This window comes from Camelus ferus, chromosome 30 (genome assembly GCF_009834535.1).
Source record: "Camelus ferus isolate YT-003-E chromosome 30, BCGSAC_Cfer_1.0, whole genome shotgun sequence".
Taxonomy (NCBI): Eukaryota; Metazoa; Chordata; class Mammalia; order Artiodactyla; family Camelidae; genus Camelus; species Camelus ferus.
In genome coordinates this window covers 22,341,192-22,485,370 of record NC_045725.1, presented here as the reverse complement: position 1 = coordinate 22,485,370, position 144,179 = coordinate 22,341,192, and the positions used below count along the sequence as shown (strand labels likewise).

General features: G+C 44.7%; 2 protein-coding genes across 8 annotated transcripts in view; both read right to left on the bottom strand.

Annotated features, from left to right (window-relative positions):
* LOC102521807 (O-acyltransferase like protein) overlaps positions 1-49,967 on the bottom strand; it is a 53,069-nt gene extending 3,102 nt beyond the window's left edge. Inside the window, exons 1-13 of the mRNA XM_032470450.1 lie at positions 49,814-49,967; positions 38,395-38,534; positions 36,932-37,010; positions 31,321-31,462; positions 29,794-30,020; positions 25,634-25,813; positions 24,728-24,830; positions 18,191-18,292; positions 15,147-15,312; positions 13,582-13,661; positions 4,367-4,480; positions 2,755-2,887; positions 869-1,055 (exon numbers count right to left, since the gene is read on the bottom strand). Of these exons, the coding sequence (XP_032326341.1) occupies positions 869-1,055; positions 2,755-2,887; positions 4,367-4,480; positions 13,582-13,661; positions 15,147-15,312; positions 18,191-18,292; positions 24,728-24,830; positions 25,634-25,813; positions 29,794-30,020; positions 31,321-31,462; positions 36,932-37,010; positions 38,395-38,534; positions 49,814-49,967 (1,807 nt within the window). The remainder of the gene's footprint in view (positions 1-868; positions 1,056-2,754; positions 2,888-4,366; positions 4,481-13,581; positions 13,662-15,146; positions 15,313-18,190; positions 18,293-24,727; positions 24,831-25,633; positions 25,814-29,793; positions 30,021-31,320; positions 31,463-36,931; positions 37,011-38,394; positions 38,535-49,813) is intronic.
* Positions 49,968-57,416: 7,449 nt separating this feature from the next.
* Positions 57,417-141,562, bottom strand: ZNF532 (zinc finger protein 532). Of its 7 annotated transcripts, none has more exons than XM_032470437.1 (11): positions 140,807-141,562; positions 139,164-139,245; positions 138,970-139,037; positions 97,806-100,168; positions 86,758-86,939; positions 82,530-82,706; positions 78,540-78,702; positions 74,644-74,925; positions 63,518-63,630; positions 61,360-61,507; positions 57,417-59,977 (listed from the first exon to the last, which is right to left on the bottom strand). In XM_032470437.1, exons 2-11 carry the CDS (start codon positions 139,175-139,177, stop codon positions 59,483-59,485), a joined length of 4,005 nt encoding a protein of 1,334 aa, XP_032326328.1. In that variant the 5' UTR covers positions 139,178-139,245; positions 140,807-141,562; the 3' UTR covers positions 57,417-59,482. The 7 variants fall into 7 exon arrangements, with proteins under 7 accessions (XP_032326328.1, XP_032326329.1, XP_032326331.1 ...); XM_032470438.1 differs by lacking the exon at positions 140,807-141,562 and adding an exon at positions 134,880-134,952 and having other exon boundaries at positions 138,970-139,079; positions 139,164-139,938; XM_032470440.1 differs by lacking the exon at positions 140,807-141,562 and adding an exon at positions 106,985-107,106 and having other exon boundaries at positions 138,970-139,079; positions 139,164-139,938.
* Positions 141,563-144,179: the final 2,617 nt, after the last annotated feature.

Genomic DNA, 144,179 nt, shown 5'->3' with positions numbered 1-144,179 from the left:
TCCAATTACCCCCTCATCCCTCATTTATTTTTATTTACCATATTTATCTGCATCTGAAATTATATTATTTAATACGGCTCTGGGTTCATTTCCTAGGGCTGCTGTGACAAGTTGCACAAACATGGTGACTTCCATGGTGACTTGAAACAACAGAAATTTATTCTGTCATTTGCTGTAAGCATCCAGTCCTATCTCATGCCAAATAGAGGAGAAAGCAGAAAAAAAAAAGTCAGGTAACTTGAACAGACATCTTTCATCTGGAGAAGATCCCTTTCTTTCCAATTAAGCTCTTTTTCTGCTTGACTTCCCAGACATTGAAAACTGTGCTCAATAGAAAGTGTCCCCGGTTATCAAAGGGCTGAAGGGGGAGTGGGGAAGGGTAGAGCTCAGTGGTAGAGCACATGCTTAGCATGCACAAGGTTCTAGGTTCAATCCCCAGTACCTCCATTTTAAAAAAAAGTACGCAACAAAGGGCTGAAGGGGGTCTTGGCAACTCTTCAGTCTGCACCCTCAGATGAGGAAACCGAGGCCCAGGGTGGGTGTGGCCAGTATTCTTAGCCCAGCAGTGATATTTTTTTCTCGCGACATCACCCTGCTTATTCTCCTCCAATTTCTAAACTAGCTTCATTGGAGAGGCTGCAGATTTTCCTTTCAGAACCTGCAATTGTATATAAACCAGCTTAATAATCTAAACCAGAATAGGTGGGTGGTTTTCCCTGAGTATATGGACAAATTGCTGTTTTTGAGTCAACAGCAGTCATTCAGCAGCAAATAAAAGTCTCTCTGCAGACACTACGTTGTCACACGGTTGCCTTTAACGGACCAGTGTGGTCCCCCCGCAAGCCCCGTGCTGCATGGCTACACGTACCTCCATAGCCTTCCTGACATGCAAGCAAGATCCATCCCACAGCCGCCGCCCACAGGGTCCGATGGAGGGCCTGGTACCCAGCAGCAGCCACTGGAGAGGAGACGGAGGTGTCGTCCAGCACGTACGCCAGAGCTACCACTAGGAACAGCGTAGACAGGCAGCAAACCCATCCCAGCAGAGCCTGCACCTACGGGGGAAGGAAGGGCACTGTTCTCAGCCCGTTTTGACCATCGTGTATTTACTTCCTTTCACACTAGCTGACTTGTGTGTGTCGTTATTCTCTCTCTAGGTGTCTGTTTGTAAGCCTCAATCAGCGCCTGAATTTGGCAGACAGAAAGTTCAGATTAGTGGTCACAAGGGGTTGGGGTGGGGTAGAGGACAGCGGGGTGTGTGACCATGAAGAGGTGGCACAGGGGTGATCATTGTGGTGGCAGAGGAGTTCTGCACTTTGATGGTGGTGGTTACACAAATCTACACATGTGATAAAATCACACAACATTTTACACACCCACAAATGAGTACACAGGAAACTGGCAGATCTGAGGTCTACAGATTATGCCAGTGTCAATGTCTCGGTTGTGATCACGTGCCGTAGTTATGTAACACGTTACTGCTGGAGAAACATGGGTCAAGGGTACACAAGACCTCTTGTGCTGTTTTTGCAACTTGCAGTGCATCGTGAATAATTTTTAGATGAAAGTTAAAAGAAAAAGAAAAGGCAATGCTCTACCCCACCCCCACCACTCCTGACCTCCCATTCTGTTCCCTAACCAAGCAAGGCCCCTTGATTGGTTGTACCCCCACCATAAATGTGTGGGACCCCAGCTCACAGCCTGTCCCTGGGGTCCCCCTGTCCCTGGGGACATAAAATGGCGGAAGAAATAGGAGAACAGAGAAGTTTCCAGCCCAAAGAGTAGCTCCGTGAGTTAAACTATTGGGCTCAGTTCAAGATTTTAGATCTTATATCACCTTACTTGACTTTTTTAGACCCAGACCTATCTTCCAAGGGTCTCTCTTCCTTCTCTGTTCCAATTCCCAAGGCACAATGATGACATCAACGCTGAACTGAACTAGCACCTTATCATCTACCATCTTGTCTTTAAAGAGAAGCTCTCCCCTCCTTGAGTCTGTGGCTCCTGCCCTCGGTTCTGGCCACAGGGAACAGAGGTACTTCCTCAGGGGCTCTCCACAAGCCCCTCTTTCCGCCTAGGACCCCCTTTTCTCACTCCCAGCACTTGGACTGTGCCCCAGCTTCCCCCAGTGGGGACTCTGCATCCTTATTTTCTGGCTCCTAAAAGTCTGGCCTCCTCGTCCCTTCTAAGTCATTTCTCCAGCTCAGCTTGCCTTGTGTTCCAGCTGCATGCCCCCTGGTCCTGACCTGGTCCTCAGAGTGCTTCCCAAATGCTCCATCATCATCTTAGGTTTTCCCCTCTGCTCACACCCATTTTCTCCCTCGGCACCACGAACCTGAACTACTAACCAAGAATCTGATCTCTAGAAACCAAAGAGCTTGTGCTACTAAAAATCCAACCCACATAGCCATGACCTTCCGGAAGACGGTCTTGCCGTCACAATCGCCTTGGGTGCGTTTTCCCGCTTCAGTGATTTCTCTGAGTCTGTCCCAAGGCTCCAGTTCTGGGTTCCAGATCTGGAGCTTTCTTAGGGGAGCTCAGTGAGAAAGCAGAGAGTCAGGCTCTGGCAAGAAGACAAGGTTCCTCTTACCTCTGGTGCCAAGAGCCATTGCTCACACACCACAGTACAACAAAGTACCCGGAAGCCTGACTCCTGCCCATGGCTTTGGAAGAGCTTGGCCAAACGTGGTCCAACTCTGAGTCCAGTCCCAAGCAGACCCAGCCCTTACAATGAGGTATGGGGAAACCATCTACCTTGGTTTTTAGGATGTTTGCCTGGTAGTTTTGGTGCATGAAAATGCTCAGAAAGAGGCCCACGAGGAACGGCCCGAGTCGGCAGTAGGGCTTGGTGTAGTACTCTGAGAAATACAACACGGCCGCGTTTTCACTGAAAAACACAAGGTCACGTTTGATCTGGACGTGGAAAAGGGGGATCCCTCAGATGTCCACTGGGGCAATCAGCAAACCCAGAGGAAAACTGGGGACACATGTGTTCTTTTCCTCGGTAATGATCCCCAGACAGCAACCTCAAGATTCTGCCTTGGACCGCAGTGGGCTTCCTAAAATTCCAAATTCCCCTGGGCCCCTCCATCCTGGATCCCAAGGAAATACGATCACTGCATTCATTTCAAATAGTTGTTTCTGGTGGCTGATATGTCAGGACAGCCCTAGAAATGTGCTTCCCAGAAGTGACCTCTTTGTGGAAGCTCTTACAAATTCAGTTGCGTGGGCTACACCCCTGGAGATTCTGATTCAACTGGTCCAGAATGGTGCTTGATGGAAGCACCCCTGGGAATTAAACTCTCCCCAGGTGACTCTCAAGTGTGTCCAGAGTTGAGAACCGCTGGGCAAGGCAGGAGTAAGCCTCCTTTTCAGTCACCTGGCTATGCTCCTAAGCCCACAGAAGCTGATGACATGATGAGAAGGGCATGAGGCTTCCCTCGTCAAAAGACCCAGGATGTAGTCATTCATTCATTCACTCATTCATTCATGTAGTCCACTCACAATACACTTTGAGCACTTTTGTGTCACTCAAGGTTCTGGACTATTTTACACCAGGAGGTCAGCGAAGGCTGCTCCAAGAAGGTGACATATGCCCAGACACCTGTAGGAGGTGAAGGAGCTAGCCCTGCCAAGATCTAGATTCTAAAGGAAAAGCATTCTCCTGTGAGGGCAGAGCAAGTGCAAAGGCCCTGAGGCAGGAGCGTGCTGGGTGTGGAAGGAAGGAGGCCAGTGTGGCTGGGCCAGAGGCCGCAAGCAGGGGAGGGATACATGAGGTCAGACAGGGATTCTACTTTGAGACTAATTTGAGCAGATGACTGACAGGGTTCTATTTTCATTTGTATCACTGACCGCTGCACTGACGATGAATGGGAAATCTCACCAGTTTTCCCTGTGTAACACAGTGGGGTTATAAGGAAGAATGTTATGTATCTATCATTTGGGGAGGCAAAACAGCATAGTGGGTAAGCTCCTAGGTTCAGCTCACACCTATGCCACTGCCTAGGCGTGTGACCTTGAAGGGGTAACCCCACCTTCCTTACATTTCAGCCTCTCCCCATAATAGCGCTTGCAAGCGGCAGGTCGCCGCGGAGGACCGACACAATACAGCCACGTGGGGGCGCTCCTTTCCTCCGAGAAGCATTTCAATGGGCAGCGGTGAGTTCCCTGTACTTTCAGAGAAGACCCCAGCGCAGGTTGAAGGGTTCGAAATTTTGGAAACCGTTCTCAACCAGGCCCAACAGTTCCCACCCGGTTTTTCCAGGAGCCGATTCGCACAGTGCCAACAGCGGCCCTGCCTGGGAGGCCCTGGCCGTTCCCGGGGCAGGCGAGGGACAGAGCAGCGCGGGCTGGGAGCCGAGGGTACCTTGCCTCCGACGGAGCCGCCACCGGAAGGTCATAAACCAGGGTGAGCAGAGCAGCGGCGGAGAAAGATGCCAAGAACAGCGTGGCCCCAAGGAGGACAAGGGCGTGTTGACTTCTGCAAAAAAGAGAGGACGTTGATAGGAGCGCCCTTCACCGTCCTTCACCGCAAAACTTGTGGCTCCGAACGACGTGCATCCTTAGCAATCAGAGGTGCTTCCTGCCAGCCTGCCTTTGCGAGAGGCTGACTGGGGGCAGCCGTGCTGGAGCAGGGCGAGAGCTGGGCTGCAGTTTGCCTGAGTCAGCCTTTAGTCTTGACCATTTATTAAGCTGCTCGGCCCTGAGTGGGGCCTTGAACTGGAATTTCCTCTTCTTCACCCTGAAATCGAATGTGCAGCTCGAAACAAGGCCAGGCCTGGGAGTGTCCCTTGCCACCCACGAAGCACTGTACAGACACAAGTGGTGGGTGATTCAGGAGAGAGATGACTGTCAGGCACAGGTAGGACACAGGGGAGGGAGGCAGGGTAAGAGGGGGACCCAGGGATCCTCCCCCAACCTGAATGCGGAGTCTGACAAATGTCTGGGTGCAGGAAGTTCATTTGGGGGTAAGAATGAGGGATGGCTGTGAAACAGGGAAGTAGGGAAGGCCCATGCAAGGATGCATTATCACGGTTCTTCCAGAATGTTCTGTGGAGCCTTATGAAAGGCACCTCAAAACTGTCCTGAGGGTTGAAAAAGAGAAGTCCTTTCCTACTGTCTTCTATCCCCCGTGGGTCAAAGGCCCTACAAAAATTAATTCCTCCACAATTTGGGACTCTGCATGCGTACGGCTGGGAAGGTTCCTGAAGGAGTCCCAGCTGTAGTAAGCAGGAGGTTCTGGGGTGGAAAATGAGATCTGGGGACACAGGCTCAGAGCAAGTACCAATTCCAAGGCACTCGGAATTGGGGGGGTCTGCCATGACATAGAAGAAATGTCAAACTCGGGTGCCAGACCATCCAGACACAACCCGGCCCGGAGAATGCCTTTGGCAATCTTATTTCACTTTTGGAAATCGCTATGGTTCTTCGTGAGGAAGGGATGAGGTACCATTCTGCTTATCACCACAGTGATGCAAGGGGCAAATGATTTCCGCACGGAGGGCCAATTCTAGTTTAGTGCTAATGCTTGGAATGGAGGAGGGGCTTGGCTCAGTGGTGCTGTGATTGACTAGTCATGTCTGCCGGAGGGGGGTTGTTGGTAACAATGCAGTAAGTTTACCAAGCCTTTGGCCAGACCCTCTAGTTCAGTCATCCTTGAACTACTGGCATTCTGTGTGAGTGTGGTCTCTGAAAGGAAAAAAAAAGCCCTACCTTTTATACCTCTTTCCATTTAGAGACTAAACGTAGTAGCATGGCCACAAGCTTGGGTAGTGCCTGTTTTTAGCTGAGGAATTGCAATCTACCTTCCGTGACAGTCTCTAGGAAAGATGATGACGCTGGGGCCAGGATGCCTCAGTTACAAGGACACTCAAGTAGGTTCCCACAGGTCTAGAGTGGGGAGGTACTGAGAACTCATTGTCCTAGGTGGGTGGTAAACCAGCCAGTCAGGCCATCCAAGAAAAACCCACATCCACCCAAGTAAATACTTGTTTAACTCCCTGGGGGACTGGAGCCCAAACTGGCACCTCTTAGGAGTCAGGCAAGCCTCCACTAGCTACCTTGGCTACAAAGAGTCTAATAAAAGCTTCCGAATATAGGCTATTATGGGCTAGATTGTGTCCCCCAAGTCCTAACCCCCCAGGACCTCAGAATGTGATTCGGTTTGGAGCAGGGTCCTTAAAGAGATGACTAAGTTGAAATGAGGTCGTGGGGGTGGGTCCTAATCCAATGTGGCTAGTGTCCTTGTCAGGAGAGGAGATAAGGACACAGACACCCACCGAGGGAAGACAGGGAGAAGACGGCTGTCTACAAGCCAAGGACAGAGGAAGAAATCAACCCTGCCAATACCTCAATCTTAGACTTCTAACTTCCAGAACCCTGAATAAATACATTTCTGGTGTTTAAGCCACCCAGTCAAGGCAGCCTGAGCACTAATACACAGAGGTACCAAAACAAGCAGAAAGGAAGACAGAGACACAGGTCCCGCCTTCATTCCTGTTGGTCCTTTGTCCTCCAGAGCCCTTGAGTCACTAATCAAGACCATTGACCACAGTACAGGTGGCCTGGGGCTAAGCTGTTTCTTGGCAAATTCAGGTTAGCGGTTTTTCCTTGCTGGCTCTTTGGGGGAATGGCTCCCAGGACAGTGGGATTGAGAAAGGCCGAGAGCTTCAAGCACTGACCATGGCCCCCATTCTCTCAAGAGTATTGGTCCCTCAGAAAGGCCTGTTCAGGGGCCACAGCCCAAGAGAAGGAAGGAATAGCAGAGTGTCCCCTCTGGTCTGAAAAAGCCTCAGGCGGCCTTGAAAACCTCTCTCAGCCCCAGCATCCTGGCCAGGACTCCCCGCGGGATTTCTCTTGCCCTTATGTCACTAAGTCCCCGGACCAGCACTCAGAGCATTCTGCCGCCAATCCCTCCCTCAGGGGGAGCAAGTAGAGACTTGCCTTTTCTCTTCCGCCCAGGCTGCCAGGCCGGCCGAGCCTCTCAGCTGCCCACCTGTACCTGCAGGCACTTGCCACGTCTCCAGAGCCCATCACAGAGCCGAGGCCTGTGGCCGCCACCCCAGAGAACTGGCCAGACTCAGCTCTGCTGGGCCCAGCTCCCACCCCCCCCCCCAACTGTCTTGCAGGAGTGTGAGTTCGACCTAGCGGGGCCCCCATGGCCAGAGCACAGTCTCAGCTCCTGCTGGGGAGTCCCTCCCCTGGCAGCAGCAGGGATCAGGGGCAGGAGTGCCTGAGTAATCACCCCACCCCCTTTAAGGGGCTTGAGGGTGGGGAAGGCCTTGCTCAGCATCCAAAGCAACCTTCGTCTACTTTTGACCTTCCTTGTCTGATTCCATGATGGGGTGAGCGGAGACAATCACAGGAATTCCCAATTCCTGCCACTTTCAGTGGTTGTGTAACCGAGCAGGACCCTGCGGGGTCTTCCTGGGACAGACCCCTCCCCTGTATCCTTGGCTGTAGCTCCTCCCTGAAGTACCCAGATAATAGAACCTCATGCAGATTTCCTGAGTTTTTCAGATGGATGTGGCCCCCGGACTTCTGGTTGATGGAGACCAATCCTTAGGTGCCAGTCAGAATTGTGCACAGCTGATCGCAGGCCCTGGGCCGCCCTTCCCTCAACTGGCCTTTAAAAATGCTCAGCTGAAACCCTTCAGGGAGTTCAGGGGTTTGGGGGCACGAGCCACCCGTTCTCGTGGCTAGCTTGGCTTGGCAATAAACCTTTCTCTGCTCTAAACTCTTACGTTTCAGTGTTGTTTGGCCTCACGGTGTGGCAGACACAAGTTTCAGTAATAATATTGGCAAAACCTAGGAGTTTGTGTCTGTGGCAGGTCAACCCTGGCTGGGGGCAGCCCCTTGCCTGGGTCCCAGCAGCTGCCAGAGCTCACTTTGCTCCAGGGAACTGGGGGGCACTGTCCCTGATAGGCCCTGGCCACCTGCTGGGATGAGGCTGTTTCGAAGTTTCCCAGAAACCTCGGGAGCTGCAGTCCATGTCTGCTTAGGGGTGAGTGGCTCCAGCTCGCGCAGGCTGGGAATTCTCCCCACTCCGTGTAGGCTCGTTCCCTCTGGGAAGGAGCCGCTCTGGGCTCCCGCGAGACACTCTGGGTGTGTTCTCTGTCACGAGCTGGGCCGGTCTGTTTGGAGGCCTCTGTCTGGGAGTGGAAGTGGAGTTTTTCAATGACAGCTCATCTGATCTTTTGTTTGTGGGACCGTGTCTGTTACGTGTGTGTGTCAGCGCCTGCACTGCCTGGCTGAGACATCCTTGAGGCGGCGGAGCGCTGGTTGGGTTTTCCTTTTCTAGCCTTGGTCTTTCATTCAGGCCTCGTCTGATGGGGCCTTGGCTGGGTTCTCTCCTCTTGGACTCACAGGGCATTGGCTGGCAATCTCCCGCTTCTCGGGCTAAGGAACTGGGATCCTGAGAGACCCTTGTGCATTCCATTTATTTGCTTGATATTTGACAACACTAGCCGTGAACAATTATTGTGGGGTGTTCAGAGCTTTGTTCCATCTTACAGTTCCCTGGGGTATTTTTGCAAAACTGGGAGACCTTTAGCTATGCTCCTATAAATGAAAAGAAAATTTTTTTTATTGTGACATTGTGTGGCCTCAGTACTCCCTGAGATCTGGAGAACAGTGGCCCCTGATGGCTGTATTATATCAAAGTGGGCCTTTTGCAGTTACCTTGGCTTTTATCTTGGTCAGGTGTGTGTGTGAGTGTCTTGGTACCTGAGTCCAAATGCTGTTCTCTCTTCCTGGTTTTGCTGAAACAGAGGCATGTGAATGAGAGTGAGTGAATAATATATATTATTGTCTACTAGTATTATTTCTTTAAACTAAAGTGGATATTTGGGAACTGGGGAGAAAAAAAATCCCTGAAAATAGCTGGATTTTATATAAGCAATGAGGAGGAATTTGCACTTCTCTTCCTGCTTTTGAGATGTAAATGATCTACCTGGGCTCTCAAGGGAAAGAAAAGGTTTTTTTAAACTCACGCAGAAAAACTGAGATCTCTGGTTCTGTCTGTTTTTATGTAAAAATTCAATATTAAATTAAAATCTGATATTAAAGCTAGCCTATAGGCTTGTTGGTATAATCAATAGACATGTCTTTTATTGACCTTCAGTAAACCTAGGTCCAATAAGTTTGTTATTTCTGTGCAGAGTTTGTCTGCAGAAAAAGAATTAATTTGATATGATGAAATTCTTATGAGTAAATTAAATGCAAATGAGAAGAGCTTTTGGGTGAATCTTTGAGAAATAATTATGTTTTTTAAATGTCTACTTAAAAATGATCTCTCCAGGTATTTGGTAATGTAAAATTTTAAAGTTGTGCTAAATTAAGTTAAATGATGGAAGTTTATTGAAAACCTAGGTGATTCCCAAACAAAATGAGACACTGAAACATTATTTACTGAATATTGGCTTCCCTTTACAGAGAAACGAAAGGTGTTTATGACCATTATTAAATATTTTTGGTGCCACACTGAGGTATTTTCTATAAAAAGCATGTTTTGAGAAATTATTATTCATCTTTATGCTTGCTGATCTACAAAATGCTAATGGAAAAAAGTTCATAATTGCTCACTTTGTGGTTGTGACTAGAAATTAAGATTTTTAAGAGTTGAGGATTCTAATTTAAATGTGTAGTTTTTTGGTTTTGTCTAAAATATTACTGGCTTCTAGTCTATGTTTTTTAATTAAACTGTTTACCAAATGTTTGTCTCCCTATCAATACTGCCCCCAGTGATTAGGATAAAAAGAGAATTGTCTAGTGGAGTTGTCACAGAATATAACTACTCATGATGTGTAACAATGCTTGCTTTAAGTCTGCTGCTAAATGCACATGTACACCTGCTTTGGCCTTAAGGAGGGGTGCATTTAAAAGTCAAAATGGAGTAGATGTGGTTCAGACATCCAAGATACAACTACATGGCCACTGTGGACATGATTTCAGACACGCTCCTGTATTGTTGAGAACTTGAATTCTCGAGCTGTGTCATACACAGGACAGCCCCAGCCATTCTCAGAGCAGTGTCTGCTGGCAGATGGCAGCTGCAACCTTATGACCTCAAGATCTCTTCTTGTAACTATTAAATTTTTAGACTATAAAATTGCTTTAGATCAGTAACAATTAAATTTCTAGACAATAAAATTGCTTTAGATCAGATGTCAGCAGAAAAAAGGAGACATGTAGCAGCCAATAGCCCTTGTTATGCATGTGTTAATACCACATCAAAAGTTAAAACCTACTCAGATAAAAGTAGACAGCTGGTTTTCTGACTACAAGTCTCCCTCAAAGTGCCAGGTCCAGACTGGTTTTCAGGCTTAGTCCCCTGAATTCCTCAGGGAATGAGATCTTAATCATACAAGGACTTGGAACTCAGGAATATTTACAACTCAGGTGTCCACTGAGGTGGGACTATGCCCCATTTCAGCAGGAAGTAGCCAGAGTGGTCACCACTCCATTCCCTGAAAGATTTAGGGGAGGGATGAAACAGGATCGGAGATTGAAACCAAGTTCCTCTGCTGGGTTTATGATCAACCTCTCTGTCCAAAATATGATACCCCTTCTTGTCCAACACCTATTCTCAAGATCGAGGAGCATCAAAGAAAAGGGGGGAGTTCTAACCGAGCAGGACCCTATGGGGCTTTCCTGGGACAGGACCCTCCTCCATATCCTCTGCTGTAGCTGCCCCCTGAAGCACCCAGATAATAGTACCTCATGCAGATTTCCTGAGTTGTTCAGATGCTTAAAACCACCACCAAATGGAAGAAATTAACTATTCGACCCAGAGGTTCTGATGCTTAAGGACTGATCACCATCAACTAATCAGAATTGTGCACAGCTGATCACAGACCCTGGGATGCCCCGCCCTCGCTGGCCTTTAAAAACACTCAGCTGAAATCCTTTGGGTAGTTCGGGGTTTTGGGGGCACGAGCTACACATTCTCCTTGCTCAGCCCTTCAATAAACCTTTCTCTGCTTCAAACTGATGTTTCGGTATCGTTTGGTAAACGATAGTGTGTCAGGCACACAACTTGCATTTGGTAACAGTTTCATCTTGCGACAATGTGAGTATGAATAGGTCTTTCTATGAGAGGATGTTCAGAGCTTTTTTTTTCAATCTTCATTCCCAAAATAAATAGCAATGTGATTATCAGATCTTACTTCCATAGTCAGTCTCATTTGCTATTATCAGCTCTGTTATGCTGTCAGAGATGGCACTCCCAAGCCCGCTACCCTACTTCTGAGAAAATAAGACATGAGATGAGGATGCTTTTGGTTCGGGAGATTGGGTAGGGGGAACTTGGGCAGCACCCCTCCCTGCACAGGATGCGCACAGGTATAGGTACCCTCCCCAGTACTGTGCGTGGTCTCCACATCCCCCACCCGCCTCAGAGGAGTGGAATTGAGAAGGGGGTGCAGGGAGTGTGTGAGAAGGGGTACACTGAGCAAAAGAGAATAAAAAACCTTCACTTGGAAGCCTTTGTTAAAATCTGCTCCATGCCAGGACCTTCTAGAAAGGGTGCTGAGAGAGGAAGTTAAGAAAGGAGGCTGGTTGTACAGACCAGGGGACCCTTTGTGGAACAGGGATGGTGCAGAGAAGATAGTGAGAGGGCCACCCCAGGAATGGGTCTAGAGGGTTATCCAGCCACCCTTCCCTCAGTCCCTGCAGATACTGGGAGGGGCAAGGGGCTGTCACTGCTTGGGGATGGTGACTGGGGACAATGGCAATTACATGGAATCTCAGTGGACAGGTAACTGAATTAACCAGTGGTCTCATGTTACTGACAAGCGGGCACTGTCCTAGTTCCTGTGTGTGTGATCTTGCTTTTTCCCCCAACCCTGATGTGAAGTGTTATCATCTCCATCTCATAAATAAACAGAGGTGAGAGTCCAGCAACTTACTCTGGGTCCCCAAACTGGCAATTTATCAGCCATGATTTGAACCCACATTTTCTGACTCAGACTCACTGCATCAGTGCCTACTGGAAGCCGTGGAATAATCTTTTTAAGTGATCAGTCAGAAATGCTTTTACATTTGAAGTTAGAAAGCTTCATGTGCTTAAGAGATGCATGGGGAAAAGATGGATCTGCTCTTTTAAAAATCGTTCAGTTCTTAAGATTACATTAAAATTAGGATGCATTTTCTTGGCTCAGGATGCTTGAGTATTTGCATGTGGCTGGAATGGGCAACATCAGCCTGTGATTTAAATGCCTCCTTGCAAAGGGCATTAACAGGTAATCTTGAAACAGAGCTGATCAACACACAACTGGAATTCAGCTCCACTTGTAGTAATCAAAGGCTTACAAGTTAGGTGTGAAAAATGAATGTTTTCTTACAGATCTTAACAAGGTTTGCATTTTTTAAATTAATAGTCCATATTGGCAATGGTGTAATTACATGGCCAGAGGACCGAATATTGATGCATTTAAGGAAAACAACTTGTCATTATATTTCAAGAGCTCAAGAGACATTCATGCCCTTTGACTCAGTAATTCTCCTTAAGGATATGCATTCTAGAAGCATCAGAGTTGGAGACAAATGGTTACCAGAAAAATGTTTATAAGACTTTTATTTATAAAAGCATAAAATTTGAAATAATCCAAGTATTTAACTGTAGGGAAGGTATAAATAAACTCTGGTTCATTCACAGAATGGAATGTTATACAGACATTAAAACTGTTTACTTACAAAATAATATAGGAAAATGGTGATGTCATAAAACTATTCTGATGCTGCACAAATACTGTAGATCTTCTTTCATGTCTAAAAGCCCATGCAGCAAAGATCAGAAGGATAAACACCAAAACACTGACAGTGACTTCACCTCTTAAGTGAGGAAGTGGGTTTAGGGTGATGGTTTTTCCCTTTTTTCCTTCCTAATATTTTCCAATGTTTCTTAAATTGAATGTGAATAAATCTTTTCAATATGGCATGGATAATCCACAAACCATGTCTCCCTGTGAGTTACTGAGGCCTTAGAGCTTTCCTCAAACTAACAAAAATTAAGGTGATGAATATCCAATGTGAGGCAGCCACCCTGATGTATTGCCTGGGGCTGTATGTAAATAACTTCACTCTTTCCGAAGAGTTAATCTCCCAATGCGAAACCAGCACCATGAAACTGTTCCTATCATTTGACTAGTAATTCCACTTGGAAATAGGTCCCCAAGGAAATAAATGCGTAAGAGGAAAAAGGAGTGTGTTCAAAGACATTTGTTGAGGTGCCATTTATAATCATGAAAAATTGGAAACAATCTAGGTGCCCAACCATACAAAATGGTATATAAATCCTAAAACTGACAAGTACGCAGGTCATGTCCATATGCAGAAATGTTTGTAAGAGCCGCTAAATGGAAAAAGCAGAGACTGGATATGACAGACACGCTGATTACAACTGCAACAACACAAGGATTGGAGGAGAACATGGAAGAAGTAAACGGTGGAGGATTCAGTGTCCACACTCTCCCGAAGTTTGTTGCCTAAATTGTAAAAGCTGCTTTGCCCAGAACCAGAGCCGCTCTAAGAGTTTTATGAAAGAGGCCACATGGGGAGAAACACTTGTTCCATTAGACTTACTTTCTGTGGATGAAGACGATCACCGGTGTGGTGAGATGGAGCTGGAAGTCATTGGCAAGGTACCACGTCCAGCCATTGCACTGGCAAGAGAGAGGGGAGAGGGGTTACTTCTCTCCTTCATTTGCCAGCTCTGCTCCACCCACATTGACTCACCTTCCTGGACCAGGAGGAAGAATTCAGCCGGCAGGAGGGCAGGGGGATTTCCAAGGGAAGAGAGAGGAATTTGGAGGTGTAGATACTTACATACCTCAGCTCAGCTAATCCTTATAACAAGCCTGGGGAGTAGGTTTATTATCATTTTACAAAGTGGAAATTCAGACAACTTTCCTCGCCTGTTTAGCTATTGTATTTTGTTGGTTGGTTTGTTTTTAATCTCCTAGAACAGTGGTGGGAACTAAATTCCATCAAGTGTCACAGATGTAAGGAATCGTTATCCTGACGGTGTGGCTGGAGTTAGGGTGATGTTCTCCGTGCCTTCCCCCAGCTCCAGGTAGAGAGAATGTGCTGGTTCAGAGTGGAGGCCGGCTGCAGACGAGCTTTCATGGGGAACCCCAGAGTTCCCACGCATGATTGACATGAGAGTGTCTGGCCAAAGCCACAACGGTTCCCAGGCTGTCCGTGCTTATGGGAAATGAGGCAGTTACCTGTATTTCTAACTCATTCACTGTCAGGCAATTCTCTCCAGTGCTTCAGAGGTAAAAGGTGCAGGGATTCCCTTCCCACCGCCTCAGTCCCAGGGCGCCCAGACTTGTCCAACAGAAGTGACAGCTTTCCTTGTCCCACTTATGGCCCAAGCTAGTCTGCCTCTGGGGAAACAGCCCAGCCTCTCGTCCCTGGGCCCCTGCCACAGACGTGGGTCCACCTGAAGGCAGTTAGGTGGGGATGTACGTCCCGTCGAAGCTGGTGCGCACTTGTGAACAAAAGGTAGCCGCCTAGTTGGTGAGCAGTTATGCAGACACACTTCAGTGATTTTCTTTTCAGCTTTGCTTTCAAGCCATATGCAAAAATCAGTGACACAGTTTATAATTATAGCTCTTTTACTTCCATTTGCTCCAAGTTCATTAGGAGGAAATGAGGGCTTTGGGGAAGCCATGACCAGTAACCACATGATGTTCTGTCACATCTGACTTGATGCGGGATAGAATTCATTCTGGGGAGGGTGTGGTACCATGTTCCATCCCATTATAGGCTCCCCGGATGGAGGTGAAGAAAGTGTCCCTCTCGCTGGGGCAGTGTGGATGGGAACAGGAACCGTGAGGGAGCGGGGACAGGCACTTAGACGGATGGCCCCTCCCAAACCTCCCCCCTGCGCCCCCTCTGCTTTCACAGCAACCCCCCTTGCTGGGGCTGGTGCGCCAGCTCCCGCGCCAGCTCCCACCCCATCCCCGGAGGCCGGTCTGCCTGCCCTCAGTCCTCCTTCCTGCAGCATCACTATTACTCTAGAGAATATGCCAGAAGAAATGGGACCAGACTCAGGCTGACCCTTGGAAAGTTCCCCAACCCGTGTGGAGTGAGACACCGGATCGCGCCTCTCCGCCCTGCCACAGCCAACAACCTGAACTCACCGCCTTCTGGACCGACAGGAAGTTGTTTAGCAACAGCAGATTCGTCCACCAGGCTTGTCGGCAGTTCTCCAGGTGGAACTTAGGCACTTCCCAGACAGGTCCCCAGGGCACCAGGGGGAACAGCCCAACCAGCAAGCACACCGAATACAGGTGAAGAGGCTGCAGCCTGGCAGGGAAGAGCGGGCGAGAGAGGGTAACTCTCCGTGGTGGTTCCATCTGGTCCCTTTGGTGGGATAAGATGGAACCGAAACAGATTGTACTGGGTGGGGCACCACCTCCCCACCCACACCTCAAACCTTCATACACTCGTGGGTCCAGAAGCTTTTCTTGAGCACCTGCCATCTGCTGGTGCAGATGCTGCTGATGCAAAAATACTTTTATTCATTGAGCAAGTCATGGATGTCGGCCACTGTGCTGGGAGCTTTCTAAACCTCGAACTAGTCCTATGTCCAGGTAACGATTTCACCAAAGATGAAACTGAGTCACTTGCCCGAGATGGCCCAACCATACAGTAGTACTGAGATCTGACGCTGGTCCAGGCCTCCCCAGCTGAAAAGAGCTTTCCTTTCTCCTTCTTCTCCTCTCCCCTCTTCCTCATTTTATTTCTTCCTTCTTTCATGCACTACCTCCTTCCAAGCAGGATTGGAAGCAGCTACAGGGATGATGAATAAGACACTAGGTGTCTAACCAGAGCTGTTGAATAGAATGTAATTCCAGCCACATCGGCCACCTAGTTAACTCGTTCTAGTAGCCACATTTTTAAAAGTCACAGGTACAATTCATTTTAATTAGCCCAATCTATCCAAAAATGTTATCATTTCAGTAGGTGACCAGTCTAAAAAATTATTGAGCAATTTTATATTCTTCTTCCTTGTGCACGTATGTCACATTTGCAGCACGTCTCGCTGCTCTGCCGGTGCCTGGTGGCTGCCTGTTGGACAGCATGGGTCTAGAGCTTAGAAGTGACGTTGTGACGTTGTGTCTGGGAGGCACACGCAATTCTGGCGTGGATTCTAGGTGGGCTGCGATCAGAGCCCTGTTTTTTTAAAGAACACATTTGAAAATCCAGGGTAGTTCAACGGGTAGAGCACTTGGCCAGCAGCACCTGCGAACATCTCAGAAGCGGTGTCAGGGCCTGGGAAGGGCAGGACAGCTGGAGGTGTAACCCCCAGCAGAGGTGTCAGTCAGCACCCCACCCCTGGTCTGCACCAGGCTTCCTATCCTCCTCACAATGATAACATTCTTCATCGAGAGCATGGGGTAGATGGGAGAGTGGTGGGTACCCAGGAACAGGGCTGAAATTACTGAGCGGCCCAACTGTGCCAAGATGCAGCTTCTCAGATCAGCTCAGGCAACAGCCACAGAGCCCTGCCTGGGTCCTGGGTCCTGCCAGATGAGCCATCTGACCACGATGCTTTGCAGCTGCTCCCACAAGCCTCTGGCTCTCACCTCCCTGGCCTCCCATCCCACCATCTGTCACCTCTTTCTCCCTGGGGAGAATAAGGCAGCCGCCTGCTCCCCTCTGAACCAGAGTGTGGGTCAGATGCTCTCAGGAGGGAGCAGGGTACAGGCAGCGTCTAGCCCAATGCAGCCTCTGCACTGGGGCCAGTGGGGTGGGTGGAGGTCGCTGGGTGGGCCACGCCCTGGGAGCTACAAGGGAAGGAATGTGAAGTGTGGTTGCTGGTTGCACTTCAATCTCTAGCTCCAGGAGTTTTCTTCTGAAGCAAGTTTCCCAGGCAGAACCCACCATGCCGTTGGAGCCCGTGCCTCAACCCCTAATAATTCATCTTAGCATTGATCACTAAGAACCCTTGATCTGAATGCCACTCCCTCTCCTCCAAGAGACCAAGGGCCAGGATGGGCTGCTCAATCCAGTGCCACATACCCAAATATATTGAAAGAATAAGCATTCTGTCAAGCGTTCAGCACAAGGACTAGATATAATAGAGCTTGGAAGAAACCACAAAGGATATAGTGAAAAGAAATCAATAAAGTTCTATTCCTTCATTCTTAACCTCTTATCAGGAAAAGTTAAAAGGTATAAATAACAACAGAAATGGTGATAGCTTATATTTATTGAGGGCTTACTACGTGTTACATTTTTCTAAGTTCTGTGCACACGTTATCATTCAATTCTCACAAGGGTCCAGTAAAGTGAGAGCCATTTTTCTCTTCATTTTTGAGATGAGAAAACTCAAGCACAGAAAGGTTGAGACACTTACTCCAGGTCACACAGCTGATAAAGGATTGAGCCAGAAAGCAAGCCCAGGCAGACTAGAGTCAGATCTTACCCAGTCCATTTGAAGAGCCCAGAAGAATGTTTCAACACTCTCTTTCCTATTTTGTGACAGCGCAGGGTAACAAGAGAGCCATGGACCTTAAATAGTGAGAGCCAGGCTCTCACTAAAATTTAGAAAGTACTTAAATGGAGAGTTTGGGTTATATGCGTTGAAGTTTCTGTATCTTCTAAACTTCTTCCATCTCATTACATCACTGCCACTCTGCTATCCCACTGGTTCCATATTCTGTCCCAATATTTTATTTCTTTCTGCTCCAACCAACCACACATTTGTAAAAACCATCATCCTTTCTGCCTACTTATCAGCAGAACGACTGTTGTCCCAAGCTTCAACCAGCCCCTCTCCTGGTTGTATCTTATTCTATTTTTTATCATTTCCACTAGTCTCTTATTTACAGGATCCAATTACTATTAATTTACAGGAGCTATACAAATTCTGTTGAACATAGATTCCATGGGAATCTGACTGTACGTTTATTGAAATCGGCTGCCCATCAGCTGAGGAATAAGGATGTTTTTGCTGGTTTAATATAGTTCAAATTCTATTAGGACAAATACCATGAAAACTGATATCCTCCATTGGCAAAAGCCATTAAACTGGCAAGAGCCAACTGTCTTTAAGGAAGACAACGATTTCTCTCTGTTTATTTTTCTTCGAAAATTTGTTCAAAAGAAAGTTAAAGACCAGAAAGTGATAAATTATTACACAGCAATAATGAACTGAGAAAGCATATAAATAACCTACCTCATAAGGCGGCTGAGAAAGTATCTGAGTATGACTTTAGGGGTTATTCCTCCGTCTGAATCCTGACACATCTTTAAAAATGATCTTGCACTTAACCAGCCACTGAGGGAAAGAGAAAAATAGTCACAGGAATGATTTATCAATGATACAGTTCATGGGTTGGTTAATTTGGTTGTCTCTATCAAGATACAGTAAGTCATGCTGCAGTAACAAAACATCTTCAAGACCTAAAACAATAATAGTTTTTTCTTGCTCGTGGTACGTGCTCACTGTCAGTCGCTTTGATCTCAGCATCTTCCCTGCTATGGGAGCTGGGCTGAAGGAGCAGCCACTATCTGATAGCTCAGCAGTGACCATGGCAGAGGACATAGGACAAGAGAGTTCTGGAGGTGCCTCAAACCAGCAAGTAAATGCTCTAGCCCAGAAGTGACATGTTTAACGCTCTTGGCATAATCGCAAGACCAAGTACCACTCGTTGGTCAAACCAAGTGACGAGGCGCATCCAGCCTCAATGGCGCCAGGAAGTGGAACCTTACCAAGAGCCCGGAGAGAGGAGAGCCAGAAATGTTTGGTAATTGACACTATTGACTACCACGTGGTCTTTTGAAATAGCAACCTCAAGGCCTTCTGTGTCTGCCGTATCACCTCGTTTTCAAAGCTCTTTCACTAACGGTTCTGCTTTTCCTCTCCTGCTGTACCAAACCACTGTGCAATAAATGTTGAGTGAATGATCAAGTGGATGAATCAACAGCCCCGTTAGGTGAAGAGGAAGCTATTACCATTCCTGCCCACTTAACTGGGAAATTGAGACTCAAACACTAAGTGGGCTGCCCAAGATCCCACTCTGAATTCTTAAACAACATATCCTGATGACGCATTCATTACCCAGAATGTTCATCTATGAGGCTGTGCCTTTAGGTTATAACTTGATGATCAGCAAGTTTATGAGGGAGTTTCCCAACCTTCCTCCACCACCCCAGTTTTATTGAGATATAACTGACTGACAGCACTGGATAAGTTTAAGGTGTACGGCATAATGATTTGATTTACATACTCACGAAGTGATAATCGCAATAAATTTAGTGAACACTCATTATCTCATATAGATACAAAATTAAACAAATAGAAAAGAATTTTTTCCACGTGGTGAGAACACTTAGGATTTACTCTCTTAACAACGTTTGTGTATAATGTACAGCAGTGTTCATTATGCGTGTCATGCTGTACATTACATCTCTAGCACTAGTGCTCATTTGTATTATAACTGGAAGTCTGTACCTTTTTAGTTTCCCAACCTTTTGACATTTATACCAATGACCCTTGCGGGTGTTTCGCTAAGGAACAAATGTATTTCCCACTGCAAAAGAAGGCTTACGTGTGTTGGGCGGGACTTGGAAGGGGTGAGGGAGGGTTGGAGAATGTCTTTATTCCCTGCCAGCAAGAGTTTCTTTTGAAACACAGCACGTTGGATTCATTGTAATAGGAACAGAATTTACAGAGACAGGTAAAAGAGAGCGCTGAGTTGTGGAAGTAGGGCAGCCAATTCTGATTCCAGCCTCCCCTTAATCTCCGGAAAGAATGAATCAGGGTCTCGCTCTGTGTGTGGGCACCATCTGAAGTTCACAAAGACAGGACAAAGAGAAAGGCTCGCAGGAAAACAGGCTCCAAGCAAGAGAACTAGTTCCAAGAGGCTAAGCAGACCCAGGGATGTAGACAGGCTGGGAGAGAATAAAACCCTGCAACAGAGATGTCTGGAGTTAGCCTGAGAGGTGGAAACAGGTTCCCAAACCATCCCCAGTGATGATCAGAGGTCTCTGGTCTTACTGTGTAAATATATTCGTGACACAGTTTTCAGACATGGTTTTGGCATGAAACAAACCTTACATTCCAGTTCTGATTCTAACTTTTCTAACTGGGGGGACTTGGCAAGGTTTTTCATCTCCAAACATCAACTTTCTCATCTGTAAAAATGGGCCTGATATTGGCTCCGGCTTTATAGGTTTATTGTGAGAATTGTAGGAGGTAAAAGATTTTAAGCTCTCAGCACAAGGGCAATACTACTCTCACGTTTAGTAATATTTCCATTGTTCAGATAAAAATTGGACTTAAAAGAATATGTGCACTTTCTAAAGAAATAAAATGGAAATTGATGGGAGAAATGAAAAACAACACAGTCACTGAGACTGGCAATGAGGGACAGAAGCAAGTAGGAATAAAGAGGAAAATGTGTCTTGGTCTCTCACACCATGTCAGCATCTGCTGGCTTCTATTCTCTGCCGTCCTCAGCTGTTCACACCTGGGCTCACATGCTGGTTCCCGGCCTTAAAGGGCCGCAGTAGCACCTGGAAAGCTTGTTACAGCCAGAGTGTTTGACACAGTGGGTCTGGGGTGGGGCCCGAGAACCTGCATTTCTCCCAAGCTTCTAGACAATACTGGTGCACTGCATTGAGACCATATTCTGAGAAACCCTGATAAAAGCACAGCGCTCCCCAGGTCCCCAGACCCAGCCGAGTACCAGGTACGTCATCTTTATCATAAAGGGGGTGCTTATTCATTGTTTTCTTGGGCATCTGGAATCTCAGTAGCCTTGGTCTGTGTTTTGAATGTCTCAGGGCTGACCCAGTGGTTTCTCTGTTGTTTCTGGGTTCCACAGATGGCCCCAGGATGACCAGTGGCCTTTTGTGCCCTTCATTCTTCCTTTCTCGTGGCAATTCTCCAGCTTGAGATTTGCTGTGGTTCCAGCCATCCTGATCTGTCCTTGCCAGCCTCCCTCCCCAAGCTGGGAGCTCTGCCAATCAGTCCCAGCCAGCATAGAGCATCTTTTCTGCCTTGTTCTACTAGTCTCTTTGCAAGGAACAGAGTTCTGGTCTTTGAACTGCTGTCCCCTGGGCGGACCTCCCCCTCCTCCAGGGCCTCCCACCCTGAACTTGGATTCTAACTGCCTGGTTGGACCCAGCTACACCCTCTTGGGACGTGGTGCCCAGTGGTTCCCATATCATGGCCTTGTTCGCTGCAGACAGTGGACTCTGACCCTTGCTTATCTGGGCTACTCTCTGTTGTCACCTTGGCCACCTCCTAGCATGAGCTGCCACCCTAGTGAACAGGTCCCAGCTCATTCTGTACCCTACTTTCTCTGCATCACCCTCTGCATCACCACGCCCCAGTCATAAAGCAATTACAAAGTCATTTCAACAACTACTTCTTGAGCAGTCCTATACGCCCAGCTTTAGTGACAGCAGTACCCCAAACAGGAAAAAATCCTGCCTTATATTCCAGTGGAGAAAGGCAGACAATAAACATATAAATAAAGTGACAACTATAGTATGACAGATACAGAAAAAAATAATAAATCAGGAAACATGAAGTAGAGATGCTGGTGGGTCCATTTTAAATAGAGGACACTTGGGGGTTGTAGAGCTCAGGGGTACAGCATGTGCTTAGCATGCATGAGGTCCTGGGTTCCATCCCCAGGACCTCCACTGAATAAGTAAGCAAGACAAGGAAGGCATGCAGCGAAGGTGACATTTGGATAAAAACCTGAAGGAAGAGAGAGAGGAAGCCACCAGGGCATCAGGGAAGTAAGTGTTGCAGGAAGTGGATGTGGTTGGCCATCCCTGTTTGGGAGCTAGTTCTCTCCTAACCCAGTGGTTCACACACTTTGGAATTTCAAGGAGTTGTAAAAAAAAATGTTTTAATGAGGCACCATCAGAAGATTGCTCTGTTGTTTGGTCAACACCAGTCTCTCCAGCACGCATCAGTCTGTCCCTCCTTTTCATTCATTCCCAACATCCTAGGTAGATATGTTCTTGTATCTCCTCTCTTTAATGATGTCTCTCTGACCCCCATTAGCCGGCTAGCTCTGCTCCCCAGTCAGGCTCCCCACCCCCTCCCATCCTCTCCCTTCCCTGTCCACCCTCCACGGATGAGCTCTGGACAAGGTCACCAGCGGCTGCCAAATGCAAAGGTCATTTCTTTACATATTCAGCTCCCCAGCAGCAGCCCCGTTGACCACACCCTTCCTTCCTGAGCTGTTTTCTTCTCTTGGCTTCCTGGTCCCAGGGGTGTCTTACTTGTCCTTGTATTTCACAGGTCACTCTTCTCAGACTCCCATGGGGCTCCTCCCTTCTTCCCAGCTTCTACTGGTTGGGACACCAGAGGTCCTAGGAGTCAGCCCTGATCTGTCCTTCCACGCTCTTCCCTGCGTGATCTGACTCAGCGCCGTGGCTTTAAAATGCTGCCTGGATCCCAAGGACTCCAAGATTTCTATCTCCAGCCTCATCATTTCCACTGAGCTCCAGACTCACCTGGCCAGCCACTTCCTTAACATCTCCTTGTGGATGTCTAAAAGGTCTCTTTATCTTAGCTTGTCCAAAGGAGAAAGCTTGATTTTCCCCTCCAAACCCTGCTTCTCCAATCTTCTCCACCTCACTAAATGCCATCACCACCTACTCAGTTAGCAAAGCCAAAACCTAGAAATCATCTTCAATGCCTCTCTTTCTCTCACACGTCACATCCAATCCATTAACAGGTCCTAACGGTTCTACCTCTGACGTCTCTTGAACATGACCTTGGCTCTCTATTCAAGCCATCACCACTGTGGTCCATGTCTTATCATTTCTCATCTGAGATACAGGAAAGGTCACCTGATCGACATCCCTGCTTCTGTACCTGCCCTTCTTAGATCTATTATTAGCACAGGAGCCAGAGAGATCGTTTTTAAAATGTCAGATCATATTACTTTCCAAATCAAAACAGTCCGACTCCCCAGTTCACCAAGGCTCACATCCAAACTCCTTAGTGTTGCTATAAGGTCCTACATGGTCCAGCCCTGCCTGTCTCTCCTGTCTTCACCTTCTCCTGCTCCGCCACTAGGCATCAGCCTTCCTTCAGCTCCTTTAACAAGGCTCACTCTCTCTTGCCTTAGACTTCGATATTAGTTGCTTTATCTGCCCGAAACTTTCTTGTCCTGATTTTCCTACGGCTGGCTCTTTCTTGCCATTTGGTTTCACATCAAATAGCCCCTCATCAGACAAGGCTTCAACGACCAAAACAGCTACAACTCCCTGTTCTGTTTCTTTCCTGATGTTTATTACTATCAGGTTGTTTCTTGTTTGTTTATTGCCAATTACATGTGCATGCTCACACACACACACACACACACACACACACACACGGACACACCGTGAGAAGCCCTTGTCTGTTTTACCCACTGATGTAGCCTCAGGACCTACAACAATATCTGGCAAATAGGTGGTCAATAGAGCATAGTTGGATGGATGAGTGCTCAGCATTGGATAAAAACAGCTGGCATCTACCATCACCATCTCCCGATGAAGGAAAGGACACTTTACCCAAAAGAGGCAGAGGCAGGCCAGCACAGTGGCCACAGCATGGGCTCTGGAGTCAGATTGCCTGGGTTTAGATGACGGGTCCACCAGGACTCTCTCCCTCCATCTCCATTTCCTCATCTTTAAAATGGAGATGTTGTGGTCTAGCCATACAAGGACTACTACTTGGCCATCAAAAGGAATGAAGTACTGGCACGCGCTACAACACAGACGAACCTCAAAAACACCATGAGCAGTGAAAGAAGCCAGGCGTAAAGGCTACCTATTATGTGATCCATGTATAGGAAGTGTCTAGAACAGGTAACCCCACGGATACAGAAAGCAGGTGCCTAAGAATTGGAGGTGGCAGGGCTGGAGATTAACTGCTTAATGCGTGTGAGGTTTCCTTTGGGGATGATGAAGATGTTTGGGAACTAGATAGAAGTGGTGGGTGTACAGCATTGTGAACGTGCTAGATGCCACTGAATTGTTCACTTTAAGTGGTTATTTTTATGTTATGTGAATTTCACCTCAACAACAACAAAAAAAGGGACTTTAACCATTGTCCTTGTGTATAGGAACATTAGGAGGACTGAATGAGGTAATGCTGCAAAGACTTAACACAGTGCCTGATGTTTATCAAACAATTAAGAAGATATATCTCTTAGTAATTAATTTAAATAAGCATTGCTTTATGTAACATCACACCATTTTCTTATTTTTTTTTTTCACATTTCACTGTAGTGAGAACTGGCAATTTTATCATGAATTTGTAACAGACCACAGGCCAGAATTTGGGAACCACTGAAATAAACAATTTTGATAAATAAAATCACCTTTTGCAGGAGAGGGTATAGCTCAAGTGGTAGAGTGTATGCTTAGCATGCGTGAGGTCCTGGGTTCAATTCCCAGTACCTCCATTAAAAAAATAATTAAATAAATAAACCTAATTACCTCTCCCGCCAAAAAATAAAATCACCTTTCGTAAAAGGCCCATTTTAGAGAGCCATCCTGAAACATTTAATAAACTGAAGATACAAAAGAGGTGCTGTGACAACAGTACTATCCAGAGATGCACAGAAGCAAGGGCCAAGGTGAGTCAATGTGGCCGTTCAGTTTTTCTCACTAAAGTGAGAAAGGCAACACACCCACACCCACACATTCCCAAAAAACAGCCGCGAGCACAACAGCAGAGAAAACACCACATCACCTGATCAGGAGAAACGTGTCAACCCCGAGATAGAACGGGCCACTCCGTGAGTAAAGGTACAGTGGGTTTGTAAGCACTCTGGTTTTCCATTCAAGGACGTTATCTGCAACAAATATAAAAAGCAGTGTATTTTTATTTAATAAGAGGGAATCGTGGGATTTATCCCTTCAGAAAAAGCCAAAGGAACACCTTTAGCTTTCAGTTGTATTGCAAAACCTTTTACCCATCTCTGTAATTCACTCAAGAGGAGAACTTGGACGGGGGAATATCAATGGGGACAGAGGTAGCTAATCGTAACCAGGGCTTTGAGCCCCTTTGTACCCTGACAGGGCCCACTGCCCCCCAGGGGCTACAGCAGCATAGCCTGTTCATCATGGTTCAGGTCTCCTAGGATGCTCTTCAGATGACCCTGGGCTGGCCCCTTCCCCTCAATTCTGAACTATGAGTTTGGTTCCCACTTGGAGAGCACCACTCTGTTGTTGGGAGTGCCTCAGGAGTGTTGTAACAGAAAGAAGGTTGAAAAACAATGATTTAATACTAGAGCGCAGTGTTTATGTATTTATGCCTGCCCATTTTTCCTGGAGAGAAAAAAAGTTTCTGGATTCATTAATCATGGCAAGAGGGAACCCAGCTCTTTGGATGAGGAAAATACAATACTCAGCTGTCACTGTTCCCTGGGTAACCAGGTGCCTGATTCACATCCTAGAGGAGGTGAAGGAACCACTGGACATTGGCCTGGAACACTCAGTTATGGGAGGCCATGGCTCTGTCTCTAAAGCAAAAGGAATGGCCACTCGTGGGAAGGCTGCAGGCTCCTGTCCTATGGTCCAACAAGACCCCCCACCCCACAAAGCTAAAGCTTCTTTCTTCCTCGACTGCTTGTAAAGATTCACTGGTTTTCCTCACCCAAAGACAGCCACGCGGTCATCTGGCTGGTGTGCCCCGAAATGATCCAGAGGAGGCTCAGAACGCGGAGGCCATTCAGGGCAGAGCACGTGCTCCCTGGCGTCTTTGTGGTCCAGATGGCCGGCATGTTCTTCTGCCAAGAAAAGCATCTCAGAGCACAGTCGATGGCTCCTAGGAACCCTGGGCAGGAGCGAAGGTGTTACTGTCCACTCTGAAAGCCAGACCACTCCCTGCGCTGCCCCACAAACGAGCCAAAACATGCAAACCAGTGATCATGGCTGTCACCCAGATGCTCCCTCCCTGTGACCCCGGACTGCTCAACTCACTTCTCCATGGTCCCCTCTTGATCTATCCGTGGACCTTTAGACATGGTCTCCCTCCGCTAGGAACCTTGACTTTCCCGAACAGTCTTGACCTGAGGTTGATGCTCACACCATGTCATACAGAATACGCTCCCCAAGCTCAGGCCTCGGGGAAGCCAACACCTGACCCCAGTCCTGCTTTACAAAGGGTTGGGGGAAGGGAGACTGAGACATCATTAAGAAACCACCTGCTCCATCAAGCCAGCAGTTCACTTGAAAGGGCATCCCTGGTGCCCTCCCAAGAATGAAACTCTTGCCAACAACATCCCTACCTGTCAAGGCAGAGGCATGAAAACAGAAGGGCAGTGGCACAGCAGCTAAGGGTGCAGGCCTTACAGTTAGTTGGACATTCCTGGCTCTGAATCTGACTCTTGTGTGTTAGCTCTGTGACCTCCGGAAAGTGAATTAACTTCTCTGTGCCTAAGCTTCCACATCTGCAAAATGGGAATCAAAGTAGATTTTATAAACATGGGATTATCATGAAAAACAAATGAGAGTGTTGCCTCTCCTACTTCTTTTTTAAGCCCTATTGCTTTAAGAAAGGTTAATCCCTTCTCCTTAACTTATTCCCCTTAATTTAAAAAAAAAATTTAACTTGCTTCACCCTGAGGGCCAATTAAGTGTCTGGAATTGTGGAATGGGAGCCTCCAAAACTCAAGTCGGCTCCGATAGACTCCTTTTCCTTCCTGGGTGTAGCTGGGTGCTTCAGACACTGTGCGCACAGGAAGTCCTTGCAGAATTGAAACTTAAAATCGAGATTGGGCTTGTAACCAAGCTCTGAGAATCTAAATCAGCTTCTTAAATGGAAAAATGTAAATAACTAGCATTTTGAGGTTCCAGCCGTAAATAGGAGTTTTTCCATCGGCGTCACTCTCAAATGTGCCTGCCTGACAGCACAAAGCTCACCCTTCCATTTAGAGGAATTTTAACTCACTGGGAATTGGCATTGTCACAGCACAATCAGCAGTGTCCTACACCTCGTGTCTGGCTCCCTGGGTTACATGAGAAGCCACATGTCGCAAAGGAACATCACAGGACTTGGGTTCTGCCCAGTTCCACCAATTCCTTAACCTCTCTGAACCTTTTTCCTCGCTTTTAAACTGAGCACACTTTTTGGCAGGGCTGTTGTGAGGATTCAAGAACAAGACTTGTCAACTATCTGGCCCGATGCCTCACTTGGCAAGCAAGCACTGAATACATTTTGCTGTCATTATTATATTTTCCGTCTAAATTCTGCTTGTGGGTGAACTTCACCAGCAGTAGCTATAAAATTGTCTGCAAATAACTGGTCTGTAGAGAAGACAGCCTCTCTGAGTCCCATTTCACTCATTTGTAACTGGAAAGTGTCATAAGCCACAGAAACACAGGGAGGATCAGATGAAACCGTGCACGTGGTCAGTGGTTCTCAAAGTGGGGTCCCCGGACCAGCAGCTTCAGCATCACCTGGGACTTGTTAGAAATGCAGAAAGAAAGGCTTTGCCTCAGACCTCTTGAGTCAGTCTTCGGGGGCAGGGCCTGGGAATCTGTGTTGTGACAAGCCTTCTGGGTGATTCTGATGCTCGCCAAAGTTTGAGAACCATAAATGTGACCATGCTTTGAATTTCTGGATTTTTTTCAATGATTATGACTAGGAGCCCACTTTAAGCAACAGACGACAGAGGAAGAGCCCCGACTTCCAGAGGGCAGAAATCCATAGCTATTTACTTCATGAAGTCATCCTCAAATATTCACTCATATTTTTCTCATCTAAATTGTAAGGAACAGGCTCATGTAACAGGAATCCACTCTAGGCAAATGCAATGATTGTTTGGAGGATAAGGAACAAGGAATCCAAATTTGGCTCTAAACTGCTCGAAGGCACAGTGGTCTTGTGTTGATCTGACTCACTGATGAGTGTGAGAGTGGAGAGAAAAAAAGTGCTAAACCTGGGGGTTTCTCCATCTCGATTTTATTTCCAAACATTCAGGAATGTGATATTTTACTCTGATGGTATTCGATTTTTTTTTAATGCTACAGCAATGGAACATAGAGTCCCCCCATTTTGAGACCACAGTTAAATGTAGCTGCTGAAAAAGTTAACGTAACCTTAGTGTCCTGATCAGAGAGTCTTACTTCGGGTGAAGAATCTATCATTTTAATGACTGATTCCTGGCACCATGCCAGGTGTGTCTGCTTTAAATCCTGTGATCTGGCCTTAAAATGTAGGGCTCTGGGAGTTAGCCTGCCACCCAGTGATAAGCAGTGGTGAATTATGGTGACTGTAGGCTCACCCTCCATCTGACAGGAGCACAGGGCAGGTCCCTGGAACCCAGGTGATCTCAGCAAGGTCAGTGCAGTGAAAGGTCTTGACCAGTTAAAGCCCCTGCCCTTTCCTCCCTCTCCTGGTTTAACTGAGAACACAGCAATTAGGAGGAGATGAGGGCACATTATCTCATTGAATTCCTTCAACAAATCTCATTATATGTCCCCATTCTACACATGTGGAAACAGGTTCCTAGAGGTCAAACAACGTGACCAAGGGCAGAGTTAGAAACCCAGGGGACAGCCAAGCATGTGCCCTGTCTGCCGTGCCCACCATGGAACCTTCCACATGGCGGCCAGGGAGCAGAGAGACTTCTTAAACCATCTCACGTAAGAAATAACTGAGAGTTTCTGCAACTTGGGGGAGGCCATCAAAACTGTCCTCAGTATCTGATGGGGCTATAAAGAAACAAGAGAGTAAGTAGGTTTATTTTCTGACACCCCAGAGTAGAAATTATAGGGCAGCAGGATGGATGCTGTGCAGAAGTCTGACATGAACATTCCTGACACGATGGGTTCCCAGGGCTTCTGATTTGGGAAGGAGTTTGCACTGGAACCTCTAAGCCTTCTCAGCTCTTACATCATCATCTCTCTACAAACACGCTTTTTCCCATATTTCTCTTTGTGGGGGTTTCTTGTTGGTGTTACTGCTGTTTCGTTTTTGCCTGAAGATCCAAACAGGGTTTGGTGAAGTCACCACCGTGCCTCTGCATTGGCTGTGTTCCCTGAAGCTGCTTGGTCACAGATTCATACTCTTCTTGTCCATGCATTGAAATTCGATTTTATATTTATCCCTCTCTTTGAAGTAAAGGAAGGACAACTGTGTGGATTTAAGGGGCTCTGCTAAAAATTATTCCACGTCTTCTAAAAGTATTTGCATGACGAGGTTATTCTTATTTCAGAATATGTCCATGTGTTTGCTTTGTCTTGCATATGAGCAGGTGGAAATGAAGGTAATACTCTTGATTTTTAACTAAAACACAATCCGGTGTGACTTCTCACTGCCCAGCCTCACCAGGCTGTGCGGGGTTATCTATTTCTGCCTCAGGTACCCTCTGCCGTCTTTTAATCCCCTGTGTCGCACACATACTCCCCTGGCTTCAGTTTACGTGGAAGTCAGTTACCTCGGTGATGCCAGGAAGGCTCTGTGAGTCATCTGTGTAGCTGTGACGCTGAAAATAGACGTTGTGCTCATGAAATTGACCCTTAGGGGATTACGAGAGTGAAACCCAATCACTGTTCTGACCTAGTCTTTGAGTTGCACAAAAACACACTGCATAATTGTGCCCAGGAAAGAAAGCAGCATTTTCAGTGACCTCGCCTTAACACACTGATGGTAAACAAAGACTCAGTTATGAGGAGCAGAGACCCAACCTCCAGCCGGCGTTTAGACGCTGTCAGGCACCACTAGAGTCCAGCACCGCAGGGATTCTTTTCTGACGCTGTGGTCATCTAAGTCACCGCTCAGGAGCGGTTTTGGTTTGTAGAGATGCTTACTTTTTCCTCTGCTCGGGGTTCCTGACGGTGAGAGATGAGCCAGGCAACCCGTCCGTCGGATTCTGTTCTCTTGCTCACTCCCCACCGTCTCTCTCAAAGGCAGACTCCCATAAGTGGCCGGATGTGCCTCGGATACGGGGGATGCCCTGCGGTCTGACCCCCACCCGGTGGCTGCCACATAGACAGTTCCAGCCAGAGGAAGGGCGAGGCCCAGCAAGGTGAGGAACCTGCAGGGACAAGACATATGTGTGACCAAGCCTGACCTCACACCAGCACCACAGTAAGATGCAGAGAAGACATCCTAGGGAAAAATAAAACCACTCCAGCCCCCTATTAAAATAGAGGCAAATGTTAATGGCTTTAAGAGTTAGGAGTAGCTTATTTTTTTCTTTAATTTTTATTGACGTGTAGTTGATTTACAATGTTAGTTTCAGATGTACAGCAAAGTGATTCAGTTATACATACACATATGTATATATTTTTCTTTTCAGATTCTTTCCATTATATATTATTATAAGAAATTGAATATAGTTCCCTGCTATACAGTAGGTCCTTGTTAAGAGTAGCTTTTTTTTAAAAACACCTTTATTGTGGTATAATTGCTGCACAGTAAACTAAGGAGTAGCTTTCTAAGAAAAAAATGAAAGAAATTACAAAGACAAAGGGTAGCAGATTTCACTAAACTCGTTACAATTGTGAAAGAAAAAATCATAACAACCAAAAAGCAGCCAAAATACTGAGGAAGATATTTGCAGCTCATATGACTAAGGATTCATATCTTTCCTGGACAGAAGGAACTTTAAAAATCAGTAAGAACTGGGAGGGGAGGGTATAGGTCAGTGGTAGAGTGTGTGCTTAGCATGGATGAGATCCTGGGCTCAATCCCCAGTACTTCCATTAAAAATAAATAAATAAATAAAATTAAAATAAATAAACCTAATTACCTCCCCCCACCAAAAAAAAAAATCAGTAAGAACCCAACTAACACAGACATGGAAAAGGGAGTGAAAGGTATGAATAGCAGATAAACTTAGAAAGAAAAACCCTCATTACCAATTTTTCAATATGTAAATTAAACCAATTTATTATCTGTCAAATTGGCACTAGTTTTTACAAAGGGAGCTTTGGATGCTGGTGACAGGCTGACAGAACAGACACGGGCATCTCCTGCTGGGGGCGGTGCAAGCACCTTAGTAAGATTGCTGATATATTTGGGGGAGAAGCAAAGCCTCAAATAAAAGAAATCCGTCTTCGCTGGTCGCATGATAGGAACAGGAATATTTGGGGACAGGGTGTGTTTCTCAGTGATCTTGAAAACCCACCACATTTGAGTGTAGCCAGTCCTTTCTCTAGAACACTAGCAGATTTTCTTGTTTAAGGTAAATGATTTCCCCCCATACAAACAGCACTGGCCAGACATCATTCAATGAATGAAAATGAAATGGCTAAGTGTAGCTGGTGAGTGGAAGCTGGTGAGACAGCCCAGCATATACATCCCAGAAAGGTCCCTGAGATGCCCATACTCACAGACACACAGCAGCAAACGTGTCTAGGAGGAATAATCCAGCAGCACATCTGGCCACACCCCCAACAGACGAGGAGGAAGAATTTATTGTAAAGAGAGGGAGAGAAGGAGCCAAAAATGAAGCATTTCTGAATCTTAAAATATCTACCAAGAGACAAAAAAACAAAATTGCATTAGTAACACTTTACTTGGCAGTAAATACTTGACATTTTGCCGTCTATTATTGCGAAATTAAGCTTTGATGTTAAAAAGGGCAGCTGGCTTTTAATACACCCGATTTAAGGAGGGGGAAAATAGAGCATAAAGATGCTGAAACTCACAGAACCAGGCTTAGCCCTGCTGGAGGTGGGCCACAGGTCTCCTGAATCCTGTCTGCCCAGACTCTGCGCCCTTTCCCAGCACACGGCCCTGGGAATGACAGTCCTACCACCAGCTCCAGTCTTTCCGTGAGCAGGTCCCCACCAGAGAGAGAAATGCAATATGAGATGGAAAAATATGATGGAGGCCACAGGCTGGGAAAAGGTGCTGAGACTGAAGCTAAGACACACCAACCTGGGATGCAGCTAAGTAGTCACCACGAGAAATAGTTTGAGAAGATATTAGTAGTAAGACTAGGGGGCAGTAGTCTCAAACTTTAGCATGCCTCAGAGTTACATGGAGGGCCTGCCTCCCCTCACAGCAAGCTTCTGATCCAGTCCGACTGGGGTGAGGTCTGAGAATTTACACTTCTAACAGACTCCCAGGAGATCCTGCTGCTAATCCAGGTGCACGCCTTGACAACCGCCTGGCCCAGGGGACTTCCAAAATCTCAGCAAAGGACAGGGGACACAGCATGGTGCGATCAAATAGCAACACCAGTTATAACAACAAAAAATGTTACATTAAGTGCCCACTCGCTGTCGGACACATCTTGGTCATTATTTCTAATGAGTCAGCAATCCCGTAAGGAGCTATTGTTTACCTTATTTTACGGGCAAGGAAAATCCTCCTCGGATAAAGTAAGGAATTTGAGCACAGAGGTTAAGAAAACAGGGTCTGCAGTTTGGGACGCCTTACTATCTGACCATGGGTGAGCTTGTCTAATCGCTCCGTGCCTCAGTTTCCCCATTGGGAAAATGGAGATAATAGTACCTACCCCATAGGGTTGCTGTGAAAATTAAATGTAGCAAGAACTCTGAAGTACTTAGAAAGTGTCTAACCTTGTGGGGGAGGGTATAGCTCAGTGGTCGAGGGCGTGCTTAGCATGTACAAGGTCTTGGGTTCAATCCCCAGTACCTCCATCTAAAGGGAAAAAAATGCCTGGCATTGAGTAAAGGCTCAGTAAGCACTGGCTATCTTTATTATGGTTGCTGCTGACTGGCAGGGCCAGAAGTCACCCCAGGACTGTGTAAACTTGAAGAAGGCAGTCTTTTTAATCCCTCAGGCTACCTCATCTCGCATTCTGGAGGTTTGGGTTTGGGCCACTTGCTGTGTGACCCTGGGCAAATCACTTAACTTCTCTGGGTCTCATTCTCTCTTCTATGTAATGAGGAAGGGTGGGTTGGACATCCCTTCCACCTCCAGCGCCCACTGTTCCCATGGTTGTGACCAGAGGGTTTCTGAATTGTCCAAAGATGAATAATGTGTGATTCGTTGTGAGTCTTCATTGTCACCTGTTAAGGGTGGAGATAAGGAGCAGGCATTGTCCAGGTGTCCTCAGCCCTGGCCAAAAGTGAGGGGGCTCCATCAGTGGGTCCCTCAGGGGACACGGCAGCAGAATTCTCATCCAATTCCATTTGCTCTGAATTGATGCTCCCCGGGCTACTTCTTGGCAATATTTGAATTTCCCTAATAAACTCCTCCAGTGAAAAAGAAGTGCACTGACCTACCGACATGTCTGTTCCCCTTGGAGGTTCTAGTCTAATTTTAAAAGAATCAACTGGGTTGGTTTTTGTTGTTGCTGTTTTTTACAGTGACCCACTCCAGAGTCTCTGGCTGGTGTGAATCAGGCCCTCAGCCTGATGGCCCTGGATGAACTGAGAAAATCAGCTTCCTCTACCTGCAAAGCAAAACCCAGCTCCTCCCTGTGGTGACCTTCTGTGGACATCCTGAGAGGCCACAGCAGCCACAACCTTCCTCGTCACCTTTAACTGCACAGCACACATGGGAGGTCACGGGGAAATCCAAAAGCAAGATGTAAAAGCTTTGTGGTTTAGCTACACTATTGAAAAAAAAACCAACTTTTTTTTTTAACTTTAATGTAGGACCCTCCATGCAACAAAAACCACAAGACAACAGAATTAGGAATAAAATGATACAGTATACCCCTGGGCTCTCAGATTACGTTTCCTTCACCTTCTATTGTTTTCAAAAGTGCTTTTTGTTAGGTCTGACCCCTCCCTTCCCAAGGACAGGCTTAACGGCAGCTGGAAAAAGTGCCCCAGAGGTCTCAAATGATAGTCTTTCTGCATCTAAGTCATAGAGGAGCTGCCTCACTGGCCCCAAAGCCAATTAAAGCAAGTTACAACAGACGTCGCATCAGCTGCCCCGGGGGGAATCCTCCGCATGTCAGCAGTTTGTCCGCGGATGGAATCTGAGGCGTCAAACAATAGCGTCCTGACCCAGAAAGACACAGGAGACGCAGGCCCTCTCTGCTGAGCAAGCAGATGTGGAAGTCAATCCATGGGGTTAACAATGCCCCCTTAACCCCAAAGATAGTTCTGGCTGGGCACTAACAACATGACTGTCCAGCTCCGCCCCGCTTCATCACCATACCACTGTGCAGTCTGGCAGTGACTCTTAAACCTCTAAATAGCTCGCGCCTTTCTCGGGCTGTGTCCTTCCCGTGGATGAGATGCTGTGGGGCCAAGGGAACCTGCCCCTTCTCTAGTCCACACTCCGAGTGTCTAGGGCCCCAGAATTGCAGTGGGGCTGGGGGGGGCGGGGCTTAGGTTATCCATACCCCCGTCCGATGGAGTGAGGAGGCGTCTTAAGTCACCCAGTTGGTGGTACTTTGTTATAGGAACCCTAGGAAATGTTACAGTAAGTGGTGCTGAAATACACAGACATGAACTGTTCGGGAACCAGCCTATGACTGGGTTTGTGAACATCACAGCCAAATTTTATCTAGACTTTCTAGTGTTCCACATTTTCCTTCTCAGGACTCACACAAAGTCTGTTGGTTGAAATTTTATAACATCCTAGACAATCACACTATGCAGCTTTTTGCCTAAAAGCAGTATGTTCTGACCTGCCCAGAATATTTTTCCCTCTCTCTGCTGTCCTGGGCTCATTTCTTCTTGGCTTGCCAGCCACTGTCTTCTACTGTACACTCCCTGCCCTCCTGCTCCAGCTGAGTAAAATTTGTACAAACAGCTACTGCTGAGCTGGTTACTCCCACATCTGTAGAGGAAATATTGGCAACGCCATCAAAAAGCTTGAAGGAAGAGCCAACAAATCCTTTCCAGATGGGGACCTTTTCCCCTGGGCACAGATGCTCCCATTTCTGTCTGCTGCCTCTGTGCCGAAGCCGGAGGGACGCCTTGGCAGTGAGGACTAAATTCCACTAATATATCCTCCCAAGTCAGCTCTGCTCACCCTAATCAGGGCCCTTCCTTTTTCCAGGAAGAAAGAGAATTATCAAAATATCTTTGTATCAAGAACAGTTTCTAACCTTCCATTTTACTCTAATATCAGCTCTGGCGAATAAGCTTAGCGTCAGCCAGAGAAAGCAGGCTAATTGATACATCTCTTAAATCACCATGACCACGAACTCATTACACTTGGTCATTTATTCACTTGAAATGCTAATAACTCTGCAAATTTACCTTTGTTTCTAGGATATGTATGGCTTCTCCAATAAGAAATGAAATTTAAGTTTGATACATAACAACTGGTTTTCTTTTTAAGAGCACATGAAATATTTGGCTAAGATAGAGAAGTAATATATTAGGAGCTGCTGGGATAATCATAAATTCAGAGGACAATTTAAGGTTATTGAAAACTAACTGCAATAGCAACACTTAAAAACAGGGCTTTTAACAATGTGTGTAATATTGTGATATAATAAGAAATTTATATTTAGACTTCATCCCTGGTTCCTGGGACTGAGCTCCTAAAGCCCCTGGAATTTCCTGAGTGAAATGGGGGTGAGAAGAGCATCTGTCGTAATTCATTATAAGCCCCTTTCGACTGTACTGGAGTTTAAGCTAATAAGGTGACTTCTGGAGGAGGGAGCTGGTTGTCAGGGGAACCAACCACGTGATTAAAGGGTTGGAACTTTCAGCCCCATCCTCAACCTCTGGGGAGGAGAGAGGGCCTGGAGATTGAGCTAATCACCAATGGCCCATGATTTAATCAATCACCCCGACAAAAATGGAGCCTCCATAAACACCCTAAACGAAGGGGTTGGGAGATGCTGCAGGCTGGTGAATACACCGAGGCGCTGGGTGGGTGGTGCACGCTGAGGGGGCAGGGAAGCCCTGTGCCCCGTCCCACATACCTTGCCCTGTGTGTCTCTTCCATTTGGCTATTCCTGAGTTTTGTCCTTTATAATAAAGCAGCAATATCATGGGTTTCTCTGAGTTCTGTGAGCCGTTACAGCAAATTATCAAGCCCGAGGAGAGGATCCCAAGAACCAAAGTTCCCGGGAACCCCTGATTTGCAGCCAGGTTGGACAGAAGTAGCAGGTAACCTCGGGACCCACTACTTACAACTGGCATCTGATGTGCGGGGGGCAGGCTTGCGGAACTGAGCCCTTCATGTGTGGGGTCAGCACTATCTCCAGATAGTGTCACAACTGCATCCGGTGAGGAGGAAACTCATACATCTGGTTTTGTAAGTGAAGTGTTTCGTGCATAGGGAAAGAGTGTTGTCATTTTACGGTGTCATGTTTGTTCTTATTTGGATAACTAGAATAAATACAAAAGACACTAGCAAAAAAAAATTAGGCTTTAAAGCTCTTCCTTGGAAATTTTTGAAAGAGTTCAAGGAAATCAAACCAGTTTCCATGTAAACTTCATTATGAGCAGTTACAGTCAGAAGCGATTATAAGGCTGCAGAGAGTTAGGGGCAGACCGAAGGGCACGGTCCACCCCTCCCTGTACAGAGGAAGAGGCTGGAGCAGGGGGAGATTAAGTTATTTGCCCCGGATCACACAGCTGAGCGGTGACAACCAGGGCCAAATGCTGGTCTCTTAACGCTAATCCATTACAACATGCTGGCTTGACACGGTCCCAGTTCAGAAGGGCCTTCTGGATTTGGTATCTGGGCCACACACGGACCACAGCAGAGAACACGAACAATATGGAAACCAGATACCACCCAAAGCCTTTCTTCAGGCTCAGCCAGGCAGCTGAGGGTGAGGGAAGATTAAGTTTCAAATTTTATTCCATAAAGATTCAGCTCCTACCTTCTAGTCAACGTCTTTTTCCTCCTTTCAACCCACTCCCTTCCTGTTCCACCATGTCCACTCCCACGGCCCCTGCCCCAACTCCATTAGTCTCAGCTTGTTGGATATATCAGGATGAAAGGTTGGTTTGATCCTGAAAGAATGGCCAAGAGGCTCTAAGGAGTTGGAGTTTTTCAAACTTAATGGTGAGACAATAGTTTCACTGGCTATTCTTTTGGACCTACCCAGCTGAGACATCTCAGTCACATCCTCTTCAGCACAAGAATCAGGGACACACACGCCCACGCTGTAGTCAGCGCCATCCTGGGAAACACAATGCCACAACACCCTTTAGTATTAGTGTCTGTAGAATATATGCATGTTCGGTCCTAAGTAAGGCTGTCGCTGTGCTTCCCATGAATCCAGCAGATTGGGAGAAGCGGGAGGAAATGGTGCTAGAAGAAGGAAAATTTGCTGACTTCTTTGTAGATGGCTTTTCCGTTACAGAGTATTTCAAGTGAATTTACAGAACATCAGATGCATCCATATTTAAATAAAAATATGCTCCAAGGGTTAATGTAGCTGGCTGTTTAAAAAGCAGCCACCATTGTGGGACAGACTGCCCCAAAGCAGCCCTCTCCTGTGTTACAGGTCATTAAGAGTTAACACTCCTACAGTGAGTTTTCAACAAATTTGCCAAGCTGCCATTTCTTCGTAGCAGGATGCGGTGTAGCAAGTAAAAATTTTATTAATAAATCAAGCCAATCATTAGAATGCCAGTCCCAATAAAGCAAAGATCAAATTATAAACAAAAATTGCTGAGATGCCTCTTCTAAACACATAACTTACATGATTGTGGAGGTCTGACCTTTTGCTCCGATATTAAAACCATTAATCTGCTTTGAAAATAGGATATGACATTTGTACATACTGATTAAGCCCCCAAGCAATCGTTGTCAAATTCTCAGGGTGACAAATGGAGCTGGCTGATAATCTCCCTATCTCCGGTGGTTAACCATTCTGAAACCATTTTATAGTGTTAACATCAGAGAGCTTGGATTCCTTTTTTTATACAATTGTTATTAGCCAACCAGTAATGTATTTTGTTTTAGTGTTGTGCAGCATTCGTAAAGTCTATCTTTGTATTTCATAGGAGGCTGTGCTGTTCCTAGGGTTTTTTTTCCCCCAGCAGTAAAGAATTAACATGTTTTGAAGACAGTGAGCCCTGTGACTTCAGTCAATTGATTTAGCGATGCACTTATAAAAGTCCCCACCCACCTGCTGGGATAACCTCGAATTCACATCTTGGAGCTCTGTTTCTGGGAAAGGATTATGGGTAATGGGAAGTCCACTTCCCTTCCATGAACTGATGGTGAGTCAGGAGTTAATGCCCGAGAACACTGGCTGGGTCTTGACCTTGGATTCCCCAAGAAGGTCGTCCAGAGGTCTTGTCCTGTGCACTGTGGTAGGAGGAACATTTGAAGGCCTGTCTGGTTTGTGGACACCTCCTCCTATAATGTCCCATACTCAGAACATGCAAGCAAGTTTCTGCCAACTGTTTTAAATTTAGTTTTAACTTTTCCCAAAATATCTTAATAGTTTGTTGTTTCAGTTAAGATAAGTAGTCAGTGGAGTGGTATCAGTTTCCATATCATGAACCCAACGTTCACTAGTCCTTCAAGAGAGTGTGCTCAGAGCCCAGGCTCACCTGCAGGACATGAAGCTTGCAATACTGCCCTCGGAAGCGGCCCGACGGCGCATGGGTGGCAAGACACTCACTGTACGATCCCAGCCTGTCCACATTTCCGCTAAGAATATTGCTCCCAAGCTTCCCAACGGCGTCATACACTGAATTGCAAAGCAAAAGAAGTGGGCAAAGTTAGCTTCCGTGTGTCACTTTAAAATGAATTTGTGGGCATTCAGCATCACCTTCTAAACCTCTCAGAGTTGAATGACCAAAAGAAAAAAAAGACAGATATATTCAGATGGCACTCTTGAGCCTGCATTTTGCATCCACAGCCCCTCCCTTCATTGAGGGAGAACAGTGATGTATGTCTGTTGTTTAAAATATTTAAGCCATTTAAGTTTTCTCTTCTGTCAAGTGCTTGTTTATATCCTTTGCCCATTTTTTAAAGAATTTCCTTTCTGATTTGCAAGAGCTCCTTATTATTCTATATATTGTTCCTTGTCTACCTGAGCCGTTGAAAATACTTATTCTCAGTCGGTTATCTGTCAGTTCTTTACCTATGGTGTCCTCCATTGGACAGAAATCCATTCTTTCGAGCCTGCGATTTTTATTTTAGTCTTTGAGCAATCTTTGTCCTAATCAAGACTGACTACATAATTAGCAGGGCTAATGCAGAATAAAAATGCAGGGTCTTTTGTTTAAAAATTCATTAAGAATTTCAAGATGGCGACAGCAAATCACACTTACAGGAAGCATGGAGCCCTTTTATGTGTGGGGCCCTGTGTGACTGCGAAGGTCACATGTCTATAAAGCCAAACCTGGTTCTGATACCAGAACCATATGGTTTTTATTATTACAGATTTAGGGTATATTGAGTATTCCACTTTCAGTCTTCCTTTCAAAGTTGAGGTAGTTAATATATGTGGACTGTTAATCTTTCACACAAATTTCAGGAATCCATATTCAGAAAATTTCAGAAAATTTCAGAAAATTTTCAGAAATTGTGGAAAATTTCAGAAAAAGTTTATTGAGTTGCTCAAAACATCCAACGAGAATATTAATGAAAATTACTTCAAATGTATAGATTATACGGGTGGGAACTGACATCATTTTTGTGTCAAGCTATCATTGGATGTCATGCAATTTACTCAAATCTTCTTCTGTGTTCTCATTTATGCTTTTATATTTTTCCTCAATAATCTTAAAACAGATTACATAAACACTTCCAAGTTAGTATATAGTTGACTCTTTTCCTCAGTATTTTATTTTCAATTATATTTTCCAACTGATTGTTGCTGGTGTGGGAAAATGCTATTGATTTTTGTAATTTGTCTGGTATCTGGAGAATTTGCTGAACTTTCTTTTTAGTTTTACAGTCTTATTTCTTCCTCTCTAATCCTTAGGCCACTGTTTTGTTTTCCTTTTCTAGTTTTGGAAAGTTAGAGTCAAATTTATAAAGTGAGTTTGTCACTTTTTATTTTCTGGAACAACTATATAGCTCAGTGGTGGAGCGTGCAGGAGGTCCTGGGTTCAATCCCCAGTACCTCCACTAACAAAAAAAAAGAATCAGAGAGGAGTATCCACAGTAGCTAGTAAGGATTAGAGCTGTGTGTTCAAACCCATTTTAATCTGAACCCATAACCCTCTAAAATATACAAAAAGACTCTTTTTGTTTGTCAGTTTTGTATACAGTTTCTTATAAATAACTAAAGATAATGATCTCCTTAGAGTGAGCGGGGAGAAAACCCCAAATACAGTTTGGCAAACTGTGCAGCTCCTCTTGTATTTGTCTCTGTCTTTACTAATAATTGAGTTCCTGAGATTTAATCTAGAAATCAGGTTGAAGGAACGGCATTTTGCCTACATGTGTGCTTTTTAAAACAGTAATACGTTATTTTGAAAAGCTCCTGGCCATAACTGGGCAAACAAACGGTCCTTCCTGTGCTTCCTGGGGTAACCTGACTTTCGCCATGAACCTTTGCCTCTTCTGGCAAGCTCTGAGCCACTTGGGCTCAGCCAGTGGGTGTCTGTTATCACTGGCCTCTTTCTTATGGGTCTAAGTGTTCCAGGTTATTGCCTGTAATGAGCATAACTGACTCTACCCTTTTCCCTCCCATAAGTATGACTCTCTGTGGCTCTGACCACACTCAGAACCTTAGAGCTGGCATCCATGGTCACATGTAGCCAGTAATCATCATTTCAGCTTAAATGGTCTGTATCATAAGACTGAGCACATCCCTCCCCTCCTTACGACGTTTTCAAGGCACCGTGAACAAAGTTAAAAGGTAACTCTCAAAGGAAAGGACATATTAATAACTCAGATAAAGAACTATATTCAGATCATATAAAGAACTCTTACAAATCAGTAATTTTTTAAAAGTCAAAGAAACTGATTTAAAATCTGCTAAGGATTTGAAGAAGCAACTCTTGGAGAAGGAAATCCAAGGGACCAATGAATATGAGAAAGTTGTTCAGTCTTATCAGGAAACCACAATTAAACACCACTTTTTTCTACCCCTCTGACTGGTACAAATTTAGAAGGATGATACAATTGAGTGTTGGTAAGAATATGCAGGAATAGTTCTCTCAGTGCAGCCTCCTGGCTCCTACTCTCTCTCCTAACAGCAACTAGATTTTCTTTTGGAAAATTACCAGTTTCCAACTGCACATAGTCTTTTTTGTGTGTATATATATATATTTTTTAATTGAAGTATAGTCAGTTTGCAGTGTGTCAATTTCTGTTGTACAGTATAATGCTTCAGTCAGACATGAACATACATATATTCGTTTTCATATTGTTTTTCACCGTAAGTTACTACAGCATATTGAATATAGCTCTCTGTGGTATACAGTATGAACTTGTTTATTGGATTTTGTGAGAATCCCCTTGTATTTTGAAGCGAGAGATACTCTACCAGAGTTCAGTAGGTGTTCTGAGCGATTCAGTGGGTTTGTAGATGTAATTCTTGGTGTATTTGTGGGAGAGGGCAAGGTGTGAGTCTCTCTACTCTGCCATCTTGGCAACAACTGCACGTAGTCTTGACAAAAAGTCAAGGTGCTCTGTCCTCTCATTCTTGAAGCTGATGGGGTCCCTGGAGGCTGCTTTTGCTCTGCCATCCCCCTCCCCATGACACAAGGTCAACCATCTCCCAGGACTAGTGTGGAGTGAGTCAAAGCCCAAAGCAAAGTTTGGACTTCATTCATCCACAGGTGGTTTCCTGAGAGGTTGCAGAACAGGCACCACCGTGGAGACCATTTGGACCTCGCTGGTCCAGTGACCGGTTCCGAGCCTAACAGGTATTTTGCCTTTCTCTCCATTCTGTGAGCTGCCCCATAGGCTGACGTTAAACTCCCCCTTTTTGCTGAAGGTTGTCAGAGTTGATGTCTGTGGTTTAACTGAAGGCTTCTTCCTAACTGTGTCCCCAGTGACCCAGCAACTCAACATCCCAGAATCTGCTCCAGGGAAACACATATGAGCACACAATTTGCAGGATGCTTGTGGCGGTAATGCTTGTAAAGGCAAAAAATTGTACAGAAGCTATTGAAAAATCCATTTTTTGGGACAAAAACAGCTTAAGGTTGGCAATTGCAAATAGTTCAGCCTCTAACAGGAGAAAGTGGAATGAGCTATGGTACTTTCGCATGCAACAACTAAAATGAGAAAGATCTATATTTGCTGCTATTGGAAATGGTCCAAGACACATTATATTATGCAAGGGGAAAAAAGCTTAAGAGCAATAAATATATTTTTCAATTTTACAAAGCAAAACAATATCTTTCTGGTAGATATATATGCACAAAAGTGCAAGGAGAAAGTTCTGGAAAGTTCTAGAAGGATACACACCCATTGCTAACAGCTGTCATCCAGGAAGGGGACTGAGAATTGAACATGCAAACAAAAAAGACTTGAGTTTTGTCTCTGTTGTTTCGATTCCTTTACAATAAGAATAGAGTCATATGTTATTTAATATAGTGTACAAACAATAAAATATGAACAAAATTGTAAAATCCGTCATGTTAAAAAATCTTCAGTGGCATTCCGTCATCTAGAGTAGGAGTTGGCAAACTCTGGCCCTGCCTGTTTTTGTAAGGAAAGTTTTATTGGAACACAGCCATCTCACTTGTTTACGTTTTGTTAATGCTGCTTTGTTAATACAGGCAAGGTTGTGTAGTTGCAAACAGAGGCCGTATGGCCCACAAAACCGAAATATTTACCATCTGGATTTTAGAGGAAAATTTTTGCAGACTTCTTATTTAGAGCTGTGAGTCCCAACTCTGGGCAGACAGTAGAATCACCTGGGGCATTTTTTAAAAAAATACTGATGCCCAGGGGGAGGGTGTAGATCAGTGGCAGTGTGTGTACTTAGCATGCACAATGTCCTGGGGTCAATTCCTGGTACCTCCTTCAATAAATAAAAATAAATAAACCTAATTACTACCCCCCCCAAAAAAAGTTTAACAATACAGTTTAAAAATGTACCTCCCCCCTCAAAAAAAAAGGAAAAAAAAAAAAAAAACCTAACACCCAGGCTCCACTCTCACAAAGGGTGGCCTAGCTAGTCAGGGGTGGGGCTTGGGCATTCATTATTTTTCATATGTTCCCAGGCGATAATATTTGCGGCCGGGTTTAACTTCTCTGATCTTTAAGGTTAATTCTAGGTTCCTGAACATGGTTTAAAAGCCCCTTGCTGGCCACACCTGCCCCCCTAGTCTCATCCTCCGACACCCACACCCTTTTCCTCCACTCCATTATACACAACGCGCCAGACCTGCACCTGTCTTTCTGCTTGGAATGTGCCTCCTTCCTGTCTGCCTGGCAAATGCTGACTCATCCTTTGAGTCTGGGCTGAAGGATGTTCTGCCCCAGGAAGGAGTCCACACTCTTGCTTAGTGTTTCGCACTGGAGGGGTGTAATTGTTGACCTGACCCCCATGTGAGGGAGGGGCTGTGCCTTCATCGGTAGATGTCTCAGAGGAGGAGCTCAAGAAACATTTACTGAATTAATTTAACTTTGAGGGAGGGGTTCAAATGCCCCAAATCCAGCTCCACAAATGTATTGTGAGGTCCTCTCTGTGTCAAAAACAAAACGGATGTATTTATTACAAATAGACTACATGATTTCCCACGTTCCTTCTCCATCACTGAGTTTGCCAATCCTGGTAGCCTGAAGTGTTAAGGATCTGGAACTAAAAGAGCCTGTCCTGACCCTTGGATGAAACCCTGAAGGACACATGTAGAGAGATTCCTAACTCTTCACTTGAGAAGATGAAATTCTAGTTCTCTTTCCAATTGGTATCTTGCTTTGTAAACGGATTTGATTTAGGGTTTTCTAGCTGAGGTTATTTTGTATGCCGTGCAAATTTTCAATTGCATTTGCTTCTTTTCTGGTTACGAATTCAAATGGACAGGTTGTCTTTTTCCCTCCCCATCCTTAATTAGTTTCTGTCAAGAACCTGGGACACCAGGTCATGGGCTCCATCCAAACTGAAATACATTGTGATTGTCACGGGAGGGAGGGATAGAATAAACTAGTGATTAATCCCACCTGCCACTTCAAATCGCATGACAGTTGTTCCAAGTTTCCATTTCCAAAAGATTAAAAACAACTTGTTTCTATTCCACCGAGCTAATTAGCAGACACATTTTCTTTCTCACGTGGTGGCAATATGTGAATATTAAAATACAGAATTGATTCATTTCTGGGTTTAAATGCAGGAAAGAGAGACCTTGGTCAATGGTCTTAAATTTTAGAACATGGATGCACTTATATCAGAAAGCTGAAGGCAGCAGAAGCTTCTAGAATGCTAAGCCACAAACAAATCCTGCAAGCAATGATTATCTTCAGCATTAGCTGCAAATATTTATTAAGATGGTGTGTTACACTGGAGATTTTTAAAACTAGAACTGAATAGTCCTTGCTCTTCAGTGGACATATGTAACATGCTAAGCACCTGTCTCCTGGGATCTCCTTGTTGAGAAGAGATCTGAATGTGCTATCACCTTGATATCCAAGTTCCTGAAGCAGGCTCTTTGCAAACACTTCCTGGCCATCCCCCTTACATCTGGCCACCTATTAATGTTCGATTTGAAGAACAAGAATAGTGTGTGCATTATTTCCTGTACTGCTATTACAAATCACCACAATCTTGGTGGCTTAAAACCACAGAAACTTACTCTCTCACAGTTTTGGAGGCCCGAAGTCCAAAATCAGTATCACTGAGCTGAAATCAAGGTTATTGGCAGAGCTGTGCTCTTTCTGGAGGCTCTAGCGGACAATCTGTCCTTTCCCTCTTCCAGCTTCTGGTGGCTGCCAGCATCCCTTGGCTTGTGGTCACATCACTCGGATCGCTGCCTCTGGGGTCACATCACCTCCTCTATGTGTCAAATCTCCCTCCAGCTCTGCCTCCCTCTTCTAAGGACTCACGTGATTGCATTCAGGGCCCATCTGGGTAAGCCGGGAGAGTCTCCCCATCTCAAGCTCTGTACCTTAATCACATCTGCACAGCTCTTGCTTCTATGTAAGCTAACAATCACAGGTCCCAGGGACTAGAATTGTAGATGTCTTTGGGGAGCCATGTTTCAGCCAACCACAACATGGATATTAGAAATTCAGTTAATCCCAGAAATGTTGCTGTGTCACCCTTTATAATGAGATTTTCTTGCTTTCAGCATCGTTTCTGTCCCATCTTCAGCAGCAGTGCAGGGGATGGCCCTGAATAAAACGCCCTCCAAACTGAGAGCCAGATGGGAAAAGAGGCAGTGTTTGAGAATGCAAGTCAAGCAGGTGGTCATTCCTCTGATGATGGTCAGGGAACAGGCTTGGCTGTGGCCAGTGACTGGCCAGGCCAGTGAGGTCTACCTATGGCTTGCCCCCGTGTAACAGGGTGTAACCATGGGCCTTGGCTTCCAGCAGAGAGGATGAGACACACAGACAGGAGACGTGAAGTCATCATTCCAAGGGATAAACGATGAAGCCAAAGGGAGTCGGTGATCAGGAAGGAAGCTCAGCGACGCAGCCATCAGGGTGGGCTCAGCGACCTGATGTAAGGACCAGGCAGGAGGGAGTCGAAGGGTTAAGAAAGTTTTATAGCAAAAGTAGCTGCTTGGGGAAGATTTCAAGGATGTTAGGAGATTAGAGAAAACAGGAAATGAAAAGCCCTGCAGGCTGCTTGGGAACCGGAGGCCTGCCCCTCGCCTCCCTCCTTCCGTCCCCAAGGAATAAAGTGCAGGGAACTGCAGGCGTCATGTGAAACCATCCGGACCTCAGTATGCTGAGCCCTGTTTTAATTCCATTAAATAAGTTCCCCCTGAAAGGCCTCTGCTGAGACAAGTGGGTCTGCTTGGACTTGATGACATGGCCGTGGGTGGGCCTGGTGTAGCTCAAGGGAAATGAGTTCCAGGACCTACCTGAGACTGCTTGTTTTGCCTTTTTGTTTTTGTCTCAGATAAAAAGCACATGCTTTTTTATTCTAGAGGGTGGTTTTGAGAGACCCTCACTCTCTCTGTTTGTTTCCTCATGCTGTCCTAACAAATTTCCCCAAACTGGGTGGCTTAAAACAACAGAAATGTGTTGTCCCACAGTCTGGAGAGTAAGTGTCTGAAATCAAGGGGTCAGCAGAGTTGGTCCCTGCTGGAGGCTCTGAGGGAGAACCTGTCCAGCCTCTGTCCCAGCTTCCGATGGTTGCTGGCAGTCCTTGGCATTCTTTGGCTTGTAGACACATCACTTCAGTCTCTGCCTTGGTGGTTATGCGGCAGTTCTCCCTGGATGTCTCTGTGTCTGTGTGTAAACTTCCTTATAAGGACATCAATCAGTGGATTATGACCCTCTCTAATCCAGCATGGCCTCATCTTAATTTGATCACATCTCTAAAGATCCTATTTCCAAGTAGGGTCACATCCTTGGTACCCAGGGTTAGGATTTCACATCTCCTTTTGGAGGACAGAATTCAACCCGCAGCACTCTCCAAGGCGAGATTCTAATCCAAGTCAAGCTACTCATTAGCTTGTGAGGCATGGTTGGGGAAGTTATGGGCCTGGAGAGAAGATGCAGCTGTGTGCTCGGGGAAGGTGTGACAAGTTTATGGAGAGATGGGATCCCAGGATGGTGGAAATGGGAGAGCACAGTGGGCCACGGCAAAGACCTGCAGAGATAACCCATCAGGTGCCCCATAGGACCAAAGACACATAATACGGCTTCAGTACCTCCTTTCAACAGTGTTTCTACTGTGTGTTCTGGTCATCTGCTCTTTAAATTAAATACATTTATACCAAGTGCCAACATAGAAGGGCATAAACCCTTCTTAGTTCCCAGGTGCCCTTCCTCCAGAGAAAAGATGGAACAAGATAAGATATTCAGCTAAGAGATATGAAATCATCATTCCAGAACATATATGGTAGAGTCCCCAGATTAGAATGACTGAAAAGGATACATGGACATATAGATAGACCTCTATCTCCATATATATTTAATAAGGATCACATGTTCACTGAATAAATTCACCATCCTATATTGGAGTCCAATATCAAAAACATAGCAGGGAAAACAAGTCAATGTGGGGGTGGAGAACCAAAAGAGGTGATGGAACAAAAGGGCAGGAAAAACAGTAAGAAACAGATGATCAGGTAGAGAAAGGGGAGGAGAGAGAAGACTAATCCCCATCAAGGAAGGACCGTCCCTGAATTAGAAACAGATGAGTTTTAAGGAGGATGGCAGTTAATAACCACAGTGGTCAAGGGGAAAGCAAATGGAAGAAAAAAATTATTTGGAGGGAGGATCCCAGAGTCTTTTAGGCCACAACTTTTTATATGTGGTAAGAGATTGAATGTAGATTTCTGTGGCTTATGGACTATAAAAATAAAATTAAAAAAAAAAAATCAGAAGCAGAGGGGTCAGAACACTGGCCTGAGGACTTCAGGAGTAAAAAGAGGGATAAAATCATACAGTGACCTAAGAAAGTGGCAAAATTACGGCACACAAAGAGTGTTTGATGGATTTTGTTCCATTTGAGACGGTGAAGGTGAGAGTGAGTGGAGAAGGGTGTTGGGAAGGAGGAACGGGACCTTCGTTTTAGAGTTGTGTTACCATATCCTCCTGTCCCGTATACTCCACACCCTTTGATCCGCCCTCCCACCACCAGAAGGACTGTCTGTCTCAGGCTCTAAGATCAGCCTCTCTCCCAGTCCAGAGCAGCAGCAACACCAAATCCCCTCTGCAAAAACAAACGTGTCTGCCTGAATCTCAAGACCCCTCTCTCCACATTATCCCTCAGACCCCACCCAGTATCCGAAGGTCTACTACTGTCACCCCTGTGCTTTGGATTGGGGACAGTTGCCGTAAGACATTATTATGCAACATTTAATATACTGAAAAGACATAAAGAAAAAAATAAGAAACACCTATGCTTCTATCACCCAGCTTAATAAAAGACCCATCATTTGAGATCTGATGGATCCTCAGTTACATCCCCACCCTCCCCACCCCCACTGAAAGGCCGCCTCTAGCGGAATTTGGAGGTTACCGTTCTCATGCACTTCTTTCCATTTGTACTACATACAAGTCTCCCAAAGCAACATGGTGCCTTAATTTACATTTTTTAAACTTTAGATACTATATATATTCTTCTACAACTTTTTTCCTTGATGTTATTTCTGCATATTCCCTCCATACTGATACATGTATCTCCGCTTCATTCCTTTTTTTTTTTTTTTTTTTTTTTGCTGCTGATTAGCTTTCTGGCTTGTTTCTCTGGTTGTGGCTTATTTTAGGCAGTGATTGAAAATGCAGGCTTGGGAATCAGATGTTCTGGGCTCAAATACTATCTCCACCAGTTATTTCAGCAAGATACTTTACATCTCTGTGGTTCAGTTTTCTCATTTATAAAATAGAGATGATAATAACACCCTCCCCACAGGGGGACCATTAGGACTAAATAGATGACTTTTGCACAGGGCTGGGAACAGAGCCTGCCATGTAAAAGTACTCCCTAAATATTGACTCTTATTATTTTCCCATCCACATGACTGTCAGGGAAACCATGCTGAGAGCAAAGATCGGAACCCCGCTCTGCGCTCAAAAATCTCAGGCAAAATGTCAAAGCAATGATGTTAAGTGTTCTCTGAGTGTTACAATGAAAATCAGCTAAAACAACCACAAATAATAACATTAAATTAAGTAACACTCATGTATCCCATTTACACACATCATTCAATTCTTTCTTGGACCATTCAACTTTAGGAAATTTGTTTAACTAAAAAAATACAAGATTTTCAATTTTCAGGCCCCTGCATATGGAACATCATTGGTGCGTGGCTAGAGTAACTTGTAAGGCAAAGAAAGCGTGAACAAGGCTGTGACTAATGATGGCAATATGTACCACCACCTCGTCACCAGAAGTCCAAGCCAGTCATCGCACCTTCTGGATTTTCTTGGCCAGCTCATTTGGCCTGGGTTTGTCAGAATGTTCTCTGTCAATATCACCAAGTGTTGCAGCAAAACATAATCAATTCCAAAATAAGAGTTGAAGGTGGTTATTGAACTCATTGGGTTCAAATATTGGGACGTATAATCCACTGTAGACTGGCACTTGCTTCAAATCGCGTGCTATTTCGAATTACCCAATGTTAGATCGAAACTTTTGTTTATCTTTGTAATGTAGATTATGCTACTAAGGGTTTTCCAAGACAAAATACATTAGTCATGTGCTCAAAATGGAAATGCAAATTGCTGTGATAGTTTTCCTGGCTTTGAAAAGCATGAGTTTTTACATTTTTCCTTGTGAGCGGTTCACATCAGCATCAACAATGAATCATTCTCCTGGAGAGGTTATCCCACGGAAAACGGATCTGATCTCCTGCCTGTTTCTGGCAAGAAGGTGTATGTCCCTTTGGTTGTGAAAGTAACTGGGGAAACTAACAAAAAATAAATTACGGCAGCCTGACATCCTCCCGTATCACATGCAAAGAGGCCTGGCCTACTAACTTCTTCCAATTTGAGCCAGTGCACTCACCAAAATGCTCCTCAGAGTTTACTATGAGGCAAATAATAGTTTAAGACTTGTTTCCTGAATAACGAAGCAATTCTTTATCAAAGGCAGACTAAATGTCTAGAAAAGGAAATAAACCAAGCCGTCCCATGTGACAGTGAAATGTTACCAATTTCAATAATAGTAAACAGCATCATACAATTTACCATCTTCCTCTTATTAAGAGTTGGTCCCATGAGATTCCTTCTGGCTGGAATTAATACCACCTCCTCTATCGCCTTCTGCAACAAAAATTCCTCCTCCCTCAATTCCTGGCACAATTTGTAAGTTGAGGCTTGTCTTCTCTTTCCTATTTGGTTCTGTGTTTTTAATTCTCCAGAGTTTTTCTAAAGAGCTCCCAGCACAAATCTGACTGCCCTGTGTTCACCTATCCAAAGGGCCAGGAAAAACCTACTTACTTCTTAGAGCGTATTCTTTGGGCTCCACTGAATTCAGGTCAGAAAGGAATTCATCAGTGTCCTGCATGCACTTGAGAGAAATGTTTCTTGCAGGAAAAACAAAAGGTAATTGAAACTGAAAAGACAGCAGACAAAACAGTACAGTCGGGACCATCATTGGTCAGGACCTTAACCTGTCAGGATAAAACTCGCCTCTTAGACAAAGAGCCTTATATTTATGAAACACTAGTCTATAACGTGTTGGGGGAAATGTGACATTCTCGCCCCTTAACATGCAGAGACAAGCTGTGTCTCCTCAGCCACCTGCAAAGCGGCCAAGCTGAACAAACCATGGAAACCGATTTGTAGACAACTTGTTATTGTTGAGTAAAACCATGCTGTGGATGTGGGGGCCGCTGACCACCTGGCTTCCTTTAGTTATGCAGATTAACATTTCCAGCGAACACGGGGAAGGCTAGATTTTCTCCAGTTAGATGTCTTGCGTATATCTCTGAGTTTAAATACATATATATATATATACCGAGGATGTTAAATGGCAATATTTGGTTTTTGTCGGAGAATGATCGTGATCCAACCTATAGAACGTTCAGATGACTGATAAGCAAAGAAAGGCTTCTGCGTCATCATCTGGGTATTTTATGCATCTGTTAATATGCTTGCTGGACTTGAAAGCCACACATGGGAGTGACGAACTCCCCCACGGAAAGAGCCGGTATTGTGGTAGGGCAAGTAATCACAGGCATCCTCATGTGGGGGCTTAGGACAAATCCTGGGAAGCCAGTGATGCTGACAGAAGACCATGGTGACTGCATTCACCTACTTTAAATAAAAAAAGCAACATAGAATGTGTGGATCTGGATTTCTCATGGTGTAAATATTTTCTTTCCAGAAAGTCCTTGAAAAATAACCTCTCTAATTCCATTGGAAATGTGATGCAGATTTTGTTTACACTGCCGGAAAACATCCCGACTTGTGGGTGGCCGTGACTTGGTTGAACTTCCTGGCTTTACAGTGGCCTCTAGCCTCCCTTTGTCTGGGTCTGTTGGGGCTGCAGTCACCAAATACCCTAGACTAGGTGGCTTATTAACAATAGAAATTTGGGGCTCACAGTTCTAGAGGCCCAGGAGTCCAAGTGCCCGCACGGTCCATGTTCTGGTGAAGGCCCTCCTCCATGTCTCAGCCAGCGCCTTCTGTGTCCTTAGGGAATGGAAGAGGCGAGGGCCTCTGTAGGCCTCTTTTATAAGGGCACCAATCCCATTCAGGAGGAGTCCACCCTCAAGACCTAATCACTTCCCCAAGGCCCCACTGACTATTACTGTCATCTTTGGGGGTTAGGATTTCAACATAGGGATTTTTAGGGAGACGCAAACATTCAGACCAGAGCACCTTTCCTTGTGCACATTCTGCTGTCTCTCCCTTCTGTTCTTTTGCTCATTCTGTGCCTTTTGTCCCAGTGTCCTTCTCCCAGCCCACCTTCTCCTGGGCATGACCGGCCTACTTATTCTGCTAAGCCTACTCTTTCAGGAAGCCCTCCTGGGATTCCCCTTCGGTCAGGATAGGTGTTTGTTCTTTGTGCCCCCTACTTGCCTGTTATATTCTCTTTATCTCCTCACATTGAATATGTCTCTTTCTGTTTCCCTCCTACAGCCTGGAAGCTCCGTAAGGGTAGGCATTGTGCCCTTTTTATCTTTTTGTGCTTTTTTGTGCTGTAATAGCTGAGAGCCAAACTGACACTTCCTGTGTGACCCAGGGCAGTCTCACCACCTCAATTACTTTATCTGGAAAATTAGGAGAACAAGTAGTCTTTCCCTCTTGGAATTGTTGTGAGATTTAAATAACATATTTAAAGTACTCTGAGAGGGTCTGACACCACAGATACTCCAGACCGTTCGCTGCTATTATCTTTATATGCCAAATGCCTGCTAGGCACCTGGCAGATGATAACATATACACCAGACACCCAGATAACACATATGCGAGGGGGCCTTGCAGTGTTGAACGTGCATAGGTCCTTAGTAAACAATAGCTCTTGTGGTGATTTGTCATTATTCTTTGTTATTGCTATTGATCTAGAGAAAAACTTCAGGCACACAAGCTGAAGTAGTTCCAAGAGCTACTAGGTGAATAGTTCCTTGAAAAAAAGCCAGATCATTAGATCCAAGTTACAAAGGAATAGTTTTGAAACAATAAAGAGCTTTCTAGTCAAAATTAGCCAAAGACAAACTGAACTCTTTCCAATAGCATAGAGATCTCCAACCTTGGAGGTGTTCCAATAGTGGCTGAGCACAGGATGAGAGCATTAAAGAAGAGGTTCAAGGGTGAGGGCATAGCTCAGTGGTAGACTGTGTTCCTAGCATGCATGAGGTCCTGGGTTCAATCCCCAGTACCTCCATTAAAAAAAAAAGATGAATGAATAAACCTAATCACCACCCCCCCAAAAAAGATTCATCATCAAATAGTCTTCATAAAAATGACCTCTAAGTTCTCTGACTTTGGAACCATCTGAGTCTACGTTCAAAATTATTTTCTACCATTAATGTGTTGGTTGTTACTATGCACCTGGGAAAATATTCTTAAATTGAAGTAGAAAGCAACATTTCAGCACAAAAAATGAAAACTAAAATCCAATCTTACTACATAGACAAAGCAACAACTAACTTGGACTGAAAAAGAGACCTAATTTGGCACCAGAAACCAGGGTTGAAGCTGGTTCAATTTCCCCGTCTGTAAATTTATAAAAGCACAGACCCAGTCTCCCTCACCCAGGTGTCTCCTAGCGCTATTACGTTAGCCCTCCTGAGTGATAAAGCAGCATTAGTTAGCATTAGCACTCTCAACTCCACATGAACCACCCATGCTTAACTCTCTTTCAACATTACAAAAAAGGGTGAAGAAAGGGGAAGATTGAAAATACTGGAGGTTTAGGAAATTTGAATATTTAAGGATGATTAAACAGAAAAAAATCTCTGAAACCTGGATTTATTTCCAAGTCAGTTGTTGATATTGTGTATCATTGAAAATACAAAATTGCTTTTAGAATTCAGTGTTAAGTAAGCCATCTTTTGTTAACGGGGGGAAATATAATGACTGGAACACATATCCCCACTTTAATCATTAGTAATAAAAACCACCTAAATGATTCTAAAACTCCACCTGAATAAAAAGGAAAACGAGGATCTTACGTTTTAAGACCCTTGTGATGTTTGTCCCAACTCTTAAGAAAATTATGCCTCATCAAGGTTCAAGGAGACTCAGGTGTTTCAGGCAGACATTTTAAGCACCTGTTTTATGCAAGGCACGGCGCTGGGCATAAAAAGAGGACATGAAAATAAATAATGCCTTCCTTTCCTGAAGGCGAAGCTTTATCACTTCCCGAGGCAGCGGCAATTGCTGACTGATGCTGTTCATTTATTCGAGTATCTAGCTCTACAGAAAAGGAAGGTGCGTTAGACCCCTCATCACTTGGCAGTGGACTTGAGAAGACAAGGATTTGTCTTTGCTGACAGGAATAAGGATCCACCTGCTGGGGAAATTGTAACTAATGTTTGCTGCACTCAGGCTGCAAAAGGCAAAATGCCTCTTGGGATAAGAGGAAATGGTGAAGGCAGATCAGAAAGCAGGCAGAGCTGGTGGAACAGCTTGGGACGTTTCATGCAGAGGGTGGCAGAGAGGGAACAAATAAGGATGACGTGTCAGGAGGGATAAGTGCTGGGGAGAAAAATAATGCAGGGTAAAGACCTGGAGAGTGGTGAAGTGGGCGTGTGCTGTTGGTGGGCTTGGGCACTGAGTGAGGTGACCTGGAAATCTCTCCAAGCAGGTGACTTCGGAGCCAAAATGAGAGGTGGAAAGGCCCTTGGGAAGAGCATTCCAGGCAGAGGGAACAGCAGGTGTCAGGTCCTGTGAAGGGAATGTGAGTATTAAAAGCACCATCAGGACGAGGGAGGAGGGCGTGGGAAGGTGACGTAGGAGATGAGGTTGGTAACGTGATGGGGTCTCATGGCTGTTGAAAGGCACACACTTCCATTTATCTTGGTAAGTCTCTTCTAAAATAATTGATATTGTCACATTGCTTGGATGGTGTCTCATTCAGAGGGAAGGAAAAACATAAGCTTCAAATGTCCCACCATGCTGTGGGCATGCCCTGGTTCCAAGATGGTTCAGTGGTTCCTGGAAGGCAGGCTGGTTCCCCACTGGGCAGAGATGCTGAGGAGTGTCTACATTCTTTCCTTCCAGATCTTGATTCTTCCCTTTCCTTGACCAACAAACACCATGCACAGCGTAGTGCCCCCTCCACCATCACCATGACCACTGCCACTGTGCCACCAGCCTGAGTACATTTAAACTGTCCCTACTTCCTTGTATCACCCACTTGAGAGTTAAAGCAGGAGCATCATTTGAGCCAAGTATTGGTCATCCTATGTCAGGTTAGGCTGCCAGGGGTCAGGGAGAGTGACCTGTTTTCAACAGTAGGAGGCAAGATCCATCTCTCTGAGATTCACACAGTGGCAGATCTCCAACCCCAGAAGGGGATCAGATGCTGAACTGACAAAGTCAAGATAAGCATCCGTTACCACTACTTTGAGGTGTGTCTTCTACCCTTTCTAAGACAGGGTCGTTCCCTTGGACACATGCAGCTCTGCTTTCTCTTGACCCAAATCATCCTCGCACCATCCTCTGCAGTCAGCAGATCTATGCCTGTCCTGTTCTTTTTCAAAAAATAGATGATGTTTATTCTCCAGAAATAACTGATCCAATTAAACTTGACTTGACCTAAAGGTCAGACAATTACTCTTGGGCTAAACCCACACTTCCTGGAACTCAGTCGGAGGTGTGATATAGTGAACTGTAATTACAGAGCTCCCTTAGATAAAAATATCTTCTTGCAAAGAATTGTGTTTAGAATTAGGAACAGACTTGCCATGATAGTATAATTTACAATCACAACTGTAAGAAAAGCTCAAGGATAGCAGCTTACAATAAATTAGCAAAGCCAATTAAATCATCAGTTCCTTTAAATACTGTGAAACATTATAAATAGTGTTGCTTTATAAGTCAAAACTAGCCTCATGAATTTAATTTGGAAACGAGCAGAGAATGTTTTCTGGGAAATGCTATTCTGTTTCCTCAAGTAAAAATAACCACTAGGGCAAGGGTATAATTCCAGGATAAACCTGGTGAGGAAATTAGAAAGAAAAGATACATGTGAAGTCCAGAGTACCCTGTTTGAGCTAACAGCTTACTTATAGGGGATAAAATGCACATTGACAGCAAAACACGTAGAGAGCATGGGCCTCTGAAAGCGCATGCTGGGTGCCTGTGATCGCAATACTGTCTCCCACCCTCATCCCAGATCCGCGTGCGGTCTTCTCTGTCCTGCTCTGTGCCCAGCACACTGACCTTACAGACTACCTCTGGGTTTCCTTTTCTAGCTTCTGTATTTGGTTTCCGCCAGTGGGAGATGCGGGCAGGAGATCGTTGAGTGTGAAGAGTCAGCCCCCCTATAATTTCCCTCCCACCTTCCTTACTTCCCCGTGGCTCTGGCTCTCTCAAGTTCTTATCTAGAGACTCCTGCTCCAGGACTCCAGCCCCCCCTACTCACCTCCCCACCTTTGCTAAGTCCCTGGGACTCTTGACACCCTTCAGTCCAGCTCACAGCTCTGTATAGAGTCCCCTCCTTAATTTCCTTAAAATTAAACCTCTGGTGTGCCGTTTGTGTCCTGCTAGGATCCTAATTCATATGGGATCTATGCTGGCCTCCCTCAGATCTACCTTTTTGATGAAGGCGGCAAACATAAATGAGCAGACTTCCAGAAAAACAGGCTAAGGTGATGAAAGTTTTATCACCCAATGTAGAGTCTTTACCAAAATATTCACCTAAATTCCCAGGGACACTTGGGGGCGGGGGTGGGGGGAATAGATGTACAGAGAATGCACTTTTATCGAGAAGACTGACAGTAGCCAAATCTCAAATTCAGCTTTGCACCCAAACCCTGTGGCCTGAGGCTGGGCTGTCAGAGTAAGTGTTTTGGGATTAGTGGTGACTACAGAATTACAACGGCTAGCCGAGAAGCTTCTAGTAGCAGGAAGAGAAGCTCTTTACAGAGACCTAAGTTCACACTGTCATATTCCGAAGGTCTATGGTTACCTCTGCAGGGATGTGGGATTCATCACCACAAAACAAAAACCCAAACAATAAGGTTCAAGGATCCATTTACGCAAAGACAGAATTGTGCATGAGCAGAAGCCAAGTTTTTAAGGTAACTAACTCTAGTTCCTTATTTAGAAGACGTATGCCAAAGAGCTACAATCTGGGATCATGACAGCATTGGATCTGCAGAGTGTGTGTAACTTAACAGCATGAATAGCATCCCGCATTTGGCACACTATTTTCAGACCATTCTTTGGGATAGATGGAATGGTTCCTTTAAGTCATACTTTATGAAGTTCTTTGCCATTTGCAGCAACATGGATGGACTTGGAGGGCATTGTACTAAGTAAAATAAGTCAAAGACAAATACTGTATGGTAGCACTTATATGTGGGATCTTAAAAATACAACGAACTAGTGAAAAAAACAAAAAAGAAGCAGACCCACAGATAACAGGGAACAAACCAGTGGTTACCAGTGGGGAGAGGGAAGGGGGGAGGGGCAATATAAGGGGAGGGGTAAAAAAGGGTTCATTATGAGATTATATGAAATCATGTGTGTGAAACTTCTGAAAATCGTAAAGCACTAGAGAATTTTCTAGATCTTTAATTCAATTAGAAAAGGTTTATGGTTGTAACCATAGCATGACCTAATTTATACTGATTGATACACCCTCCCACCGTCCGTCCTAAGCCCTGTCACCAGTTAATCTGGTTGTCACTCCCCTGTCCAAGGAGCTCATCTCTAGCAGAGTACAAACCCCTTAGGTCATCACTCAAGGCTTTTTACAACTTGGACCCAGCCTACTCTGTCAGCCTCAGCACCCCCTTCCCTACCAACAGAGGAAATGGGGTTCCTAAGAATTCATAGAATGTGCCCGCTTTCTGCCTCTGGTCTGTGTCCTGTTCCTCAAATGCCCACGACACCCACACCCTGCATCTACAACCTAACGAAAAATAGGTGGAATCCACAAGTCCTAATGTGGGTATTGCTTAGCGTTCGCCACGTTAAACCCAAGTATTTGTGTCTTTTTGTTAATAGCTAAGCCTCACTGGCTCTTCCCAATACTCTTCTTTCTCAGGGACCCCTATCACACTTGTTAGAGCTGTTTGTTTTGTCCTTCTGGACTCTAACCTTTCCATATGTCTCATCTCCTTGTCTCCGCACTGTGTTTTGGGGAACTTCCTCGCCACCCACCTTCCAGTTCACCAGCTCTCTATTCAGCTGAACCATCCAGATTTCCTCCCGGGGCTACAGCGTTGTGCCCTGTTTTTCTACTCTGAATTTCAGTTTCTTCATTTTGGACCTCTGGGCATTTTTAAAAACTTTCTTGGATGCACAACTAGGCATTTAATAGATGCTCATTTCATACTAACAAGGATTTCTGGGTCCCTATGAGTAAAGACTCCCAGGTTATCTTATAAAAGCTATAGTGCCACAAACAAGAATTCTAGTATCGTGTTTTGCACATACGTTTTATTTGTTGAATAAATGAGTATTCGTCAATATGTACATAAACACAGAGAGCGAGCACTCGATTTAGAGCAAGAATATCTGGGTTCTAACACGCAAAGCCACTTACCAGCTCTGAGGGCTTAGGCCAAGAACTTAATCTGAGCTCAGCTTCCTCAACTGTAAAACTAGGCTGTTAGGACCTGTGCAGCCTCACCACACAGGTTTATTGCAAGGTTCAAATGCAGAAACATATGAAAAGTGCTATGAATACAACTTAAGAGCAATACAAGTGTAAATATAACAAGTAACAGTGATTGAATTTCAAGTTGAGAAGTACTTAACCACGCCCTCAGGTTATGCTGATGTCCTGATGGAGTCAACAAGGAAGTGACAAAATACTTGATTGCCAACGAGAATGAATACGTTGCTTATCTGAGCCGAGAAAATTCTGCAGTATCCTATAGCCCATCCCTGCAATGAATCACTCCTTAAACTTCATGAAGATGCCAGAGACCCACCACCAATAACTCTCTCACGGAAGCACAAGGACCAAATGTCCCACGTTTATTTACATGTGAAATGTGTTTAATACAGTTATGATGGGTGTGGTTAGTGCATGACACCTGACAGCAGCAAGACCTTTTGAGGAACCGAACGTTGACTACAGTATATCATGCAAGGATATCTATATATACACAAAAGATTTTTCTTAAAAAAAAAAAAAGTACAAAATATGTTTAGGGATAAATACAAGATACAAAATGCAAAAGAAAACACAGAACAAAAAAACCAAAAAATATAACTCCCAGAGAACTATAAACGTTTGGAAGGGACAGAGGAGTATCTCGGCTGCACTAAGAAAGCAGAACTACCGATATTAAAGATATTTATTGAAATGTCTGAACTAAAACCCAGGTGGCTCAGTGCTGAATTGAACGGCCAATTGCGACACGCCGGCTGCTGCATTGATAAGTCGGTGGTTGGAGTTGTGCAGTACCAGAACGTTTAGCAGTAGCACCCAGAACAGGAAACGCCAACTCTCTAGACAGCAAAGGGTTAAATCAACTGTGATTTTTTTTTTCTTCCTGTCAAGAGCCAGAGAAATACTTGATATTTTCAGTTGTGTCTTTGTAATAGTTAATAAATTACATGACAAAAACGTGACTATATAAATCTACTGGTCTAACTACATAGTAATAACTTTTACAGGAGTCCAGCCCTTTCGTCACTTTATCTCCTTGTGCTCTTTTATAAGCCAGCCTTGCAAATCTGCCCAGAAACTGTTCGCCCCCCCCCCCAATTTTCTCCCATTAGAATACCCTTCTTCCCTGTTCTGAAATGGAATTAAGGAAATCCGCCTTCCTTACTGGATTTCTGGCCCAAGTTTTCATCCCCCACTGGGACCGAAGCCATCTGCAAGGCTGCTTCCAACACGGCTGGGCCTGGCCTGGAGAGGACGCCACACGCCAGAGTGCGGGCCACCGGAGGGGCACGCGGGCGGGGCAGGCACGTTGAGGAAGAGTGCTAAGACACTTAAAAGTCCCTAGTGTTTTGAAGACCTACAGTCACCTACAATTTACGTAGTGAATTCTAAAAATTAAAAACACTAAAAAAGGCATTATCGTAGCCTGTGATTAGTTAACCCATTCAAATCTGTGACATACAAAATGGTTTATTGGAATTCGGGAACTGCCCCTGTTACTAAGAACTCTGTTTTAAAGGAACAGTACAAAAAAGAAAAATCCTAACCCAAATTAGAAAACAAAAACAAAAATAAACCAAAAGAAAAAAAAAACCCACTTCAAAACATTTTCCACTAAATACTGATACAAACATTTAACAAAGAGTATAAAAAGTTATTCATTTAAATATATACAAACTCTTTTTAACTCAAATACTGTTTTAATACTTATCAAGGATATACAGACGAGGTGCAGGACGTGGAGAGAGGATATATTGCAACAGCCTAGACCGTACTGTTAACTCTATTATACTGCAAACTTTTTGTAACAAAAATGTCTTTTTTCTTCCAATGTGGACAGGGGTTCTCCTGGCGGAGGCGCGGGGCTATTTCTCGGCGGAGCTCACTCTTTTGGATTTGATGAAGGCCATGCCGTGGGTCCGCATGTGCGCGTTTAAGGCAGCTTCCGTCTCAAAGGTCTTGGCGCACACCTTGCACGTTCGGTCCGATACCGGGCCGTCGGCCGGCTCGTCCTCGGGGCCGGGCTTGTTCTCCTGCTGGTTCTCCTCCCCGGCCCCATTCTGCTTGGCCGCGGGCTGCGGCTCCTTGAGTTTGTGGACGATGAAGAGGTGCCGGGACAGGGAGACGTGCGACGTGTAGCAGAGGCCGCACTCCCGGCACTGGTGCGAGGAGCCGTCCGACTTGTGCTGCGGGATGTGCTCGTGGAACTGCAGCAGGTTCTCGGTCGTGAAGCCGCACACGGCGCACTTGTGAACCTTGAAAACGTTGATCTTCAGCTTCTTCAGGGGTTGGGTGATGGCCCCTCTGGGAGGTCTGAACTCTAGAACGGGTTCTTCCAACTTCCGCTTGGGGCTGGGAACCTTTGGGAGAAGAACGGAACAGATGAGCTGAAAACCTGCCTCTCGGGGGTGATGAATGGTCAGTTCCCTCGGACCCCGCGGATGCCGGGGAAATGCGTCCTGGGAGCTTGGGGATGCGGTTTTCTTACAGTGGCAGGTCTGTCGCCCTATTCCTTCCGTCCACTCCGCGAAGGTGGACTTGGCTGCGGGATGCCAGGCATCCTCCACCAGCGGGCTCAGGAGGACAGACTGCCCTCGTGGGACGCAGGCTCCGATGGAGCCGGACTAACGGCAACAGAGGAGCCAGTGTGCAGTGTTGAGGCCACGCGGGGGAAAGGGGCCCAGCCGGGAGCCAGCCTGTGTGCATGGGGGACGAAGGGGGGGCTAGTGGGGGGGGGGGCTGGAGCAAGGTGACCAGGTGAGGACACAGATGAAGCCAGGGAGGGGCAAGGGACAGGCCAGACTGAAAATCACCCTGCAGGGGAGAAAATGTCAGGACTTGTGCTTTTCCTGCAACTCAGATGGCAAGCCACCTGCGCCTCACCTGGTCTGGGAACTGCCCTTTCCTGTCCACTCACCCACGTCAAACCCGCTCCCTTCTAGCTCTCCAAAAACCCAAGCCTAAAAGACGCTCCCTCCTCCAGCTCTGTGGACGTCCTGTCTTTTCTGGCCTTGTCCTGAAGCTGCCACTGCATACTGCATGCACATTCCTTAACTCCACCCCAGCACTTGAGGGAAAGGATTACGATTTAATGCGACACTTAAACACTCGTCTGACTTGTATTCTGATTTCAATGATTAACTCCTTGAAAGCACACACAGGCTTTTAGCCAGGTACATTCCAGACACAGCACAGGGCCAAAGACAGCGGTGGCTCCCATGTGTCTCCTGAACCACTGCTGTATAAGTGGCCCTCGGCACACTCAGGCCTTGTATCAGGTTAATATACATACGGCTGTCTGACTCATGTTCACTACCCACTGACAGAATATGGCAGGAATTTTTTTAATTTCACCTTTCATCATTACAAACAGAAGCCACATGGAATCCATTTTTATTAGGTCCTTCTCACAACCAATATACTGGCAATGAAAGGGAATCTGGCTTTATAGAGTCCTCTGCGTAAGAGACTACTTTAGTGAGTCAACATAAAATTTGAAAAATTTTGTATGTAAGCAGAGTGACCACTAAAGCAGTGTCTGGAAGGGTACAGAAGAAACTTAATAAAGGTTACCTTTTTGGAGCAAGATGAAAGGTCAGAATGAGTGCAGACAGAGAATCCCTATTTTTTATAGCTTTATGCAGAGTCTGAATTTTTTAAACTGTAACTATAGAAAAATTTAAATGGAAAAAAGCAAGTCAACAACCCAACTTCACCGTAAAGAGAAAGTGCAATGTTTGACCTTGGCATCTTCTTTTATTTCCGTTTCCTCCTCATTGGTGGCGTCTGTCATTTCTTTCAAGTCAGGATCCTTAATACCGTGCATGAGCTGGATGTGTTTCTCCAGCATCAACCGTTTCGTGAAGGTACGCCTGGAGTCTGGGCAGTGCCTGTGGAGCAAAAGGTAAGGAAATATAACCTACTTGCTTTAAAGTAACTCACACTGTGGAACACGCTCGTTGCCGGGAGCCCTTAAACCAGCCAGCAGCACACTCAGAGGGCTCGGGGTGGTCTCGATGACTACCATTGGTCCACAGTGCAAGAGCTATTTTGCTATGCATCATAGTATCCTAGATTTGTGAAAAAAATTGTTGCAGCTTTTGTAAAAAGTTTTCTATCAGTTTCTGTGTCCTTATAGGACCAACCTAATTTGGTTCAGATGGAGTATTTATTTTCTGAGTTTGGGTAAAGTATGACTTAATTCGTAATTCTAGATGGCTGTAATTTTAACATAGAGAGTATTAAATTTCCAAAGTTTTCTTTCCAGTGACTCACAGTGTGCCCTCAGAATTTACGGCACGAGACACTTTAATACGAAAAAAGTCCCTGCCTGACTCCTTCAGGCTGGTGTTAACTATTCCTGTCCACTCTCATAACTAGCACGAGACAGTGTGCACCCTGTCAAATTCCTCAGCAAAGCACAAATGCAATATGCATGGTTATAACCACAGCACTCAAATGCATGTGTCCTATCAGTAGATTAAAATGTAGAAAACTGTGAATAGATATCCAAAATAGGTCAATATTTAAGTTTTCATTTCAGTTTGTACAAACTGCACCCCCTCATAAATTATGAGTACAGTTCTTTAGAAGATATGAATTTATCATTTTCTTAATCAAACAGGCCAAAAACAGGTAACAGCAGTTAATGACCACGGTGATTATGGATGCTCTAAGTCAAGAATGCCACCACAGCGAAGGCGGATGGAAAGGACCCCATGGCTTTTGCAGAACCAAATTTACTGTCTTCAGAAAATCTTTTGAGAATTTTATAATGATTGGTCCCAAATTCTGAAGACTTCATGTTAGAGACCCTCTACGGGGCAGTGGTGGGCACCAGCCCCAGGAGCCGGCACCAACACCAAAGAACAACAGATGAAACAAGCAGGGCAATCCTGGCGCGTCACCACCTTACAGGGACTTCCCCGGGAGGCGAGCTAACCCATTGAGGGAAGGATCGGGCCAGGCCAGCCTTCCTTTCCATCTTTTTCTCAGTCCAGGGCTTCCTTCTAAATCCACTGATTCTTTCAATGCAGCCCCAACAATACAGGCCTTACTTATAGAAGGTTCTCATCTCACCAAAATCACTCCCAGCTTCAATTTCACAGGACAGTTAGGTCCCTGTTTTCCTACCCAAGATGCCTTCTCTTGGGTACCCCCTCCAGGTCCCCTGAGCCCGGCTCCAGCATGGCCACATGCCAGCTACGTGGCTTCTGTGTGCTTTAGTCCTCTTTTCTGAGAAATGCTTTAAAGTAACCTCGTTACATCACCTCACTTCAGGCATGTCCTGGCTGAGGGGCTGATAAAGCTTTCTCGCTAATAATAATATAACAATTTCTGACCTTCATATACAAAGAAGAGGCTCACGACTGACTGTCCACTCAGTTCCTCGAATGTGGCCTCCCCCCAGTGGCGTGCGCTGACTGGAGGTGGCCCTGATGAGGGGTGCCCTGCAGGACTGACTCCACAACTCGCCCTACCAGGGCCTGCTCTGAACCCCTGAGAACATCAGCCAGCCCAACGCACCTGCCAGTGCTGGCAGCTCCCTCAACCAAGCACCACCTGCACCAAGCCCCTCCTCCAAAATCCTCGGTAGTAACACACGCACAGACACGGACGCACAGACACAGACGCACAGACACAGACACACGCCTCCGCGTAACCGAGGACACAGGTAACTGAGGGCGTGCAAGGAATCGCTCCTTTTTATGTTAATATGTTTAAGTGTTACAAACTGAGCGAGAACGGCCTGTCAAAACAAAACTGAGTTAAGCAAGGAAACCCACGAGCCATGCAGCCGGGGACGGGGAGTGGGAAGTTAGTGGCGAAGCAGGAGACACCTGGAGACGTTCCGGCCTAATCCTCTCTCTCTGCTTCCCGTGTTAGAAACTACGACTTACGAGCAGGTATAAACTTTCCTGATGCCTTTGTGCTTGATCCGGTTGTGGCGGCAGAGGCTGTGGGATGAGCTGAAAGACTTGTCGCACTGGCGGCAGGGGTGCTTCTTCATTTGCTTCATTGGGAGAAAAGAGAAAGAAAGTCACTCAATAGAACAAAGACAGAAACACTAGAAATTACAGACTCTTTTGTAATAGACTAAGTATGGCTATTGTTTTAGCAAGCAATAAAGTAACCAAACTCAGAAACTGGAAGGTTCTTTTAATGATGTAACAAAAAAGGGACGGCAGGGCTGGAGTTAACCACCGAGGGCTCATTTCTAGACAATGGGATACACTTTATCGTAAAGCACTGTATTTTTTTCTCATAAACATTTATGTTTTTGATTCAATACAAACACCAGATATCTGAAAAGAAAACATTACAGAAATTTTCTAGGCATAAGAGATGTTATTTTTAAAAAGCAGATACTCTAGAAAAACACGATGCTTCAATAAATACCAAATAAAGCCATTAGTTAACTTGTTATATCCATAAAGAACATGCTTCCTTTTCCAATGTGCCATTTTAAATTTCATCTCTGGCTAATTTTAAACATTTTAGCTTCTCCTTACAATAACTAGTTATCCTTTATATAAGGAAAGAGTTTTCCAAGAAGACCTTTTGTTTTAAGTGCTACCATTTGATTATCTCAAGAACACAAGCTTGAAATCACTGTGCAGAGGTTGCCTGTTGTTGTATATACAGTATGAGTCTATGTGTATGTGTGTATGTGTATGGGGGGAACACACTGAGAGAGCAAGAGAGAGCTATCGAGAGATACATAAAAATCGAAGTGAAAAGTTTCCCACTTTGGCTAAGACATAATTATGTTAATTTAACAGAATTCCCATGTGGAATCTCTCTCTGAGGTAAAATTAGTGGCTTAACTTTAAAACAAATTCTTTGGGCATGATCTGCATTACAGTCTGGAATTAATGGCACATCACGAGGAAATGAAATCAAGAAAGAACTGTCGGCCTCATGAATAGAACAAAATTTGGCTCTGCCCCCATTAAAAATAAGGATGAAGAAGGAATAAGTTATTGCGTGAAACGGTGGTACTGTCTTTGGCAGTAAGAAGAGATGAGCAAGCAAATGTGAGCCCTGTGATAAAGAAATGCTAATTTAAAAAAAAATTATTTTTACATAACCACCTAACAAACATGTCCTTATTCCAAGTTGGTAAGCAAATATATTTAGGTGGTTGAGAACCTGGCTCTGAGGTCCCAGAGAGGGGCTGGCACCGTGTCTCCATCACTCACAAATCATGTGACGGGCGAACGTTCCTCAGCCTCCGTAACCCTCCACTCCCCAAGCTGCCAGGTGGGGTCACGGCAGTGCTGTCCTCAGAAGGTGCTGGGGGAGGGGCGGAAGGTCTAGCACAGCGCGTGGGACACAGGGAAATCTTCAGTAGGTGTTCTTTGATTAGTAAGAGTAAAGTTACACATTTAAGTTTCATTTCTAAAAAGAGTGGAAAATACTCTCTTTTAAATAAAGCAAATCAAGTCTGGCAGATGTTGAAAAGCTCTTAAACCCAGACAAAGGCAAAGGAGAAAATTCCTTCTCCAAGTTAAACATGGAAGTCATACGACTGCTTTAATTCTTTTCCTAAGCATCTCCCTGGGATATATGCATATATATCATATATCCCAGAGTGTAAGAATGGTCTCTGGGGTAAAAAAGGAGAGACAGAGAACAAAGCAAGTAACCAACTAGTGCCTGAGACATCCCGTCCTTTCTCCCCAAGGTATTCCATCATAAAAATTTTTGATCACATTGAACAGACCATCCCTAGTCTCCTGGATTAGTATATGTAGCCAGAGAATGAATAAGAGGTTTCTTTTAGAATAAAGCTTTTAAGTCAAGAACAGTTGGTCACGAATCATTGTACTGTTTCAATAAAGGTTTTTAATATCTACTAATATCAAACTCCTGTTGAATTGTGTACATATGAGATGGTCAATACTAAGATCACCTAGAGGGGTCAACACACAAGACATTTTTCTATGTATGTTTTGGGTTTTTTTTTTTGGGAAGGGGAGGAGGCAATTAGGTTTATTTTATTTCTTTCCAGTACTGGGGACTGAACCCAGGACCTCGTGCATACTAAGCATGCACTCCACCACTGAGCTATACCATCCCCCCCACAAGACATCTTTCTAAAAGCAAGAAGTGTAGCAAACATTCATAAAGGAGGTAGACAACTGAAGTGTATCTTTCTAAGCATACAACCAGGCCTCTGAGAAATGCAAATTGGATTTTCTATTACGGTGAAAATTTTAATATTCTATTTCGTGTTATGGTGTAGTTATATTAATATAAAATCAAAATTGTAATAGAGAAATATCAATAAAGAAATCCTGAGTAGATAATAAAATAAATGAAGAGCAGCTTAGCTGAACCAATAATTACTATTTTCAAAAAGAGCTGACAAGGTGAGAGATGTTCTTCTTTTAACATCTTCATGAAAAAAAAAAAAAAGCAGAAAAGAGCTGTGCAATCCCAAAACAAAGGGGCAGGGTTTCAAAAATCACCAGTGACAAGAAAATTACAGGTTTAAACTCCAGTCTCCAGATTGAACCTGCCTTGTTCACGTTAACTAACAAAACAAATGACTTTCTTCTTTGTTAAATTTTAAATACTAACTTATTTAAAAGTGCTTTGCCCAATTAATTTTCATGATTTGTAGCTTCAATATTATAATAGTTCATCCTGCTACTTTATGACAAAGAAAGTAATTCTTAATCAAACAAAAGTGGGAAAAAAAACAGTATTAAGAAAGTGTAAAAGTCTATCATCATTCGGTTTTCAAGACTTTTTAAAGTCATTTACTTCTTGCTGGCTTCAAGTTTGCATAAACTGATACTGACAGGACCAGGGCCTTAAGTGGACTTTTTATAGTTAACTAAAATCAGAAAAGAAATGATGAATTATCAATTATTTTGTTTTCAAATAGAACTCTTTAAAGAAACAGTTAATAAGCTGGCAGGGTCTGAATATTTTTGTAAAACTTTCTAAGTGAAATATCAAATAACACAAACACTTCATATACTTCCTGAACTTTGTCCCTAATCTCCAATTTTCAACTCTTTTATCTTTATATCCTTTAGGAGAGAAAGCATTATTATTAGCTCCTCTTACCAAATGCCTCTGCTTGGAATGCCCTAGCCTTGGGCTCAGAGTCTGAGCTCTGGGATTTAAAATGCCTCTGAGAGGCATTCTTTCCAGATGGCACTTGGTGGCTGTGTCTTGGGACTGCCATGGGCTCTCTCACAATCAGACATTTCTCATTCTTTTTTTTTTTTTTAAGTTTTTGTTTTGCTTTGTTTTGCAAGGGGGAGGTAACTAGGTCTACTTATAATTTTTTTTAATGGAGGTGCTGAGGATTGAACCCAGGACCTCATGCATGCTAAGCATGCGCTCTACCACTTGAGCTACATCCTCCCCCCAGCATTTCCCATTCTGATAACCAGGCCCTTCCTGTCTCTTGGCCTGAAGTCCTCGTTCTGTTTCAGGTGACTTGGAAGAAGTCACAACCTGACACATCTGTCTGGCCCGACACATCCACTTCTCCCCACCTCTTCCTGAGACTCCCGCCTCCGTGAGGCATCTGCCTCGCACCAACATGTAAACAGCCTCCTTAACGACCATCACAGGTCCAGAAACACCCACAAACGTGAGATTAAAGGGAGCGGAATTCTTCCCAAAGCACGCTGACACACGCCCTTCGGCTCTGTCACAGCGTTTTTTATGAAAAAGGGAAAACCAAACCAACTAGATCATGTAAGCACATCACAGCAGCAGTCTGTCAGAATTTAACTCCTAAAACTCTGGACCCTTCTGCTGGGGAATCTAGTCCACAAATAAATCCTCACTGGTAAGCCAGTTCTTCTGTAACGCAACATACATATAACACATGTTCTAAATCACTGAACTACGCAAAGTCAGGCAACAAAAACCACAGGACTTCTAGCAAAAGATGAAGTTAGCTGCGTAACACTCAAAAACTGCCAATGTCTCACTTAATAAAAGCAGTAGCATGGTTTTACACATGTCCAATGGTTAAGAAATACATAAACACTGCAAAAAAACAGGGCACTTTGCCTTGAAGATGACCTGCAGTGTGCTTGTGGAAGTGAGCGCTGGGGGGCTCTCTGAAACCAGAAGGAAGCCGTGACCCCAGGTGTGGACCCGTGTGACAATACACGGGGAGAGGAGGTCGCTGGTGGTGGTCGGCGGTGTGGGCACGAGTGTGGGCTACTCCTACACAACTCCAGTCCACAGTTTTCTGTTTCTCAGGGATGAAATCACACACGAGCAAACTCAGAATTCACGTTATGCTTCAACTGTTCCCTGATAGATCAACTGCACTGGAACAAATGCGTGTTTTCAACACGAGCATCATAGCAGAAGGGACCGTATGTACGAGGTTATTATTCACTGCAGCACTATACATATAATGGGAAAAGGTGGGGAAAAAGTCTGGAGCATTGGTTAAATAAATGATAAGCACTCATACAGCAAAATTCTTGTCATGCAGCTGCAGAAAAGAATGGAAGATCTCAATGCAACTGGTATGGAAAGAACCGTAACATAAATTACACGGAGACGGAACCCCAGCAGAAAATTACATTAATAAGCTGTGTTCTGTGTAAGAAAGAGGTAAAGATGAGAACATATGTGCGTACAGGATGACACTGGCATAGAGAAGCTTTAAGATACATCAGAAACTTAGTGATTATGGGCGGCAAGAGTAGGAATGAGGCTTTTTCCTTCCCATTGTTTGGATTTTTTGAACTATGTGAATATAGCGCATGTAAGTTTTTTTCTGTTGCCTCAAACAACTTTTAAGTCAGGTTTGCTGATGCATAATTTACAAAATGTAAAATCCACTCTTTTTAATGAATTTTGAAATATGGATACAGTTGAGTAGCTGCCACTATAATCAAGATATAGGACAGTTCCAGCCCCCACCAAAGTCCCCCACGTGCCCCTTCAGAGTCAACCCCTCCTTCCTACCCCCAGCTCTTGGAAACCGCCGATCTGTTTCCCAACCTGTAGTTTCGCTTTTTCCATTCGTCATATAAAGGGAACTATGTAGTATAATACGTGTGGTTTTCTGAGCCTGGCATCTCCCACCTGGCTTCACACATCAGCAGCTCTACTGAGCGCATCAACAGCCCATCCTTCCCACTGTGTAGCAGTATTTCGCTCTGTGGAAGCCCCCATGTTTGTTCATCCGTTTACCAGCTGAAGGACTTCTGGGTTATTTACAATTTCTGGAAATTATTAATTACAAGTATGAAGTATAAATTAAACTATAAACATTCATGGACAGATTTTAGTGTGCACATATGATCTTATTTCTCTTGTGTAAATACCCAGCAATGGGATTACTGGGTCATATGGTCAATTACATAAGGAACTGTCAAACTGTTTTCCAGATGGCTGTGCGCTGTCTTTCCACCAGCAATGGTTAAGAACTCCAACGGCCCTCCAGCCTTTGCCACTGCCATTGTATTTTATTGTGGCCATTATAAAGGGTGGCTAGTGTGGTTTTAATTTGCATTTCTCTAATGACTAATGGCATTAAGATAAAAAATTTCCAATTAACAAATAAAACACCTACTTATATGGTGTTCCCCTTCCTCCAAAGAAAAGCCTGAACTAAGGTTTTTATTTTTATTTCAGGAGGAATTTCCCTCTCCCGTAAGCTCCTTAGAAACAGAAGTGTAGATCATTCATCTCTGTATCCCTGGCCCTGGCATTCCGCATACAGAAAATACTCAGTAAGTATTCACTGTGTGAATGAATACAGGAAAAAATAACTGAATACACAATTATCTACTGGAAAAATATGAACACGTTCTACAAAGTGATCACAGAGTAACAGATTTAGGATAAAGCAAGGGAAAGAGGGCAAGCACGGCCTGTTTCTGGAAGATGGGCGAGACACAGGCACGTTTAAGTCCTGATAAGAGGTGCCAGAATCATGGCAATTAAACTCAGAAGTGCCTGCCAGGGCATTGCGGGGTTACCCAGTCACGTGTCATACTGGGGCCCCTGCACCTCCCCCTGCTGACCAGTGGTGACATGCACCAGGGCTCCAGGGGTTACAGACCAAAACTGGCCCCAGGCCTCTAACCTCACCATCCACGTCATCAGAGGCCCTCGCCCAGTAAATCCTGATTAATCATTATTCTCTCTCCTTCACTTTTCACAATGAGAAAAACAGAACTGACAGGTGCCGTGGACTGTGTGCGGTCCTATTTCATTAACTCAAAGACATTCAGGAATCAAAGACCACGGGATACAAAAAACATCTGTGCTGCGCATTCTTCTGGGTCTGGTTCAGTTTCACTCCCTTTCTTCCACTTACAAGGGTTTGTCCTACCCCGAGCCGTCTCGGTTCCTAGAACGTACGCCTCCGGGTTACTTCTCTATCATTTCTGTCCTCAAAGAATCTGGCACTCAAGAAGGGACCGCTGGGAGGAACGCACACAGAATGTTTTCCTTCCAATGCCATTTGCAATACAATCATTTTGCCCTTTTCAATTAAAAAGCAATCTAAATAGAAAAGAGGTCACTGTCAAAAGATTTTTTCCCCCTGCAATCACTGCTTTATAAAAGAAACGGATAAATACTACAGAATAAAAAATGAAATTACAGTCTCTGAAGGCCTGAGTACAATCTTTCCAAGGCTATTTCTTTCCACAAATCAACAGAGGAAAGAAACTAGTCGTTCCTTTTAAAGATAATCACTGGTTTTATCATATGATCTGTAAGAAATCTGTAAATAATTTCAAAAAGTAAACAGGCCCAAATATCAAAAAACACTGACATTAAAACAGACTGCCGGTGGTGAGTTACTCCTCAGGCCCAGCCCTACGTCGTGTTTGAATTTTTCCAGCTGTTTTAATAAGCTGTATTAAGGAGGCAGGCTGGCAGGTGTACTCAACACCCAAACCTGAAGGGACACTGCACCGCGGAGGGTCCGGGAGATGTGTGCACTGAGGGGCTCTGTGCAAAATATTTCTTTACTCAATAAAGATTTCTGGGGAGGATGGGAACTGAGGAGAGGAAGTCAGGTCAGAAACAATTACTGAAAGCCAGACAGGCCACCTAAAAGGAGCAGCAGTGAATTATCTTGACCTAAATGTTTAATTTATCCCAGTTGGGCTGACTCCTAATTTAAAATCTTTCCTCCAAAATAATAATCATACAATTAGCAATAATACTAAAGTAAATGCTGTAATGTGGTTCGTAGAATGTGTTTAAATTATTCCAAAATTATGCTATACACATATGTATTTGATTTTTAAGGCAAGATTATAGCACTGAAACCAAGAATACCGTCACAGTTCAATGCCTCTGAACATCTACGTGCTGTTGCAATGCTCAGTGATCTCCCACTGGGTAGCCCAGGAAAATCAGATCTTTCCCATAACTTAGCCTGGTGGAAGTATAAAAATTACACTCTCCTGAGACATTTAGCCAAATAAAATTCTCAAATCCCTTGTATGTGTATAAATAAGCACATTTCATGTTTGCATCTCATCTGAAACCCAAAAGGAGGCTGTTAACCAATTACACACAGTTCCCTCTAGGCACTTACAACACAGGACACCAAAGTATGTATTAGTTCTTTTTTTTTTTTTAAAGAAAGACATATGTTCACTGAAATTTAGTGTGGATTTATATTACTCCCATCTGAAAGAAGAGGAAGTTAAGTCTAAGAGGGGTTAGATGTCTTCCAAATCAGCACTTACTCTTGATCCATTCATTGGAGAAATATCTGTGGGCTTACTGTGAGCAAGGGAAAGAAGCCCCCAAAGACGCTATGGTTCAAACCTGAAGAGAGGAAGAAGAAAGTATAAAGTGCCTAACAAGAGATAAAAGATATACAAGGCAGCCTTCATGCGGTGCTGAGAGCTGGGATGAAGAAAGCACACGCTGCCATGGAAACGTGCAGGAAGAGGATAGGATTCGGTCTGAGGGGACCTGGAAAGGCTCTCCAGGGCAGGCGATGTCTACACCGAGACCTGAAATGCTAAGTGACGTTAGACACTGACTAGGTGCTGTCCCTCAAGCTAATGGAACATCTCCTGAAGAGCCCCAGAGGTGAATGAGCACTTTGGGAGGCTGAGTTTGTCTGAAGTGTACCATATGAGAGCTGCTAGAGAAAGGGCTGGCTCAGGGGAGACGCATAAGCCACTGGACCACTTTGAGGGTGATGCAGAGATGGCACGTGGCACAATCGTAGCTGCACTTAAGGAAATTCTCTGGGTACTCTGAGAGCAATAATCCAGGCAAGAACTGCCTGAAGGAAGATAAAAGGGGAACTAAAGGATACTAAATGGATGCCTGAGGGAGAGGGGCTGGGCAGAAGGATGGAATCACTAAGTCAAGCTGGACCCAGGGCTTTTGGCTGCAGAGGCTGAGGGCGGGGTAATTTAGGTCTCTTGTTGAACAGGCTTAAAGCTTCTGTAAATTATCCAAGAAGCTGAAACACTTGATAAGTGGCTGGCTTCTGGGGACTGGAATACAAGCAAGGAACCCCAGCTGTGGACAGAGATTTGGAAGCTGTCGGGACAAATATGCATGCAAAGTGGAGCTGGGAGGGTGACTGAAACTTCCCAGGGAGAGAGCTAAATGTTTCCAGGACCGAAACTTGATGGGTGTCCTGGCAACCACAAGAAAACCCAGGCGAGAGTATACTGTTTCATACTTAGAATACAAAGCGATTTTAGGAAGAACTGCCAATCGGGTGAAAGGCTACAGGGGGGTCAGAGAAGTGATGACAGAAACGACCACCTGCCTCCATAAGGAGGTGGCGGGGAGGTGGGGCTGCTGGGTCTGGAGCCGGAACCCAGAGCAGTCAGCTGAGGAGCAGAGGGAGTGGAGAAGTGCAGAGGGCAAGGTGCTTGCTGGGCTGTGTGACAGGGGGACAGAGAAAAGGCAGGGTGCAGGCGAGTCAAGGTCTAGGGACAGGAGGACAGCAGGAAAGAGCGAGAACAGATACAAGAACGTCTGGAAGCGGAGGGTCCAGGCTGAATGGCACGGAAGGACTCACGCTTTGGTTTCTGACTCAAGTCCAACACTCTTCATTTCAACAGCTTATAAAGACGTTTCTCTCCTCCTCCCCCAACTCCCTTGAGTCCTTTCAGGGGGCCCCACTGAACAGAACTGAAACTGTAATCTAATCTGATGTGCCTCATTTCAAAAGGCAGAGTCGCAACTTCTTCAAAGCTAATCCCAAAATCCCACTAAGCCGAACGTTTCCTCCGTGATGAATGGCTGCGGCCAGCGTCAGCCACGGCCTGTGCGCAGCGCGTGCTCCCGCGCCGGCCCCCAGCCCGCTCTGCGGTCCCAGGGCAGGCCGTCTGCGCGTTACACCTCATCCCACCAGCAGCTCTTTCTTGGAGCCGTCTCTGCACCTGATAGCCTAGGTCCAGTGACTGTCAGATGTGCAAGATGAAGATAGTTTTTTTTAAAAATAACTGAAATGTTCCAAGTTGGGTACAGAAATCTCAAAGGTAGAAGAAATGAAAGCTCTGGACTACCAGATAATCATTAAGGTCTACACTTGTTTTTAACATTTGTGAAATCCAGTTTGAGTGCCAAGAAAAGACAACTTCTCAGACTCACCACATCGGGCTCTGAGAAGAACAGGTCGTGTATTTATACAGCAGGCTTATTAGGTACTGCCCCTTAAGAACTACCCAATATTTACAGTGAATATTCTAGGATGCTGTGGCCCAGTAGGGGAACCTAAGGTTGAGACAATTAAATAAGCAATGTGCTACTAAAGCCATTTATATTCTATAAGCAACTAATTTTTATATGAGGAGATACTGAAGTATAGTCAGACCACATATAATAAAAACAACTTTTGCCATTTGTGAGCACTGTGATCAGTGCTCAAAGTCAAGTTTACACTATTCAGATGACAGGTCAAACATGCTAGCTCCATGAGTACCTCAAATACACAGCATAAATGAGATTACAAAGTAGTGCTTTTAATTAATTTGTAAATAATATAGAAACAAAGTTTTCAAGTATCTAGTCTAGACTAATTAGAAACCAACTCCCATGCACTTTTTACACGTTCTCCAAGAATAACTATATGATTTACTGGCTTAAATTAAAGCAGTAAGATGGTTCCTTTGAAAGTATAATGTATCTGAATCCGCCAGCTGATCTTAGTGTCACTAAAAGTGGGACAAGCTGGTATTAGGCACCTTGGGATGTGAAACAAAAATACAGCACCTATGACGTATTCCCATCTGAAAAATTCAACCTGAATCTAATCCAATTTCTAGGAATTATGGGATGAGGAGAAACAAATTAAATAATGTCAAAAGGAAGCAATTACCCAAATCCAGAGATGCAGGGGACAATCTACAGGACATGAAACCCAATTTTCCCCACAAATTAATAGCACATTAAAAAATAAAATAAAACGAGGGCTGCTAGAGAATAAGAGGAGTTTAAGTCACATGACAACCAAATGTAAAGCAGACTCTCTTTGGATCCAAACTGGAACAAACCAACTGTGAGATGGCCAGGATAACACTAAAAAGTAATCCTGCCAGTTTTATTAAGTCTAATAGTGGGCATTAAAAAAAAAATCCTTATCAGATAGAGGTGTATACTTACTACTTTAAAAAGAAAAAAACACATTCAGAGGTTTTTCGGTGATTTTGAGTTATATAGAGCTTCCCCTGGGTAGTTTGAGGATGAGGTCCCTCTTTGACTCCAAACTCAGGGAAGAATCACAAAAGTCACACAAATGTTACTAATGGTTCGAATGGTTTCCAAAACACCCACTTTCTTTCTCTCCTTTCTTTATTTGACATCCAGCTAAGAGGTCAATTCAAGTGTTTTTCACTTTAGTTTACCATGGTTCTTGGTTCCTCACAGAACATGATCGGAAGGACTTGGAAAAGCCCATTTTATAGATAAAGAAACTAAGGCTCAGAGAATGAGTGATTTCTGAGGCTGCCCTACTAATCACCGGCAGAGCTAGGCAAGCACACAGGTCTCGGAGGCTCTTCCCAACACTAACAGGGGAGGCCTCGCTTACCTTCCCGTGCTCCTTCCTCACGTGCGAAATGTAGACGTCTCTCTGCGTGAACAGGCGGTCACACTCCCAACACGTCCACCCAGGACTGGCCACTTTCTTGGGCTCCACCGACTTCTTCACAGGTGACGGGGATTTCTTTTCCAATTTCTCTTTCCCATTCATGGATCTGGCGTCTTCTTTGTTTTGATTTGCTGAATTTTGAGTTGTAGGCTTAATGCTCAAAGGCAAGTTTATACCCAAGTTTGGAGGCCCTTCAATGCTTTTCAGTGTTCCATGCATAGACTGTGTTATGAAAAGAAAAGAAATACCTTTCACAAGTCACACCACTGAAAGAGTGCACACGGGGACGATCTGACCACACTGTAGATGTTTCGATACAATTTTCTATACATTCAGAAATATTTCTTAGTATATCAAGGAGAAAACAGACCATTTCCGGGTAAGAATAATTATATTTTCACATCTGCCTGGAAAGGTCTGAATGGGCGAACCTACTGGGAAGAGCTCAAGGCCCTTTGCTCGCGGACTTTAACCAACACCTGAAATCGAGTTAACAGCAAACACTTCTCCCTTCCTTGAGCGCCCTTCACATTCCTGGAACACTTCTAACAGTTTAGGTTTTTTGCTGGGGGAATTTGGGGTAATTTTAATCTCCCCACACCCTACCCCAATCCGTCCCTTCTTACTGACGGCAACCAGACCTGTGAACTATACAAAGTAGTTGCTCAAAAAGCCTTTTGAAACTGTTTATTATCATAAACATAGTAACCTCAATGGTCTCAACGTCAGCGCACAGATTTGCAAACTGTACTGGGTAAAACCAGTGCAGTCTGATCCTGCAGACGAGCCGCTTTGCTGTTTTTGTTTGTGTTCTGGGAGCAGGGAGTCCAAAACAAGAGAGCAAGCAAGTCTGTGCCTCAAGGTACAATTTATCCTTGGAGAGGGCCTGTGCTTCTTATCAGTGGCTCCGAGTTCTCGAATCTCCAGAAAGACACAACAGGACACACTCGTGCTTCCTCCCTCGCGCTAGCACGGCTAGTTCCCAGGTCACAGAGCCCACCCTGCAGAGACCTCTGGGCTCCTGCCCTCCCACGTGTTCGGGAAGAAACTGCTCCTTCAGCAAAGTCACCGTCACATGTTCTCAAGGCAGGCGCTTCTCTGAATAGTACCAAGAATTAGCCAACCTTCTTCAAGACTGTCTCACCCCAGGGGGAGAAGAGGGGTTTCTGTAATTTCCTCATGAGCAGAGGTTACAGTCTCCCCAGACAATCATTAAACTTGTCTGTAAAAAAAGGCCCGAGATGGCTGTCTAACGTGCCTCAGCTTCACCTGAGGCTCCTTAGACAGTCATCACCTGTGTCACCTGCGTCAGCTTCTTTTCCCACCACGCAGGGCAGAGGCCTGTGTTTAAATGGTCTTTTTCAAAACTAAGGCCAAGTTTTTACATTTTTAGCCATTTAAAACCCAAAGAAAACAAACCCCAAAGTCTTCTGATAAACTTTTCGTATGTTTCCAGGCAAAGGCATTTTCACTAACTACAAAGCTGAAGAGAGGGCAAAGCATTGAAGTATTCTAAGGTAACTGATCATGCTACGGAAACTCCAGAAAAACAGTAAAAAAAATTCTGCTGTGGCAACAGAATGTGTGCAAAAATGAGAATGTCCAATTTACTCATGTTGTTTTTACATTATAAGTAAAAATAAGATCATTTATTAAGGACGGATGTCTTTTTTTAATATAAGAAACAACAATTCTTTTGAATTGATGTTTCCTGAGCTCCTGTAACAGTAACTTGAATGTTTGTGACTTGAAAGTTTACTTTTTATTCCCTAATTTTTTTTGTTTTTTTTTTGGGGGAGGATATTAAGTTTATTTATTTTTATTTATTTATTTTTTTAATAGAGGTACTGGGGATTGAACCCAGGACCTCATCCATGCTAAACATGCGCTCCACCACTGACCTATACCTACCCTCTTGAAAGTTGACTTTAATGGAGATGCCAACATGGAGCACAGGGGTCCTACACAGAGAATACATCTGTATTTTTGTAGAACAAAGAAATGATAAAAATTGGATTGAATCAGGCAAATAAAAATCTACCTCTAAATAAATCTGTATGTGGAGAAACACTGTTCCCGGTCTCCTTTCTCTTAATTTCTTCCTCATGAAAAAACTGAACAGCACAGGCATCAGACAATGTAAATAAATTCACAAGCTAGAACATATCTTAAAATGTAAAAAAACAAAACAAAACAGGTTACCTCTAACACTATCGGATCCATCCCCAACACATAAAAGCAGGATAGTATTTTTAAATGTATAGAACATACTTGAAATAAGAACACAAGTGAGCATTCCTATTGTGCTTGTACCGCGTAGACTTGCAAAGTTTTGGATGAACAAAAACAATTCTTTCCTCCCTGTGGCCACGGGATTTTACCACTCCTCTTCAGTCGCTAGTTCTTGGAACCTTGTATTCCTCCAGATTCACTATTAACACAGGGAAGACCCTAACCACAAACCCCGATGACGCCACTTCCAAATGCAAAGGTGAGTTCCAGAAAGCAACTATCTTAAAAGCCTCTTAAGAAGCAACTTTTCTTTCCCCTGCACTTCCCCCCACCCCATTTATAGTACATTAAAATAGTTGCGTCTAATTCCAATGTCTGTATGTTTTTATTAGCAGTTTTCAGTTTTTCCTGATCGTTCATTAAATGAATAGTCACTAGCAAGATAATTTTGTAATTTTAGTAAAAACCTTTAAAATATCTTAAGATTTTACTGTACTGAGAGTGAGAATGAGGAAACATTTCTCCCATGCACTTTGTTCACCCTAGTGATACCACACCTTCACTACTTTCCCCTGGCTTCTCATGAGAAGAGAAACGCCTCTCTGCAGAAGTTCTAAGTCCTTTGCAGGAGACGGCTGGTTACGCTTCCTGAGCTCACACACATTGGACACAGGGAATTTCAAGGATTAATATAGTCCATTCACTTGACTAACATGAGATCAGAAGAATTTAGAGAACTGATTTGCTCTTTAAACTGACCTTTTCTTATATAGAAATCATATATATACTGGAAAAAAAAACACTGAGAAAGAGATTGAGCTTATGATAATATTGGGTCTGTTGTTTCTCTTTTTAAAAAGACAACACTTTAATCTCTGAGAGCTGATGGATATTATCTTTTAATGGCACAGGAATAAAACTGCTTAACCTCTCACAATGGACAGTTAAGAGGCTAGGACTAAGCTCTGTCCTTAGAGAGCTTAAAAGGCTATAAAGAGATTTGGGTTCCCCTTTGGGGGGTTGGAGAGTGGATGGTTCAAATTGGACATTTATTCATTTCATTAACTGAACACCCAATAGGTGCCAGATACTGTGCTGTATCCAGGACATTTCATTGTCATTTTACATGCAACCTTGATAGAGGGAAAAAAAAAAAAAAAAAACTAAAAGATCCAGGGGCATCAATTATAATGTAAACTGCCTAAGTAATTCCAAGGGAAAAATCTTCATTTTTCTAAGCACACTAATATTTGTAAGAATTAACATACATTATCAGAGTCCCTGTCTATTTCTAAATACTGTGTAACACACAGTTCTCAAAAAAGTAAGTTTCATAGTCACTTTCACATACAGAAAAAAACCCTAAAACTTTACTATTCCTTCAGGGCATGCATTTGTTACTTAGCATTGATCTTTCAGATCAGGGCTCAGTCAAGTGAGCGCATGATGACAGCATGTTGCAGATTACTCATTACCGAACACCAGCATCCATCCCTTCCCTCCACAGCGCACGTGCTTTCTCACAATCTGCAGCTCAGCCTTGATTTATGACTGGATGGATGGATCTGCAATTCAGGTAAAGGACATAAGAGATGTGCACTCACCTTGATGTGGTCCATCATGAGCTGCTTCTGTGCATATAAAAGAGAACAGTCTGGACACTTGAAAACAGACACCTTCTGGTTTTCGATGTGTTGGTCAAAGTGGCGATACAGCAGGGTTTGCAGGGTGAATACGGTGTCACACATGGAACACTTATATATTATTCTAAAACAGAAGAGGTGCAGGGAAATGTCAGTCAGCCCTCATCTCTCAACCCGAAGGAACTACTGCTTCACATCCGAGAACTCAGGAGGCAGAAGCATAGCAAGAAAACAAATAGGATAAAAAGAGCAAAACAGATTTCAAAGGAACTTGGCACCACCCTAGTGCAGCTCAACCTTAACATTTTGGGTGCAGAGGCACTGGACCACATTTGCTAAGAAGTCATTTTATCACTCGCAGATCTACAGCTGACACACATTTTGACAAGGTCTTCCTTTGTGAGTTAGTTTAACACAGAACGAAAGTACTCTTGTTTTTTTGGAGCTACTTTTAAAGATCAGACAAGGAACACAGCTTGATGGTGGGACCCTAACTTGAAAAAGAGGATCTGATTGATGAACTAAGTCAGCCCACTCGATGTCTAAATACACTGTTACTTGTTTCAAGTTTTCTTTCAGAGTTAGCGGCAATTTCACACTTGAAGATGTCGACATTTCTGTACCTGTTCTTAACACTGAAAGTCCCACGCCAGGAAGCAATTACACATGAAAATAAAGGAGCATAAAAGAAAATCCACAAATCAAATGTTGCTGCAACACTTGAATGTCTATGGTGCCCTAAACGGTTTAAAACTGTCCACTGCAAACCATATCCGAACCTAGTATGTTACAAAGAGCAGCCTCTTTAAGTTGATTCAGCAGCTCTGAGCCTTCCGGACACAGCTCCTTCCGTCCATCGGCACCCTCCCCCCGCCCGCCGGCTGCGGGAATGAAAAGACCTGGACTGCCTGCTCCGAACCTCCACCTCCTGCAGACTCAGCGGGTCTGAGTAAGGTCGCCCTGGTACTTAAGGGAGGCTCTAGAAGACACCTGTGTCTCCTCCGAAGGACCATGAGCACAGGCACAAAACATCAGACAGGGCAGCTCAGGAAAACAGCAGAGAAACACTGCAGGTGCCGGTCAGCTGGGAGAGGAAAAGCTGAGGTCTCGTCTGATATTCCCACGGCAAAGCTAAGAAAGGGAACGCCTTTCCTCTTGAAAGCACTTGTCCTTCCTCGCGGAGTCTTCTTGAGAGAGCACTTTTCACATAACCTTCAGACCTCGCTTTGTATTTTTCTGTCAAAAAATTACCAATTTAACTTTTTTCTCTTTTTCCACGTGAGACTTAGACCTTTAATTGGCGTGAGTGACCCATGTTTTCACAAGGTCTTGACACGGCAGTCACCCCGGCCCAGAGCACAAGCACCCTTGACCGAGGAAGGAGGTGTTTCTTAAGATCAAAGTTTTACAGGACTTCATCACTCGGCCCAAAGGTGTTGCACTGCAGACGTGTCATCGTTAACTCGACCGGGTGTGGCAAAGATACGCATTTCCTCACTGTTAGAACTGGAAATAGCCCAAACATCCAGTAAAGTAAGTAGTTAAATAAGAGCAACAGTGTTCACGTTTTTAAAAATTATGATGTGGACACAGTACGATGTGGGATATACCAACAATATGGAATGATCGTCATGCAAATTAAAAAACCAGGTCACAAGGCAGTATGTGTGGTATGGTATGACCACAACTTCCAGGAGGGCACAGAAAAGAAACCGAGGGCATGTAACCGTCATCATCTCTGCCGGATGGTAATACACCTATTCTTTTTACTCTTTTGCTTGTTTATATTTCCTGATTTTTCTGGAATCAGCACATAGCAATAAGAAAAAAAAAATACCCTCAAGAAAAGAATGAAGATTTACTGGCTGGGCGAAGAATTTTCTCAGGATTCTAGTCTTACATTTTCAGAAATAACGATTTCATGAAAAATGGCACAGCTTGTTTCATTCACGCCGCATTCCCTTCCAGTTTCGTTTGTTTCACTTTGTTGTCTTCTACTAAACAGCACAGAAAGTATACAACAGGAAATAATCTGTTTACTTAGGCATTTTTTTGAGGAATCTGAGGAACAGGTTGTTGGGGTGATGCTGGAACTGGCTCCACAAACTACTAGGAAATATCAAGTGGGAAACGGTGACTTCACGGTGCAGAAACCTGGCAGCCACCAACCTGACTAGATGGTGCAGGTTAATGTCACTAGGAGGACAGCTGGGCACCGAGTGTCCCTGACGCGGTTAGAGAAGCTCCCTGCCAAGGGTACGTATCCTGGGTCCAACTCAGAGAGTAGTGGCGGACCGGGAAGGAGGGTCCCCCTCAGCATGAGTCCAGGATTCTCTGCTGGAGGAGAGAGGCGAAGACTGAGCAACTGTTCCAGATGGAAGCACACTGATGAGACAGGATAATTAAATGTAAAATGTGCTCCTGGACTAGATTTTGTACCAAAAAGGAAAAAAAAGACAATGTCTGAATAACTGGAAAAAGTTTAATGGGATCTATGGAGTGGATGGTAATGTAATCAGCACTGGTTTGACAGTGGTAACACAAACGAGTGTCCTTTCTGGGAGGAGAGGCAGAACACACTCAAATATTTATGTCATGATGCCCCACTATTCCTAAATAGGAGAGAGAAAGAGAGATAGAGAGAGCAAAGAAAATTAGCAGAGAGAGAAGCATATCCTGGTAAAAATTTCAATTTTAAGGACAAAGAAAAATGATTTTTAAAATTTCAGTATAATCGCTTTGAAATAAAACATGTCACCTATAAAACAAAGCAAGACAAAAAAAGGGAGAGAGACAGAGAGAGAAAATAAAAGGATGAAGCAAATGTCAAAAGTGCCAACAACTGGGGATTTGGGTGAAGGGGATGCAAGAATTCTCCACGGGGTTCTTCCAACTTTCCTACAGGATAGGAACTACTGAAAAATTAAAAGGGGTGCTAACGCTTTAAAAAAAAAAAAAAAAAGCCCAAATGAAAGTGTCATGAACCTCACAGACATAGTGACAGAACATGAAGGCAGAGCAGACTCCCCAGTTACAACGCAGGAGAAAACGGACAGGGCGACCGGCAGGCGGAGGAGGGAAGGCAGTCCAGACAGTGAGGACAGTCAGACAAAGGCAGAGTCCACACGGGCCCAGCCCAGGTGGCGGCAGTGAGACGGTCCGTGTGGCTGGACGCCCCGGGGTGTGGGGCTGGCAGGGGAGACACTTTGAAAGCCAAACCTAAAGTTGGACTTGATCTCATCTGCGAGACTGAGTGCGCGGCAGGATAAATGGATGGTAACGAAGGAGGGAGGAAGTGCCTGAAAAGGAACTGCAAGGGAGGGGGGGCAAGGGAGGGGAACGGGGGGGGGGGGGGGGGTGGGAAAGAAGAACTAGAGCACTAGATCCAAATACCCACACTCAGTCGGGACAGAGTGCTACACTTGAAACAAACATAATAAAGGACTCTAAGCCCGAAATCACCAGGCAAAGTGTGACAAAACTACGAGAGAGATTAAGGCAAAAATGAAATTTACTTTTACTAATCAAGGACTTATATCGGCTAGGAAGTTAAATTCAGGAACCAGTGTCTTAAGTTGACTTCATCTTAGAAGTGTTACTGGGAAAAGTGTATCCTATAAGAAAGAAACTATGGAAAAACGCAAAGATGAAAGTTTTTAGTCTTCCAGGAATCTATTAAAATCATCTTAAGAAAAAGAACAAAATTGATAAATATTCACTTGTTTAATAAAAATTGACAAGAGCATTAATAGTTAAGTGATATTTTTGGACAAAGACTTCACCTGGGCTGTACTGACAGGTTTAGGCAGCTCTAAGCTCTACTTCTCATAGCATCAAAGTCTGCACAGTGGCATAAATTTTCATATCTTAAATTTTATTCCGCAGAACCACCACCGCCTCTGAATTACTAATAAAGTGGCGGAGTCCAGGTGAAAAGGCAGCAGGACTTACTTGGGCTCTCCGATCTTGATGCCGGGGTGCTGTGTGTAGGCGTGGGAATGTGTACTTGGGGCGGACTTAAACGCCATTGGACAGATAGGACACTTGTAGAAGACTTCACAGTGAGAACCTTGAATGTGAGACTTCAACGCGGCCACGTCGGAGTACACAACGTTGCAATGCACACATCTGTCAGAAAATACACACGCGGTCGTTAGCACGAGACCATTAAACACACGTAACTGTGTAAAATGAACGTTATTTTAAGCAGCCCTTTTATTAGGTTTTTTGTGGCTTTTTGAAAGTGTGTGGGTTGTTTCTAACAGGTCAAATTATTTTTATGTATTTGAGAAGGAAGACCACGAAGAAGAAAAATAAAACTCCAATGGATGATTTTTTAAGCATCTTTAAAGTCACAGGGAGGGTGTCCAGACTCCAGACCGTGGTGACACCAATGGAATGTGGGGCCATGTCAGGGCTGGGGGCACAGCAAGACCCCATGGCTCCTGGCTGTGGGGAACCCAACACCCAAATGGCTTTTCCAATGGAAGAAACCCTTGCTCCCTAATCCTACACACCATCAACAGAAAGCACAGAGGGACAAAAAAAGACTTGCTCCCCAGCCATGGCCCCCACGTCCTGCACACACTCAGGCGGTGAACGTACCTGGGGTTTACAGAGAACGTCAACCACCTAGTGTGTCTCCTGGAAATTATAGTTACACTTAGAGTTGTTCTTTAAGAAATGACATGAATTATGAACTTCTGAAAAAAATCAACCTCTCTACATAAATTGCCTCTCCAGCTAACCTCTTGTTGAATTTCTAATAATCTGATGATCAGCTCACTCCTCACTCAAATCTAGTCCTACAGAAACAAACTTTAAAACTTAGAAACACTTCTCCACAACCTCACCCTTCTCATGCAAGGACTCTCAGCAACATCTATAGTGCATCCATCTGATCACCTAGCTGTCCTTTGTACACACCTAAAAACTCTCTCTGTAGACCTTTCACACACCAGGCAACTGTGTTCCTGGACGTGAATGTGAGAGCCGATCTGGGGAAGGAAGACTGCAGACAGGCTGCCCTCCAGGGACAGCAGTCAGTGACACCTACGTTAACCTAAGGTACCTCTGTCCTAGAACCTCCCTCCAAATTCAGGGAGCTGCTTCCAAAGTCACAAAGAGTGGCATGCTCTGAATTATGTGTGTTCTACAAAGTGTGCCATGTTAAGCTTTGCCAGTATTTTATAAAAATCATAGTTGATGCCTTTAAAATGAGCATTTTAAATGACTTAAGGCATAACGTTCAGCAGCATGCACATTAAAAACACTAAACAACAGGAGAATAAATACGGAAAGCTGCTCTGTCCAATTTACTGGAACTATTATTTCAGGCAATAAAATCACCCAAGCTCACTGAAACGATTTTGAGTTAACTTGAACTTGGGTTGTCTCGGACAGGTTAATGATCTTCTCTGGGCTGGTTTCTCATTTGTAAAATGAGAAGAGTTGGACTAGGTCATTTTTTCAGTCCTTCTCAACCCTAGAAGCTGATGATTCCTCTAAAAGAGGAAGATGACATAAAGCAAAAACAGACGGGTTACTATTATTTTAACAGAAGGACCTGTTAATAATCATGAATCATAAACAAAATATTTTCCCCATCAAGAGTAGAACAGAGGAAAGGCTAATTCTCTGAAGTCGCCTGGAGTGAGAGGAAGATTCAATCCTGAAGAAAACAAACAGGAAGTTAGAGAATCTGCAGCCGATGAGAGTGGTGGCTCAGGCTTGGTCCAAAGAGCGCCACGGAAGCCAAGGGAAGGTCCTCCTTAATGTGAGGAAAGAAAACAGGAAATTTTGAAAGAACTGAAGAGAAAGTTGTGAAATACCTGCCTACAAGTGGAGGAAAAAGTTCATGGGCAACAGAGGCCAAAACAGAAGGTAAATAGGACAGACAAATAGAAGCAGAATTTGAACGGTTCACACAGCATCCTAACACTACTAAAAACCCAGTTCTATTAATAAATATTTAATTCAGCTGAAGCCCTTTGTTTTCCAGGTACAATCAAGTTTCTCTTCATTTTTTTTTAATTAAAAAAAAAAACTGTTTACTGTATACAATTCTGTAATTCCCTTTTCTAGATACAGATCCAGGAAACTTCAGGGAATTACTCGACTTTGACCAAATCACCGGAAGCTAGCAGGGACGCCCCCCCTTGCCCCGTATTTGGGAGATGCAACATGATCAAGGAGAGAGCGAACAAGACATGGTGAACCGAGGAGAGGCAAAGGCGGCATGAGGGCCGTGTTAGAGATGCTCTCCTGGCTTAAAAACAAAAACAAAAAATTGGGAAAACTAGAAAGCCAAAAAAGGAGGGGAACACATACAAGGTCAAGGCGCTGCTGGACCCCAGCCAGGTATCAGACTGGACCATTATTTGAAACACCAGGAAAAAAAATTAGGTCAAACGTTGCTCTATTACCTGAAGAGCTGAACACAAACTAGGCTTCAGAATATACAAACGTGGTGTTTTTACAGCTCTCATCACTCTCGCGTGCAAGAAGTAACAATCTATACTGAACACAGAAATTTTAGTAAAATGTCAAAGTGCCAAATTTAAGCAACTCTGTGAACGAGGGGAAAACGGAAAAGAAAAGCAAGGGATGGGCTTTTCCAAGTGAGCTAGTCACTGTCAGCCCGCCAGCAGAGCTGTTTCAGCTTAGGAAAGATACCAGGAGTAGCTAGAATTATAGAAGTCTTACTTCCTTTATTCATTCCAACTTAAAGTTTACTTCCATTGTATCAGACAAATCAACTGAATGAAGAAAGTTCAGCGTCCGTTAAAAGAATAGCACTCGTACAATGCTGCAGAATTGCTTGTTACATAAAACAAAGATTCCAGTAATAACAGTTTCAAAACTATGGGATAAGAACCAGAGCATCACTGTGGATGAATTTTGTGGACTCAAAAGGGGACCGTCAATATGGAACATTCTTCCTGAGCACTGAGCACACTTCTGGATTATACGTGGAGATGGGGGCAAGCGTTGGGCCGGTTTCACAGACGGATGCCACGCCGCAGAGAGAACACATGCCCCATGGGAGGAGCAGCAAAACTGGCACAAAAAACTCTGGTTTCTGAATTTCCAAACCAAAGGTTTTCTACTAGGGTAGAATCCAGTCCATTAAATGTGTGTGCATCACAGGTCTGGACATAAAAATATAACATACGCCTTAGTGTTAGAAAAATGGACAGAAACATCAAGGAACTGGTAATGCTGTAACCTAAACTGAAATGAAAGAAAACTGTTAATCATACCAACTGGACTTCATTTTTATAAAATATCATAACTGTATTACAACTAAAAAAGAAAATCACTAACATTAACTAACGATACCAGGCAACCAGACATTCAAGTTTAAGATTGACACACAATACAGTAATACCTCTATTAACAAAGGCACTGTGTATCAATGACATGTTTCCTTGGTGCACCTTCAATGGGTCAAAATGCAAAAGGCACAGGAATGCATTTCAGAAGGTCACAAAGTGGAAGACAAAGTTCAAATACATCATCACTCAGTACTAGCTAAACTCACATTAGATTTGTCCGATGTTGTAAGAGACACCTCTGAGAGCCTCAGGGGACAGTGAAAGGGGTCGCAGTTAACATGTGCAAAGAGGGAGGAGCGGAGACTCAGGTAATGGGAAGAAAGGACGAAGGAAGGTGATCTGGGGCAGGAGTCTCTTCCACAAAGAGCAGTGACAGGAAAGGTCAGACACCCAATGCTTCAACATGACAAAGTAAAAGTAAGGGACCATCACACCCTTTCTGTTTTGATTAGAGGAGAGGAAGTAGTCAGAGGTACAGAAATGCATGGAATTCTTGCAGGGGTTAAAATGCAGAGAGCACAGCAAAAATATGCTGGAAAGGGTGCAGAAAGGACCAGCTCCAACAGTCAGTCAAGGCGACACCGCGCCACATGCACACTCTCGCCTGGAAGAACAGGCTCCATTTACCCTTGACTTGCGGTGGACCAGAGGGCCAATACTGCATTACAGGATCCACACTGATCAACCCTACTACCAACGAGCTAGGTTCCCAGAGGATCTGTTAATCGAGGTATCACCGTATGACCCTGAAAAGGATGTGCACGGACCACTCAAAACACTGTGCCCAGAATTCTACGCAAACAAGCTTTACTCACACGGAAGTGAACGCACGATATACTGACCGAAAACCAACTCTCCGCGTGTAGTGCAGACAGTTCTTGGTGACGTGGGTCTGGAAGTGCACCGACCTGCAGATGGCCCCACACTCGGGGCAGGTGTAGGGAGATTTGTGCTGATGGATTCTCTGGTGGGAGGCGTAGCTGCACTGGTTAGGAAGCAGCATCTGGCAGACAGTGCAAGTCTTCTAGACAAACCAAAGGGGGAAACAGGGTTGGTCCTACGAAGTTATTTTCTAACGCACAAAGAAGCTTGGTTAAACCTCAAAATAAGTATACATCGGTCATGTCAAATACCACGGTAAGTGCTTCTAAGCCCAAGGAAAAAGCAAACTGAAAAGTCAAATGGTCAATGTAAAATTCCTTACCCTGTAAACTACAGGTAACATGCACTACGTACTCAGGCTCACCCCGAAGTACGACGTAAGGAGAATGTCAGCTTTAGGTACAGTTCCAATTTTGTTACTTTTATATTTTTTTAGTGTGAAGAAGAGGTATTCTAAATCAAGTTTAATGTATAATTACACGTTTATGGGCATCTATCCTGACAGGAGTCAGAGTTCCCACAACTCAAAACACTGTCTTCAAAATATTAAAAATTAATTAGAGGCTAAACCAGTTTCTTTTTCTCTTTTGTCTTCAGTCATTTGAGACATGAAATACAGAAATGCAGAAGAATGGCTACAGCCATTAGTTGCTTTTTTTTTTTGCACATGAATTGGTCATTTAATGGATGAACTGACCATTATATGATTTATGATTAAAACCAACAAACTCAAGTTCAGATACATAAATTTATACATTAAATTGAAACTTCACAGAGCTTAAAATCTAGTCACATATAAAACAAAACTGAGACTGAAATCCTCTTCGGAAAGGGCTCTCCACACCATTAACTGACCAGAACAAACTGAAACATGCTACTTATTTTTCATCCCCTTAGATGTTGGCAATAAACATGGCATATTTTTAAAACACAAAAGACTTCAAGTAAATGTAAACAGAGGACATAATTACTTCCATTCCAAAAATAAACCTAACATAGTACAAAATAAAAACGTGTTTGAATACTATTCGGGCATTCATGCAACAAGTATCTACTATCTTCTAAAATGTATAATTTTCATGAGTCGGTTAAAGAAAGCCTCAAAATAAAGACTCCAGCTAAGATCAAATGATCATTTATACTGACAACAGAATTATCATGACATTTTTAAAAGACTTTTTATTCTTTCAGCTTTTGAATCAAGCAAATTAAGCTTTAAACTTCTGAGGACCTCAGACTAAGAAAAATCAGAAGCTCGCTTGAAAATTTTCTTTGTTCTCTCCTGAAAGGACTTAAATACAAATTTTATCCCATAAAATGTTTATTGCAGTCACAAAATAAGAACATTACAGGCAGCTTTGATGAGGTTAAGCACCATTTAAAAATAGCATTCCTTTTCTAATAATACACATTCCAAAAGTTAAAACAAGCCACAGCAAGGAAAACCAATCAGCAGATGCATTAATTAGAAGACCCTGTTGACATCTACATCATCACAGGTAATCATCTGTTTCTTTGAACTATGGTCTTCCGTTCACTTTTACCACACAGTCATTCAACCCCGACAGTGAATTATGTCTGAATTTCCACAGGCATCTTAGCATATCCTGCACTTACTTAGGAATAAAATCACTATTTTCTATGCTGAAATCAAAACATTTTCATATCATATGTACTGAGCCCATTCCACTATGAGCCAAGTGGTGAACCAGGTCCTTTAAATAGATACATTTAGATACATCATCTCATTGGATTCTCATAATAATCTATGAAGTAGATAATAGTATCTCCATTTTACAGATGAAGAAATGAGGTTTAAGGGAGTTAAGAAACTTGCCAAGGCCCTACGGCTATGAGGTGGAAGAACAAGGATTTGAACTGGGCTCAGAATAATTCCAAGACCTGTGCCAGAGGGGCTGAGGGAGGAGTTGGGTGGGAATTACAAGGAATAAACAAACAAAAATACATAGGGCCTGGCAGGGGGGTGTACTATTAGCAAATGCACCTGAATGCCACCGAGGACCCTCATGTTAGGATTATGGATGTCTCCCCACCTCCCTCCACAGCATCTCTTTTATCGAGAGTAACGTGGTTACTACACCGCTTTCATTACGTAGGGAAAGACAACAACAAAGAAAAAAGAAAATCTAAAAAGGAGACAAAGTATATGCTCCCTTAAAAGCTGAAAAGAATTTTCACATTATCTCTCATCAAGATACGTTAACAAATATCCGTCACAATACATATAAAATTCACAATGAATTACTTAAACACGCTACCCTACTAGATGCTTTTATGTTTATAATACACATATAAATATATCAATAGTTACGGTTGTGTTGGTGGGTGAACGGGCTTTGTTACTGGCAGATTAACTAAAATAAGTATTAAAATTATTCAAGAAGAGGTTTTATTAAAGTGTTTGTTATGATAGAAATCTGACTGCAAAAACTGAAACACATTCTAGAGTAACAAGGTCACCCGAATACCAACATTTCAATACTAACCTCCCCCATGCTGGTTCCTGGAGAGAGGGGACATGCTCCCATCACACTGCACTGGGCTGCCCCTCCCCGGGAGCCTGGAGAGCGGGTGGTGGTCCTTCTCATCCCCACCCCACCCCCAACCACGAACAAGCCGTAGGAATTTGCACTCATCCATTCCCATTGGCTGAGGCTCCCCACCCACCTTAGGTACAGAGGTACCTTGATACAAAAGGAACAGGGAGAAACTGGGAGCCAGGAGGGACTGCAGTCCCCATTCAAGATGCTTCCATGTTTTGCAATTACGGAGATGGGAGAGAATTCAGTCACTGGGAAATCACATCAGATAAATTCTTATCTTTAGTTCGTGTATATAGATGCATAGATACTCGTGCACGTACTCTCGTGTTTACTCCCACATCTCCATTTACCTGCTCCCACTCTGCTCCACCTTGAGAACACGTGTGCTCTTTGGGCCGCAGACAGTCTCCTCCTTGACACCTGTGTCACAGCAATAGTTTCAAACCCACAGTTTACCCAACTGTTCTCCCTCCGGTTTTGTTCACTGTACCTATTTTAGACAACGTAGTTCTCTCTGCTTCCTGAGATAGTGGTGACGTATTTTCACAGCACAGAGTAGACCTCATTAGCATCTCTGGGATACGGTTCTCTGGATTTGGGGGGGGGGGCGGGTGTTTGACCATGCGGGCAGGCCAAGATTTCTTTTTTGTTGTTGTTATATAATCTTTTTGTTGTTGGGGGGGGGGCGGTAATTAGGTTTATTTATTTTAATGGAGGTGCTGGGGACTAAAACCCAGGACCCCTACCACTGCACTATACCTTCCTCAAGCCAAGATTTCTTTGTGGTCCAAAAGATTCTGACTTTCCTTCTTTTTTGTTCCCCCCCCCCCAACTTTATTAATTTTATGTAAGTTTTTTTAATGGAGATACTGGGGATTGAACCCAGGACCTCACGCATGCTACGCATATGCTCTACACCACTGAGCTATCCCCACCACTCTCATCTTCTTTGTTTTAAATCAAAGAAATGAAAACGTATCTTAAAACTCAGACTCTCTTTTATACAAGTTGAGAGTACTTACTCTCTAGTACCTGCCTTTAGAACAGAAGTATAATAAAACGCACTTAAGTACTTTCATGTCTTGACATTTTACTTATGTCATCTGAAAATGGAAAATGCTTTCAATGCTTAGGTAATGAGCAGCTAATTTCTACTCTAGGGCAGACTCATTTGCTCAGAGAACTGCTACTTTCTAAAATAAAAATAATTACTCTTCCATAGTCAGGTAACGCAAGAAAGCTGTAAGAAAATAAAGCTGAAAAGTAACCACTTCATACTTGACAACTACCCGCCTCCTCTGCCCAGCCCTGACACGGCCCCCGATGCAGGCAGTGAGGAAGGGGGAACGGGCACATCATGGCCCTAAGAGGGATCCAGGAAGCGTCAGATGGAGCCTGGCATCCTCTTTGTACACATGAGAAATTATCCAAGTAACAAGGAAAATAATTCTATGTTTCGAATACAAACTTGTGGTTGCCGAGGGGGCAGGGGGGTGGGAAGGGACAGACTGGGATTTCAAAATGTACACTAGATAAACAAGATTATACTGTATAGCACAGGGAAATATATACAAGATCTTGTGGTAGCTCACAGTGAAAAAAAAAGTGACAATGAATATATGTATGTTCATGTATAACTGAAAAATTGTGCTCTACACTGGAATTTGACACAACATTGTAAAATGACTATAACTCAATAAAAGAAGTTTAAAAAATAAAAAAAAAAAAGAAAAAAGAATTCTATGTTTCAATTCCTATTTTAGGGAGAAAAAAAGCCTGGGAAATGTACAAGGGGAAAGACGAAGAAGGCTCCAGAAATTGAGTAAACACAGCATCTACTTAGGCTTAAACTTCAGACAGACCAAAAGCCTGCAGCAGCACGAAACACACTGATCTAGAGGTCAAAACACTGTCAACTTCACAGTCGGCCCAGACGCTAAGTGAATTGTTTCTGCCTCATTTAACAGCAGTTTCATAATCTGTCTACAGTACAACCACCAAAAACAGTAATAATAATAAAGCACACCAGTTTGTTTTCTGGCTCCCCCTTTCCTCTAACTTCACAATAAGAACATAAAGCATTTCATTTCGACCTCACTTAAATGGAAGTAACACAAAGCAAGCATTTACAGCAGAAATAATTGTATGTACCATTTGTTCTCAGTGCTAGGTGGTTGTGGTGGTTTTGTCCCAAATCATTCGGCTACACTGCAAATCCCTAATAAGAGCTGACAGTTAAGTGAGCAAATCTGTAGAAAGCAATGTGGTCAACACATATAATCTATTCAGACGAAAGTCACTCAAGAAGACAGGTAAATTAAGAGTTGATAGCATTAAAATATAAACTGGGATAGGAGCAGCCTGACCAAAATTAAACACTTAGGAGAGCAGGACCAAAAACCAAGCTAATAATGGTATGAGCAAGGGAGCCGAGGTGAGCTCCATGGTTTCCAGAAGAAGCTGCTTGAACCGAGTGTGTCTCAAAATGAGCCCCGGCGGAGGCTGCTCAAGATAAATTAATATACTTGGTATGTTGTCCTAATGATGCCCATAAGTCCCTGAAACTAAACTGAATCAGCAACCCCTAAAAATTAGGACCTCCGAAGGTAAGTCACTTTAACTGCACCCTTGAAGCTAATCTGGATTTAACCCCAGGGTCCATTCTCATGACGCCTGTGGCCTCTGCAAGCGGCCAGTTCTGTGCTTCTGGATCTTAGGTTATCGGCATGACAACCTGGAAATAATAACTAGCAATAAAGAAATCTTACCCTGAGTCCTGAGTTGGCCACTAATTGGGCATTTGTTTCTTCAACTGTAAAATAGAAGGGCTGAGCGAAGGATCTCTAACACTCTGATTCTATGGCTGATGTAGATGCTACAGGAAGCATTTCCAGTCTGTCCTTGGCTGAATTTAGAGGTGAAGCAATGACATTCCAGTACATTTAATTATCAGTTACTGAAACTACAGCTCTCATGGAGAGGAGGCAAGCTTCTCCAGCCCCTCCATCTACCCCTTTCCTCAATGTGCCCCAAAACGGGGATTATTAATGGGGTAGGGTGGAATACAAACTGCCAACCGGGGCAGATTTACTGGTGTTAAAAGTCAACGCCTGTGTGCTCCATTTTTACTGCCCCGCTTGGTTCCGTGCAGCTGTGATGGGAATGATCCACCCCAGACGTTCCATCTCGCCCCCTCTCCCACCCCAGCAGCAGGCTTGCCATCTGGGTCAACAGATGCCAGCAGGTAAGATGACCTGGGCCTGAGTGTGCCGGGTCCTGTCCCACACCACGGACCAGGGTGGGACAGAATTCCATGGCTCAGATCCAGGCTTGGGAAATGCAGGGCAAAGAGGGCCTCAAGTTAAACCCTGGATTCCCACCATGCTCTCAGCAGACCTGCAATGGGGGGGTTGCTGAGCACAGGGCCAATTAATAATTATGGGGTGCCCTGTGTCTCTAAGGCAATCATTACACTGTATATAGACTGCCCACAGATCCTTTATAAGAGGAGGAGTAACTGGCAAGGCAGAAGTCAGTAAATGCCACCAAAACCATACTTGATCCCACTCCATGCTGGCAAAGTCTCAAAACCCTGAACAGGGCGGAAGGTAAGGGGAGCTGCCGCCCGGCAGCCACAGCTGGTGTCAGCAGGAAAAGAGATCCTTTGCTGGGTGCAAACAAGCCCCCTTGGAACAACTCAGAAAGGATCCGTTCAAACCATACACAGGGGTCAAGATCTAAATGGGGGGAAAATGAAAGCTAAAAAGAGAAGGGAGATGGTGACAGCAAATAAACCAAGAAGTTGTTCTCAAGAGGAAGGCTGAGGTCTTAGGAGGCTGGGCTCAGCACACGGGAAAGGCAGATGAGCTGCTCGCTCCGACAGCTGTCACAGATGGGCCAAGAAGACGGCTGCCTGCACTGGGCAGGGAACAGACCCGAGACGGAGAGGAGTCCGAAGTCAAGTGGAACACTGCCCTCCCAGGAAGCCTAACTCCAAAAAGCGACTGAGAATCACAGGTTGGAGGCCACAGGCAGAGCCCCGTGAGGTCACTGTGGAATCTCTCTTGGAGACAGAACAGCTACATGTCAACAGACTGAATGAAACTTTCACTTCCAGGAAAATAGAAGTATCTTTCTCTATTCCTTCCACTAAGTATAACTAACACTCCTGGGCATTATATATAAAGCAAACATAAAGAGACTCTTCAGGCAGAAGGAAGAAGGCAGGCTGGCTAGGGACCTGGGGACCCGAGGAGTGACCGATCTTTTGGCCTCACGGACCCCAGATTTGGAGCTGAAGAAATGCAACACAGAAACACCAATGGGTAGAGACCAAAAAACCCCCAACAAAAGCCTGCTACCTCTAGTCAAAGACCAGGAAAGGGGTAACCGAGCAAAAGAGAAGACTTACAATTACTGCTCTCCTCCAGCCAAACCCCACAGGAAACACTGTGGCCCCATCCCCGCAAGTCCCACACTGCTGCTCTTGAGGCTGTTAATAAGGTGTCCCCAGACCCCTGCCTGGATGGTATCAGAGAAGGCCAGCAGGGAGGTGGGACTTTCAACCCTACCAAGTAATGAGTCCCTCTACCATCCCAGCAGTGCTTAAAACATACCCCCCAAAAGAAAACTCTAGGCCCAGATAGTTTCACTGGAGAATTCTACCAAATATTTAAAGAAAAACTAACGCTAATTATAGAGTCCCTTCCCATATGAATATAGATACAAAATATTAACAAAGTATCAGCAAATATAATTCACAATATTTAAAAAGAATTATTCACCCAGATCAAGTGGGATTCATTCCAGAGATGCAAGGCTGGTTCAATATCTGAAAAATCAATGTAATCTATCCCCTAAAATACCCTAAATCCAATAAATAAAGTTAACAAAGTCAAGGGATACATGGTAAGTATACAAAATTCATTGTATTTTTATATATTAGCAACGAACATGTGAACACTGAAAAATACAATACCATTTACAATAGCAAGAGAGAGAGAGAGAGAAAGAAAAAGAAAGCTAACAAAACATGTACAGGACTTAAATGATTAAAAACTACAAAATGTTAAAAGAAATCAAAGAAGATCTAAATAAACAGAGAGACAGTCTGTGTTCATGGACCAAAAGACTCAACATAATAAAGATAACAATTCTCAAACTGATATGTAGGTTTAACATAATTCCTATCAAAATCCCAACAATACTTTTTTGTAGATATACACAAGACTGACTATTCTAGAATATATACAGAAAGGCAAAAGAACTAGAATAGCTAGAAACAATTTTGAGAAAAAAGAGTAGAATTGGAGGAATTAGTCTACTGGAGTCTCCCAAATGGCCCCACATAAATATGTTCAGCTGACATCTGACAAACTGCAAAGGCGACTCAGTGGAGAAAGGACAGCCTTTCGGACAAACGGTGTTGGAGGAAAAGGACATGCATTGGGGGGAAAAAAGTCTCAACCTAAGTCTCACATGCTATACAAAAATTAACCCCAAATGGATCACAGACTTAAATGAAAATCATTTAACTAAAAACTTAGAAAAAAACCATAGGAGTTGCTCAGGATCCGGAGCAAGGAGCTCTTAGACCTGCACCCAAAGCACAAGCTACATAAGAGAAAACTGATAAACTGAACTTCAACAAAATTTAAACCTTCTCTGCCAAAGACCTACTAAGAAGATGAAAAGACAAGCCACAGACTGGGAGAAAAGACTTACAACCACACAACAAAGGACTAGTATCTAAAATATATCAAGAACTCTTAAGACTCAATAGTAAAAACAAGCAAACAAAAAAACTAATTGGAAAGTGAGCGAAGGGCACGAAGAGATATGTCACCTAAAAGGATATGCAGACGGCAAATAAACACATAAAAAGATGTTCAGCATCATTAGCTATTGGGGAAACACACATTAAAACCACAAGATATCACTACACATCTGCCAGGATGGCTAAAATAAAAAATGATGCCACCAAATGCTAGTGAGGATGTGGAGGAACTAGATCACTCTTGAAATTTTAAATTGTACAGCCACTGGGAAAAAGAGTTTCTTAAGAATATAAACAAACCACTACTATACAACCCCAAACATACAACTACCATACAACCCAACACACAAGGATTTATCCTTGAGAAACGAAAATTTATGTTCACACAAAAACCTGTAGACAAATGTTTACAGCAGCTTTACTCATAATAGCCCCAAACTGGGAACAATGGAGACGCCTTCAATGTTTGAATGGGGTTAAGCACCCAGTGGTACAACCATACGACAGAATAGCACTGGGGCTGGAGATCGGGGTAACCAGGCTGAGTGGGCAGCCGCTCTGCACGCGGTGGCGCAGGCTGGGTGACAGGGCAAGCCCGGGCTGACCCTGGGTGCACAGGAGGGCCCGCCGGCTGAGTCTGAGAAGTGGGGAACCGCGGAAACGTGGAGGGTGCCAGTGAGAGGGGGGTAGGTGAGGGGCAGAAGAGCGTGCATGGGGCAGGCTGATGTCACCACCTGGCTGGCGGCTGGAGCGCCCTCCATATAAAGGCTCTCCTCGGGGTGCTGAGTGGACCCCAGCTCGGCAGAGTTGGAGGAAGAACTTGAAAAGGGGTGACTGCCTGGCCTCGTGAATACTTGGCCCTAGAGTTAATGTATGTTCTGCCATGACTCATTCCTTAATGTTTCCGGGGACACGGGTGCGCTGCACACCTGTCCCAGAGAAATACCAAGAGTCGAGGCAAAGCCACCAGACACACAAGAAGAGAGGTTAATCTCCTCCACTGAGGGACGGCGCTCCCCGCTGTTTGAACCTAGTTGGGATGATGAGCCTAGATGGTCAACAGAAACCAAAAACTAGGGGGAAACAGGGAAGGAGAATTCCCACCTTTCTGCCCATGTCCCTCCTCCCGCCTAGAGAAGGGATCCCCAAGAGAACAGATGCCTCTGAGGCCGCTCGACATGCCAGTACTGACGAGCACATGGGACCTGGGACACACTCCACCACCCCGCACAAAACACCAGCAGACGTAGACATAGGACAACAGAACAAACAGAACAGAAGGAGTGGCCTTTCCTTTTTTCACAGCAACCTTTTAAGACAGAAAGACTCCCTTTTGATGAAATGGTGACAAGGTAAGAGGTCCCGGATAGAACCCAATCCCTGTCACTGGGACTCACTGGAAAAGCTGCATCAGTCACTGCCTTCTTGAACCGGTTTAGCCACCTGAGTGCTTCAATGCCAGACAGAATGAAACGTGCAACATTCTATGCTGCAGGAATGTCCTGGAAACTCTCTATCATTTCCATTTCCACTCAACTGAACGCCCAGAGGGGGGCAAAATTATTGAGGCATTGTTGGTCTTTTGTTCCCCAAACTCAAAATCCTACAAAGAACTTAACTCGATGGTGGCCCTCGGGGAACTGACCACAGCGAGGGTACCAGATGACTGAACCCCAGCAGAAACCTCCTCGTCAACAAGACACTGGAGGCAAATAAAGGAAAGACCAGCTCACCACTGAGTCTTCATAAAGAGAAGCCTGAGCCAGCGTGTAACAGCTCAAATTAGTGCCCCTTCCAATTTCACAGGGTCCTGATAGGGACACTAAATCACTGGCTCCGTCTAACTCAAATTAGTTTCATTCAACATGTCTGGTTACTTCCAAATGCTAGGTATCATCTACTTGTAAAACACATTTATCTACTGCCCAGAAGCTGTCTCACGGAGAAAAGCAAATAATAAAGATAAAATCGCTGACTGATGCCTATTATGAAATGCATTTCACCAATATTAACCTACACTTCGCCACAAAAAAACAAACAAAAAATGCTGCAAACAAACCCGAAGGTATTCTACTTAAATGGAGACAGGTTTTCCATTTGTAGCTTAAATTCACTGCAGGGAAGAATATTACTAAATATATTTCTGGACCAACATCTTAAGTAAGCAGGCATGCCTTAAAAGGGGGTACTCATTAGGTGAATAAAAGACAGTAATTATAAACAACAATAGGACCTTCTTTCTATCCGAAATAGTCACTAATAAATAACTCAGGAACACTGGTGATGAAGCCTGACTTCAACACTTAACACAATGGGGCGATACTATCAATTGCTAGATCTCAGACTTATGACTTAAATTCCAATGATGCAACAATTAAGAACTCCTTTACTTACCCTAATTCCGAGATGCCATAACCCAGCTAGTACACAGTTTCTGTCTAAAATATCATTTCCGAAACAACTGATTCTTAAAATAAGATTCATGAGTGAACATCGCTCTATTCTATGAAAACAATCCTCTCTCTCTCACGTGCCTGTGTACAACATACGGACACACACACTTTCCCCCGTTTAGCTGCGCTCCCATCCCTAACACCAGCGGCATCGTATGGAGTGCTCGTGTCTAGAGATTCATCACCGAAACACCAAAATGTAAATGATACTCTACTTGTCCACTCGTATCTGCAGCCTGCTGGAAGTGGGTAGCCAGCGACGTCTCATCCTGGAAAACTTCATTGCACTCCAAACATTTCAGACTATGCCTACAGAGCTTGGATGGGTCTTCATCCAGAGGCATAGCTGGAATGATGGGTGTGCTCGAAGGGGCTGATATGACTGTCCCAGTTATGCCAGACTGAATTTTTGTTACAGTGTGCGTGCCGGCTCCCACGGAACTCGGGAGAGCGGAAGATGAAGCAGGAGTATTGCTTGACGGAGAAACAATCATTTGATCTGCTGGGACCGGCTTCAGAATCAAGTGGGAGCACTGCATCACCACTCCCTTCTCCTTGTGCCCGCGGGCATGGGACAGGAGACTACACTTGTTGTAAAAAACGAGGTTCTTGGTACAGTGGTTGCATGTTACTTCGATGCGCACGCTGCGTCTGTCGTAGTGTTGGGTCAGGCTCTTTTCCAGGGCAAAGGAGTCCCCGCACTCCAAGCACTTGTACCCGCGGGTCGGTAACGTGATGCCCGCGTTGGCAGGAGGGCTGAGGTTGGGGATGTAAACTGGGACTGGGTTGACGCTGCTCAGCACCTTGTTGAAAGCTTCCACCACAGAGCTCTGCAGGGACGACACCACCTGGACCCGCGACACCTTTTTGGGCGGCTGCGAGGCCGCGGCGTTGATTATCGCCTGCTTTATTTGCTGCTGAGGTTTGGTGAGCACTTGGCGGAGCTCGGAGGTGGCCTGGGCGCCCTGAGGCAGAAGGTTAAGGTTGGCGAGGTGCACAGTCTTTGGCACGAGTTTGGCGTTGGCCAGGCTGGAGGCCGGCACCACGACGGTTTGCTGCTGGATGGCGTTGGCGGCTTTAATGATGGCGCTGCTGGCGCTCTGAACGGAGGCAGCAGATATGACCGTGGCTTTAACCGTCGTGTTGTTGGCGAGCTTCAGATTAATGACTTGAGAGCCGGCCGTCTTCACGGCGGACACTGGGAGGAAGGCAGTCGCCACAGGCTTGATCGTGACCTGTTTGGGGGTCAGCTCGGCAGGGGCAACAGCGTTGGTGACGACCGCCGACTGCAGAGGCGCCCTGGGGGGGGAGGAAAGGACAGCGGCCGAGGCTGGAGACGACAGAAGCGACGTCACAGACGCCACCATGGACCCCGTCTGCTCGGAAGGCTTTTTTCCGGCATCGAGATCGACTTCGGGCAACACCCTCGTCACCGTTCTCTTGATTTCCCCAGAAGACGTCTTGATGGTTTTGATGCGGACTTTGGGGATTGCTGGTGTCGACCCTGCGGGAGAAGAGGGCGATCCCTTGCTACTGTTCTCACTGGAGATGCTCCGGGGACTGTCCGGCTGCTTGAGGGATGCTTTTTTCGTCCCGTCGATGAGACTCTGGGATTCGGGAGACTTTTCAATGGCTCTAGGGCTGTCGTTTACTTCTTTTGGTAACGGAGAGGACTCCCGGGAATTGGTCACTGGTTCTTTAGAGGAGTCGGAAGCAGCCTTTTTAGCACTGAGGGCTGCGATCGCAGCTATGCAGGAAGAAAGCTTGGAGGATGGCTTGGTCCTCGACGGTGCCGCGCCGCCAAGGGACGTGTCATTCTTCTCGGAGCTCAGCTTCCCCTCGTGGACCCTGTTTTCAAGCACCTTTTCAGAGTTTTCCTTCAGTTTATCCTCCACTTTTCTGACTTTAAAAGGTTCATAAACACTCAGATTTATAGAATTTGTTTCCGTTTCTCTCTTAACAACTTTGTTTTTATCTAGATTGCCTGACGTAGAGATTCCAGTTTTGCTTAAGCCTTCTCCCCCAAGCGCCTTGAGTTTATCATAGTCCTGCTGCGGAACCGACCCCGCCAACACGTTTGACCTGAAACCTGAACGCATGTCCTCCTTGTCAGGGGGGTCGTCCACCTCTATCTTCTCATCGTCATCAAACTCCTCAGCGCTCGAGATGGGGCTAAACTGGCTGAAAGTGGAGTCCTTTAAAGTCATCTCTGAGGTAGGCACATCTCCTTTCAAGGACTTCGATCCCTCTTTGCTGTAAGTGTCAAGAGAGGACGCCGTGAGAAACCCATTGTGCAGGCTGTTGCCGGTGGGATTGTGGCCGTCTTTCTCTGCGCCCTCGGAGGAGTCGATGTTCCGAACGTTCTTAACGATAACGCTGACGCCGACGTCGGAGGAGGACGGCGTGTGGGAGTCGTCGTCCACGTGGGCGTTCTGCTTGATGTGGCTTTCCTGGTCGTCATGTCCAGACTCAATAGCTGCTTTGGGATCGACCATATCTGGGATGTCAAATGCTGCCAGGAGGTCATCAAAGTCTGGGGTCTTCATATCCCCCATGGTCATGAATTTGATCAGATGTTCTGTTAAACGAAAAGAAAGTCACTCCATCAGCAATTAACATTCGGATAAACATGCCTATAGGACTTTACACGAACACAGTGACGATTGCCACAGAAGAGCAAGTCAGTAACTGCACTTATTATAATGTCGGGACTCTGAGCCAAAGTGTATAAACATCCAGAGAATAGGTACAAAGCCGTGACAATCATAGTGTCGAAGTAATTCCTCCAAAATGCTGTGCAGCACCACCAGCACGCAGCCTCTCTAACAAGCTGATCAAAACCATTACGGCACAAAGAGCAGGTTCTGGTTTAACAGCTAGAAAATGTCGTTTACCACTGGATTCATCCGTCATCTTCAAAAAGTCCTACTTCCAAACATATTTTGATCTTGATGGCATTTAATTCTACTGGCCAAATTATTACTAAAACAGTCACTATCAGATTTGAGACATCACATTAAAAGAACCAGATAACAATCAAAAAACCAATTACAGATTCCAATTCATCCACAGAAGGGAGCATCTCAATCCCCCACAGGCCACTTCCTGCTAATAAAGTTCCACCTGAAATGACTATAACTCAATAAAAAAAAATGTTAAAAAAAATCCCTAAGGAGCTGATTCCTTCAGTCTTTATTTAATCCTAATTTCCTCCATTATGTTAGGGAAAAAAAATACTCTCCTGGCAGAAAAGTACCACGTCCCTTCCTTTCCCCTCCCTCGTTCAGTGGTTTTGCTGGTTAAAGTAACACACAGCTGTTTCCTGATCACCCTTAATCCAACGTAGTTGAGCAAGTGACTGTGGCAGCTGAGAAAGGCCCTTCCATGAAATTACTCCCAGCACGTAACAGCATGGACCCAAAGACATGACAGAACCCACAGGGAGGAAGGCCCTCCGTTTTGCACCCGGGCTAGATCAGGGTGGACAACATTCTACAAAGAAATGCTTCCGTGAATGTCCACAGAGCCATGGATGGTAAGAGAATGGAGACTTTTAGGAAAATGGATGGTCACAGCCGTCACTAAAGATGAAAGATGTAAACATACACGAAATGCTTGGGGTCTTTACAAAAGGCCCTTCACCCCACCTGCAGAGGACAAGTGATTGGGGAAAAGATACATCTTCCACTGCAGGGGAGCTCTTCCTCCTCCCTCGGCCCCTAGAGCACTCCATCTCATGATTCTACTATTTTCTGGATGTACTACAGTGAGTGTGTACCTGCCTCTTCCCATCTACTGGTCAGGCAGCTGGATGAAGATGGGGAACATCTCAGTCGCCTTAGCACCATAAATGACTAACAACTACCACAGCACAGGTCAGGGACCAGAACATGGGATTTGTAACAAGAAAAGGCTTAGGCCCGCTCCGTCACTAGCTGAGACCCTCAGGAAGGCAGGGTATCTCTTTCTGGGCCCGTTCCTTCCTTCTGCACTGGAGGTCAGTGGCCAGGAAGAGAAGGAAAGAAGGAAAGGGAAGGGGGAGAATGAGAAGAAGGAGAGGGAAAGAAAGAAAGGAAAGGAGAGGAGGGGGAGGAGAGAGAGGAACCAAGCAATAGCCAATGTCAGAAGAAAAGAGGGTTACAGGTGATCTTGGGCAACTGTCAACAGAAGAATCAGCGTAAGCGATCTGTAGGTACCTAGATGCTTTCCTTACCAATATTTACTATTATTCCTCCTTTAAATCTGCTTTAAATCACTGAGTTGTCTTTTCATATTTTACCAAAGTATCTAATGATTTTTTTCTCTTGTACAATCTATAAAAAATCATGCATTCCTAATAAAAATAACTGTGTTGAGGGCCACAGTGGAATTTCTACTCAGGCAACAATAAACACACCCGCAAAAGCTCATCTTCACCATAAATCCATCATCAGCCGCTAAGACATCCTCACTCTCACTCACTCTGGGACACATTCAGACAAAAAGAACTTCGTTGGGAAAAACTGCTGTTCTAGATGAAATAAACACTTATGGTTCAGTAAGAGCTGAAGAATAAATCACTCTCCGTTCACTTATGCCTTAAAAGTCACACGTACTTGTCTCTAGGTGGTTTGCATAGCTGGCAGAGAACACTCTGGGCTACTTTTCTCGCACTTGCGTGCCGACAGGACAGAAGGGCACAATGTACCCCCAACATCAAAGTACAGACAAGACACAGGTGCCAGGAGTCAAAGCATCAACACCCCTAAACTGGTAATGACGTAAAAATATCTGTAAGAAGTCGTGTCTAGTGAGAATGTTTGAGATTATGATTTTCTTTTTAAAATGAACTTGAATTGTACAATGTGGGCAATGAAAAAACCATCTGTCAGACAATACATCCACTTAAGAGTCCACTCCCTCAGGAATAAATGTCACCACTTTGATTTTTAAGCATCGTATTGCCTTTAGAAATTGAACACTCACCATAAAACCACCATTAGCAAAGCATGCCTGTGATCTATCTTTACCAGCCGTCTTGATCCAAGTTTGCAGATCACTGTTTTCAGAGAACTCAAGACACAGAATCATGAACCATCCCCCACCCCGCCCCTACTAGAGCCGAATGGGTCTGAAGTGGGGGTGGGTTTAATGCCACTACCAATCAGAAGCTGGGACCCAGGCTCTGGAAGTCCCCGCAGTAGCTGGGCTCTGCCTAAGTCCCTCCATCCTTTCTTTACAGCTCCATGGGATTTGTATCATTTGCCCTCTCCTTGGGATTTTAGTGAGCAAAGACGTCACCCAGTTTCACATCACTCATCCCAGAGGGCAGTCAGTTCAGGAAAGAAAAGAGCTTAAGAGAAATCTCAAATACTTGATGGGTGGGAGGCCCAGACATACAATCACAAGAAATGGTAAAAGGTCACCACGTGAAACAAAACTTGGTGAGCAACTGGCAGTTCACATCCACAGTGCGGCTGGCAGGTATCCAGGTGAACACGTGGAAGATTAACACATGATGCGCACCATCTCCCTCCTGCTTAGCCACAGCAGGGACCTGCCTGACCCATCCACACACACGTGCTCTCACACAGGGGTGCTAGGGTCAGAGGTAGGATGTCGCCCACACACCACCCGTATCTTTTCCTAACCACCCAACTGAAGCAGAGCTAAGGCTTAGAAAGCCCCAGGGAGGAACCTCCATGTCTGCAAACCCCCAAGGGGTCCAGAAGACATTCCTGATGCAGGAGCAACTTTCTCCAGAAATCTAGCCACACCTGCCCCTGGAGTCCTCTAAACACCCAAGATGTGTACTTCTTTAGGGAAAAAGATGAACCCGGGGTGAAGGAAGGGGACACTGTGGAGAGGGAAGAGTGAATTAGCAGCAGTTTAAAAAAATGAGTCAGCTCTGCTGGTTCACCCGGAAGCCTCCTGATCGTCAGGTGAAGACACAAGACGGACCTCCCAGCCTGGGTGCAGCGGCCGGTGAGAGTACATCACGACGTCTGGAACCCGAGACCACGGTGGCGGTGAGCTCACCTCCGCGGGACTGTACAATTACTGTAATAAACACTGCTCTCTGTAACCTCACACTTCTTTTTCGGCTTACAGTAAGAAATATTTTTCGTACTCACAATCACACTATTCTATTACTCTCACCCATCCCACATTCTGGAAGGCAAGAGCAAATTTTCCACTTGGGGGAAAAAATGCTTAACTCCCGCTTCATTTCTCAGTTACATCAAGTACAACGAGACATGTTTATGTTTGAAAGTTTTCTTCATTTTTCACCCCAATGCCTAAGTCCCACTGTTTTAAAAATAGATTCCTTTGCTTATGAACATTATAAAAATAAATCTCAGTCTTCTCTTTTGAAAGATAAGATCACATTTTAGCTTCCCTTTCCCTTAGTAGCTTAGCTTTCAAACAGAATTAGTTTTAGTTCTTGTAACAATGACTTCCATTTCATTTATATCCAGTAAAATACAGCTTCCTTCAAAGGCACTAACAGTCTTTTAATTTAAAACTAAACCCCATATAAATAACATATAATTCACTAACAGAATTTGTGCTTAACGTAGAATCCTTCTACCTTAAAAATATCTGGGGAAAAAATGCTAGGCCTGTTTACAAAAAGGGAAATTGAATGCGCTCAAGCCTGTCATGTGGTCACTCTATTCCCTCCTATGACACAGACAAAGCACTTCCTTTCCCACCAAAGCCTCTTAAAATTAGAGTAAGTGATTTCATCTTTGCTGGTGGAAGCAAAAGTCATCAAGTCAAACAACAACAACAAAAAAAAAAAACAAGAAAAACCTATTCACCCCTTAATTGTACTTCCTATATTTTGCAATTAAAAAAAAACTATTCTTCCTGGAGCCATTCGCCAATTCTCAACTAGAGGATGACGGCATAGGCGTCTCGGGCATAACCACTGAACCCAACTTCAAATAATCTCCAGAGACACGCCTGCAAAATGAATGTGCAATGGCCAACGTGACCAGTGACAACGCATCAGCTTCCCCACGCAAATGGAGAAACTTAACATTTTCTTTAACGAAAATCAGTAAATGCTAAGTCATAATAATCCTAAAGAAAAAGCAAATCAAAGTCTATGGCCAACCTCAACAGTATTATACAAACTTCCCAAAGAATGACTATAATAATATAAGGTCTGCTACCCTCTGGGGGACTCTATTTGTCACTATTTTCTAGCACCTATCCTGCCATTGACACCTTTTTCAAAGAAATAATTCAACAGATTAATGGCTCTTACTCACAGTTCTAACTGTATCTTCCCCTCAAATATACAATGTTCTTACAGCATACATTTGTGTCATGCAATGTTTCACATTTAATTTGTTCCTCATAGAAAATGACCTAGCAGCCCGTTTCACGTCTTCAAAGACATAAGCAGGGGTTGGTTTCTCCTGGCCTTCTATATCCCAGTCCCTGCTTGTCCCCGTGTATTATGATGGGTACACCATCGGCTTGTCCTCCGTCACCAACCTCCATTTCATCTTTAGGATTTTTTTTTTTTAATTGAGGTACTAGGAATTGAACCCCGGACCTTGTGCATGCGAAGTACACACTCTACCACTAAGCTATACCCTCCCCTCCAGCATTTTCACAGCTCTCCGTCATTTCATTGCTTCAACCACAAAAGAGAAAAAGAAATCACGTCTCTTTTTCCCCAACTGACCATTTCCTTCTACCTCACTTCAATTGAATTGCTTATCAGGGAAAAATATTTTCTGTGACTCCATTCCAAATACCAAGAAGGTTCAGTTACACAAATCTGCCTCATGCTTCTCCACTTTTCCTAAAGCAGCTAGGAACAGACGTCAGTTTTGTGCAGTTAAAAACAAAAAACAAAAAACAAAAAACGGATCAGCTGCATCTCTGCCTCAGCGCTTCTCTCTAGGAAAGAGTAGGGAACGGACAGAGACTGGGCCCCAAGACTGGCAGACACTTAGGCCTCAAAAAAACAATTTTTTTGAAAACATATTCATACACGAATGGCTATCCGTGTATAGCTTTGAGGGGAAAAATAAGCTGTAATACATGGAGCTATGGAAACTCTTAAGAAATAGGTGCCACTTGAAGGCCCTGTGCAAGTGACAAAGTGCCAAAGACAAGTGTTCACTTTATCTTCATCCTCGCACCAGTCAGGCCCTGGCGAATGTGGACGATAAGCCAGGGCACCACGTGGGCCTAAGGCTCCTGTCCAGCCCCTGGGAAGAAGTGTGACACAGGACCACTAAGTGCCCAACCCCGCTCACCTTCCAGCACTGGTGGGGCCCCCAGCACGCCTGCTGAGGCCGAAAGAACTTCATTTTCTAAGTAAACAGCCTCCACCAGGGTAGCTCCCCATGTGCAAAAAGACAGTTCATACATAAAGTGAAAAGAACAGAACGTGTGTTTTAATTCTGTGTGAGTTAACAAGAAATCAGTTGATACAGTTGCTATTATCCAGAAAAGGTATCTTCTTGTTTCACTGAATCCTGATGGTATCAAAGATGGACACACAGATACTCTGGCCAAGGCAGTGTTTTCTTCTTCAGTTAATACCGAATGTTCCTGATTTGCAATATAACTGATGTGAAAGTTTAAACTGCTTCTGGAAATATAAACACAGAGCCCAACCCTGGGAAAGACAAGAATAAATCCAGACCCACTCCCCTTCCCTGTGGTTAGCCTTCATTTTTCCCTCAAGGCCACACCAACCACACCCGCCGCCCACCTTCCTCCATCCACCCCTCTGGAGAAGCCAAGGAACAGAAGTAAATGGTCCCTACAAACCTCAGCCTCTTCCAGAAGCTTGACTGGCAATTCTTGGCCTACTTTTCGCATCACCCTCTCTACAGAAAGGTCACCACCCTCCAACTCCAAGCACTCTTAGGTCAAACAGAAGCTCTGCAGTAAAGAGCTTCTTGCCTTTTCCACTCAGATTCTGCAGCTGCTGAGGACACCTCCAGAGAAGACTGCGGCAGATCCCTGCTCTTCATCCCCCGGCATCCTCCCCAGCCGTCTCTCCTCATCAGTCACTCCCACCCTGCCAGCGACAGAGGCTGCTTCTCATCAATCCCTCCACGCTGCCTTCTTTGTGCAGTCAGCTTCAAAGACAACAGGGTCAGGCAGGAACCCCTCCCCACGGCCCGCCTGCCTTCAGATCTTGCCCATACCGCCCTGTCCAACACGGCTGGCCTTTCCAAGCTGGTTCTCACCGTGAGCACGTCATCGGCTCCTGAGTTTCCGGCCACTCCTATTACCTCTACCTTCAGGCTAAAGAGACATCCGCCACCCTTAACCTGGTGGCCCCACCCTTGCTTTGCTGCCCTCGCAGTCACATGCTCCATCGCTGGGGCAGATGTTCTACCTCCAGCTCCTTCCCACCCCTCTGCTGCCCACTCGCCTGCAACCGCTGTCCAAGTCCGGGCCGCAGTGGGAGGTATGGGGGTGACGGAACCGTTCAGTCTCACAGCTGCGGGAGTGGATACACACGTCTACGCATTTGTCAAAACCCAGAGAATTTTACTGTGTGTAAATAAAAAAATAAAAGCAACCAGGAGTGAGGAGAGGCCCCAAATAACAGACCAAGTGTAACCAAGAACCTAACTGTGTTACAAGCAGATGACGTATCCCCATGCTGAGGAGACAGGGAGGCAAGGAAGCCACCCACGTAACCTTAGAAACACAGTTTTGACTGTAGACTGTAAAGCTACAGAGAAGGAGACAGAAACACTGTCCTCCACTAGAAAAACTGCTCAAATCTGAATAAAGTCTGGAATCCTGTTAGCATTTTGCCAACAATAATTTTTTCGTTTTGATTAGCATGTTATAAATTATGCAAGGCAGCTAGGGAAAACTGGGTAACGGGTACCTGGAAAGGTTATTATTTTTGCAACTTTTCTAGATGTTAAAATTATTCCAAAATAAAAAGTCAGATGAAGATGCATGTTGTGGGAAGGGTATAGCTCAGTGGTTAAGCACATACTCAGCATGCATGAGGTCCTGGGTTCAATCCCCAGTACCCTCATTAAAAATAAATAAATAAAACTAATTACCTCCCCCTACACAAACACTAACACACACATTTTTTTTAAATGCATGTTTTCGCTTGATGGCGTACAGCTACTAAGCTGAAATAAGCGAGTGCCTCAGAGCTGGACAGCACTCCAAAACTGGCCCACCCTCTTTCTCTGTTCCCTTGTGCCTGTCCTCACTGCCGGTGTCCTTTCAGCAGGATTTCATTTTCCAGCCGTCCTTTCCTCTCAGGGACCCTGCAAGCACTGACAGGGCCCCCTCCCCACCGACTCCCTGGCTCTTCCCCTCTCAGGTCCCTCCAGACTGTCCTCTACCTTTGCTACCTTCATGGTCACAACCATCACGTACATTCGCAGGGCGCACACATTTCTACCTGCAGCCCTAACTCTACCTTCAGAGTCACCTTTCCAATTGCCAGTTTTATATCCCCCACCCCCGACTCTCCCCACAGTAGGTCAAACTTACACTACAGCCCCGGTGTTCCCTCCCACCCTGTCCCTCCCTCTAAGTCCTGTCTTGTCCACGACACTCGCCTTCTCTAGGAAAACATCAAATACCCTTCACACGCAACACTGCACACGCTCGGAAGCACAGGCACCAGTTCTGAAGGATCTTACTAGGTTTTTCACAAACACAAGACTAAAATACAGGCAGTAAGTGATGGATTTTCTACGTTGAACAGATTTCATTCAGCAGGACAGCCTCTGTCACCCTAATAAATATTATACATCTCCAAAAAGGGGGATGCTATAGTTCCCCAATTTTGATCTAACCACAGGTCATTTCTTCTGACCCATGAACACAAACGCTGAAATGATTTCCCAAACAGCTGCACCAATTTCGCTGCTGCCATTATGCATTAGAGTTACTTTAAGCACATCCTGCCCGCCAACTTTACAAATATTTATTAGCTAATGCGTATAGCGACAAAAAGATGACTTCTTATACAATTTCTCCGTTATGGACTATGAGAAAGTTTAAGATTTTCCTCATATGGTTTGTTTACTATTTGTAAAAGAAATATGTGTTTCACGAATGATGAATGAATGTCTGGAGGGAGATGATGAATTTCCTATTTACTTCTCTCTGCCGCTCTGTGAAATCACTTACCAACCTACATTCCTGTCACTTAACTAATAATAAACAAGAATGTACAAAACCCATCCATACAGCTCCCTAAAATAAATTCGTTTCTGTGGACAAACCCTGGTGAAGAGAATACGCTTTTAACGTCCCAGCTACACAACACACAGGCAGTGGGCGTGAGACACAACACCCCTCCCAGCGCCTTCCTTCCAGCACCAACACTCCCTTTGCTCTCTGGCTCCTTCGTGCTGGAAAATTTTCCACCTAAAAATGAGAAGAACGGCCTGCCCCCGACCCCAGGGCTGTGGGGAGGGAGGACTGGTATCTAGATACCCGGGGGAACCTTGTCGTGATCAAACACGGCACAAAAAGCACAGGGAGCATAACATCCAAAGAGGGCAGGTGGTTAGAGACTTTCCAAGGAATTTTCTTACTCTTTTCATCCCACAACCAGACAGGAGACCTGTGTGGCTGAGCAGTTCCTGATCATTAACCTTCCTGGTCCCAGAGCATCTGGATCTGAGCCAGAGAAGGAGAGAAGGAAGGAAGCTCAGTGGTGCACTCTCGGGCGGGGGAACTGGTGCCGAGGAACCAGGGATCGGAGGTCAGGGGCTCACCTTGCCCAGCACAGAACCCACGGGCTGAGGTCTGTGAGCCTCAGTCGGGATCGAAATTAGAGCAGAGGCACAAATGACCCAGCAGGTCAGGATCAGGGAGGTGGACGAAGAGGGCCCGGTTCTCACCTGAGCCCACCTAAGCCCTGCAGCCCCCAAACCATAGCAAAATTAAGGACTAGAACGGACATGGCACTTCCCAATGGGCAAAGCTTCCCATGAGCAGCAGCAGCAAGCTTGGCAGTCACATCAGAAAGGATGCAGCTGCTCCGCGCCCTGCAGGGGACGCGCTCTCTCCTGTGCAGACGCACAGAAGGTCAGGGGCAAGACCTGCCTCCTCCAAATCCTCAGGACCCTCAAAAAATAAGTTTCCCCACAGGAGCCCCGAGAATTTTTTTTATCAAACTCTAAATTGTGAGTTTTAGTTAATAAAATAAAATTAGAAATCCATCAATAATTAATGTGATGTGGGGAACAGAACAGAAAATCTCCATCTGTTTTAGACAAGGAGTACAGAGTATTTCTTTCAGCTTACAGTTTCCACGTGCTTAATAGTAAGACATGTGCTCAGATAGGGTTTTCCATTAAGAACAAATACAGAGAAGAAATTACATCCTGAAGATGTCAATATTATATTGTTCTAGTTGCCTACACTGTAATTAATCTCCGTCATTTAAGTCTCCCACTGCCCTTGGCATTCTCCATGATCTAAGCTGCACATTAAACTGGGAATGATAAATGCAAACCTCTAGTTCCCAAGTCCATTTTATTTCATCTGCTTATTTTGCCTTGATAAAACCAAATATTCAAAATTTAATTTTAACAGGTTTTTAACTATCTCCCTAGGGTTTATGAATCTGTAAAATTCTTGTAAAAACTGTAATAAAAGATAGAAATCACAAACCAAAAACATTACCGACCCAAATTCTATCTAAATCTGTAGCCAGATTCCTATGCAGTGTTGATCCTAAAACTCAAAACACACAAGATAAATAAATAAAAGCAGTTTAATTGCCCATCTAAGGAATAGTAATTCTGTACTGATCTAGTCTAAAAATCTGACAGCTGTAAAAATCAAATCTGGGCAATCTTATAAAAGGATTCTAAAGGAAAAAGAAATGAATCATGGGAGAAGGTGAACCCAGCACTGGTGCAGCCACCTGGCAAAGAGCAAGTGAGGACAGCCCGCACCCAGATCTGGACTTCTAACTCCAGCCTCTGCTGAAAGGAACCAGAACTCCTTCGAGAAATGGCTGATCCCAGCATCGGGCAGGAAATGCACAAAATGAGCACGGAGCATTTTGTAGTACCAGAAATTAAGGAAGTGCTTCAAAAAAAAACCAAAAAGAAGGAAACAAACTCCACTGATGGGGGCATGTCCGGGGGACGCAGAGGTCAGCTGAGAGAGCCCCCTAGAGGCCAAAGCCGGTACAATGTGAGCGACAAATAAGGCAGCACCGGATTATAACCCAGAGTGTAGAACAGACATCCAGGAGTCCATACTGATACAAACAACTGAAATGACTGAGTAAGTGGGGAAAAGCAGCCAAATCTCCTGGGCAAAGTCCACATACTTTATGCAGATGCCCCACCCTTACGGAGGTAAGAATAATCCCAACCCTGGAATGACTTTCCTCCAAAAAGCACAGTGTGGGAAGGGGAGAGAAAAGAGTTAACTCCTGTGTGGAAAAGCCTCACCAACACTCTCGAGCCAGGGGACTGAGGTCAGCACCAAGAGTGTTAAGTCACAGGGTTCCTACGATGTCCTCTGGATGTGACAGAGCCGTGGGTCATCCCACAAGCACATCACCCCAGCCCAACTACGAGAAAAACAGAGACAAGCCCCAGCTGAGAGGCATCCTACAAAATGCCTAACCCGGGCTCCTCCGAACTGTCAAGGTCACAAAAGACGGGAAGTCTGAAACTGTCACAGCCCAGAGGAGCTTAGGAGATGTGATGACTAAACGCAATGTGATCTCCTGGATGGGGTCCTGGGACAGAAAAAGGACACTGGGTAGAAACTGAGGAAATCTAAATAAAGCACGGACTTTAGGGTTTTTTCTTTTTTTTTTTTAAAGTGAGTAAGACAGAGATAATGAATAGTTAAGAAAGTGGGGGAGTATTAAAATGCAAAGAGAATTGGGATGAGCAGAGGATTGGATACTTCCATGCTTTTACTTCCAAAGGATGTTGGCAAATGCCATCATAAACAAGAAACAACTCCTAACTAGAATGTTTAAATAACAACTCTGCGTATGTAGAGATTAATTTTCCATTTTATCCTCTTACCAATAAGCTGCCTCAAGGTCAGCCACTGAATAATCAAAACAGTCTAGCAACTTTTAAACCAAAGTTCATCAGAAACAGAATTTCTACAAGTTTGTATTCTCCGTGCTCTCTGCTCACAAAATGAATGGAGAGGATCGTTCACTACTATAGCCTAGCGACAGTCTGTGGCCAGAACCAGTAAATGACTCATCTGGTTTCTCTTTCTGCCCAAAGGTGGGCAACACGACTCCTGGATCACTGACATTTTAATATATAAAACCACAGCCTACGAAACAAGAACCTCCTCCTGGCCATGCGGTTGTACAGCTCACATGGGAGGAAAGGAATCCTTAACCCCTCTTGTCATTTTTCAGGGGTCTCCTAGCAAGGCCAGCCTTTCCTTTTTTCTACAATAACAATATAAGCGGGTTTCACCATTCCAAAAGTTAACGGCTAAAATGGGAATTACGGTTTCCCTTTAAATAAATTACATGTAATATGATTTCTCAACCAAATACTAAAATCTACACATATCACAGAGCCAATGTAATTAATGACCCACATATGGGAAAACAGAGTAAGGTACACATTTATCTTTTCAAAATTGTGATGAAATACACATAAAATTTACCATCTCAAAATATATACATTTAATTTTTATGGGAAATTCTTCTCTCTCACCAAGTCCTGAGCATTTTCCTTGGCTATGTTACATCCGTGCTCTTTATAACCCCTGCCTCTCCTCTCATTTTGGACCATCTCACCTTACACCTAGTCTTCCTCAAGCTCCATTTTAACCATATCTATCACTCCCCTCTATTAAAAATCCTCCAATCACCTTCCAAATTAAGTCCTAACTCAGCGTGACACCAAAGACCCCATCCAACTAGAGCCCAACCACTGTTCTGCTACAGTTATGCAAGTATTTTGGGGGGACACAACTTCCCTTCTTTGGCCATGCTCCTTCTTAACCTAGAATCTCACACACACACACACACACACCCTCCATCAGCCAAGTATGAAAAACCCATTCCTCAGGCTTTTCTGAAGGAAGAGCCTCAATTTCCTCATCTTTAAAATGAGAACTAAGAATAGCCATACCATAGGACTGTCGTCTAAATGAAAATAAATCATATATATGGAAAGCACAAAACGCATAGGCATTAAAAGGCTATTTTCTTCCTCTGTCTATCTGTTAAGACAATAAAACAAAATAGGAAAAAAAGGGAAAAGTGAATAAACGTTTCTGAGACAAGAAAGTAAAGTCGTTTTGGGGTGATAATGTGATTGGAGGAAGAGGAGAGTTCTTGGCTACTTCACAGAGCGATGGCCCTGGTTCCTTATTATATCTCATTTCATCTCAGAATGTTGGCCTCTTTCCTAGTGTAGATGTGCCTCTGGTCCTGCTCCAGGGCTCAGCCATCAGTGGGGTGACCTGGAGCTCACACATGGAAAAAGAATGCAGTTTCCTCTTGAAGAGCAGCAAAATTTCAACTCTCAAAGTAAAACATCCCAATGTCTCTCGGACTGTCCTATGACCCTTTCTCTTAATTTCGAAGCTCTGTCTTCCCAGTCACGCATGACCAAGGACTGGCTGTGACCTCACCCGACCCTGCCTAACCCAGGCCCCACCTACACCCCAGACCACATTCACACACTGACAGCTCATAGGGCCCCAACTCACACCAGGCCCCACACAGGGCTGAGCACCAGCGGGAGCAGCCACAACATGGAACAGGTGGATGGAAGCCACACTTGGAGCCCCATCTGGCCTTTCCTTTCCTCCACTCCTAAGGCCAAAAGCCAAGTTTACTCCCCAGGCAGGAAAATGGACCCTAAGAAACAAAAGCTCCGGTGGCAAGAGCCCAGGTGCTGCCTTGCAGGATCCTCCAGTGGAGAATCCGGCTCCATGACTGAGCGCAGGGAAGCCCCCAGAAGACAGGCTGGTGCGGGTGGAGTGTCCGATCACCTTGTCACAGCCTGTCCTTAAAGATCACCACATCTGGGGAACGCCTCCCACGTGCAAGAGGCCAAGGTAAACAAACAAAAGAACAAAACGAGGACAAAAAATACCCTCAGAGGAAAAAGAACAGGAAGTAATGAAGAAGCACCCAAAGAACAAGAAGGAATGTTTATAAAGAATAAACATTAATAACTGAAGTAAAAGATAAAGCAGGTGAAAAAAATTAAGTCAAGGAAAGCAGGCTATCTCCCGGAAAGTAAAACCAGAAGAGATCTGGACAATTGGAGAAAAAAGGCATGAAATAAAAGTCAGTCTAGTCGGTCCAGTATCTGAGTAGTAAGAGCGTTTCAGAAAGTGAAAACATAGAGATGGCATCATCAAAGAAAAAACACACGAATGTATCTCCCAAGACTAAAGGAGCCAAGGCTCAGACTGAAAGGGTCCTCACAGGACCACCAGATACATTTGAATTTCAGATAAATGACGATTAATCTTGCATAGAAGTATGTTCCACTGTTTATCTGGGCATCTTGTTTTATTTGCTAAATCTGGCAAAAGTCTACCTCTGATGGCCCAGCATCTCATAGGAAAAGGTCCACATCATGGTGAAATTACAGGACACAGAAAATCTAAGGAACACAACAAACAGCAGCAGAGGACTTGCTGTGCCCCAGGCACCGCTGGAGAATTGTGTGTTAACTTGTCAATCCCGGTCAACAGCGAATGGGGCGCTCAGCACCTTTGCCTCTAGATACAAGGCGCCTCTGCCCTGGCCCATGCTTTACACAACCCGTTTATCTAACATGGAGGTTTGTTGGTTTGTTTTCTTTTCAGTTTCATAAGGAAGTTTTGCTTCTGTCTTTTTTTAAACTCTGGAAACTGGCTAAATGAAAGGGAATTATGGGAAAGAGAAAGATGGGGCCGGGGAGGGGGTGTGCGCGCAGATCACAGCCTCTGCCCCCAGGAAGCAGGGCCCCTGCACGTCGGTACAGGTCTGGGGCGGTGCTTACAATGCCTGAAAAGCTTTCATCAGAAAAAGCTCAAGACAATTATCCCGTTAGGGGAACCCACCCACAGCCAGGCTCCCCAGGAGGCTGGAGCCGTGCAGCCCTCAGTAGGCTCGGGGGTCCTGCTTCCTGCCCTGCCGACTCCTGCTGTCACTCAGCTCCCGGGGCTGGTCCAAGGATGAGGCCGTCTTCGGACTTTGGGTCTTGGAGAGGTCGGAGGAGCAGGCCTCCAGGCCCTGGGTGAGAACAGGGGCCAGGCCACAGCTACAGCTTGATTTAGACCTTTTAAATATTTAGGCATATGGTATATACCTTTTAAATATTTAAATATATCTCTTAAATATTTCATTATACCTTTGAAATATTTAGCCATCTGGCCTCCATTCACACTCTTGCCCCAGGCCCTGCAACATGAAGGGCAGGCCTGGGGGCCATTACTTATTAGTATTATTCCTGTTTTATATACTAAGCAGAGAAAGTTTAAGTATGTTGCTTAAGGACAAAATGGCCAGTGAAGGGCAGAAGGCGGACGAGAACCCAGACCTCCCAGACAGCCCAGGCTCATAACCTCTATGAGAACAGATCACCAGAGGGTAATTTCTAAAATGAGGAAGTCCAAATTTAGCAGTCTAAGTATATATTATTTAGCAATAAGAAAGTTAATGACAGAACAGATCAGAGTTGAAATTAACTGCCTACAGGAATGAGGACTGGAAAATACTGTTTGCATTTTTTCTAAACTATGTGTACAAGTATTTCAACAAGAAAATTAAATTGTTAAAAATCGTTAACCGTCTTAACTTCACATCTCCTTCCTCAACGTAAACTTAAAATTCACTCTGCCCGTCAAGCCTCATAGCTCTAAAAACTCATCAAACGTGCTCAAAGCTTCTCTAAGGGAAGTGCCAATCCATCACAATATGAAAACAGCTCATGGATCGTAACCCTTAGGGTGTTACTGCATTCAGTGTAGTCTCAGAACTTTATGGTAAAATACAACAAATTCTATTATTTGTTCAAAAATGTTGTTATAACTGAAAACCCCCAAATAGTCGTTTTGTTGCAAAATTAAGTGTCATGAATATTCAGAAAGAATTTTTAAATGTATTTTTCTTTTTTAAGTTTCTTCCCCCTACCCTCAATGCATTTAGAAGACTCTTACTTAGTGAGAGTTAAAAATAAAGGGAGGTGGGAGGGTATAGCTCAACTGGTAGAGTGCATGCTTAGCATACACAAGTTCAATCCCCAGTACCTCCTCTAAAAATAAACAAACAAGTAAATCTAATTACCTCCCCCCCCAAAAAATATAAAATAAAAATAAAGGGAAGGAAACAAAGGGGAGAGAAGAAAAGCTTTCAATACTCAACTACTTTTAGATTATCTATATTCCAGAAAACTACCTACTTACAAAATTGTTTAATTCAGAAACAGATAAACTTATCTGTCAAACTTACCAAAGCTAAGAGCACACATAATGGAATGTAACAATTCCCCCTTAGACCAGGACCGATATCAAAGCGGAAATTCCAACCTAGAGAATTTTTTGTGTTTCTGTTCAAGCCCGGGGTGTGGGGTGGGGGTGGGGGGGCCAAACAGAAAGAAAAAAGAAAAAGGCTTACAACCTAAGATCTGACCCCAGAACAAAACTATGGCCCTTTGAAGAATGTCATCTGTGTCGCCTTTTATGTCTCCAGGTAACCAGGCTGCCCGTTCTAAACTGGAGGGTCACACAGGGCTGGGATCGTGTCTCTCACTTGCTCTTCTGCTGTTTATCTTCACACGCGCTATTCCTCACCTGACTCTTATCTTCTTCCTGTTCAGCGCCTCCTGAAGACACCTCTTGCTGGCTCATTAGTCCCAACCTGCTCCAAGCCAGCCAATTTATTGGTCTTTTCAACATTTATGTACATCACATGTTGTTGTCTTATTTACACAATACCTCTAAAGGAGATTTCGAGGTGGTTTACAGTAAGAGATTCATATGTAAGGACCAAAAACTGCAGAGGGGGAGGACTATAAAGATGCCTATGACTGAAGACGTTCCAGGTGAGTGCTGCCACCCTCCTTCCCGCCCTGGACACCGGGGATGGCTCCACTGGGTCACAGGAGACGTGCCAGGAAAAACTGCTGCACTTCCCACTTGTATGAAGTGCCCAGAATAGGCAAATCCATCCAGACAGAAAGTAGAACAGAGGTTACCATGGGGCCGGGGGAAGAAGGCAAGGGAGACTTGTTTAATTGACACAGAGTTTTCGTTGGGACTGACGGAAAATTTTGTTGAGGGTGATATATTTAATGCCATTAAATTGTATGCTTATGAAAGGTTAAAATGAAAACTATTATGTTACATATGTTTCACCACAATTTAAAAAAAAAGATTAAAAAAAAAACCTGCTGCATTGAACAGGGAGGACAAGTTACAAAAAAATTTTTAAAGGAGTATTTTAGAAATATATTCTAATGTCTGGTTCCCTTTGCAACATCTTTAGGCAAATAGGCTGGTATCAGCAGAGTGCCTATAATCTTTAACAGCCAGCAGTCTGAGGGGTGGGGAGGCCCTGATTTTTACCATTTTATTTCTGTGATTTAAATACTCCCAACATGATACATTTCCAGCTACTGATATGACGTCACTGGAGGGTTGAGAAGAGGTACACCCAAGAGGTGAGCAGGTGAGAAGCTGCCCCAACACGGCAAGCCGTCTCTACATCACTGTTTCCCAAAAGGTGTTCTGTTTACAGGTATTAGGAGGGAAGGAAGATTCTAAGGGCTAATGGGTAAAGTTTAAATTGGCTTCTTTACCACAAAACTTCCCCCAACCTTTATCCTCACCTTTTTGTGAGATCTTTGATAACAGTAATGTGTATTTTGAATCACAAAGCAGGGATGGAGTGCGAAACGTTTACGGAATCTACTTGATCTGCGGACCCCTTTTTCCCTCAAAGAACATCTCAGAGGTGCTCCATGCCTTTTGGGAAACACCACCTTAAAGAAATGAGTCTATTCGCTTGTAGCACACAAAGCAGAGATGGCCGGGCATCCGGAAGACCCCTGGTCCTCTGCAGAGCGCCACCAATGCAGGCTGTGATGGCGTGTCCCTGTTACACAATCCAAGTGGAGCAAGCCAATCTGGGTCAAACTCTAGTGACAATTTACTCAGAAAAGCCCAATTAGAGCCTCTGCTCATTGGCCCTGTGCCACAGGGACGTTGGACAAGAGGGGGAAAGTTCAGGCACAGTTTCTTTTGGCCTTTCCTGTGGGGTATTAACTTTCCTCCAAGTCCCACAATGCATCTCTTATGATTCCAATAGTGGAACTGGGATTCCAATCCCAAACTCTAACATAACGTTAACTTCTAAAATATTCCAGGTAGGGCACAATATTAACCTAGATAAAGCTGCCAAAACATCTAGAAAAAACTGATATGTGAATTCTGATCATAAAATGCCAAGGAGTGCCTGCCAACAAAGTCTAGTGAAAATAAAGTGATTAAAGGGAGGCTCAAAACTGCAGAAAAGGCAAATGATTAATTAATGCCTTCGGGAAGAGTAAGGAGGTCAATAGTCATAGTCTTGCAAATTAATACCCAGAGAGAGCCATAGTTTACTGGATTTGATTAATAAGAATATTACTTTCACTTATTTTATTATTTAAACCCTTTCTAAACAGTGGAAGGGCTTTCTACAATGAAAATCACACACTTATGCTTCTTTGCATTTATGCTTTCATTTCCAAAATGAAAAATCACACATTTATGCTTTTGATAATGAGAAGACCAACGATGGACTAAGAGCCAGACGACAGCAGGGATCCACTACAAGGTCACCGGCAAGACAGACAGGCCACACAGCAGCTCCTCCTTCTCCAGGCGGTTTGAGCCCAGAACCAGAGGAAGTGGTTTGTCTAACTCACGACCAGTGGCAGTAGATACCAGACAATGAAAAAGCCACAATAAACCCGGTGAACATTCTGAGGGCCTTCCTGAAGGATCAGAATTCTGGAACCACCCAGCTGATCCAGTTAAATCAAAACGGGCCACCATCCCACCCCATGCAATCACTGCTCTCTCTGGCTTCCACATTGAGATGCAAAGGCCAAACCTCTTAAAGATAAATAAAATATGAAAGCCAACCATTTCACAGGTAAGCTAGGTCTTCAAGCTTCAAGTTCAAATATATTAAGTAACAGGCCCAAAAATGTATACAGCTTCCCAAATCACCTCATTTCCAAAAGCTAACCATTAACTTACTCCACGATACAAAAGATTCACTGATACCTAAAGTAATTAGAAACTTCTAATTATTGTTTTGGTTTTTTTTTTTTTTTTTTGGCATACAAATTAGAAATGGCAGCTTTGATAGCCTGGGATAGACAACTTGTTCTCAGTCTGCTGACAAGCATTCCTCAAGACCTTCTGTGTCATGACCACTACAGAAACAACAGGTCAAGAACCCCGTCATTTCATCCATTGGTGGCAGGACCCCGGGTCCCTCTATATGATTCTGCTGCAATAATGCCATCCTACCTCCTCTCAGGGACCTTCTTGCCCACACAACCTTCTAGATTCCAATCTCTACGAGAACATTGCTGCATCATTAGAATCACTCTTAAATGACCCGGGGTAGCATCTTTGAAAAGAGCTTTATTTAGCCAACAGGCTGCCATTTATTCAAAATACCTGTCTTTCATTCCTGGATTTTTAAAACACTTTTATTATAAGAGTAGTAGTATATGCTCTTTGCCAATACTCCAAAACCCAGAAGTATAAGCCACAGAAAGTTGGTCTCCAGGAAGCCCACTCGTTGGAGAGAAGCTCTGATGTATCAACATCTGGGATACAGACTTCTAAATGTATACATAAACACGAATATAAATACACGTATGTAATTTTAACATAATGGGCTTTTAAAATTCAACAATGTAACAGACATCTTTCCATGTCTGTGCACGTTTCCACCATGTCACTGACATATGTCCATGTTAATTCAGCACGACACTTGTTCAGTATCCTTTTAAACTTAGATTTTGGGATTTTCCAACAGATTTTGCTAAAGCAAGAAACTGCAAGAGAAACCTTTCTTCAAGAATTCCTGCAAAAATAAGAACACTTCAAAAAATAACCTTTAAGATAGAATGCTGGGTTTCACCCATTTGCTTTAAAATTCTGAAGATGTATTTTTAACTCGAGTGATCAAGGGAAAGATGAGGGAAACAGAGACATTAAAACCATTTACTTGTGCTTTTAAGTCATAACCCTTACGTTTACCATGGTCAGACCATCAAGAGACTTCACAGTAACCTGGGCTTGCCTGTGGACGAGTATCCATCCATGTTTCTCCACAAGCCTGGTACTTCAGTATCTTTTACTTTCACTTTCCTCAAGGATCTTAGCCTGAAGGAAATCTTATCTAGGCAATAAACTGCTTCCCCCAACTCAAGGGAAAGTGTGAATCCGGAGTTCATTGAGCTTCAGGAGAGAAGGCAAACTGGTTTAGGCTGGCACTTAATACACTCTCATGCCAGGATGAGACAGAAAAACATGTGGTCGATAATAAAAAAAGGGTGGTCAGAAAGACAAAATGAGGTAGCTAGTCAACTTTCGAAGGTACCTTTAGTCAAACCTGGTATAGATAAATTCTTATTTTAAGGAAAAAGTCTTATGACATACGCAAAACATAGACCAAAACCAAACATAAGGAAACTTTTAAACTCCATTTATAAAGCATAATCTGTTTTACCTGGAGGTTTTTAAAAAATATTTGTAAGTAGAAGGGTCCCAGGTCCCTCTAAAAAGGAAGGAAGGAGCCATTTACCTACTTAGGAGGGTGAGGTCCCAGGAAAAAGGAGAGAAGGAGGAGAAAAGAGGGTGGAACAGAGCATGGTACCAAGACATTCACAGTCAAAACAGCAGCTGGTGAGAACGAGGCAGCACATGATACGTTGTTCCTATTATACATTTCATTACATTTTATATTTCTCAAAAAAGAGAGGAGGGGAGAGAGTAAAGAATTCCTTTAACAGGGCAATCTGGAGTCATGGGGATTTTAGCAAGCAGATACCAGGTACAGTTAAAGGTCAAAAAAATAATTAGGAGTCGTTAAAGAGGTAATAACCACCCTTCTAGTGAAAAAGACCAGGGAACAATCTGGAGCCTGAGGCAGAGTTAACTGTTCTCTGGGTGGAAGGAAAACAAATGTTTGGATCAGCTCAGTTTTAATAGTTAAGTTACTGACAAGGGTTCTTAATTTTACGGAGGGGATTTGTATTCCTTAAGCGTCTGCTCTAGACTGGGAAAATGTCCTTTTAAGTAGAATGTACAAGTTATGTGAGTGTTGTTTTCTCAATAACTGTATTTTAAAGAAGAAGTCAAAAACATAATGTGAAGAGTAAAAGTAATACAAAGAAAAAGTAAAAGACAAGACAGCCGGACGGATGCAAGGCGTCCCTGACAAGCACCCTTCTTCATATGTGACACCTCCCTGGAAATGGGGAGCCCGGGAGTTGATTCACCCTTCCTAGCTAACCTCAGAGCTTTTAACCCTTACATGTTAGCTAAATGTTTGGGAAGAACAAAAAGGATGAGAGAGAAAAAACAAATCAATGAAAGAGAAAATACAGTCCACAATATGCTGAAGATGGGAGAAAAAGAGAAGGTGAAGTCTGAATCACACACATTAGCATTTTAAAAAAACTCAAAATGAAAACATTTCACAGTCACAAAATTAGAATATACGTGATATTAAGCCATGAGAGGGTACACTGGAAGTGGTTCTTTACTTTCATATGGAGTTAACTGATTAAGTATTTGATTTTCATTTCTACTTTGCTAAAATCACAAGCAAATTCCAAAATGCCCCCTTTTCCACATTTTCCTCTATTAATGAAGACCTAGGAGTTTTATCCAGAGTCTGCCTGTAGAAAATTAAACATTCCTTGAAGAACTGTGTTTCATTACTCAAGTGACTAAATTCCTTTGAAATACATTGAGCTTTCATAACTTAGAGCATAATCCCAGAAAATTCTTTATGGAAGACATAAAGTCCTGCCCTTTCAATGTTCTGGTTTACCAGAGTCTAGGGCATCCACAGAAAGACAGCTAGAAGGGAAGAGCAGTAAGAAATAATTTTTGAAAGCCAAGCACAGAAAGATTGAAACAAATGAAACTAACAAGAAACTAACAAAAAGATGGTCTGTGGAAGGCTCCTCTAATTTCAAAACCCCTGCTCAAAGGACAACCACTTTGCATGTGATGTCTGCCCCTCAGCACTCTGGGGGACTCCAGGACTTAACAGCTTTCACACAGTTTGCCCTCAGTCAGTTCCTTGGGAAGTGGGACTGACCACAGCTCACCCGCGGTTCAGCATGGTCCCCAGCACTCAGAGAGGGGCTAGGAGTTGGAAAAAGATGCTTTCACCACAACTGGCGATACTGGCTCGTCCTGCATGGCAGAGGCTCCTGTGCTCAGGCCAGGGTTCTGCTTTGCCATTTCTGTTGAGACTCTGGGAGGAGGTGACAGGTCCCGCACTGCCACCACAGACTAGACAGTTTATGTTCCTCTTCTGCCACCAGACCACCTCCTCGACGCAAAACGCAGGAGATGCAGGGTGCTGGCTCAATCACCCTGTGACTGAACCTGCATCAAACGTACCCAAATTAAGCAACTCCAGTCAATCCACAAGACCAGTGTTTTCTCTGCCTTGCTCAAGAGTCAAAAACAGAATTGTGCTGACTTGCCCTGAGTGCTAAGGTTCTTCAACAGTGGAACATCTACTTACTGAATATCCAAAGCTTCCAAAAATACCTGTCTTGCGTTTTTCTTTAGAAAGCAGAATGTAAATTTAAAAGGCGGGACTGCACTCAGGTTAGCATTTCGAAATGATGACTCTGCTAGAAAAACGTGAAGGCAGAAGTCAGAGATGACCGAATATCAAACCACTGAACAGCTGGCTCAGTGCTGCCTGGACGACTGTGTGGAGGAGGAAGCCACCTGACCGGCAAGCCCAACACGGCTCTCAGAGCTCGGCTATCTGGCTGTGTGTCCTCCCGAGAGGCGTCCTTCACTTCACCTCCAGGAGTGCCTTTGGGAAGCAGGCATCTATCTGGGCTGACCATCTCTGCAGATATCTGGTGTGGGACAGTAAACAGGAGCTCAGGGCGAGGGCTTGCCCAGACACCCTGCGAGTTCAATGAAAGAAAGCCTTCAGCTTAGAAGATTCCGCACTGTGGGGATTCTCTCTCTAACAGCACACCCACAATCAAGAAATTCTTAAAAGTCCAGAAGAAAAAACCTGCTCTTTCTTCAGTTACTCCCAAAAAAAATGGGCAAGGATCCCGGTTGCTCTATCTGGACATGTCAGTGATCCTAGGGCACAGGGGCAATGTTTTAAACCAAAGAAATAAAATCTTCCAAAGTGAGGGGCATCTGTATAAAAACGTTTGGTGTAACTACGTGTAATACAGCAAAACACTGGAAAACATGGACATGTCCACCAGCAGGGAAATGATTACAGTACGGCACATCTTTTTTTTTAATTGTAAAGTACACATAACATGAAACTTACCAACCTAAACATTTTTCAGTGTACAGTTCCAACAGTGTTAAGTATATTCATATCATTTATGGTACACAGTTTTTACGGAGTACCATGTACTCATTAAAAGAAAGGCAGAACTACTATGGACACTGACATGAACAAACAAGGTAACACCATTTAGTAGGAAGTAAAAACAAATGATCAGGTCATAAAACAATATTTAAATGACATTAAAATTTTTTTAAATAAGCATATTGCATCTTATATGTCTCTACATATAGATATGTAAAATTTATAAAGTAAAATTCATAGGAAGACGTAGGATGTACATTTTGACACATATCCAGTAAGGGTGGGGGATGGTGGGCAAGGGCAGAATGTTTTTCAAAGTTCATCCACCTAAGTGCAGGGATGCACTGTCAAAATCTCGTATCTACCGGGAAGCAGGCGAAAGCTGAAATCTCCTATGAAGTTAGAGATAGTCAAAATCATCAACCTTGGCAATTCTGTCAAACGTACTTTTGTAAGGGCGCTAGCTCCCATTGGACAGACGACGTTATTTTAACTACAAAGACCCCTGGGCTGGCAATTCACTAATTCGTCAGTGAATTTACAGAAATACTGAAAGGGTCTAGGCTAAACCTGTCACCATTAATAAACTTCAGGAAAGTTCATTACAGCCTCTGCTTGAAGTGGGTTATACAAGTAGTTTCAACAATGAGAAAGCAAGGAAGAAATTTCCTCACTATTAGTTGGATATAAAACGCTTTAAAAAAAAAAGCAGCAGTAGCTTGTTTGGTGAATTCTAGTACTTCAAAACTATGAAATCACTTAAATACACATGTAAGTACTAAAAACAAGATTCCTAGTTTAAGAGAAAAACTCACAAAGGATTCAGGAGCATCCCTTTGCCATTTATAAATGCCACACTTTTTAGTAACATCTCTACAATTCTAGCTTGAAGCAAAGTATAGGTATTTTGAGTACAGAAAAGAGAACTTTAAAGTAACTTTCCTTTGTCACCTGAATAAAGCCTTCAAATTTTTGCACAAAAATCCTAAATCCTGCACAGAAGCCTTTGTCCCTGAAATACTCCAATGAAACCAGTGGCTCTATTTTTTGCTGTTTTGTATTTATTTTAGTGATTTTTTTAAATTTTAAATACTAAATTTAAACTATCTGCAGACATTTTTTGAGACTTCCAGCATTAGAAACACGGAGGAGGACCTGCTGAAGGCGCCGTGCTGTCTGGGGATTTCACAGCTCAACCGCACCTGCTCACTTGCTTCCCTCAGAGGTCGTTCTCCTGGAATTTTTACTCCCCAAGTTTTGAAGTACTGTCCTTGCTGCCACTGCCAGGCTTTAAGTCAGTGGTTCTCGGCGGGGGTGATTCTGCCCCTCCTCCGCCACCACTGCAGGAATTTAGCAACGTCCGGAGACATTTTTGGTTGGTACAACTTGGAGAGGGGCGAGGGGTGCTACTGGCATCCAGGGGGCTGTAGTGAGAGGCCAGGGATGTTGCTAAACACCCTACACTGCACAGGACAGCCCCCAACAAAGGACTGCTCAGCCTGAAAAACCCTGCTCTACGTGAACACAGACTCTCCCCTTATCACCACCTGTCCTCCCACCAAGACCTCAATCTCCCAAGATCACAGTAAACCCGCTCCTTTTAGGCACCCACACCAGGGCCTCCTCCCAGCAGGGAGAGGGTGACGTCACTGTCCAGCTCACCCCTGCCCCTTTCCCATCAGCTGAGGAAGGGTGTGGACACTGGGGCTCCCCACAGGGTTATCGAAATGGTTCTCAAATCCCAAAGAGGCCACTGCCTAACCGTTAAACAAGTCTCGCTAGATACCAAATTCACTTCAGGCATTTTTGGATATGTGAAATGTGGTACTTTCATCTATAAAACATGACTGAGAGCACCCCCCAAGGTTATCCTTCACAGCACGCCTACTGGCTGTTGACTTCAAAAGTAAACTCACTTAAAGTTCTCTTCTTGGTGTAGACAGAAAACAGAAAAACACAGAGAAAGAGAATTAATTATAGCATTTCCTCCAATGCTATGTGATATTAAAAGGGGAGGAAGAGGAGGGGGAGGAAGCTCTCCGTATTTCTAACAAGGCTGTCCCTCATTTTTCATTCATTTCATCAAAGACAATCAACAGCCTGGAACAGTGGTCACCCAGGAATGCTCCTCCTGTTACTCCATTTTCCACCAAAAAGGGGAGAGGGTTCTATAGTCTAGGAATTTGGGAAATGCTGGGGTAAACACACACATTCAAGCATGCACGCGCACGCGCACACACACACACACAGAGCTTTCTTTTCTCAGGGCTTCTCTGAATTTGCAGGTGCTGCTGTGAACTTCTAGTGTACAACACATTCTGGGGATCCAATGCCCAGGCTGGAGCACGACCCAAGCTCATTCGATGCTGGAAGCTTTCAGGGTTACACACCTTTGGGACACACGTGAAACAAGGTTTACTCAGTTACTCTCCTTGGGAGATGACACTAGGAAGCAGAAGCGCATTCTGGAGTCAAGTGTGAGGGAGATGTTTCTGCCCCTTTTTCTCAACATGTTTCTCTCGGTAGTTTCTCCCCAGGGGCACCTCCGCATCAGCCCAAGACGACTTAAGGAAAGAACAAGAGAACAAATCTCCAAATATGGAGTTAGAGCAAGAATGTATTTCTAAAGAGTGTTGTCTTATCTGGAAAAGGATGGAAATCTTGTAAAACGATCAAGGGCATCCTCTGAGACCTCGTCCTCTCAAGTCCTGGTGCCCGTAGTTAGAGGTGCCAGAAATGGGACCGGAGGAGCCTCAGGAACAATTTACGGCTGGGGCGGGGTCAGAGTTTGCTGGCCCTGGGCCAGTAGAGGAGGCTGAGGGTAGGTGGCGGGCGGGGGGGGGCTTGAGGAAGTGTTTCTGCAGCTGATACATCAGCACCTGCTGCTTCAAAAGCTGGGGTGTGGAAATTAAAAAAAAAAGAGAGAGAGAAGGTATCTCTAAAGGATCTCTGCCTTAATGTTAGTGCCACAGAAAGGACTATAAAAACGGTGTCTGGCTGGTTCTCTAAGCAGTGGGCTATTTGTGTTGCTAAATGCACATGCACACGCAAGCAGGCACACAGATTCCATGGTAAAGGAAGAAAAAACAGGGGACCAAGGTTTCTCTTGATGTTTACCTACTCTCAGGAGCCACAGCCACATCAGTGTCGGGCAGCCAACAAGACAATCCTCCGGGATCTTGACAACAGGAGAAATACTGGCTGACCCAGAAGCTGTGGCTTTGAACCTCAGCGACATTTGAGCCTCCCACTGATCAGCTGCAGAAATGACACCTATAAACCACAGTATATTGTAGAGGTTACAAGCATGGGCTTCGGAGTAAGACAAATTGGAGTGAGTCCTGGCTTCACTCTTTAAAAGTACAAGATTCTGGGGGGAGGGTGTAGCTCAGTGGCAGAGCACAGGCTGAGCATGCATGAGGTCCTGGGTTCAATCCCCAGTACCTCTATTAAAATAAATTAACAAATGAACAAACAAACCAACCTCTTCCCCCAGCCCTCCAAAAACAGCTACAAGATTCTGAGCAAGTTATTTCTTTAAGCTTCTGTTTTCTCAAGTAGAAAATGAAGACAGTAAGATCTACCTCACAGTTATTGTGAGGATTAAATAAAACAATCCAGGTAGGTACTGTCTACAGTACCTGGAAAATTTAAGTACATGTTAATGTGAGTTATTAAAACATCAAAACACGGTCAGTGACAGGATTCTAGCACAGAGAAAGCCCTAGAAGAAATTAAGCCACAATTCTGATTCCCCCAAGTAGGGGATGACACGGACACAGATGCCACCAGAATTCCCAACAACTACATGGGATTTAACAACGAGCATCCTTAAGTGCCTCTTGCAGAAACGCAGCCCAGCAAGGTCTTCTAAGAAGCACAACAGATGCAGAACAAATTTTTCCTATCCTCTACGACCTGAAATTAGAGAGCTGTGTAACCAAAGAAATTAAGCTAACTCTGAAACTCCAGCAGAGGTCAACAGTCTTCTAGTGCTCGAGACTAGATGAATATAACTTTTTTTAATCTATGAGCCATCTAAATCAAGACCAGCAAAGCCTCATTATCATTACTCAAGTGCTAAACTATGTGTTTAATCCTTCCCCAAATTAACGCTGGACAGATAAACCAGACTCGCATTTTGCCCAATGACGTATACCTATGAGAGGCCCCAAACATAACACACATTCACATCACACACACGCCACCCCCCACCTATAAGAGGCCTCAGATACACATCCATGCACCCGTGAGACCCCGGACGTTCAGCTTGAACAACTCCAGCCACCTGGCCAGCGTCCGGCCTCCTGTGCCCCAAGCCAACGCCTCACTCAGACAAGCAGCATGTGCTGTGTATTCATGGAGGAAACACTGAAAAGTAAACATACTGTGTTTGTGATTTGTGAGTAAACAGAAATTAGAGAAAAGACTCTGTTTCTACACTCAGAAGAGCTCATACACCTTGGCTACTATACTGAAGAATGGTGAAGGGTACAGACTTTGGGTCAGGAAGACAAGACCCAGGTGTGAATGCTGACTCCAACGCAGTCTGGCTGCTCAGCCTGGCAGGGCCGTTCATTCTCGGAGCCTCAAAGCCTCAGGCATAAAATGGGTTAAGGCCTCCCACTTGTCAGGGTTGCTATGAGGCCTGACTACTCAGAAATCCAAAAATGGCTCCAAATAGACACAGTTTCCTTTGTTGCACTTTCCCAAAGTGACCAGGTCGCCTATCGGTGATCTAACTTGCAACTCTGTTTTTCATCATTTCTTGGCTCAAAATCTGTCCTAGCCAGAAAACCATGCTCATGTTCTCTGCACACATTTTCTTCTCATGCCAGTGCTAAGCTTTCCCACCACCTCGCTTCTTGGATCTTCTTTCCCTTTGTGTAAAACTCCATCCCTCTGCCTTTTCATAACTCCACCCCAAATTTACCTTTATTGGAACCTCGACTTCCATCCGGTGTTTCCTTTTTTGGGTATTTCCTCCTACCTCTACCCTCAGAAGCCAAGTGAGCGTGTCAGAAGACAGTGTTACAATTTAACGATACAAATTCAATTCACTTATGGGGAAGTCATTTTCTGACCATAATGAACTATGGCAAAGCTATAGCAACTCCACGCTCTAGACTCAAGAGGCGGATGGATGAAGGATGGGGACAAACCAAGGAAAATCCATTCCAACTGGAAAAACCAACAGCTGGTCAACAGCATCACCTTCATACACAGGCAAGAGCTCCTTCTATAAAAAGCAGCCCCTTCCATCGCCTGCTTCTGGCCCACAGCTTGTTGAGCTTCACTAACAAACACGAGCAGCTCATTTCTTGTTGCCTTTACTCGTTCACTTAACGGTTTTGTCAATGTCGCAACGCAGGCAGCCACCGGATTTTGCTCCTAGGATGATGTTCTCTAGAAAGCATCACATTGTAAAATGGGGACCCATACGGTTGGTTCCAACTCAGTCATCCGGTGACACTAGCACAGGATCTCATACTGTCCTCATTCACCTGTCCACGCCCTCACTCCACAGTCAGTTGGCAGGGCTCACCCGCAAGCACACAGCTCTGCGCATCTTCCGAGCGCTGTGGTCCTAAGCTCTCCCGTGCCCAGCGGTTCCTCACACTGTGCTCTCCCAGGTCCCGCTCACTGGACTTTGCTTTCCTGACATTTCTAGCCACCTCGTCTTTGACCCCGACTCTTGGCATGCTCCGGTTAGGCTTCTGACTTTCTACCCTACTACCTTCTGAACTTACCCCCAACTCAGTTTAACATCCACAGTTCCAACCTTTTCGCCAGGGCTGTCCCCATGGCCCTGCGTGTCCTGAATGCCCAGCCCTATCCCTATTTCCCTGACAGCAGGAACACTCCCAGGCCCAGGACAGACTCTCCCAGCACCCCAGGGATTCTGCACAAAACAGAGCCGATGGATTTAGCCAACAAGTAATAAATCGTATTCAACGTGCCAGATTCATACATCATAGAACTCTCAGCGTCCAAATGTCCAAGAAAATCTAAAACTCAACTAGGATTTGTGAAATGGAGGCTTCCCTGTGGATAGGAATGGCAAACTATCTCATGTAACAGACACCATTTTAGTCAGATGATTTAATCAACGTCCATTCCCAAATTTACAGACATGCCAACTTAAGTTTTGTGGCCTCTTACAGTTCAAACACGGAATACACCAGACTCCCTCCTGAAACTCAACTGGCCCAGGCCCAAGACATCTGGATCCAAGGACTCTGGGCTGGCTGCCTTTATCATGAGCTGGACAAGCAGGTGGTGTTGATTAGCTGTTCTTCAACACTGCTCTGTAAGACGGCTCATGACGGGTCCCACTTTAAGGAAAAGTCACAAAGTCACCCGATTCTGAGTCAGGCATGGAGGCAGGAGGAGTGGCTACCTAACAGCGTTGACTCCTCACCCCTCAGATCCTAAGTCCCTGAGCCAAACATGGCGCAGTGACTCTTACCTGTTGATTTAAGGCCTGACAGTCTTCATCACCCCTGCCGTGTATCTCTTGTATCCCATTTCAATGTTAAAATTATCTTCTGTCTTATCAGACTGCAGGTGCCAAGGGGCAAGGTAATAAAGCTAGAGTAATGCAGGAATGTGGGAACAGGAATAAACTAAGCGTTCAGCCAGACCCTGTGTACCCAGAAATCAGTGTTCATGCCAGACTGGGCAAACAAAGCCGAGAACCAGGGCCAACCCCAAGTGCACTCACTGGCATCATGTGCAAAGCAAGGGTGAGTTCCCGTGGTCAGGCAAGGCTTGGAGAAGCAGGTCACTTTGGAAGCAGAGGCATGAGATCTGAAACCAAGGGAAACAGCGGAGCCCCATGCTCCTGGGTGTGGTCCACGGACCAGCAGATCACCCTCACCTGCGAGCTTGTTAGAAATGTAAGATCATGGGCCATCGTGGGCCCGCACCAGCCCTACTGAATCATTATCTGCCATTTAACAAGATCCCCAGGTGATCTGCATGCAAATTAAAGTGTGAGAAGTGCTATCTGGACAACAAAGGCACCCAGGAGGGGTGCGGGACTGTGGGCCAGGGGAACAGGACACCAGCAGCAGGGAGGGAAAGGGAGCCAAAGCAAGGAAGAGCCAGAGCCAGCCGGACCCTGGAACAAGTCTGGGGTCAGTCAGGCACTTAACCTCTCCCAGTTTCGCTCGGGACGTTAATTCTCCCTTTCAGGAGACCGTCAGTGTAAAGCATCTAGAACAAACTAAACCTTCAGTAAATACGTTCATCCTGAAGCGAGACACCAGCCGGGCATGGGTACCTAGACCCTGGAATCCCAAGATGAATGAGGAATACCTGGGAGAAAAAAGGAGCCCAAACTGGGGAAGAACAAGTCTGAGTTCCTCCAACAAGGAGACCTTAACGTAGTTCTTACACTATCTTTTCCAACCAAGAGAGGGACGGAACGCAGCAGGGCACCAGAGAAGTTTCACTGTTAAATTTATTTAGTTGTTCACCCAACAATCCACACCAGCCCGTCCAATAGAAAGAAATGAACAGTGTTATTTTGTTTTAAATTTTCTAGTCCCATTTTAAAAAGAAAAAAAAATGCGTGAAGTTTTAGTAAGTCGTATTCAACCAAAGTTATCATTTCAACATATAATATAAATAACTATTAATGAACTATAACTCAATCAGTCAATAAATCAAATTCTATTTGGGGAAAAAAAACTATTAATGAGATACTTTATATCCTTTTTTGTATCAGTCTTCAAAACCTGGCATGTATTTTATGCTCGTGGCCCATCTCAATTGGGACCAGCCACACTACATGTGCTCACAAGCCAGATGTGGCTGGTGCTACCACACTGGATGGGGCAGTTCTCAGGCAGAGCTCCCTGGGAACCCTCCTCCACTCAGTATTCCATCACCTCCAAATCCCGGGGTGCAAGACATGACCACCTGGTCACTGTCGAGTGAATGCAAACAGCAAGGTGCCCAGGGGAAAGGGACGGGACAGAGGCTTGAGGGAACCTGCCACATGTTCACGATCAAGTTGTGTTTGTTTTTCAACTCTGGTCCACATAAATGACACCAATAGACAGACAACTTGGACTCTAGTCGCTTGCTGATTGGGCCGAATTTTTTCTGGGAGCAAAGATAGCTGAAGCTTAAGATGGTAACTTTGAAACATGTCCACGATTTTCCAGCTACAAATGAAAGTGCAGTCAGGTGAACAAGGATGCTTGCCTACATTTCATACACTTTTGTTTTGTGGAGGGGTTTGGGGGAAGAGGTAATTATTATTAATGAAGGTACTGGGGATTGAACCAGGATCTCGTGCATGCTAAGCACGCACTCTACCACTTGAGTTACACCCTCTCTCACTCACCCACTTGTAACCAGATGCAGGGCAGCTATAACTGAAAACCTACAGACAAGGCAGGAGACACTCACTGTGTATGTTTTCATGCTCCCTCCCCTCCAAAAAAAAACCTTCTGATAAAGGAGGTAAAAGATAGAACAGGAGAAACAACACCCTCCAAGACAGAAAAAAGAAATGTCAGGGCTAAGGCCTTCCCCTGAAGCAGAAAGGCTCAGGAACACAGAACAGCTAAGATTTTAGAGCAGGCTCACCATGGACCGGGCACTCTGCTAAGCACTTCATGTGCATTTAATCTTCGTAACAACCTGCAGGAAAAGCATGGCTTAGAATTTAAGAAACTTGCTCAAGGTCCCACAGCTAGTCAGTGACAGAACGTAGGTTACCTCACCGAGGGCTGGGCAAACAGGTGTGTATCACCAAGAGCCCGGCAAAGGCAGCTCATTGTCTCCACGGCCTCGCCACACAGCCTGAACTGGAACAGTAGGCGTAATAATCAATGCTCAAGCTAGAAACCTCAAGCCACCTCCCCGCCCCTCGCTATATTAAAACAGCAGAACTGTTAAGGACCAGCTTCTCAAGGATACCTGTGTGAGGGCTTCATTTGAATAACTCATGTTTTCAGGTTCACATGATAAAAGGACTATAAATATGATCAGCTTATAGTCCATCAAAACACGTGATAAATTCTGGAAGGCAGAGAGAAAGCAATGATGGAAACAGCCTTAGACTAGGAGTTTATAGAGTGCTGAGTTCTGCTTCCAAATGTTGCTATTAACTACCAGCTGACCCCTCCCCTCCAATTTGGGCTCACTTTAAAAAAATATGTGATAACTGTAAATATTCGATGTATTTCCAGCTATGCAATTAAAAAAAAAAAAAGAGCTGTGAAATTCCTAACCAGGAAGTTTTTCAAACATTCTTCCCGTTCAGATACCTAGAAAGAATTTGTTCCTTACATAAGAAAATTATCAAAATCAATACCCATTACTAGACCATGAGTCAGCCTTTGGAAAGCAGCAATTTGTATCTAAAAGTGGAAAGGCTGACTTGAGAGAATATTCAGGAACTACACCACCTTGACTTTACCTTTAGGTCTCTATAAATCCTTCAAGATGCTTGGAACCTCTAATTACATAAAGTAGTAGTATCTGACTGAAAACAACCCAAAACCTGTATTTTGGGGCCCTAGTGACCATCGACTAGAGGATACTTAGCAGGGAATACTTGGGACAGCTAAGGTCACTCACTCCAAGTTCATCTAAAAATTACTTATTTCAGGCTCCAGAGTTAGATTAAGTAGAATTTGCTATCCCCTCTTGTTCTAAAAGAGGTAGAATTTAGAACTTCCTGTCTGGAGAAGAGGATTTAAAGAATTCTTTAAACGATTTATTTGTTAGGACAAAAGATCTTTCTCCATACCACTTTCAAGTTACCTTGATTTCCTTATCCTTCTCAAAGAATAAATAAAACAAAAACATCTCTGTTCCTTCTCCCTTCCAATTTGTAATATCACCCCAGTGCCCAGGGAAAAACGCTGACATCTTCCCAACGTGCTATTTCTAGAACTGGCTGTCTCCGGTGTAGATACAGATTCTCCTCCCTCCGGGATGACTGAGGTCGGGAAAACCTGGCTAATTACAGAGGCCCCTGACTGCTTCTCAAACGTCTCCACCACACACGCTCCCCTTGACTGTCCGCAACAACCACTTCCAACCTGAGCGTCTTCGATACTTTTGCTGTTCAGCCCCTACTCTTACCTCTCGGGGCTCTGCCCCCCAAGGACCTTCCCTGGTCCCTGCTTGTCCACCCCTGTGCTCCCCACCCACCCCCAAGGAGAACAGCCTCGTGATGAGGAACAGCCTTCAAATGCTGCCTCCACTGGTAGTTCTGAGCTGGCCGACCTGGGCCAGGATCTCTGCCTCAGCGTCCCGACCTGCACCATGGGGATCACAGCATAGGTCTCACCTAGTTGTTTAAGTATTACATACACAGAGAGGCCACCACAATGGACTGCAGCGTCTGCAATTGTTAGCTACCAACGTCATGTTCCCCCTTTGCAGAAACGTTTCACCCTCCAGCTCTCCGAAGCATGCATCTGAAGTTCTTCAGCCCCCAACTCCCCTTTATTAATGTTGTTTACTATGTAAACCATTATTGTATGGGACCCCAAACTCAGCCCTTTTTACAGCTTTCTTCTTTCATCTCTGTTCTATGCTAATTGCTCCCAATCTAGATCCTCAGCTCAAACAGATATGGCAGGCAAAGGACACCTCCATGGGCAACTCAACTCAAACTTGAACTCAACTGTATCAAAACCTCTACCTCCACCTCCCAAATCTGTTCTGCAGGACTCCTGAATTCGGAATTTCTAGACAGAAGCAACCAGTGGCAAGTAAGCTCAGAGAGCAACCTTGGAGACATCCTGTGCTCCTCCCCCTCCACCATGTCCCGTATCTAACCAGGGACCACCACACCCACACCTGCCTCTTGCCGCGGTCATCACCCACCACTCCATCCCCAGGGCAACACCTGGGATCAAGCCTTCCTCTTCTCCCCTGGATTGCTGCAGCAGGGCCACATTTGACTTCCTGTCTCCAGCCTGAATAGCTCCCGTTCTGTCCTCAGGTGCTGCCCCGGGACCTGTCATCAAAGTCTTTTTGCCTGCACCGGAGTCCACACTGGAATGGACTGTACAGAACGACCTTCAGAAGTCTGGCCCTGGTCGGCCCCCGTAGCTTCATCTCCTAATCCCCCATCTGCGACACCAAGTTCTCTCAGGGCCTTTCCACACGCTGCTCCGTCTCCATCTCCATCGCCATCGGGCTCTCAGGCTCTCCCCTCAAGTCTCTGCCTGCCTTACATATTCTTACCAGTTTCGCGGTTTGGCTCAGAAGCCACATCTCAAGGGCTCCTCCCTCCGCACTTGGCACTAGGTGGCCCATTCACATTCCTATCATAGCATCTGTAGGCTACTTCCCACTAGATTTTTCTCTCTGGATTCTTTTCCCTCGGTACTCCCAGTGCCCAGCACAAAGTCCAGTGCTTAATAAACACTCAGTATCTGCCAAACGGATGAAATAATTCCTAAATCAACACTGATTCCCATTTCTTGGGCTCACTTCCCTCCCTCGACATCCCCATAACCTTGGTCTACTTGTTCTTCCTGATTCTGAATGCTATTTTATCTGAAAAAAAAAAAAAAAAAAAAAGCTGCTTCCAAACTCTCCCTACTTCATTGCTTTGATGCTGCTCAAGTATTTTCACTTCTTTAAAAGGGACAAAAGTTGAACAATAACTCCAAATATTAAAATAGCACCAACATTCTGACAGTCAACAAATCAGACAAATTACAATTAATAAGTTGTTTACCTTTATTTCAATAAAGATCTTTGGTACCACTTTCCAAAATTTGGTTCTATTACTGTGTGCTGTTTCGTGGAACCTGGAGACAAATGTAAAAATTCAACTGCCAAATGCTTCTGAAGAGATTAGACATAAATGCTGTAAGAAATAAAGGATACTTTACCACTTGCAGGTTTTTGTTTCCTCTTTTGGCTAATTCCGATTAGTTCTGGGTTGTAAAGCCTGTCATCCCCTTGGTGAGTGGTCTAGTATCATGACCATCTCTTGTGTGTCTTCAGATAACGTTTACTACAAAAAATTTACTTGGGGAGTCTTAAACGGCAGCAGACAAGGCTAAATCTTTTTTGTGAGCTATGATCAGCTCAATTTACTTCCATTCTAACTTCTAATTCTTACCTATTTACCATATGACCAAGCCATCCCATTCCTAAGTCCCTACCAGAGAAATAAAAAAACTTATGTTGAGACAAAAACTCGCATATGAATAAAGCTGCTAAAATTATTTGCAATCACCAAAAGCTGGAAACAACTCCAATGCCTTTCAGCCAGAGACTGGAGAAACTAACCATCCAGTGGTCTACAACTGGGCAATAAAACACAAGTACGGCCACACACAACACGGATGACTCGCAAATGCACTTTGTAAGTGAAAGAAGCCATTTGTACAGCATTCTGGAAAAGCCCAAAATAGGGACAAAACCAGGGGGTTGGAGTGGAGAGAAAAGTCTGACTACAAAGGGACAGCAGGAGGAAAGATTTTTCAGGCCATACGACTAGTCCCACCCGACAGTGGTGGCGCATATCCAGTGCTACACACTTGTCGAAACCCACAGAACTCCACACGGCAGAGTAAATTTTACCATATGTAAATTTAAAAGTAAAAAAAAAAAGTTATTTAACCGTGACATAGTTACAGACCACACCCCCAAATACAGGCATACCTTTTATTGTGTTTTATTTTATTGCACTTCACAGATGCCATGTTTCTATTTTGTTTCTCTACAAATTGAAGGTTTGTGGCAACTGCATTGTCAGGTGATAGTTAACATTTTTCTAGCAATAAAGTATTTTTAATAAAGATACGTACATTGTTTTTCTACACAGAATGCTATTGCACACTTCAGAGACTAGAGTGTTGTGTAAACACAACTTTTACAGGTACTGAGAAACCAAAAAATTCAAGTGACTGGCTTTATAGGGATAATGGCTTTACCGTGGTGGTCTGGAACCCGACCCACAATATCTCTGAGGCATGCCTGTATAATTAACACAAAGGTGTGGATTTCCTTAATGTTTACCATGGCTGTTATTACTGTTTTGTTGTGACTGTATTGCATGGTTTAGGAATGGCAGTTGGGGGGATGGGCTGGGAGAGCAACCCCACATTTTTTCCAGATACCTCCGGCTACCCCTGAGCTGTCAGCCTTTGTGAGGTTCCACAGGAGAGCAACCTCTGCTCCAGCTGTGAACAGCTAAATGGAGTTCCACCAAGGATATGGGAAAGGATATTCAAAACCAACGGGAGACAGGCTGGACCTCCAGAGCAAAGCCCAAGAAAACACTTCAAAGGACGAAATAAAGGGGAAGGAGAGACCACATATCCTGTTCTAACTCATCCTAGTCAAAGGTATCAGAAAATTCCGTTTACATGTTGGCTGCAGCCTTCCGGGACCTTCTTTTAAAAAGGAGTCAAGGTGGGTGGGGGTGGGGAAGCTCTTTGTGAGAAAAGAGAGCAAAAAAAAAAAAAAAAAAAAAAGAGAGAGAGTCCTCCTGAACCAAGAGCCTGAGAGTTCTAAAAACCCTGGATCCAACGTCCTTTAACATGGAAAAAGTGATTCTAAGCAGGCAAATGATAAAAACAAGCAAAGGCTCACCACCCAGTGACACTTTTTTTCCAGTGGACCCTCCACAGCCAAACCCACACATTCCTCCTCCAGAGGGGATGGCCAGCCTGTCGTCCTTGGAGACTGCCGCAGGCAATCCCAACCAGTCGCTGGACTCCGGGCTCCAGGTGTGGCTGCCCGCAGGGCGACAGTGACTGCGGAAGTGACAGTGACGCACAGGCCCCAGCCCCAAGAGTGGGTGCCACCCTGCCCCCGCCTGGCTCTTCTGGGAAAGAGAATGCTATGGCTTCTCCTCCATGCTTACATTCCCGAGCCCAGAAAACTCTGTTCCTCTCCCAGGAGACCTGGGCCTGCTACATCCTTCGACCTCAGCATGAGATCGCCACCTGAGACAATCCTCAAACCCAGATGAGCTCCTGATTGCAGCCCTGGAGAACCAGCTCTTCAACCTGAAACAGCTCCTTGCAGCTGGAAAGACTGGCCTGCATACAAAACAAATGCTATTTTCCAGGAGCCTTCTGGTGGGGAGGGGGAGGAAGAAAGCTAAAAACCACAGAGAGTAAACCAGAACATTCTGGGACATGCCACGCCTTACAAAAAGAGCTTTTAAACACACCATTAAGAAATAGTCACTGCAAGGGGTTAGCTGTCAAAGTTAAATAAAAACCAGTGACTTTCTAAAGACAGGAGTGAAGGGCTAAATCATAAAACAGCTTATTGTATTAAGCTAATTAAGGTTTATCATCTTAGCCATCTGAGTTGTAGTTGGCACCAGAAAAGCAGGAACAGCACATCATGCAACATGGATTGGGATCTGCTTTGCAAGCAGATTTTTGCCACATTCAGACACAGAACCTCTGGCAGTTGAAAATGTTGTAGAAATGAAAACCAATTTTAGCACAGTGATTTGCAAAGAATTTTGTTCCATCACATAAGCTATTTGCTGGTATATCAGTCTGAGATTACATTCATCTCTATTAAATACTGCACGAAGTATTCTGAGCTAACCATGCACTGTTGTTTCTCTTTTGCCAGTTTTATCACACCCTGGATGCTCTGAAACCATACGGAAAAAATGTTAACAATAAAAACCCTTGCATACTTGACACCCTTCACTGCAGATATCCTGCCCACCAACTGCCAGCACACAACCAATTCTAAGATCCTCGGCATTTCTGAAAAGACTATTCTGCTGAATGCAAAGAGGAACAAAATACCCTCTTCAAAGTAGGGGAGACATTTATTTTCAATCCTGTCTTCTCTGGCCTCCTCTTGACTGTACGTACTTTAACCAAACCAGAAGACACAACTAGTTCTATCCGCTGTTGAGATCATCTTGGATATGATTCTGGAGCTGCTGGCTTCCTGTTTGGGGAAGTTGCAGTTCTTTTCACAAGGAACCCCAAGGCAAAATGTTTCATGTTCCCCTGTAAGCTCTCACCGCCTTTGTTCTTCACTTTGCTCCGACTCATTACTGCCTTCTTCTCTCTTCTCCTCTAAAACCTCTGGTTTTGGAGGATACATAAAAATGCAAGCTCAAATCAAACAGTAATCTTTTAAGGCATTAGACATTTTCCACCATCCACTGCTGTACAGCTTGGAGTTAACAGGCATCTTTGCACAGAGGAAGCCAGACTACCCCGTCTCCTCCTGGCATTGCATTAAGTATTCCACATGAAAATGTATGCCACAAATAATCCAATGGCAAACTCACCATCACCAGCCCCCAAGATCAATAAAAGCCATTCCACCACTTGACTTGGAGTGAAAAACCTTTCAGGTTAACACAAAGAGCAAGGTAAAAGAAAGGTGATGAATGAACAAAAGGCAAATCTACCTCCAGACTCCTCAAATTCCAAAAAGGTGGTTAGGTTGCCAGGATTTGGCAAAGTCTCCCTTTTTTTGGTAATCATCAGGCAATTACTACCTGTGTACTGCTTTAGTCTCATGCAAAACAGTGCATTCTCCACAAGGCCCTACCGCCTACTATTCTCTTAAACTTGCTTCTTTTCAGGCCTGCCTCTTCTAAATGACCAGCCACACGCGATTTAATGAAGTCATTCTGATTTCGCCTTGATAGCAATACTACCATAAAGTCACTCTAATCCCATTAAACTTGGATAACATTAAGAGTATTTCTTCTCCACCCTCAACCCAGTATCATCTCCAGGGTAACCAATCCACTGTCAGTCTGTGTCTGAATGGATCTTCAAATAAATACTTAAATTCATGCTCAAAATATCATATCTCACCTTGTGAACCTTGACCTTTTGGAAAGACTTTGGACCAATGTTCAGTTACTGTCACACAGCTGCATGCTCTGCAAATATGAAAGGGTTAAAAGCAGCCCCAGTCAACAGGCCTACAAGGAAAAAAAAGACAGCATGTATGCCTTACAGCATCACTGGAATGCATTTATGCTCATTTCCCAGAACAATATTGTTACCTTTTGGCCTTCATAATAGTCAGAAGTATCCCCAACACCCTTTAGTAGCTTCTAAAAGGAAAAGCACAAAACAGAACATACCCTGCAAGAGAAAAAAAGCATGCAAAGTAGCATTCTCCAGCAACAAACAAACTACCATTACAAATCCATCAGTTCATTTTGGTTTTGTTTTGTTAAAAACGCAAAGAGAGAGAGAGGCTGCAAGAAACCAAGTGTCCCCACCCTAGCAAGGCACATTTTTTTCTTTAGTAAGGGTCATAAATCTCAGCTCCCTGTCCATCCCTTAAGCAAAAGAAAAAGGCAGGAAAAGCCCAAGTAATCTCAGACCTTGCAAACCTGCACATTTTTTCCCATCGTCTCTACACAGAATCTTTTAGGGCTCCATTAGTCACGTACCAGTGCTGTGTGGTGTCTAAGTGTGCATTCACATACTGTGTTGGGATGGTCCCTTCCTGCAAGCTCCTCTGCTTTTGGCTGCCATGAAGGGAGGAAGCTGCTATCCCACTGTAGGAGCTCAGTGACTGCATTGTGTTCAGGAGCTGATCTGCCTCAAACCAGTTTCAGCCGGTTCTGGTCACCCTACATAAAAAAGCTATGGCAACCCTCGCTGAGTTGCCAACAAGTCCCTGAAAATCATCAGCACAGGGGGGATCTCGCTGGGGGTTGCTTCTCTCTCTTAGGTCTTGGTGAGGAGGGGAAGGTCACTGTGTGGCCCCCACCACCACACAAGCACACAGCCTCGGAAAGGCTCACCTCACGAGCCCCCCAGAACCCCTCAGGCCCATCCCCCCTCCCTTCCACCCCAAAGCCCACCGCAGACACTGCTGCCCCCTCCTTTCCTTTCCCCACTTACCTCCCACAACCTGGCTCAGATCTTTGTGTACGTGTATGTCAGTGTGTGTTCTCGGGGTTGGTGGCTGACAAAGAGCCCCCAAGAAAGCAATCTATGTGTGTCTCCTCACACTGGATGCGTCGGTGGCAGGAGCCGGCCTCGGCCTTCCAGCAGAGTGGTGCTGGCTTGTTGACCAGGCTCCTCTCTGCCTGTCACCCCCCACCCCACCCAGCCCCCTCCTCCCGTCCCTCTCCTCTCTCTCCCAGCCCTGTCACCACCACCAGCAGCCCCCCCAGTCTCCTCCTCCTCCTCCTCCAACCTTCTCTTCTTTCAAGCACCTGGGGGGAGCAGTCCAAATCCCTTCACCTCGGGCAAGAAAACTAGGGATGTCTGGGGTGGGGGTGGGGGGTAGATTCAGAGCCAGTGGGACAGAGGGGCACAGAGGCCTTTTAAAAAATCCGCTGTGCACCGCCAGCGCGGGAGGGGGAAGGAGGCGAGCCGCGCCGCTCACGTGGCCCCCCTCTCAGAACTTGCGGGGCCTAGCCAAGCCGGCTGGTCCTCGGCCCCCCCCAAGGAGGCCGGCGGGGCGCGAAGGCCAGCTGTCCCCAAGGCCAGGGTGGGACAGGCCACGGCGATCAGGCCCAGGGGCCTGAGCCTCACGCGCTGGCCCGGACCCACAGGGCCCGGCACGAGGGGCCGGCGCCCCCGCCTCTCCCCGGAGCCCGCCCGTGCCCCTTCCTCCGCAGCCCTGCGCCCCTCGCTCGGCCCGGCCGCCCCCTCGCCGCCCCCCGCGCCCCGGGCGCACACCCACCCCCTGCCCAGGGTTGGCCTTCGCGGCGGTCAAGCCCGGGCGTCTGGGCCGCAGCTCGGATGACCTTTGTTCAGCGCGGCGCCGGCGGCGGCTGCTGCTGCTGTAGCTGCTGCTGCTGTCGTCGTAGCGGCGGCGGCGGCGGCGGCGGCTTCCATGTTACGGGCGTGTCATCTGCATTCCCGCTGCCGGGGTCGGGATGTGCGTGTGCGGCGGAGCGGCCTCGCCGCCTGTGCCGCCGCCGATGCTGCCGATGCCGCCGCTGCCGCCGCCGCCGCCTCCTCCCGGGCCGCCCCGCCGCCGGCGCCGCCGCCGCCGCCGCGGCCTCGCCGTGCGCCCGGCCCGGGCCCCGCGCCTCCCCGGGCGCCGCGCTCTAGGCCGCACGGCGGCGGCGGCGGCCCGCCACGCCGGGGCCTACGATGGGGGTGCGGGCCCGGGCGGCGGCAGCGGCTCGGCCCGAGCGGCGAGCGAACAAAAGGGAGCGCGGGAGAGGGGGAGGGGGCGGCCGGTGGGGGAAGGGAGGATCGGGGAGAATGGAGGCGAGAGCGCGAAGCCCCGCAGCCCGCGGGCGCGGACGCCCGGCCGGTGCCGACTTGGCGGAGGGAAGCCGAGCCCCCGCCGACCTGCCAAGTCTCGCCCATCTGGGGCCGCTGCGTCGCGGCTTCGCCCCGGAGAGCGGGGTGGTGGTGGTGGTGGTGGTGAGGGGCTGCAGGGAGGGCTGCTGCTTTTTCAAACGACATTTCAGGCTCTCACCCAGTCCTTTCCATGGCCCCAAGCCGCAACTTACTCGAGTGGAAGGAAGCAAGGCCTCGCCAAAGATGGTTGCAAAAGACCGTGAGCCTCTACCCAGGATCTTGAAGCCAAGGTGGTGTTTTGTTATCCTCGTAATGGTGGCAAATAAGTCAGTAGAGAGCACGCTATCTTCAGATGCATTAACTCTGAAATTCTCTCTGGAGGTGAAAGAAGGGGCTCTCCTCTGGGTAGTTAGTGGTTTGGAGCCCTTTTCGCCTTAAACTGAGCCACAAAAGAATGGAAGACACCCCCTGGGGTGGGGAGAAAGCCCTGGTGTAAAAGACACACGTTTTGCTTTCAGAGAAAAAGCCACTGGGGCCAGATTGAAACATGGCATGTTCAGTTCAGTTCATGTAGTTTTTTTTTTTTTTTTTTAATGGGGGAATGATATTGAGTAAACAAGATGTAATAGCTAGGTCTTTGAATTCAAGAAAGGAGATGTGTACAAATGTAACAAGCACATTTTGTACATACAGCAGGTGTTCACAGCCTCCAAAACACAAAAAAAGATACATGCATACATAACCCCCATAAAGACCACGAAGGTGTATAATCGTTAACACGTCCACGAGGGAGATACAGTGTATTTACCACCAGATCAGGTATGCTATTTAGCCAGCCCTGGGTCCTGGTTCGTATATGGTTCACAGACGTGCATGAGTTGAAAGATTTTTTTAAAACAAGAGAAACCTCCACATCAAGCTAATTGAGCTGACCCTGGAAATAAGACAAAATGGAAGGATCTGAAAACAACGTCACCATAACCTAGAAAGGCTCACTCCTGTTTGACCGGACTCTGAAGACACTAGTATTATTCGAGTAGCCAAGAAGACTCCCAGCACAGGAAGCGCTTCTGTGTTTTATGTTAAATGAAATTAATTGGTTAATATTTGCAAAGTGGGCTGAAAAGTTTTTTTGGTTGGGAATTTTAAAAGAAATCTCAGTGTGCCTCTCCTTTGCATTAACTTCCATTGAGGAAGCCATTGTTCTCTGTTATGGGGACACTGTATGATGTAAATTGGAAGTAGCATTTTTGCTATTTAAGACTTTTCATGTAAATGAGTCGAATGATTGTCTCACGGAAGAGTTGTTGGTCTTTTAATTTCAAACAGCAAATTCTTTGGAGTTGCACGTAAATTGGGACACATATTTATACGGGTTTAGAAAGAGCTATGTAATCTGCAATTTTTGCCAGCCACCGTATCCCATTTATCAATGTTACAAGATGGTGAAATTGAAATTCATCTTCTTGTAGCCAGAAAACGGTGCCAGTACCCTGTGGGTTGAGTTTCAACTTTACCTGGGCTAGATTTCATTTGAAAGGAGGCCTTTTTTCTTCTCCCGAAGGTGGGCCTTTATTAATATGCATGTAAAAACATTACGTGCATTGGAAAGAATACCAGGGCCTGCTTATCTGAAATCTTCATACGCTACCCTTGTTACAGTGTCTGGAATTTCATAATGTCCATACCATAGTAAATCCTCGCTTTCCTAGATTTAAAATCTTTGTTTACTCAAAATACTCTCTTGCTCCTCCCCCAATCCCCTTCTCCTAAGAGTTGAAAGCACAAAGTGAGTGGTTTCAAGAATTGTACCACCAAAACTACAGTCTGGATTGCTTATCGTAAAGAGCCTTCGGTTGTAGGACCGCCTCACATGGCTTCATAATGTCAAGTACTTTTAGAACTGAGCTTTTCACAAAGCCCAGTGCTTTGGTCAAGCTTCGGCCAGAGGAAATTAGTTTGGAAGCACAATTCATCTTTTGCACAAACGGTAACAAAAAACATTGCATCTGCTTTTAAAAAACCATAACCGACCAAAAATAAAAGATAATAATTTTTTGCAAATTATCTCAGTTCTATTTTTACAAAGAGGATTTCAGAGAAATCCCTTTGCCAGGTAGACCGATAGTGAGAGGCCAAGCACCCATCTTTATTCTATGAAATCACTGAATGTCACAGCAGGAAAAAACAGTTTTTAATGTAAGTTAAAAAAAAAAAATAACACTACCCCTCTTCCAAAAAATCTATACAAAGGTTCATTCTATTCCTGTGCATATGTAAGGCTATCCTGGGCACCACTCTGCTTTGGGCAACAATAGAAGTAAAGAATGAAATAAACTATTATTTGACTGCTGTAGATAAGAAACGGCAGAACAAAGGCGTCATATTATTCTCCTGCCAAATGGAAACTAAAGGCATTCCAAATCCTTTGGGATTTTGTTGTTGCTGTTTTTATCGCTAACTCTTAATGTCTTAGTTCTTCCTCCAATCAGTATACTGCAAAAAAAATCAGTTTGGGGTTTTTTTTTTGGAATCCTTTTGTGGTTTGAAGCTGGCTTTGCAGACACGTATAGACATCAGTCTGCGCATACTTTCCCTCCAAATTCCACTATGAAATTGGGACATGTCTTTGTTAGGCAGAGCACGCAAAAGGTGTGTTCCTTGAGGGAAAGAGGAAAAACAAAAAGAAAAGCCTTTTATCTCCCCATCAAAAGGCCTGATGAACCTCCTTACGCTGACAGCCCCCTAACCTGAACTACACAGTTTTTAGCTCAAAACTAAGCTAGGCCTAGGCGTTTATA

Excerpts from the sequence above, each read along its gene's own strand:
- ZNF532 (XM_032470437.1), bottom strand. Across the intron at positions 100,169-138,969 it reads AAAAGGTCAAGGTTCACAAG|AACATCTGATCAAATTCATG; the intron begins GTGAGATATGAT and ends TTCGTTTAACAG. Across the intron at positions 59,978-61,359 it reads AAATAAAAGAAGATGCCAAG|GTTCCCAGCCCCAAGCGGAA; the intron begins GTCAAACATTGC and ends CTTCTCCCAAAG.